This window comes from Leiobunum rupestre, chromosome 9 (genome assembly GCF_980474605.1).
Source record: "Leiobunum rupestre chromosome 9, qqLeiRupe1.1.hap1, whole genome shotgun sequence".
In the NCBI taxonomy this organism is placed as follows: Eukaryota; Metazoa; Arthropoda; class Arachnida; order Opiliones; family Sclerosomatidae; genus Leiobunum; species Leiobunum rupestre.
The window spans coordinates 59,664,344-59,808,522 of record NC_143392.1 but is presented as its reverse complement, the minus strand read 5'-3'; positions in this window follow the sequence as shown (position 1 = coordinate 59,808,522).

Genomic DNA, 144,179 nt, shown 5'->3' with positions numbered 1-144,179 from the left:
ATGTCTCACTGATCGTTATTACAAGATCCTTTGCAATTACTACACTGTAGAGTATAGGGTAGAAATTGTTGGCGACAAGAGCAACGATTTGACTCACAACCTGATTTGCACCCGCATTTTTCAAGTTCACGGCACGTGTGCCATACATCAGGAAGCTCCGACCATTTTGGTGTCAAACGTCCTTCTATATTTCTCCATCCCAAACTAGACGAAGGTGCTTTTTCTCCTACTGAATCCGCACGGCTCCAAATCTGTTCCGACTGATAAGCATCCAAAATATGCTTGTAGAGTGAGGCTGATGTAGGAGGTATCAAGTGAATAGCCTTGTTTTTGGTACAAAACATTATTTTCCTGGCTTCGTTAACTTTCTTTAATTGACTTTTTGAGTCATATAACTTGACAACAAACTCATCAAGAGTTTCTAGTGTTTCGAGAGGCAAGATATGCAGCGGGCTAGAAAGGTTCAAGAACGCAAGTGTCGCTTTGTCCATTGCAGTCCAGACTTTTCAAGCTGTCTTTTTGCCCTTTGATGAAAAAACGATACACTGGATGCGACAGTGTATCGGATTCAATAGAAGAAAAACCACCTTCGTCTAGTTGGGGATGGAGAAATATAGAAGGACGTTTGACACCAAAATGGTCTGAGCTTCCTGATGTATGGCACACGTGCCGTGAACTTGAAAAATGCGGGTGCAAATCAGGTTGTGAGTCAAATCGTTGCTCTTGTCGCCTACAATTTCAACCCTATACTCTACAGTGTAGTAATTGCAAAGGATCTTGTAATAACGATCAGTGAGACATTTTTTAGAATTGTTTTCAATATACCGAGTGTTGCGTGACCCTTGAACCAGCCTGTGCTACACTGCCACATTCGCGTGTACTGCATTTAAAATCTGTGTATACACCATACTGGGGCAAACGCAGAGAGAAAAAACGAGTGACGAATATTCGAATGGTAACGGCGGGAGTAACTACTGCAGGGCCGGGAGTAGCTATGACTCGCTTAAAGAGTCGTAGATACTCCTGCCGCTTATATGTTACTGTTGGCCCCTGCGAGTATATCGCTAAGGTTCAACCACATAATAGAGGCGAATGTTGCAGGGAAGCAGAGGCCTGGTTCTAGGGTCGCGCAGTACCCAGTATACAAAATCGAACTAATCTTGCCTTTTTCAGATATGATGTAACTAAAAATCTGCTAAATTACAATGAAAATATGTAATATATTCATTGTTCACTTGTTGTATTAAAATTAAAAAATAGAAACAAATTTCAGGCATATAAGGCTTTGTGAAATGTAGAGTGCTCTAAACTAGAAATTTCTTTATTTATCGAACAACATAGATAAACGTGTTGGGGTGAGGTTACACTTAAATTTTAATAATCAGCTAACTACTTTATAAATTTAATTAATTTAATTTGCAGATTGAACTTAAGAAAGAGGTTCATCTCAATATATTTTGTTAAATTTTATTTTCATAATACATGACTGAAAACGGCAGTTTTTGGGGTGGTAATAAGAGTTTTTATGAATGACCTTTGACCTTTTGACATTTTTGAGGATTTCGTGAATTGCATTCAATAGATACTTACCCTAGAATAAGAATGACACCTTATTTGTTAATTTCCATGGAGTACGAAAATATAACGGCCATGTTCCAAGATGGCGGCCCTCCACACGGTCCAAAAATGAGGTGCTGCGGTTCAAATAGCTTCTTTTGGTCTAATGTGACTGTATGCAAAGCGATTTGCTTTAAACCAAAATTTAAGTATACTACCGTTTATTTCAGTGTACCGCTGCTATTAAAAGTGTTGTGGTGGGGTTACACTTTAAATTTAATACTTAGCTAACTGCTTTATCAATTTAAATGTTTTAAATTTCAAATTGATCTTAAGAAAGAGGTTCATCTCAATAAAGTTTTGTTTAATTTTATTGTTCATATTAAATGACTGAAAACGGCCGTTTGTTGCAGTTTTATCAGGTGGTAATAAGAGTTTTTACCTCTCCGAGGGGACTATGTCTCCTAGGAGGGGTTATACAATCACCGTGTCTGTCTGTGGGTCTGTCTGTCTGTCTGTCTGTCAGGCCTGCGAACGCGTTCGCATTTTCGGTGCAAAGTGTAATCACTGCGTACGCAGTTTCTCGAAGGGTTGGGAAAACCACCGTGTGACGGTGGGCGTTAACGGATTCATTTGCGGTTGGGTTTGGTTGGTGTTTTTTCACTCACCGTCGTGACGGTTTCGTGTATTACGTTTTTGTAACGTTTATGCGTAGGTTGTGAATGTTGATTTTGTTGTGTTTGTGTTCTGATGGTTGTGCATGTTGAGTCTGTTGTGTTTGTATGGGCGTTTACTCTCCAACTTCTTCTTAATGACTTTGGGACGTACCGAGTGCTGAGTTTAATGCTACCTCTCAACGTCCAATGGCAGGGTTTCCACCAGTCGTAAACGGTATTCGTCTTAGTATCAATTTTTGATCGCATCGGGCGGGATTTGAACCCCGGACGTTCTACCACAGAACCACCGACACTTGTTACGCTTCATTGAAAATTAGACCTTCAGCTTTATAGGAAGCGTATTTAATAGAGTACGAAATTTTGGTGTAATTGAAATAGAATTGAAATTGAAATTATTGCATCGAAGAAATTCTAATTTAGCGTTTCTCTATTGATTCAAAACAAATGCGCCACCCAGGTTTCGAACCCAGGCCATTCGGCTTGGCATTCGAGCGCTCTACCACAAAACCACCGATAGCTGCTTAGGTTCACTGAAATTAAGACACGCATCGTAAGCATAATAGGTAATAAAGTCGTTTTTATTAATGAATTTATGAAGGCCTAATCTGGTTTTTTTACGAATGAAATTTTAAAGGTTAAATCTTGTTTTAGCGCAGTCAGCCGAGATTAGAGGGTAAAAGGGTAGACCCTGTGGGTGGTCCACTTTGTTAGTTTTTTTGTTATTTATTTACGGGTATTCTTAACCACCTATATATAGTTGTGTTAATTCAAAGGAGATAATTTAACGTTAATTGCTCTAAGAGCTGGCGGTTAGTCAAGTGGCTCTCTGTGCTTTCTTGATGGTAAGATTTTTGCTTCTTGTTAATATATTTAGTGTGGATATTTGGATATCTACGATTTCTAACGCAGTCAATGATTTCCTGGGTGTGCGAGTCATTATATGATATTGGGAAATTGGACGGCATTGGTCTTTTTCATGCGGTATGTGTCACAACATCAACTGGAAGTCTACGAGCGTTGAAATAAAATGAGCGTTAAAGATGCGGCAAGTATTTCGTAAGCGAGAAAAATACAAATACCATCTGTAGATATTTCTTTCATTAAAATTTGCTTAGTATTATATTCAACTGATACACATGTACTGTAAAAAGGGTTAAATTCAATTGTGCATTGTTTTAGTAAGTTTAACTCGCTGTTGTAATTACTTAATTTATAATATTCTGAATAAATTAAACTCGATTGTTTCGTCTCAATTATTTAAATTAAAATTAAAATTTTATACCGGGCAGGGTTTGAACCGAGAATACGTTTTTCGTAAATAACTCTGAATTGCGGAGATATCTTTGGGGGTCGTGTCGAGAAATTAATACCACTAGGGACCATTTTTCCGAGGAGAGGTATATTTTGGCTTGCCAACTTGTTATCTATGACCTTTGACATTTAGACATTTTTGAGATTTCGTGAAATGCATTCGATAGCTTGTTACCTTAGAATAAGAATGAACCCTTATTTGTTAATTTCCATGGCGTTTTTCTCGAATTATACGCGACGAAAAAATGGCGGCCATTTTCCAAGATGGCGGCCAGCCACACGGCCAAAAAATGAGGTGCTGCGGGTCAAATCGCTTCTTTGGGTTTAATGTAACACCATGCAAAGAGATTTGCTTTTAACCACAAATGAAACGTTTACCGTGTATTTTGGTGTACCGCTGCTACTATAAATCCTTTTCTCGGACAATAGCGAGGGATTAAGCTTTCTTTTCTTGACTTTTTCTCTACCTTTCACTGGCTACTTCGTATTTCGACCCTCATCACTTGGTTTCGGTGTCCTCCGCTACGTTGTCGTCTCTCCGTTTACGGGTTTTCTCGTTCCTCGGTTTACGTAAGATGCCCGACACACGCACTTCACAGAACGGGACGTCTTTGGGGATGGCTTGTTTACGCGTTTCTTTATTCACACTTTTCTTTAATTCTCTTTATTTACTCGTCTACGGTTAAATATTTTACAAGCTGACGGGGGCGTATGTACTTCGGATGTCAGTCTGAAATGTCCAGCTAGGCTAGGGAATCGGTCTCGGTCATCTGGCAGTCTTCTCTCGGAATGGCTAGATGTTGGGTGATCAACAGGTGATTCGAGGGTGTTGAAGGCATTACGCTTCTCAGACTTATTACTGCTTGGCTTATGTTCTTCCGATCGGAATGTTCTGGTTGTGGGTCATCTAGGCAATCATTGAGGGTTGTTCCGATCATGTGGTTTGCATTGAGGGTTAATTAATATTTAAGCGCGACTTCATCGCACATTATTTTATATTTATTTCGACATGGTTCTTGCCCGAGAAGCAGAGTACTGTCGAGTTCTGCCAAAAGCAGAGATCTCTCCAGTTCTGTACAGTTCTGTCAATAGCAGAGTTCTGTCTCTTGGTTTTGTTCCAAGGATTGTAGGCGGAGTTGAAGCAAAAGCAATTAGTGACCTCCCTTCTTACGTGGGCCATTGGTGCACCTAAGAGTCGTGTCCTATGATGGTACTGATGACGTCGTCTGATCTACGAAAGGTCGCTCGATGTTGCGGGGGGGGGTGACAGGGAGTCTCGTGGTGACCTTCTTTTAATCTCCAAGAGGAAATGTCCAGGCGCCCTCGTGACCCTATGGCGGCAACCTTGGAAAACGTGCGCTTTTCTTGGAATTTTGCTACCTGATAGTTAATATGAAGCTTGTGGACTTGAAATTACTTCATGGGATCGCTGTGAGCTAAGGGGATTTTACTGGTCTAGTTCGGAAAGTATTTGGGAAAACCTGGGTGGAGACGGCTCGAAATGTATTGCACTTTGGTCTTATGATCGAGAGAAAAACACTTTCTTTAGCGAGGTATTAATATTAACGTTGTCGAAGGCAGGAATTTGGTTTATAATTTATATTGAGAGAATGGTTTAATTAATTATCTTAATTTTATATTTTTTTGTGGGGTTAGATCGAGGTACAAGGCTTAAAAAATTAATTGGTATGTAGGGTTCAAAAGTTATTTAAGTTTTTAGTTTATCATTAAATTAAATTTATATTTTATACTGTGATTAGTTTGATTAAATTGAGCTAAAAATTCTAAGATATTTGATGCAGGGGGCTTAAAGAATATTTAACAAAAACTGTCAATGTATAGGGTCAAGAGTGCGGGGAAAATGTAATGACAAAAGTAAATAAACAGAAAAAATTAAAAAAATAAGTTTACGGGGGAAAATGAACCTGAAGGGTTACAGTTCTTTTTCTATTTTTATTTTTTTATTCTTCATTAATTATACATGACATATATAACACCATAAGTAACATGATAATACATATAGTATTTGGTTAACAAAGTTTAATAATCCTGAATTAACCGTTAAATTTGAAAATCTTACATAATCGAAAATTAAACTAAAACTTAAAGTTTCCTTCAAACGTTTGATATTTTTATGATGTAGTAGGGTGTACGACCACACAGGATTACACAATAAACTGATTAGTTAATACTAATATACCGTTACATATAATCCATTTAAATTCCTACTAATTTTAAGTTCCTACGTAGGCTATATAAAAATATAATTTTTAAAACCTTTGGCCGTTTTTACTATTTTTTATTGTTTCACAAATCTTAATTGGTATTTGACGGTCAAGTCATCTACTTACATTGTTAGACTGTCTTGAATAAAGCAGGATACACGACGGTACCAAATATATTTGGTCAATACTATGTGATCTACATTTTTATGTTTTCGGAAGTGTTAAAACTTTTTATTTTAGCTCTTCAACTTTGAGAGCTAAATTAAAATATTTTAACACTTACCAAAAAACTTTTTTTATTTAAAATTAAAAATTCTGGCTACTGCATTTGTAGACAGCTGTAATATTTTGCAGGGTATAGGGTGTTTTGTAAGTTCACCAGATGTTCGTTTTTTTCATTGAATACCCAGATCAAGGTAGACAACATGGGAGGCAGAGCCAAAGATACGGGTCGACAATACGCTTCTGGAAGTGCTAAAGGCAAAGCCAAAGATGAAAAAGAAAAAAGAAACAAGACGTTATATCTAAAACACTCAAGCTGTCTGAATTTTTCTATGTCGTGCGTGATGATGCTGTATCCAAAGAAATCGAAGCAGAAAATACAGAAGTCGCGTCTCACTGTGTAGTAGTTGAAGGCAGTGCTATAGAAGATCCATCATTACCAATTTTACCATTAAAATCACCAACTCTTCATGATTAATCAACGTCTTCTACAAGTCAAAAACAAAACGAAAGCAAAATGTACTCCAACGATATTGGTGAATGGCCGTGCAACTTCAATCAAGATTATTGGATCGCTAAAGGAAGAAGCGAAGTGCAACATATGAACCGTGATTTCTTGTCTTCAAAAAAAACATACGATAAAGAAAATAATCAACGATTTTGTCGAAAGTCGTTTTTCACTAATACACATAGACCAACCAGCCAAACGCACGTGAGAGCGTGGTTGTGTTATTCAGAAGTTACTGATTCAGTCTGTTCATCGAGGTTTACGAATGAAGGATTTGACGACTGGAAAAACGTAAATAATTTGTTGAAAAGACATGAAGAAAGCACCTCCCATAGACAAGCGATAATTACGCTTTTAGTTTGCAAAAACAAGAATGCGCGTGTCGATTCTCAACTTATAAGCCAAATTGAGACCGAACAAAAATATTAGCGGACACTTTTAGAGCGAATTACTTCAGTAATCCAGTTTTTAGTAGAACGAGGTCTTGCATTTCAGGGTAGTGATGAAACTATTAGCTCACCTCATAATGGAAATTATTTAAGTTTATTGGAATTAATAGCCAAGTTCGACCCTTTTCTGGCTCAGCATATAAATACTTATGCAAATAAAGGAAAGGGACATATATCATATTTATCAAAAACAACATGCGAGGAATTTATTCATGTAATTGCATCTAGTTTACTGGATCATATTATTTGCGAAATTAAGAAATGTTGGTATTATTCAGTATCACTGGACTCTACTCCAGACATTTCGCATGTGGACCAACTCACTTTAATAGTGCGGTATGACTTACCATCTGGACCAGTGGAAAGGTTTGTGAAGTTCTTAGAAATGGGCCAAAGTTTTCTTGATTTTTTGAAGAAAAATTGCATTGATATCAAAGACTGTCGTGGTCAAAGCTATGACAATGTCAGCAACATGAGTGGGAAATACCGCGGCTTACAAGCACGCATTAAGGATATAAATAAGTACGCAGAATACATTCCCTGCTTTGCACACTCACTGAATTTGGTTGCCAAGTGTGCCGCTGAATGTGTGTAGAAGCATCATATTTTTCAATTTTGTGGAAAAAAAAACTTATCGATGGGGCCTTCTTACAAAAGCACTAGTTGATACGGGTTCAAAACTCCCGATTTTGAAGAGACTGTCTGAAACCAGGTGATCTGCCAGAGCTGATGCGACAAAAGCACTTTTATGTTTTGGATGACATGTCAAATAACATGGATTTAAAGGTAGATTGTCGTAATCAGGCGTACGGACTAGTTTCGAAGATGAGTAAGTTGGAAACGGGAATAATGACCATTTTATGGAACGGAATTCTAGAACGCTTGCAAGCGTCTAGGGCTTCATTACAGTCACCTGATCAAGACCTTAACACGGGATATGCCCTTTATGAATCATTACACGGGTACGTCCAAGCAATGCGGCCTACATTTGCAGATTTTGAGGCCAAAGCCAAAATCCTGACTGACCACGAAGAACATCACCAACAAACTTCAAGACGACGCAAGCGAAATACAAAGTACGACGATTTCAGTGGCTCTACTACGCTCGATGAAATTGTAGAAAATCAAACACCCAAAGAAAAATTTGAAAGTCAGGTTTTTATTGTCATAATTGATAATGTACTATATGCCTTATCAAAACGCATGGCAGCGTACCATAGAGTGACTGGTGTATTTGTAATACTTCGGCAGTTGAAATTTCTTACAGCAGAAGAGATCTTGAAAAGAGCACCAAATATTGTAAGTGCTTACCAAGAGGATTTGGAAGAAAGCCTAGGCGATGAACTTGTGCAGTTCGCTGAACTTCTCAAAACTAATGTGGCTGCAGCTATTAACAACAAAAAGCACGAGGCTCTTGGACTGTTATTTTATAAACTTATTAATGTAATCTCTAAATTTGCTGTAATTAAACCGAGAAAAGTTAGTTTGTAAAAGTGGTGTTTTATTTTATTACCATACAAAACCTAGGGCCTCTTGTTAACATATGCTACAGGCCCCTCGCTGGCTTAATCTGGCACTGCGAAAAATGTAGTGTTACTAAAATGTACAATTTCAGAACTTTACCTGTATTCTCTAAACCTGCGGTTCCCACAAACCCTTAGTTTATAATAAAGAATGTATTTATACTCGGGGATATGTCAGGACGATTTTTCGCGTATCTCATATTCCACCCAGAGGTACCCCCGTTTTTCCCATCCCCTTAAAATAATCATAGTCTCAGTATTTCATTGGTTCAGTAAAATTGACGTCCGCTAACGCGATTGAAACACTCTGGTGACGTGCTATCTTTCCCCGTGGCGACACTTAGGAGATATAATGTAGTATTAAAATTATAATGTTTAACATGTCTAATTTTTGGTTATTAAAGTTGATTAAAGAATTTAACTTGATGATCAATATATATTAGAGCTTCATTTCCGGCCAATTTCACAGCGAATACTGAATCTGATAACAAACAAAGCAGTAAAAAAAATAAAAGGGAAATTTCGACACACTTTCAGCCCAAAAGGAAGTATTAACAGTTGATGATTACAAAGGCTATGAAATGCAGAATTAGCGTTTATAAAATGGAAACTAATATTTTAACAAAATTTTCATATTTAGAGCTTCAAATTCGCTTAAGTCTCATCTTGTTGCCTTGCCTTTTTGGAGAGTTAATCGAGTAATATTTCACCTTAAATATAAGTATCAATTTGCTTAACGCCTTTTTCTAATTAAATGACAGGCTAAAGATTTCAAAATATATTCGTCACTAAGGAACCCTAAAAAGCTACACCGATAATGGTGCCCAACGATGGAGACGTTTTGAACGGAACTGTACAAGTCCACATTGAAAATGTCATTTTTGATGTTAGTAGTATAGAAGATGCCGTAGCTACAATTTTTGCCGGGTATAACATATTTAATTTGTGCTACCCCATCTTTAAGAAAAACTATGGAATACATGCAGAAACTTGTGTTCAAAATTGAGGCTGTGAAAATTTCAAACGCGATGAGTGTTGTAGCGAATCAATTGTCGTTGTAATTTTCCATTAAAAACTCTGAAATTTAAGTTTTCTTTATAATTATACTTAAGCCTACTCAACCTTCAAAATATAACATATTGACCATTTTAGTATTCGTTATTGAACCTAATTACTCTCAATATTGAACATTTAAACGGCCTGTTGTGAATCCAATTTGTAGTATAAAACCAACAGAAGGAAGCGAATTACGATTTGGCTTACTTTTGCCAACAGGCAAACCGTTATCGAAAATAATATTAAAATAAGTGCATTATCCTTTTCTGTCTGTATGCATGACCAGTATATGAATCGTTAAATAAAACGTCAATGCGAACAAAACCAAATAAATGTTACGTCAGATCGGAAATAAAACCTTTGAAAGGTGATATAAATACAAAGTAAGAAATATTTATAGGCGACCCCTAATTGATCATTTAGTTTACCAAAAATTTGAGTAAGCTAAAATGAATAACGTTTCTTAATTGAAAATTATTTGAAATATTTATGTATATAGTAACATTTTGTTATATATGAACAACCCCTACATTTCCAGATAAATACCCGTAAGGAATGATTTTTTTTAATCGACTGATGAAGACATGATGAAAATTTTACCTAAAATAACCAACAGGCAGAAAATTAAAGAAAATAATGTTAAAATAGGTACATTTTACCTTTTCGGTTTGTATGGAAACCCCTGTGTGTATCGTGAAAACAGACCGCAACCCCAAAAAAGCCTAATAAACGCTTACGTAAGCTCGAAAAGATAATATTGCGAATAGAAGTACCAAATAAGAAATCTTTAAACACGATCCCTAATTGATCACCGAGTTAAGCGCCCAAATCTGATAGTTCAAGATACAATTGAATAAGTACAAATGAATAATGTTAATTAATTTATAATTGACTAACAATAATACATATCTACAATCCCTACATTTCTAGATAAATACTCGTACGCAAAATGTGTGTTTTTTTAAATCGATGGGCCAAACCGTGATGAAATGTTTATAATATTAACCAAAGTTAAACGAATTTCAATCAAGAAGTGATCGATTAATTTTTGACCATTAATTGGTCAGATTTTGATCAAACCCTTTCTAAAGGATAAAAGATACTACCAACAGCGACAACTAAATCTGTAAAGCTTACCCCAACTTGACTAGATAAAAAAATGGAGAGTTTCCACCTTCAAAACATTTATTTCAAAATAAAATAAGCTGATATAGATAATTTAATCAAAATATATTGGAACCTTTTGGTCTATATGAACAACCCCTGAATTATGGACAATGTCAAATGATAACATTAAAAAATCTCGCGTATTATAGAAACCAGGTCCCTGTTTGTTTATATTTAAAATAGCATTTAGCATGTTTTTCTTTGGAGACGACCCCTACTTAATTTACATATAAACCGCCCGTACAAAAATAGTTAGCTGTAATGATGCTGCATGGAGACTGTTTTAGGCTGCCTGGCTGAAATTATGCTGCAATAAAGCTGCACTTAACTGCAAACGAAAACCAGTAATTTTATTATGATATGGAAGTGCACTATGTACCTGTAATATGGCTGCAATGGATACATATGCTGTTAAATGGCCGAAAAATGGCTGAAAAAGCAGCGGCTTCATAAAAATAATTATTTCCGTAACTGCAAGGGGGCTGGAAAATCAGCTATTTAGCAGGCGCTAGCGAACTGCTGCATTTCGGCTGTAAATCGGTTGTTAAAGCAGCGGCTTTGTAAAAATAATTATTTCCGTAACTGCAAGGGGGCTGAAAAATCAGCTCTTTGGCAGACGGTAGCGAACTGCTGCATTTCGGCTGTAAATCGGTTGTTAAAGCAGCGGCTTCTCAAAAATTATTATTTCCGTAACTGCAAGGGGGCTGAAAAATCAGCTCTTTAGCAGACGGTAGCGAACTGCTGCATTTCGGCTGTAAATCGGTTGTTAAAGCATCGGCTTCTTAAAAATTATTATTTCCGTAACTGCAAGGGGGCTGAAAAATCAGCTCTTTAGCAGGCGGTAGCGAACTGCTGCATTTTGGCTGTAAATCGGTTGTCGGCTATTGGTTATAAATTTATTAATTTTTATACTCGATTCATATAGCTGCTATATAGTTTCATAATTGCAGTAAAACCCACTATAGTTTATTAAATTTTAAAATTAAATATGCACTATAATTAGGATAAATCGTACCAACTTTATTAATCGCTTTACAGCAAAGAGTTCAAATACATAAAATCCAATTAAAAATTTAAATTTAGCAATATATCTCAAGAAATGTTTCGATTTATGTCTATAATTTTTCTACACAAAGTTCATACAACAATTATTTTTATTCTCGTTCAATCATGTTAGCAGGGTTGCATATAAAAAGTGCATTTTTCATTGGAATTAAGAAGCAAGGGGAAATTAAATCTTTAACAGGAATCAATTTGTTACTATGCTGTTCTTTCCGTACTTGTTTAATGAAAAAAAGAGAAATCGTTTAATGCACCTATCTGAAAAGGTTGAAAATTTGTTGGCTCAAAATGTTTCACAAACATATAAAACTCAATATTGCAGTTGTAACAATTTTCATGAATATCACAGAGGTTGCTATGTTTAACAAAATAAGACACTTCTACGTAGTAAATATGGTTGCCTAAATAATATTTGACAGCAGAGGAATCGTGCTTAAGTCCAGAGTTTCTGGAAAAACTCAACCGTTTTGTTTTCAGTTTATGAAATATTTCGACTTTACCAATTTCATTGACCACATCCAACAAAGCTCCCCTTAAATCATTAGGTATTGGGTTAAGGTTTTTATAGGAACCCACAGAATGAACCCCATCGGAAATATTTTCAATAATTTTACCAGGCTTTACGTGCGTTATTATAGATTTGCAAAAAGCTTTAGCATTCGAACCTTCTCTAAGTTTAGCAAACATGCTAGGCTGATGAAGAATATTTGAAACAGCACTAGATATTTGTATTTCTGGGTGTTGTGTTCCATGGACCATTTTCATTAGCTTCCCATTTAGGTCTTCAAATGGGAAATTTGATGATACCCATGTAGGTCCTAAGTCAAACACATCATCTGCTAAATGAATTAGCTGATGTATGACAGCAGTCATGAACTCGGTTCCGTACAGCTCTTCAAATTTGTATACGTAGCGTATTAGCAGCTTGTCAGCGAGATCCATCTCTTTTTGGGAAATTGATTCTTGACTGAGAATAAATGTTCCGGCAACCAAGAGGATATGGTGATCTAAGTATTCCTTTTGCATTATGTCGCATAACAAAGGGAGCGAGTAGTATAAAAGGAAGTTTTTAAGCTCTGACGCTTTCCAGTAGTGAATATCCTTAAGGCTTCTTGGCACCCTTTGTACAAAATCTGGAGGTCTAAGGCTAAGCAATCTCTTACTAAGTTCATCTCTGAATTTAGATAAAGAAAACGCACAATTACTGTGCTTCCCTTCAAACCACAAGACTATTAATTTCTTCGTCACACCGAGGTACACAGTGTGCAAGACGTCAACGGCTGTTGAATTTATAATGTCCGGTACTATTAGTCCTACCACTGATGGTCCTTTAATACCATTTATAATTCTGTTTTCTGCAGTGGCCCTTTGAGCTGCTATTAAAGTTTCATTATGGTCTCTTCTCGGCCCTTTGAAATTATCTTTGTCAAATGGATACACATGTTTGTGACCCCTATTGGCTGTGCGATAAGTCTCACCTCTCTGTTTGCATTTAGCGCAACCATGAGCACCATTAAATTGGTGCATATTCAATACCAAGCATTTTGCTGGTAAATCACACGTCCCACATAAAACAATTCCTCGAACAGAAATAGGGTTATCTTTATCAGGAATATTAACATTAAAGCCGTCCTTCAGTTCCGCAAATGATTGATGGAATGGTGTAAGAAAGTAATTCATGTTAGGTTTTCCTCTACCAAACCAAATTCCAGCAATTACCATATTTTCTGACAGAGACCTTTTATCAGGTGGCAATTCATTGATTCTTAGATATAATGGCCAAATTGAAAAGTTTGATGAATTGAAAAGTGAAACTCCATCAGTATTCCACATAAAGGACAAATTTGAAGTACATGATAAAAAACCTTCATTTTTCATTTGTTTCTGATAAACTGCTCCATAATATATATATCTTCTATATTCTGTGGTGACTTTTTAACTCTATTAAATCTATACAATATGTCTTTATAAAATCCATCCCGAGATAAAAGTGTCCGAAGCTGTGATATTAGAGGAATTTCCAGAAATAGAGATGCATCAACTTGAAATGACCGTTTTTTTTAAGCATTTTGTACATATATTATCTGTTGGGAGTTCACACAAGCAATTATTACAATATCGATGAATTTTCACTGGGAATTTGCACTGCGAGAAAAACTTCTTGAACATGTAAAGGGTTTTGGTCATAATGTTAGGCTTTAAGCAGTGTAGTTGGATCAGGAGAAGCAAATCTGTTCATGCGGCACCAGTTAACGAATATCGCATTGAAAAGAGTAATATTGAAAGCATGCTTTCCATTAAAGTTAAATTTAATCCACGGTATAGTATTTGATCGTCAGGACTTTCATCAATGTTGTCATTTTCATCCATGTCGCCATCTTCAGATGAATTTCCTAAAAAAATAATTTGAAATTATTTTAGATTAACCTTTTGACTATAGTAAAACAGCCTTTAGTAACGTACCACTAGCAGTACTTGACACATCACTCCACGCGTTTGCATTCTCTAAATTTTCATTTTCTTCATGCTGAATATTAAAGTTAATTTCTTGTGGCTCATCAACAATGTCAATCGGATTTCGCTCTTCAAAATTGGCAATTGAATTTAACTCATCAACATTGGCATTTTGGTTAGGTAAATTAAAATTTCGGTCATCAACTGCACTATCATCTGAGCTATGAGATAAATCTATTGATGACACTGAATCCATTGATGAACTACTATCACTATCAGATTGGTCAATATCAGTTCTTCTTGGTACATTTTTTCGACGATTTGCATTTTTTCTTTTAATTATTTGTCGGGTCGACCGAGGGACAGGCAGCCTGCATCGTATAAAATCTTTATACTTTGATTTGGTTTTTGGGGTTTGATCCATTTCCGAAAATGTTAATAACAAAAAACTTTTAAAGTGTTCCTATTCTATTACGTTTTTAAATAAATATTTAAGGTAAACTCAAGGAGTGGGAAACGTCCAAAATCAAGCTTCGGTAGCGTTCTAGATTTTTTTGACAGACTGCGAACTTAATCCATAAGCAGAAGCGTACGTAGATCGAAATTGGCTTAACTGATATAATATCCGAGTATAGAATATCTGAAAATTCCGCCCAATGTGTATGACTTATCCCCTTCACCAAAAAAATCAAGAATTCCCCAAAGTCATAAATTAATAAATATATATATAGTTCATTTTAATTTGTAAAAATATAAATATGTGAATAATATATTTTCTAATAAAATATATTAAAATATATTAAACCGTAATTGTAAATACAAAATCGGCATGATATCGCCCCAATAGCCCAATTATACTATCGCCTGGCAGCTCGTCTCCTTGACCGAGTCGAGTCGGGAAATAAGTATTTTATTTAAAGTGGACATGTGATCAAGGCTCAAACCGCCGTTACCCAAACCTGCAAATCCAAAGACTAATAACTTAATATTTGGACCTACCAATTGCAAAATATTCAAGCAGAATCACAAAAAAAAATTAAAACAACTCGAATTAATTAAGTGGCCCAGTGGACCACTAACCTCCCTCCGATTTAATTATTAAACTGGTCCGGGCAATATTTAAACAGGTCATTTGCCCACTGCCACCGCCTTATTTCCCACGCAGTGTCAGACTACGGCCAGCTTCGAACGCGCGGTATGCGCGTTCGAAATAGCCCGTGGTCCGACTATACAGAATAGTTGCAACTTGCATGGCTAATTGTGTATTCTGTGGTCAACGTGGTTATCACATTGTGCACCTGAAACGTTTTGGTTATACCTGTATAGGAGAAGATAAGTTGATATTATTATTTTTTAAATTGACCCATAATTAAAATGGACAAAGTTTCGGTCAATGTTAGAGATCTCATAAAGCTCAGCGACACAAATAAAGGTTCAAAGATGAAACCACCAACGAGTACAAGCGGGCCAATAAATGATAACATAGGCTTAGGAAAAAAAAGTCAAAAGGAGAAAGGAAATAAAACTGATGCAGCTGAACTGTATGCAATAATTTACTGGCTGGAAGAAAGACAAACTACAATAATGCCACTTTCAGCAGTAAAGTTCAAGACCAAAAGATTTGAAGGAGCAAAAACTAAAGTTATTTACAACGATGAATGCTATGACGGCGTTGTCATGAAAATTTCAAGTAAGTGCTAAAATAGTTTTAATATATATAAACTAAGATATTAAGTTTAGTTTACCAATGTAGCCCCCAAAAAAGTTTAATTTTAAAATATTTTCCCTTAAAATCCAGTATTCGTATGCGTTAATCAACATAATTCAATTATTCTTGCAATATTTTACCATTTCCAAACTCCATCCCTCTATATTTGGGCTAGCTGAGCTATTCTTGGTCGTATAAGATAGATATTGAGTTTAGTTTACCAATGTAGCCCCCAAAAAAGTTTAATTTTAAAATATTTTCCCATAAAATCCAGTATTCGTATGCGTTAATCAACATAATTCAATTTTTCTTGCTATATTTTACCATTTCCAAACTCCACCCCTCTATATTTGGGCTAGCTGAGCTATTCTTGGTCGTATAAGATAGATATTGAGTTTAGTTTACCAATGTAGCCCCCAAAAAAGTTTAATTTTAAAATATTTTCCCTTAAAATCCAGTATTCGTATGCGTTAATCAACATAATTCAATTTTTCTTGCAATATTTTACCATTTCCAAACTCCATCCCTCTATATTTGGGCTAGCTGAGCTATTCTTGGTCGTATAAGATAGATATTGAGTTTAGTTTACCAATGTAGCCCCCAAAAAAGTTTAATTTTAAAATATTTTCCCTTAAAATCCAGTATTCGTATGCGTTAATCAACATAATTAAAATTTTCATGCAATATTTTACCATTTCCAAACTCCATCCCTCTATATTTGGGCTAGCTGAGCTATTCTTGGTCGTATAAGATAATATATATCTTTGGAAATGGTAAACTATTGCAAGAAAAATTTAATTTTGTCTACTAATGCGTACGAATACTGGATTTTATGAGGAAATATTTTAAAAGTCATTTGTTTTGCTATTGCAGTGGTAAAAATTATCAAACGTTAAAATATCAAATTATTAAAAAAAAACTTATTTCAGGTGACATTCAGTTTCTTGAAAAGGAAGAACATTTGATTGATTTACAAATATGTAAGGAAATGCAATCCTCAAAGGAAATTCCAAAAAATGAGAAAAGTAAATTTACAAAAAGAAAGGATCAGTTAGAGAACTTAGATAAAAAATCAACCAAAAGAAAAGAAACTGAGGTGCAATTGGCAAGTACTGCAAGATCTGACATAGAAAAAATGATTTTAGACATGCCTTCTCTGACCGAGCAGAATTGGAATCCACAAATCTTACAACCTTTTGGCAGCAAGGATAATTTTCAGGTTCAAATGTGTTCTTTATAATTTCATTTATTTTATGGTTTAATTTTAATGACATTTTAATTAAAGGAAGGAACTGTATGGGAAACTGTGGAAACCAATGCATTGACAACACACAATGAACAATTTGGTTATGTCTCAGCCACCACTTGAACAGACATATTCAAGTATAGGTGCATGTTAGTATAGTTTGTATTTGCTTTTTCCAATTTGGCACTTACTAATTAGAGCTTCTCCTGATATTAAATTTAAAATGAGAGAGAATTATAAGGCTGTAACCATCAACTCTAAAATATTATTCAGTTTTAGATAATAATATATGTCACCGCTTTTTGAAAAATCTAGTATTAATTTATATAATTATATTCAAATAGATAACTCCGAGCACCCTAGCTTTCAAAACGCTAATTACCTTTTGCCTGGGTATATGAGTTCAACAAAACAATATACAAACTTGGACAATAACAAATTAATTATTGACCAACTGAAATCTGAGGTCAAAGAGAAGAATAGCAAAATAGCAGAACTGAATATTGAAATTGGTATGTATTCCTTCGAGTTTTAACAGCTCATATTAACAAAGTATTAGTTGTTCATATTTACTAAAATGGTTTCAAAAACCAATTTTACATTCAGATAAGAGGGATCAGAGGATTCTCCAATTAGAAAACGAAATAGGTCAAGACTGCCCCTGTAGCACAAAGTCTCCCGAATATAGTTGGCTAATAGTCCACGAGTCGGATAAGAGTCCAAAATGTTTGGACTATAAAAGTCGTAGTAAGCCGACTTTACAAATATCTGTCAGCAGCCATTTTGTTTTGGGTCTTTTATCCGACTGTCGGCCGACCGTTGCAATGTTGGTCTCCAATAAACGCATTTTAGTCTTCTTAAGCGACAGTCGGAAATACTTACGTACAATGGTCTACAACATTCTCATTTTAGTTTTGTCATCCGAAAGTCGGCCAACTATTGCATTTGAGGTCTTGAATATTCGCGTCTTGGACTTCAAATTCTGCAGTCGGCCTTGAGTTGAATTTTGGGTCTACACAATCCTAACTTAAGTTTTGTTATACGACAGTCGGCGCACTGTTGCAATGTAGGTCTCCAACTTTCGCAATTTGAATTTCACATCCGACAGTTGGTTGTACGTTAAAATTTGGCCAAAAACATCGTCAGTTCAGTTTTTGTTATTTGACTGTCGGCCGACTGTTGCTTTTACGGTCCCCATATTCCGCGCTAAAGTCTTTACGACCGTCAAAACATGTACTTTGGCATAAATCACTTATGTTATCTGAGAGTCGGCAAAATTTTGCAAAATAGGTCTTCAATTTTCGATTTATGGTCTTTACATCCGACAGTCGGTCGTACGTTCACAATTTGAGCCTTATAATTTCCAGTGGCGGCGGAAGGTTCGTTTTTCAGGGGGGTACAAACTACAAAAAATCACCAGCGTAGTATAAGAAAGACCTTAATATTGGGGTATATCGCAATTTGGGGGGTACAATGTACCCCTGTACCCCCCTATTCCGCCGCCACTGATAATTTCACTTTAGGTTTTGTTATCTGATAGTCGGCCCACTCTTGTTTTATAGGTCCACACCAGCTCCTAGGCCCCCATTTTCGTTTCCGTACCCGATGCTAGACCGATCGTTTTATAAAACATTTTCAGTCATACTCCTCACTGTAGTATACTATTTTTAGAACTTATTTTAGCTTGGTTACACTGAGATTTAATTAAATTACTCGAATTATTGATTTCCCCGTTGAACGTTTTTGGTACTATAATTCAATGCAGCACGTACGTACGCGTCTTTATAAAATTTGATTTTTCTGGCAGCGCTGCCCAACAATAAACCGACGAGATTTATTTTCTCTTTTTTTCGATCTGGCAACACTAACTTCGGCCATGCTGCAGCAAATTCCTCTTGCGTTTTTGTGGTTAGCCATTTGCTTAATTTTATCTAGATTAATCGCTTAAACTACTGATTAGTTTTGTTCGGAACAAAAGTATAAAGCTCTTCTATGATTGATCACCTTGCAAAGAATTGCTTTTGAAGTACAAATCAAAAGGTATTGTCGACCAATTTTATGTTTTTGTCAAATTGAAAAGCCTTGGTCGTTATTGTACTAATTACTAAGTTACCAGCCAAAAGCATTTATATTGTATAAATTTATAGTATAGAAATGTTTAGTTTTAATTATCCTTTAGCTGAAGCTCCACCTAAATGAATTTTATCTTTCAGGATTTTTGTTATTAATGGTTACACAATCTTTATATAATGGTATACACAGGGGAATAATTGGATAATAAAGCTAGATAGTATAAAATGGAGCCTTTCACTAGCAGGCATAAACGTAGAAAAAGGGATTCCTATATAAGCAGTGTAATTAACAGAGTAAGAGCTGCTGATAATGAAGATGAAAGTCTTCCTAATAATGATGTCATAGATAATGTTCAAGGCCCAAGTTCTGGTCATGTGGAGAGCGTTTTATCAGAAATTTCTTCAACCGAAGATAATGCATTACCTGAGGGTAATGCTTTTGACACTATTTCAATCAATTCTAGCAATTCAGATGCATCAAGTGTTTCTATACATAATGCCCTGTTTCCATCTGACTCTGATAGCACAACTGACGAGGAAGATGAAACGCTTGATATAAATTCAGATATTAGAAACTGGGCCTTGAATCATAAAGTTAACCATGCCACAACTAATGATTTACTCGATATTCTCCGAAAACATGGTCATGATGTACCAAAAGATTCAAGGACCCTCCTTAAGACACCCAGAGAAACTAAAACCATCCAAGTAGAAAATGGAGAATATTGGCACATAGGTTTCACACCAGGTTTAACAACGTTTTTAGTAAGCAGACCAGATTATGGATATGAGCTTTCATTTGCCATAAATATTGATGGGCTTCCAATCTTTAAAAGTTCAGGAATTGAGTTTTGGCCAATATTAGCATCAGTCTATAATTTTTCTGAGGGTATGGTAGGAACACCTTTTGCAGTAGGAGTTTTTTGTGGTATTTCTAAACCGGGAAATTTAAAAGAGTTTTTGGGACCCTTTGTCAAAGACCTCAAAGACCTAAAGGAAAATGGATTTTCTTATCAGGACAAAAATTTTCAATGCAATTTAAATGGTCCATTCATACTTGATACACCTGCTCGGGCATCATTCCTGTGACAAATGTAATATAGAAGGGACTAGGATAAATCATCGCACTTTGTTTTTTGAAGATGGCGAAAATGTTTCTCTCAGAACCAATGAAAGTTTTAGAAACCAAGATGATGAAAATCATCATTTAGTGGGTGATCTTTCGCCCTTAACAGAACTTTCAATAGACATGGTGCGGCAATTCCCATTAGATTACATGCACCTTATGTGTCTGGGAGTAACCAAGAAAATATTACTAGCCTTTTTGAGCGGAGATTTAAATGTAAGGCTAGGAAGCTATTTAGTATCTGTTCTAAATGAAAAACTAGATTATTGCCGGCAATATATTCCCGAGGAATTCGCCCGCAAACCACGAACACTTAAATATTTAGATCGCTGGAAAGCAACAGAGCTACGACAATTTATGCTGTACACTGGGCCAGTTATTTTAATTGATATTCTAAGAGAAGATGTCATGAGCCATTTTCGTTTGTTTCATTGTGCCGCCTATATTTTAGCTCATCCTGTTCTTCATAAAACTCATTGCGATTATGCTAATGAATTACTAAATATTTTTGTTGATTCTTGTCCTAAGTTTTATGGAACAAACTTTATGGTAATGAATGTTCTTGCTCTAAAACATGTAGTAAATGATGTAAAAATGTTTGGAAATCTTGATGCGTATAGTGCCTTCCCCTTTGAAAACTTTTTGCAATATATGAAAAAATCAATACGGACACCACATAGACCTTTGCAACAAGTTATAAAAAGAGTGGGTGAATCTGCCCTTTTCCATCGCGATAGGATAGTAAAAAATTTTTTTGTAAAGTCACCCATTAATTGTAACGAAACTTTTTTACCGGCTAATGTGAGTACCTACAAAAAGCTGGAAACTTCTAAATTTACAATCTCAATAAACAAAGGTGACAATTGCTTCAAGTTGACTTCTGAAGAAGTAATTATAGTCAACGTTATTTTTAAAAATTTGAACAATGAAATATTTGTTGGTGGAAAAATTTGCAAGTTTGAGGAGCACCTTTTTGAATACCCGCTTAAGTCTTACAAACTTGGAATATTTATAGGTAAAATCAAACAGGAGACAAATATCTATCCATACTTGTCCTTTTCTCAAAAATGCTTAATTCTTCCTAATAAACAAGATACGTATACCATTATACCCCTGCTGCATGATCCATAATATACAATTTTATTGATCAGAATTAGAAATTATTTACTTTAAATCAAATATTTAACATGATAAATCACTAAGTATAGTACAACATTTACTAGGGATGCACTGATGTATTGTCTAATTATTTTAATATCAGTATTGGCCAATATCGGCTTAAATCAAACTTAATTATATTGGTCGATACAACTATAGGTATTAAGAAATATTTTCTGGGAAACTTAAAAGAAAATTCTTTGTAGCTAGTGATAATAAAATAATGATAGTGAGAATGATTTTTCCATGACTTTAAATGAAAAGATCCCTCACCTGGCATAAGCAACTTTACAAAGCCCGCCACACATTCGGCAGTCCAAAATTTTAAAATTGGCTATAGATAACAGTATCGTTGTATCCCTTAAATTTACCAATATAATTATTTCTATCGGCATTTGCCTTAATGACAATTAAGTGTTTTTGGTACATAATAATAGCTTTATACGCTATTAAAATAGATGTTTGCAGTTGTAAAATTTTACGAGGACAACTCAGTTGAAGTTGTACCTGAAGCTTGGTGCGTATCGTCTAAAGTTTGTAAATGGCCACCAAAAAACGCTCAAGGGGTATTAGTAAGGATGTTGAAAAATTGTGAACCAATGAAACCAGAATGGGATGATTTTGCTATAAAAATCTACAAGAAAGGATGTAAGTATACATTATTTAATTTATTATAGAAATTAGTCACATTAAAGTACTATCACCTTTCATATAACCCAAATGAAAATGAAATTTATTTTAAATTTATATTTCTATTATGGCATGACTAATCCAATTTCAAAAATTAGAGACCATGCAGATAAATTTTGTTTCATGTTTGACTTCTCACCCTAGGAATTCATATATTTTATTTGGAGTAAAACTGAGATACATTATTTTGACTAACTTTTTATTTGAGATTGCAATGTAATTGTTTTTGAGAACTTTTAGTCAAATTATATTCACTACTCTTTAACCCTGATCTGCAAAACAAATTTGTAAATTCTTGATCTAATTTACCATTGAAATTGACTTTGTATTTCATATTCATTAATTGAACCTATAGCTTGTATAAGTACTGGTAAAATTTCAAAACTTCAGTACCATTTACAAAAATTTTATTCTTATGATTTTTTTCTTGAAACTTAAATAAACCTTTGTTTAGTGACTTTTGCTCGAGCGAGAGAACTATGTAGCAAAGCTGAAGAAACATCCGATATTGGAAATGACAGTGACCTATATCTGCTGGGAAGGGGAAAGCGACCTAAAAACAAGAAACGTCTATCTAGCAGCAGTGGTGAAGATGATGATTGTGATATATCAAAAAAATACTCAAGTGTTCAAATAATAAAAATTTCAAGTCCAAAACCAGTAAATATTTTATATTTAATGGCATCACAAAGGGAGTGAAAACATTAAAAAATCTTGCATTCTGTATTTAGAGCTATCGCATAGAGCCACCAAATTAAATAGGCCCTTGATATTTTATCTTTTATTATAGTGCGAATGTTAATTTATATAAAATGATATCTGTTATTTTGCAGATACACCAGTCAAACGAAACGAAAAACATCAGAAACCCAAAATTATATTACCTAAACCGCCGCAGTTCAAACCAAATACTAAAACCATAGGTATAATAATTCTGCAAATTTTGTTTAAAAACAAATTGATCTTTTATTTATTTTTTAATTATCAATAAAGCAGCTCCTGATACTGTGAAAGACGTAAACAATTTTAATCGAAAAGAAGCCAGGGAGATAGAAGAAAAGAGAAAGTCACCTAGTCCTGCGCCCAGAAAGTCACCTAGTCCTGCGCCCAAAAAGTCACCTAGTCCTGCGCCCAAAAAGTCACCTAGTCCTGCGCCCAGAAAGTCACCTAGTCCTGCGCCCAGAAAGTCACCTAGTCCTCCACTGATGAATTCTCAAACCTTTGAGATTTTGGAAGAATCAGCTGGTATTTATTTTGTAAATATATCATCGGATTTTGATTACTGATACTAGCTTTAAATCTCCAAAGTAAACTGCAACGGTGAAAACATCTCTAGAAGCAGATATACAGAAAATACAAACGTAAAATCTATTATGCAAATCATGCAGAAATCAGTCGGTAATTAAACAAATTATTTATTTCTGATCTGTTATAAAACTAATTTCATTTGGGATTTCACAGGCTCAAATGACAATACATTTGGTAGTTCGCCAACCTCTAGTTCACCACTAACTCAAATGAACCTACCGATTCGTAACTCAAATACCATTGTTCAATATGGTAAATACTTATTTTGTTTGCTTATACTTGAATTGAATGCACAAATATTTATCTTCTTCGCAGATAAATTTCAGAAATCAGTATTACTTATGCATTCTGAACTCAAAGCTCAAATGGATATTGTTTTTAAAGCCATTTCTGACAAATTTGATAGTCCAAGTGCAACTAATGTACCAGACTTCCCTTCTTTGCCGATTGACTCTGAAGATCAATTAGACGATTTTGAAGAGTACATTACTTGCCCAAATAAACGAAGCAAGGCTGTAATAAACCTCGAATATATCACTTACATCTACATGTTTTTGCATCCGTTTAAGATGTATATTTATTTCAGGTGATAGTTTTAGGAGGCTGGGGTGGCAGAAAAATAGGTGACACAACAAGACGAATTTTAGCACACACTATATCCCACAAACTTGCAATGAAGATGAATTGGAATGGTGCTAATAGCAAAATTGCTATGAAGAATTTACATCTACGACAGCTCATTATTGGTATTGCAATATATTTTAATTTTTAATTCATAATCTTAAACTAAAGTATATTTTTAGAATCTGTTAGGCAAAATACTAAGCTCAAAATGGCCAGGGAATATGACATTGATCAAACGATTCAAGGGTGGTTGAAACATGCTGGAGACCGAAACGGAGGCAGATCACGAAGATCTACGAATGATGAACAACCAAGACACGTAGGACGAGAAAGGCAGAAAACAACCCGATTTAGATCCAATTTAGGACATGATGACATTGACTTTTCAACCTAATACAATTTTCTAAATCTATGGAATTTTGTTTTTCTTTCAATTGTTTACTAGAAAGTCAAAAAAATACTCATTTCTGTTTCCTTATATTTTAAATTGCACGAAGAAATCATTGGCTTAAATGTCTTGTAATTTACCATTTTAAAAACATTCAAAACTGATATGACTTTTATACGTTTTTTTTGATTCACTAAAATTTAATTTCTTATTTTCAAATCGTAACTTGAAACACCTCACAAAATAGTGAGACACTTAAAATTTAAAGTATCTGAAAGTGTTAGAAAATTATTGGTTTTTACGTCATGTACTTGATATTTGAAGTTTTTTATTATTTCCCAGGTTTTATTTTTTGTTTAGCTGAAAATGTAAGATTCTCGTAAGAGTATTGAACTGTTCAAAAAACTGAACCATAATTGTTTCATTTAATTTTATTTACTAAAGTATTAGACTAAGATTTCAGTTTAAATAAGTTTTTGAGTTGGTATTGTTGTTTTTAATTTCAACATTAGTTCTTCAGTAAAAAAATTTAATGCTTGAAAGTAACTTTAAACGATCTTTAATTAGTATTTTTTATTGTCAAAATTGATAAGTTAAAAGAATATTCAAAGATTGCCTGTGTATCGGTGTTTTTTATATTTAAAATATTAATGTGCCTTAAAGTTCGGAGATTAGATCACAAAATTGAACCGTAATCTAGTCTTATGAATAAATATATTTTTAAATAAAAGTGTTTGGTATTATATAGAAGGTATGTGTCTTTAATATAAGCTAGCTGCTAGGTTAGGGCAAGCAACAGTCAGTTTTTAGTCCATCAAGGGTCGGGGATCCGTCCCAAATGGGGTCGGATTTTAGTCCATCAAGGGTCCGGTATACATCCCAAATGGGATTAAATTTTAATCCATCAAGGGTCGGGTATTCGTCTCAAATGGGGTCAGGGCCTATAGCTGTTTACAGTCGGGTAGGGCGTTAATTTAGCGTTGGTTCGTCGCCCATTTTCGACCAGCTTTGTAAGATTATTTGTTGACACATTTACCATTAAAAAAAACGTCGGTTGAACTGAAATTCAACGCTATACCTATTTTGAGTTGGTTAGCACATACGTTACTTATTAGTGTCGGCTGTTAAAAGTGCAGTCGGCAGATAGCATACTGACCAGTTAAATAAAAGTCGGCCCAACCAAAATTCGGCATAGTCGGGTGCTATACCTTTTTTTGAGTTGGGTAACACGTTAAATTAGGGCTCAGATGTCGACCAATTTTGGGTCGCGCGTAGTGAGATAATTTGCCGTCGGGATGCTGGACAATTTTTAGTTGGGTTGTTGACCCTCTCGGGTCCTGATAGCTGCAACCCAGTGTCGCCGACTCTAAAGCGGACGGACATTTCCCCTGTAAAAAGTGCTGTCCCCCGACAGCATATTGACCAGTAAAAAAACAGTCGGCCCGACTTAAATTGGGCACAGTCGGCGAGGCGACAATTGCTACAGGGGTGTGGAAAGTGCAGCAACTTAAATAATGGTAATTGTTCAAAAGCTATATCTGTTTCGTATTGTTTTGATTTAACTTTAAATTCTAATCAAGCTACTAAACACTTGGATACGTTAATAAAATCTATTAAAGTTCCCTCATCACCTCTGCAAACAATGTCACAATTTGAAGTAAATGATGAATTGCCACCTGATAAAAGGTCTCTGTCAGAAAATATGGTAATTGCTGGAATTTGGTTTGGTAGAGGAAAACCTAACATGAATTACTTTCTTACACCATTCCATCAATCATTTGCGGAACTGAAGGACGGCTTTAATGTTAATATTCCTGATAAAGATAACCCTATTTCTGTTCGAGGAATTGTTTTATGTGGGACGTGTGATTTACCAGCAAAATGCTTGGTATTGAATATGCACCAATTTAATGGTGCTCATGGTTGCGCTAAATGCAAACAGAGAGGTGAGACTTATCGCACAGCCCATAGGGGTCACAAACATGTGTATCCATTTGACAAAGATAATTTCAAAGGGCCGAGAAGAGACCATAATGAAACTTTAATAGCAGCTCAAAGGGCCACTGCAGAAAACAGAATTATAAATGGTATTAAAGGACCATCAGTGCTAGGACTAATAGTACCGGACATTAATGAATTTTATAATTTGGTTTTTTAAAAATTATCTTTATAATTGACCCAGATAAATAGTCCAAGTACACCTCTAACATCAGTTGACAATGAAAAGAAGGTACCCTTGTTCGAAGGCTGCAATATTCACATTACAAAGTCTCAAAAACACAATTTGAACTATTGCACATCTCCAAAAAAATCTGTGATTTCATTATTAAATATCCTTCATTCTGATGAGGAACTCAAAAATATGAGTGTTTCGGGCAAGAATGGAAAAATTCCTTTACCAAAACAAGAATTCAGCGCAATAACTGGTTTGATAAATTATATTTATTTTACTATATCTCAATACATGAAAGTGTGTAAAAATTTTCTCCAATTTTCAGCCTATGTAAGCAGAACATTTAAAGACGATACTAAAAGTGACTAAATGTATTAACAATCGTTGCTTGTCAGTAGCACGATCGCTGAGAAAGCGTAATGAGAATGGCAATTTCAAAGACGATGAAGTGCCCAATAATGACAACTTTCCTGCTAATGAAGACACTTAAATAGAACTGTACTTCACTAAAAATTAAAAGTACATGATTTTCTTAGTCATATGTGGATTTCATTTGAATTTATAAGTACATTTATTAAGCATAATTTAAAGGCTGAAAATACACCTAAATTAGGCCAAGATTACGCTTTAAAGAACTGAGATGGGGCCGATTAAAATCTTTATGTAGTTTTAATAAATAGACTACGAATTGTTTGGTTTATATAGTTTGAACCCGGCCATTAAATTGGATGCAGTGTATCTGGGTAGCTGATTAAAAGCAATATAAGGGCTACAAAGGATTTACATATCAACCATCATAATTCTAATACAGGTACTATTTCTGCTGTTTGTAAAATAAAAGGGGTGCAAATTTAGGTTCTGAATTAGGACTGCATAAAAAAGGTAAGAAATCTGCTAGTACATAGCGCACCCAGAAATATTTCTGGGGGGGGCTCCGGTCTTCTTGGTGCGCCACTGAAATCTGCAATCGTCTGTATTAAAGCTGTAATTTAACTGCTTTCTAGCGGAATAAAACCGCTACATAGGCTGTAATTTAGCTGCTTTGTAGCTGAATAAAACCGATATATAGGCTGTAATTGAACTGTTTTGCAGTTATAATAAGGCTGTTTTTAAACTGTATCGTAGCTGTAATAAAGCCGTTTTTGGGTGTAAGAAATTTAAAATGGTGCTGCAATATGTTTCAATATTGTTTACAATGCAGTTGTATTTTTGCTGGAAAGCTACTGCAATTTTATATTTTTAAGCAGTTCTAGTGCTGCCAAAAAGCTGCATTTGCAGAAAAATGCCTAAAATCATTGCTGCAATTATTACTGTTAGTGCACTACAAAGTGGCAGGAATTGACCCCTTTCCAGGCATATAGCAACCACTTTGTAGCGCTGGTGCTGTTATGAATATTGTCTGGAAATTTGCTGCTCAAAAGCGACTTTGCAGCGTTAAAATTTCTGTAAGGGCGGCGCTACTAGTAGCCAGAAATTAAAAAAACAAATATATATGATAAACTGAAATTATTCATAATCGTTTTATGAAAGCGGATTTCTGTATTTAGCATTAAAATGTAAGCCCGACTTTCGGTGGCAAATAGCACGGTACGCGCGGCGAAGACATTTTACCACCGAAACGAAAAAACTACAGATTTAGGGTGGAAAATAGCCTCCATCATCGATGAGACTATTTGCCACCGAAAGTCGGGGCTCAGTTCGTGTCGGTAGGAAATAGCTTTGGACGCGCGGCTACGCTATTTGCCACCGAAAATCCAACACCCTCGATTTTCGGTGGCAAATAGACTCGACTGCGCGGCGGTTGCTTTATGCCACCGAAATTACCGAGCCCCGTCTATCGGTGGCCAATAGTCATGGCCGCGCGACTGAGACTATTTACCCCGACTTTCGGTGGCAAATAGCAATGGCCGCGTGGTTGCACTATTTACCCCCGATTTTCGGTGGTTAATAGCCTGTATCTATTTACCACCAAAAATCGGGGTTAAATTGCAACGGCCTTTGACTTTTGCTACGAAGCGAATAGGCAAACCATTCCACAGTCCAACTTTATAAAATTTGTTTAATTCAACAAAAGTATTCAAATTTAGCACTAAATTTTATTTTCTTCGTTTGTAGGATTGGGTTGGAAGTTCATTGCAGCCATAGATTTTAAATTCTTTGCCATTTTTTGTTCTTTTCTACCGTTTTTGGTGATGGAAATTTACAAGGATAATCTTAGCACTTCGTTTGTCCTGACGGAACATTGCAATATAGACACTCTCGATGACGCTATACGCTATGGACATGTTATACCCATTGCCGATAACAAGTCTGAAATTCACAACTTAATGATGGTAAGAATTCACTTTTCATCGAAACAAATTGGATTTTAGTTCTGGTAGATTTTTCATGAAACAAAATTATTGAAAGATGAGTTTAAATAAGAATGACAATGTTATACTGCAAGCGTTTTATTTTTATTCGATAGCATCTTTTTTAAATGAGTAAGTACTTAAACTCTAAAAACAATACTTTTTGGTTTAAAGATAATACATTTTTAGTAAATTACAATTCTTTGTTATATAACCAACTTAATATCGGCGTTAAATACTTAAATATGACGGAGAGGTGTTTTAAGCCTGCTGACTAACACGAATAACATTACAAAACATTTACTACAATTTTTGACCAATCTTATGCGAATGTTAAACTTATAAATATTATGAATAAGGTAAATTAATTTTTAAATTATTATTTCATCGCTGGTTTACTAGTCTCTAACGCAAAGTTAACGTAAAAAGTGCCTAAAATCATTTAAATCTGGAAGTAAAAAGTTTTTTTTAAACATTTTGTTACCGGTATTTAAGAAACAATCTTATACTACTTAAAATGTGTTTCCATCATTACAAAAACCTTTTGTTTACCAGTGAATGAAATTAATTTTTAAATCAATGAAAATATTGCAATTTTAATTATATCTACCATTAGTTTTTAAATATAAATTTAGATAATTGTTTGGTTATTTGATATAACCGAACTATATTTATTGCTGTATTGCGTAAACCCAATCCGTGAACCTTAATTATAAGTGTAATACGCTTTATTAAAAAAGTAACAATTTCAAAATGTGTTAATTGTTTTCTTAGCAAAGAAAATAACAAAATGGTATTTCAGACACGTCCCACCTACTACAGAAATTTCATAACACGGTACCAAGTGTACATCACAAGAAGAAGGTTGGGGTTCATTTGTGTGTTTAACAAGTTTCCATCCGTTTGGTTCCTTCATGATACTGAGTTTGGCATATATTGTTGGAAAATAATTGCAAGTTTGAAATTGCACAAGGGCCATGTCTTAAGCACAAAATTTGCCGGATTTTCGGCTAATTTTCCACCAGAAACATGAAATCTGTTTTATAAAAGGTATGATTGAGCCTTAAAATTAATTGCAGTACATGTAGCAGATTTCATTATAAGGGGCTTTAGATGAAGTGGTCTTTACTCGTTATTTTAAATAATAGATAAAATCACTTTTTAACATGTTTTTTACCTAATTTATCATCCGCTATTTCTCCTCTAACTAGCCTCCATCTGTTAAAGGACTTAAACCTTTCGTTTCGATAATTGGGAAATACGGCTTATTATTTGGTTTTTCGGCGCTCAAAGCCAAATCTTTTTAACGACTTGACAATTTAGAATGTCTCAGCTTTAGGAATAATTTAGCCTTTTATTCTAAAAATAATAGAATAAAACTGGACTTAGCAAGTTTTAAGTAAATTGAAAAGCCAGTATGAGCCTTACACCACTATGTAATATAAATTTTAAACGGAGTCGTCACGTTATTTTACCGTAACAGAAAATATGAGGCATCACGATGTTAAATATTTCCGTTTACAAGAGTTTCTCATATCGCGTGCTATGAAGTTGAAAAGAGGCTTGCGATATAATTTTTTTTACAAAAGTCCATAAAAACCTTTAGAAATTAGACAACAAAATTATCTACGCAAATAAAGTACTTTTTATTTTTAACGCCCAAGTATCAACATCCAAATCCTTCGCTTCGCTTGTCCTTCAAGGTAAGGCATACTGTGGTGATAAGGCTAAACTTGCATAGAACATGACCAAACCGTTTAAAACCTTTCCTAAGATCAGATAAAAGCAGTCCATGTGTAACATTTTCATCTTATTTAGAGCTTTCGTGGTTAGCCATCCCTACACAGAAAAAATATGATCAGAACACAATACATGAACAGCATCATGCATCACGTTTCTGCTCATGTTCAAAATCGAGAACGTGTTCAATTTAAAATATGGTCAGTTTTGAACGTGCTCAAGTGGATATATGTTCGGGTTTTGAACGTGTTTATTATTTCATGTGTTCATGGTTAAAAAGTGTTCTAAATGTAATGTTTTCAGGTTTTGTACATGAGTTACTGGAAATGTTCAGCTTGTGAACATAATGAAAATCGGCGGACCCTTATACTGTTGTAAAAACCCTTTAAATTGAATATTTATTAATATTAAAAGACTAGTTACAAAACGTAGCTCTTGGATGGTCTGAAAACCAGATAACTGTTTTTCTATTAACTTTAATTATAAGATCAGGGTTTTCTACACTTTGATAAAGTAGTCACTAACACTTGTTAGTGAAAATTTAAGCCTTGGCGGGAAATAGTTATAATTTAAACATTTATTCTGCATAAATTTGTAAATTACTAGTACAATAGTTTATAAGACTATTTGTTAGTTTAAAGACCTCAGTAATTAAACTAAAGCTTACCAAACTTTACGACCAAAGCGCGAAAGATAGTTCGTTCGTATCTGTCCTATGCGAATTTTTGCCGCGAAATCTGAAACTTTCTAGATAAGAAGCCGGAAATCATGGTCAAGCCGAATGTAGATTTTATCGCTATAGAACACGAAACCATAGATCATGTTCTTGAATTAACATGTTCACAGAAAAAGTGTTCAGGTTTTGTTTTTATATAACTAATAACACTAGGAGAATGGCATTGTGTTCACAATAGAACACATTTTAGTCTTCGTAACATTTTCAAGCGTTCAAATTCCAATCGTGTTTATGTATAGAACATTTAAATGTGTTCAAAACCCAAACACACTTTTTTCTGTGTAAGACTCATTTCAAGATCAATTTAAGTAATTACCATAAAATGATTCAGTAATAATATATTTTCTCCAACCTATAAAAATAAAAATTCAAATTAATGCTATTAACTTAAGTTTTATTTCCTGAAAAGTAGTTCCAAGTTCCCTTGAAATCCAAAGTCTTAATGACAGAACAAATGAGCTAATCTTAAATCTTTACCAAAATAATTTTACTATCAAACTAAATTGGAAAACGGAAGATTTGCATAATTAATTTATTAACAATTAGATGTTCAACATGTTTTTCGGTTGAAATATTTTTCTAGAGTTAATTCGAACGTAGAAATCAAATTTTCATTGTATGAATGATCGAGGTTGTGATCTCAGCTTAAAATGTTTATAATTTTAATAAACACTCGAAAATAAGGCACGGACAAATATCATAACACCTGATAGAAGGGGCTTTATTATGAGCTGAAACATTATTCTCGTGATATAACACAAATAACTAGGTTCAAAGAGACAATGCGTTCGTTAGTTTGAAAGCTTAGTATCTGCGTTAAGGGTAAATTAAAAACTAATATCTTTGAAAATAAACTTTTGAGGACTCAATTTTACTTCTATTTTTTATTAATTAGCATCTTAAAAAACGAATATAAGATGAGAACTTTGTTATTGGATACACCTTGTAAAATGGCAGGTTAATAACTAGCACTAACTAAGGATCTCTGAAAGTTTCAGAAGAAGAGTAATTTAACAATTCGCAACTCATAAATGAATGAACCACTAAACAGGTGCTTTAAATGTTATCGAAATTAGAAGTGTCGCATCGCTATCTAATAACCGAAAGTTAAGTGCTAATGATATAATATATTATTTTATAAACAGATCTTCAAATTTTTTGGCAACTGGAATGTTTCAATACTTGGAAAGAAAATACCGTTACAAAGCTGGATTAATATATGTTGAGAAAACCAAGAAAAAACCTGATACGCTTTTGTGGAATCCAATATCAACTGACGATTTATTCTCTTTTTTCCGAGTTGGGGTCATTGCTAATGTCGCTATTTTCATACAATGGTTGGCAATGGTTATTTTCCCGTTAATTAGAAAATATGTATTTGGTAATTTGCACCCAACTATCGATTTTCCCGAATAAACATTAAAAAACCCGATTTAATCAGGTATATGGTAGAAATGCAATCAAGACATAGAAAACCTAAAAGCATGAATCAAATTCATCACTAATCTTAAGCAGTTAAGTAAAAGTATATCTCCTTATGAACAAGAAATTAGCATGTGATAAAGTTAACTTCGTATACATTGAAAAAAATTATCTAAATGTAAACAGTCCAAATCAGCGGAAAGTCAACTTCCTCTCTTTGCCACGTGGTACCAAACGTCATACTATTTCTGCATAAACCAAACTTTAATTAACTTAGGACCTTCTTAAGAACTAAACAAGTATGGAATTTAAAGCAGACCACGAAAGCAAAATCAGCGTACAGTTATTTTTGTTGAACGCGCTCTTCCGTAAATATGAATAAAATTGAGTGAATGCGAATATTCGCATTCACTCAATTGGGTGAATATGAAATAAATTAAGTAATTACGAATAATTCACCACTTCAGTATTTATAGAAAATCAGTGTCGTCATATGGATTGGCAAAGGGAATTTCCCCTCTAAATATTTATTATTAAAAAATGTTGACGAAGAAATTTGCGTTAGAAACTATTGGCGCCAATACTATTTAGAATAAATAAAAAAAAACACATTTTATTTAAAGCGTTCTTTGCTTTTAAAGACGTATTTTCCGGGGTGCTGAGGGCTCCCGCCACCAAACCCCGGGACACTCGAGTTTTGCCTCCTCCTGAAAAATCTTGAAATGATGGCCATGTAGAAAATGTTTAATATTTCCTGAGTGGTAAGACAATACTAGGTGATTCTAATATCGAAACACTATATATCGTTATTATTCAACAATCTGTATTACAAAGTTACTGAAGCGGGACTTCAAACTAATTGTCATTAACCACTATATGAGAAGCGGGTTTCCAAATATAACTGCAGAGGGACGACTGCAACTCTAAATGGATTGCAATTTGACTGCAAAGTAGCTAAAATTAGGCTATAATGAGACTAACTGTTAGAAAACAAGTGAGATAAATGAAATGTGTGGAATTATATTGAAATTTGTTAAATCAAAGTTTATTGAGTGAAATCTGACTAAATTGGATAAATACGAATGCATTGGGGAAATACAAATAAATGGGGGAAATACAAATAAATGGGGGAAATACAAAATAAAATGGTTAAATATGAATAAATTAAGATAAATGAGATATAACTAAATTAGATAAATACGAATGCATTTGGGGAAATACAAATAAATCGATTAAATATGAATAAATTAAGATAAATGAGATATAACTAAATTAGATAAATACGAATGCATTGGGGAAATACAAATAAATCGATTAAATACAAAATAAAATGGTTAAATATGAATAAATTAAGATAAATGTGATATAACTAAATTAAGATAAATGAGATATAACTAAACTAGATAAATACGAATGCATTGGGTAAATACAAATAAATCGGTGAAATACAATTAAAATGGTTAAATATGAATAAATTAAGATAAATGAGAGTTATATACTCTAAAATCAAGTAAAGTTGGTTAAATTATACTAAATTAGACAAACTTAAATATTTTTGTTAAATAAGAGTAATTTCAGATATTTATAAGTTAAGATAAATTAAAGCAATATTTAGGAAAAACCAGTAAATTTTTCAAGTGAACCTAAAGTGGATAACCTCCATTAAATGGGAATAAATTAAAATAAATTAAGATATATGAGAGTAATATGTCCATGTCAAGTCAAGTTTGTTTAATAATAATAATAATAATAATAATACTAAATTAGACAAACTCCAATAAATTTGGTTAATACGAATAAATGAAGTTAAATGAGAGTAATATAAGCTAAATTCCCTTAAAAAATTTTAAATTATACTAAATTAGACAAACTAAAATAAATTTGGATCAAATCGATTCAATTGGGTAAAGACGAATAAATGTATTTCAATTCCCATAAAATCGACTACAACTAGTAATGGGACCAATATCCATCGTTGCCAACAACCTCTCTCATTATCTCTGGCATTGAGCTGTGATACGACTGAAATATCTCCACGTTGAGTTCAAGTCACGCCAAGCTTTCTGCACCGCTTGTAACAGCTCCACAGCGTTCCTTACGTTTGTATGGTCCACGATTCGAACCATTTCCGCCCACAGATTTTCGGTGGGGTTCATATCGCAGCCTTTGGAAGGCCAATTCATGATCTAGTTTAATAAGACTTCAATCGTTGTGTTTATATTACTTGAAATTAGCTTAAAGAAATTTACCCTAAAACCGTGGATAGCACTAAGTCTTTCTAGCGCCGCGGTCGCGAGTCTGGCGGTGTGGATCGGAGCTCTGTCATGCATGAAAGTGAAATTGCCGCCTGAAAACCGTTCCAACACGCAAAACGTTTATTACCAACTGACACCCGGTCATTCGCTCACAGGCATCGGCTAAATCCATTAAGTGGAAATTGTATTATACACAATTCTATGACCTTTCTGACGCCAGCAATTGGGGTGAAGGAAAAAAATAAATGGTCTCGCGCGATAATATTTCAAATATTACTACTTTCACGTTTGCTTTTGTTTCACTTGAAAACCAAATTAGGGTTAATTTTCGTGTTTTACATCGTCACTATTAGAAAAGTGAACCCAGATTTGGTTTTTAAATAGGATAACGCGTCGAACGAGCGTAAACACGACAAATTATACTAATGTTTCGTGACGCCATTTCGGAGGGGTTTTACTATTTCCGGTATGGGTTGTGCCCTACTAGTGGTTATGCATTATCGTAACCGGCATAATATTTTCGTGAGGGTATTCTTTCCGTGAAGCCCTCACTCGGCTCTCTACCTAAAATAGAAACAAATCGACTGCCAAACAAAAACGGCCAGAAACCTTTGATCAGGACTGTACCAAATACTATCTATCCTAGTTCGCACTTATTATTTTTAAACTTATCGTTTAAAGTAGAATTTTACATCAGTATTTAAATTTGGGATACATAATGAAAAACAGAAGCTGCTGACAAGGCAAGTCCGGGCTGCTATTAAAAAATGGTGATATAAGAGTTACAATAAAATTGGCACATTTCTTTCTAGAAAGGCCTGATATAATGTGTGAAGTAGCCTGTTTGAATTATTAAAGGGTCTTTCAAGAAAGACCTAGTCGAATTAAAATAAGTCATTTATTCGTAACTTTGGCTTCACAATGAACGGCAACTGAATTAAGTATCTTAAATTTCCTAGAGGGTCTCTTGAAAGTCTCTTTAAATAAAAGAAAATGAAGGATTTATTTTTTCTAAGCGGAAGGACAAAACACATGCCTCTCCTTGCACTTGTAGGCTCTCTCTATTGGTAGAGAATACCATCGTTTATTACGAAAATAGAGGCTATAGCTGCACCCTAAATTTCTGTTAACTTTAATAACATTCTTGATATAATTTAATGCAAGTCTTTTTATTTATGACTTTTTACTAGGTTAGTATCTATAATGAGTTTCAGCAATTTAAATGCTGTAAATTTACACTTTATCCGTAACAATTTAAAATTTTCTCAGTTTACTATTACAGTTTAATGGCTTAAATTTAAGAAAAGGGTTTTAAAATATATTAAAGGTGAGGAAATCGATGGAAATTATTTTAGAAATATATTTGGTTTTGTAAAGAAATTCCAAAAAATATCTCTTTAATTCTAAAACATTTCCAATATCTGTGCTTTCATAGATCCCAACTATTCGCCTTAAATCAAAATTTCAACTGCTTTGATAAAAGCATTTTTTTAATAGCTGTCCCTTTTCTTTGCTAGAAAATAAATAGGTTTTATTTTTAAATATATTTTGAACAGACATTTTAATGTTATTTTAAATATTTTACTTTACATTGGGAAATGATGAACTTATATCAAATTGAGTTTTAATTTTCCATTAGAATTTAGATAACAAGATTTGGGTGTATAACTAGTTTTTGTGAGCAACTGAAATATATGCTAATTTTCGTAAAACTTTCAATCAAAAACAGACTTTATGAGATGGTGTATTATGCTTCTATGTTTTTCCTTGATTCAAAGAAAGTCTTTACGGGTAGCAAATCATGATTTGTGAAGAGCTTTTAATCGTTTACTTTTATCTTAATCATGTATCAAGAGTTTTTCAACTCTGCTGAGCTTTCAAATCAAAAACCAACCACGTGTAATTTATATTTACCAAGGTAGCGTGTACTTTATAGTCATAAAGGCAACGTATAATTCATAGCCTTAAAGGCAACGTATAATTCATAGCCACAATAGCAATGTGTAATTTTTATCCTCAAAGACAACGTGTAATATATAGCCACAAAGGCAAAGCGAAATTTATATTCACCAAGGCAACGTGTAAATTATAGAAACAAGGTAATATAAATAGAACAGGGTACAGAACACAGACACTGTTAATGAAAATAGCAACTAACGCAACTAATTTGAATATATATTCTATTTCAAATCTAAATAAATTTAAAACTTACTTTATATTAGTAAACACATTTACCAATAGTACTTAAATGACGGGTCTCCAGACCTGCTCTGGCTAAACTACCTTACAAATGTATAGCTCGTAAACTACTAATCCTGATAAAACAATAATTTCAGTCTACTTATCCTTTGAGCTTTTGAATAAATAAGACATCTTTACATAGAGGATTAAGTTTGAATCACCAAAACGTTTATTGATATGAAAATTATTCAAATATTTACCATACTTTATTACTGTAATTAAATTCCCAAAAGTATTTATACCATGTTAGATGAATAAACCTTAATAAAAATTAAATAATTAATATTTTACACTCTTTAAAATCAAATGAAAAAATTATAGAAGACATAAAATAAAATTAAATTTAGACTTAATTTCACTATCCACGAAATGCTTTCTTTTAATACTTAATACGAGTTTTAACCTAGAATAAATGAACGGGTTTTACGAGCTAATTTTCCTACAAATTAATTAAATTACGATAATGATAATTTGTACTTAAAAATACTTTATTACGTATAAATAAGGAAATTTAAATAAAGTTCGCAAAAGAAATGGATCATTATTAAAACAATGTTAACTCAAAGACCGACAATATTTGATTTTGAATTTTCCCGCGAAACTGGCTACGAACTGATTAGTCGGCCTTCCATGTCAAAAATGAAACACTAACTCATTACAGAGCGAAGCTTCTTATAGTCAGTCAACTAACCTTCATTTAATGAAGGAATTCTAATACGTTTATCGCTGAAGTTGACAGTAGCAACAAAGATTGGTTAATAAGATACCTACATGTACTCTAATGAATTAATTGGGGAGTGCAATCTTCTATATTTATTTGTACATAAGGTTGACAGCGAGCACATGATTGATTATTAACACACAAAGATCCATGTGTTTTATTATACAACAAATATGTTTATGCAAATTTTTGCTAGTCCAATGTGCAAATAGCTAAACATTGAAATATTGCAGAATAAAACATTAAATAATAAACTATATTATATCTAGGGAAAGGTTAAATTAACAGTTAACTAGGCTCTAAAATTTTTATTTTAGAATTTTATGGGTTACTGTATCGAAAAACTTAGTAACTTATTCAAAACATTCTTAGCTAACGTTTCACTGACTGGTTGTAAAACGCGTTAAAACAAATGAAATAAAATCAAGATCTTAATTTCTGAATTATCTTTGGCTGTCATTTCTATGCATCTCATATAAAAGTTGACACTTCATTTTTATTATTCATCACAACTGACATCGATGGTAAAATATGCGATTAAGGAAAACGCAATAATCGGAATTTTTTGGAAAACGTGCATTCATGAAACTACTGAAGTAAGAAAAAATCCTAATTAATATTCATGGACGAGTAAGGAGAATTTGGTTCATACTTTGTTTGATTCTTTTTACTCCGCCCAAGTAATAATATATATTATAATAATCAGCTAGATTAATATCCAAGGCACCACCTTTGGTCTTAGTCATCGAGCGACTTTTAAAGCCTTTATTTCAGGTGGCCGGGTTACAATGCGTAGGAGGGTGGTGGCAAGCCCTGCATGCCACGGGAGCCAACATCTCCCTACACTAACTATTACCGTTTTATGGAAGGGGAAACTGAAGAGCTCGGGGGAAAACTACTTAAACCAGCGGGAAGAGGACTTACGAACTCAACGTAGAATGAGTAGTTCCGAGTTTTGACCCAGTACTACAAGCTGGGATCGAACCCAGCTCCTCTTGCTGTGAGGCGAAAGTGCTAACCACTCCGCCCGATAACAAGGTTCGATGATATCTGGGGCCTGCAACGATGCTCAAAGCTTTCTAGGGCCCGTAGCGAGGTTTGATGATATCAGGGGCCCATAAACATTTCTGATGATACCGGGGCTCGTTACGAGTTCCCATGATATCGGTATTAAGAGCTTTTATTAATAAGGCCCGCAGCGAAGACCGATGATGTACAGGGCCTAAAAGAAGCTCAATTATTAATAGGGCCCGCAACAAAACCTGGTGATATCTAGGACCAGTATTGAAGCTCTATTATTAACAGGGCCCGCAACACGCTCGATGAAGTCAGAACGAGTGGAAATGTAGAAAATGTCCGGTTTAAAGGGCCCTTTGTCCCGCTAGAAGGCACTGGTTTCCGAAACTTAAGTTCGTGTCTCCGGTTCTTAGCTCCTAGTGTCCGAACCAAAGGTACTTGGTCCAATAAAAGGACCAGTGGTGTCCGATTCATTATCATAATGTCCGATAATAGGTTCTCGTACTAGCCAATTAATTTTTCAATTAAGCACTAATTTACATATTTTTTAAAAACAATTTCGAAAGCATCTGGTCAATAATGTTCCATATTCCATATTTCTGAGGAATAAAAAAGACTCTGCTGTTTACCTTAGTTTAAATATAATTAAAGTTGTCCTATAATAGGGGGACTGACCCTAGAGGTATCTGAGCATTTGAACAGTTATATTTTATTTTAAAAGGTAAGAACACCAGCCACGCATTGTCAAGATCACACATTACGTCAGAATGTAAAAAAACACGCACGCACGCACCTACACCCTCATCCACACCCTCACCCACACACACACTACATACCGCACTGGGACCCCATCGGTAGATGGATCGACCAATAGTTGACTACCATACAAGTACCCGCTTTATTTATCAATAACTTCCTTAAAAAAATCTTTAACGATAAATCGAAAAAAACGTATAGAGGTAATCTTATTCCAATATGGAAAAACCAAAAAAAAAAAAAAATCCAACCTTACTATACAAATGGGGACGTAGACCAAATGACGTACTTCCGGTTTTATCTCTTCTAGCACTCGATGAGTATTTAACCAAACTAACAAACACTTTAAAAATTATACCATACTTATAAGAACCACACGAATTGTCCTCTCAACGTCGTTAACAGAAATAGGGAAAATTAGGAAATATTCCCAGTTCAAAGCTCGAAATTCCTAAAAGACTGTCTTCATAAAACTACACATATAAAGACATCAACTTTTATTTTCTAATTGTGTGTTTTATTGGTATTTAAACTACTATTTAAGAACCTTTCGTGTGTTTCCATTGAAACTATACATATTTTAGGACGTTAACTTTGATTTGCTGATAGTCTGTTTATATGTCTTTAAACTAGTTTGCGATAATATGTTTTCTATGGAAATTACACATATGAGGACCATTAATTTTATTTTCTCTGCCGATTATTTATTAGTCTTGAAACGACCTTGTGGAAAATTTACAGCTGACACACACATAAAATATGTACAGTTTTATTAAAAACACGTAAAGCTCTCACGAACCGTTTCAAAAGTAATTTAATACTGAGGGACAAAAATTAAGGTCCTCATATGTATAGCTTCAATGGAAACACACAAAAGATTATCACATAGTAGTTTAAATACAAATAGAACACACTATAAGCAAATCAAAATTAAGATACACGTCAAATTCTCACCACGTAGGCTTACGCCTAATATACCATCTGAAAAGGAAATCAAAGCTAGGGTCCTCATATGTATAGATTCAATGGAACACACGAAAGGTCCTCATATCAGTAGTATTAATGTAAATACACTTTAGGTCCAACAAAGTAGTTTAAATACAAAACACACCATCAGGAAACATTTGAAGGGTAGCCATATGAGTAGTATTAGTGTAAATACATTAATTTTACCTAAATTAACATTTTAAGTAGTTATTGAGGATATTATAAAAAAATATATACGCTAAACCATTTCGCGGTTAGATATTTATTTCCTGAAAACCATTAGCTAAAGAAGAGGCCCCAAAATGCTTCTAAACGGCCCAAATTTTAAAAACTTACTTTGCCTACCTTGCTACCACTTTCTAGCAACACCGCTGCTGCTCATTGACTATCCAACCAGTGCCAGTAGCCGCTTGCATTATTAAATTAAATTAAATTATATATATATATATATTTTAAGTGTGCGTTTCGCTTTGAAGGAAAAGCTTTAATTAAACTTCAACATTGATCTTAATTCCGACACACCCGGCTCAACGACTATTCAAAACACTTTAAACTGCTATGGCCTAATAAAATTATTGATACACCGACTAGAATTACAAATAAGACAGCAAAATGTATCGACAATATCTTCTCTAATATCGAAGGGACTGCAAAAGTAGACCCAGACGTCGATGTCTCGGACCACACCCCCATAATGCTTGAATATGAACAGCCCAAAATAACGGATAAGCGTATCGGAAATTAATTGGGAAAATCTCTACTGTTATGATAACCCTAACGATGCCTATAATCGCTTCGAAAACATTTTTTCAAAAGCGTACCTTAAAATCTTCCCGCTAAAAACAATTAAAATTACTATTAAAGAAACATGGATAACCGAAAGTATAAAAAAATCATAAAAATAAACGTCAACTATATAAAAAAAATTAAACGTAACCCGAACACCGCGAACCACCTTGCTTATGCTAAATATAGGAACTTCTGAAATAACCAGATAAGAAATGCAAGAAGCACATTTCTAAATAATAAAATTATGAACTCTATAACTAGTAAAGATAAATGGAAAATAATTAATGAAGTATGTTGGTAAAGTTTATAATAAAAACTAATACCTGATAACATTTCGTCTAACGATATGAATAACTATTTTACAACAATAATTAATTCGACCCAAACACTCGATTAGCCTACCGAAGTTCAAACTAATATATCAACATGTGCCCTATATGATGTTACAGATACCGAGATTTTAAATATAATCAAAAAAAGGCCAAACTCAACTTCGCCTGGATTGGATCCATTTCACCCGAAACCAATTAAGTTCATTGCAAACTATATTCTAACCCCTTTAGCTTTTCTAATTAATTTATCATTCGCCAAAGGAATTTACCCAGATCGGCTAAGGAAAACTTCGATCACCCCATTTTTAAAAAAAGGAGACCCTCAAGTTTTCACTAATTATAGACCTTTCTCAGTTCTCTCCGTTTTCGCCAAAATCTACGACAAATGCTTCCTATCTAGAATAAATAATTTCTGCTAAAAACATAACTTATTATCAGACAACCAATTCGGCTTTAGGGCCAAACGGGGAACTGAGTTAGCAATTTCTAGTGTATATAGGATTATAATAGACGCCTTAGACAAATCTCGCTATTGCTTGGGAATTTTCATTGACCTTGAAAAGGCGTTTGATAGCGTCCCTCATAGTCGACTACTACAAAAGTTGAACCGAATGGGTTAAGAGGACTAGCACATGACTGGTTAAATAGCTACTTAAGTATTCGGCAAAATTTCACAAAAATTTTCAAATATTATCAGAAGCAAATAGTATCACAATTGGGATCCCCAAGGCTCCATAATTTCACCACTGCTCTTTAACTTGTATATTAACGATATAACTCAGTATTTTCCACTTGACTTTATTAAACTGTATGCAGATGACGTAATTATATTATTAGAAAATATAAATCTAGAACCTCTTATTAATCAAGCAAACAAATATATCCAGGTTGTAAACGATTAGCTAATCAAAAATGGTTTAAAGTTAAACAAGTCTAAAACGGAATATATAGTTTTCTCTAATTTTGTTAAAAAAGTTATAAGCGAAAAATGCAAATTATATATAAATGGCTTTGAAATAAACAGAGTCTTTAAATTTAAGTACTTGGGTGTGAGGTTTGATAGCTATCTAACTTGGAACGAGCACATTAATCATATCTGTCAAACACTTTCAGGCTCGGCTTACCTGATTCGCAAATGTTAGGAGTTTTTTCCAAGAAAAATTTTGTTTGAACTTTATTACAGTATGTTTTACTCCCATATAATTACTTCCGTAGTTTCATGGGGCAATACGTCGGCCAATAATATGCGTTAAATTCATATTTTACAAAAACGCGTACTTAGAAACATATATAATTTATCATGGCTAGACTCTACTAAACCCCTGTACAGAAAAAGTAAACTTTTAAATATTTACCAAATTTTAAATTACTGTAGCCTTAATTTTATACACAAAAACGTTTCTAATAACAATCTAAATCTATTTATTTTTGATAATATAAAATCTTAAACTAGGTACGATTACCTTTTAAAACCATCCGCAAGTAAAACGTCAAAAAAATTAATTCAGTTTTCTACAACGGGGTAAAGCTGTATAACGAAACCTATAAAAATATCAAAAGTCTTAAAACATATCAAGCTGTTAAAAAATTCCTAAAAGAATTTGTGTACGAATCCATAAAATTATCAATAGCTATGTATAAATAATAAGGTTTGTTATGTATATATATTTGTTTTTCTAATATTACAAGTATATTTTTATTTTTTATTTATTTTATATTTCTTTGTTAAAGGGATAATTTCACATATTTGAAGTAAACGATAAGAGCGAATGATTAATTTCTTACGTAAATCTGAAAATTCTGATTCTAAAAATGTATATATATCATATATTTTAAATTAAAATCATATTAATAATTAAATTTAAAAAGGGCTTTATTTCGTTGGGGCGCCCTCTTCCGGGTGTGTGAGAAAACACTGAGGTAACATCAAATTTCCCGGGTTTCACTTCACAAATATATATACATAACAAACCTTATTATTTCACTTCAAGGTCAGAGCAAGGAAAAACCAAAATAAGAGTTTTCTTACTGCGATGGTAGTTTTACTCATTTTATATACAAATTATATACGGTTCCACATTCCGCTCTTGTTGACAAGTGTTGTGTCACGTTATTTCGAGCTAAAAACGTTTTCGAGTAAGTTTATTGATATGCAATAGTTTTTAAACGCATTGATAGTTTTTTAAATTTGCATTACGTGAGTACGTTTTATTTCGGAGTAACTTATTTCGGGCATTTAGTATTACGGTTTTATAAGTATGGCTTCTAAGCCTCGGTAAGTTAAGAAACGCTGTATTGCGCCAGGCTGCACAAATGATGACACAAATAAGGACATCTCGTTTCATCGTTTTCCAAAAGACGAAAATCAAAGCAAGCAATGGAATAATAATCTGGGTATTCCTAGCTTCGTTCATAAGTCATCAATGCACCTTTGCTCAGCTCAATTTACAAATGACTGCTTTGAAAGACAGCCCGAAGTTGCAGTATTGTTGCAACCCTCGACGTCTGGTTTCACCCAACTGAGAAACCCTTTAAAAAAAGGCGCAGTTCCTACTGAGTTTAAACATTTAGAACAACCCTAGCCTTCTACCTCAGCTGCCCCTCGAACTCAAGCTACCAATCCACCACCTTCTAAAAAACAAAAAACTAAGGTAAGATACTAATGTATATTTACACTGAGTTTAGTCTAAACCAATATTATTATTACTAGGAAATTGGCAAATGCATTTCCACCCAGACAATACATCCCAAATTTATTGGATATTATAAAGACAATACGAAACAGATTGCTGTTAGAAAGAAGACTACAGGTTGGTACATTTTTGATGACAATTAAATTTATCTAATTACTTTTGTGGAATTAAAATAGCGTGTCAGGAAACAAAATCAGTGAGTGACAAAGCTTGTCAAACAGATTTTGGCTCTCCAGAACGAAGTGAAACTTTCACAAGTCAGGAGTTTATTGAAGAGCATGACGAGGGAGAACTCCGAAACCCTTTAGACACTAGCTACACTCCTTCTGAATTAACAGAAGACGATCTTAAGAAGTTAGATTAAAATTAAAGTATTTGAAGGGATATTACTTTTATGTTACTGATTATTTGCAGGACACGAATATTTACTTCAAGTTCATGAGTTTCATTTAAAGATAAAAAATATTTGGTGTTTGAAAGTGCAATACTACAGCTCTTTCAGTTCTGTTTCCAGTGCCTCTCACCGTGCACCATTACAACTAGCACATTTGGCTCTATGATAAAAGTAGGAGCAACGTGTGAAAAGGTTCATTCTCATATTTGGGAAAGTCAACCTAAAATTAGCCAGAAGCCTATGGGAAATATCATTATAGCTGCATCAATTCTTTTCTCTGGACTAAACCCTTCACAGGCATTAAGGATGTTCCAATTTGCAGGAATTCAGATGTTTAGTAAAAGAAGTTTTTTTAGGATTCAAAGTTCTTTCTTACTACAGACTATCAGAGAAGTAAATAATTTTTGGATTATTATGAGCTCTTTTAAAATTGCTTTTCTCAGTATAAATTTTTATTTTAACAGGTTTTCCAAGATGAACAAACAAAACTATTACATTTACTAAGAGAAATGAAACTAAAACTAGGAGGAGATGCTAGGTAGGTAATTTTTATTTATTGTCAGACAGTGGCAAATCTAAGATCTTAGTTCCCCCCTTCGCAAATCGCAACCTTACCTGGAGATTTTTTGATGGGCTCTCAAGTTTTTGAGCACCCTAATTGATCTACCATATTCCCCTTTTCTTTCAGGCCCTGGGGAAACTCTTTTTGTGTGGGGGGGACTCATTTAAGGCCTACCCCTCATCACTATGCTGGGAGAGGGGGGGCTTATTTACGACATCCATACTATGCTGGGTAATAACTACTTGTAATTCATAGGTCAGATAGTCCAGATTTCAGTGCTAAATTTGGTACTTACTGTTTCCTTGAAAGCTCAGTGAAGAAAGTTATCCATTTGGTTCTTGTACAAGTAAGAATATTAACATTTTGACTCTCTTCACTGGAAGTAGGCTATGTAGACAGCCTACCTAAAAATGCAGTTTAAATTAAAAACTTTGACAGATCACGTTGATTTCTTATAATGGATTATATTTCTTTAGAGCAATGAAGTCAAAAACAGTGTGGCGATGGAATTGGAAGGGTTGATACATGGTTGAAAATTTTTGGTTGAAAATGGAATGCATATAGAGTCTATCGTTACAGACAGGCATGTTCAAGTCCGCTCTTATTTAAAAAAAAATTATCCTAATATTAAGCAATTACCACAATTGCACCTTTTCAAACAGATACCATTAATTAAATAACTTTATCAAATTCAAATATTTTACTGTAAAATCAGGGTCAGCCGAGACTAACAGCGTGTTAATACAATAGTATTGTAGCTTTAACAATTAATCTCGGTTAACGGTAATTTTCAGTTTTTAAAAGTTAATATTAGATTTATATTATCTCACCAGTTTGAATTGTTAAGGCGTTCTTGTCCAAGTACTACAGGTACTACTGCATTTTGATTATCATTATTTTCATCTTCTGGTAGCAACGGCTCAAATTGGTAGGGCTGAATGCCAAATACGGCTTCCTCATCCTCATTATCTCCTTCATTATCAGAATCTTGATTCGATTCTTAGATTCATTAACCTCAATTTCAGGTTCATATATTGCAAAGGATCTAACTGAATCCGAATCATCACTTAATTCCGAATCAGAAAATTCCGAACTCAAATTAACGTTATCGTCTAACATTGCCACAAACGATGGGTCTGCTTTAGGCGTTGAGTAAAGCCTTGACAATTTTAGCAGGCAGCCCGCTTGAAAAAAAAACTCTAATATTATTTCTGACAGCCATTGAAATATTTTATCTCTGGTACGTCACGGGAAGATGAAAAGTGTAGCCAGACTAAAAAGGACCCGTTGAAAGAGCAAACTTTAAAAACGATTTAAACTTAATTTGCATTAATTAGTTTTATTAAAAACCTAAAAATTAAGTATTTTAGTACTATTGTGTATGTGAAAATAACCTTGGTTTGGTGTTGACGGTTTTATGTGAAACTATCACTTTAATATAATATTAACCATTGCTGGTTTAAAAACTATGTATTAACTATAAAAATAAGAGGGCTATAAGTCGCAAGATGACTTGGCCCCCTAACCCCATTGTAAAAAAAAATAAAACAAAAATAAAAAAGTTGAATTTGATCTTAACTATGGCCTTTCTTAATTACAACTTATTTTCTGGCGCGGGGGGTCAACATTGTGGCCGTGGCCACGGGTGTCAGGTTACCCCCGCTAGGTGGCGCGGTGATCACGCGCTATTTTGCTGGCGCGGCGCGTGTAATGCGCGCTGATTGGCTGGTGTTTTGGTGCGAAAAGGGGTCAACGCTCCTTTAAAGGAATTCCCAGGCTCGCATAGCTATACTTGGGCTTTTACCCGTTTTCCATTGTTAATGCTCTGACAGGTTTTGATATATTAAGTGTTGAGCGGCGTAGAGGATCCCCCGTTGCTATTGTGACTTCCGCGCGACGCTTAAGAGTATCAACAAACTTAGCAAATACCGAGAGAATCGCAAATACCTATTAATTATGTCATATTTCTCGAATTATTACGTCGCTTGAAATTAGGAAAAATGGCCGGGTTAGTGAACAATTCTTTCGCAGAGACTCGGGAAATGTGTGACCTTGTAGCTATATAACGAGTAATAAGCATTTTTGGCGGGAATTTAACATGTGTTTTGTTTAGGTAATGTAAACGCATAGACTCTGAATAATAAAAGGTTTATTAACATGAATATGAAATTTTGGCGGGTAAATCGGCATATTTGATAGGGGTTAATCAACAACTGGTCTTAAAAAGGAAATAATAATCAGTTTTATAAGCTGTGTTTTATTAACCGTTAAGAAATGCGATAAAAATGACAAAGGCTTAACATGAGTTTGTCACTCTTTTTTAACGCTTATTATATGAACTCTTAAAAATTTGGAAAATTCACGTGATTTAGCCGTCATCTTTAATGTTGCATATTCAAACGGGTTCTGTAGGGTGGCCATCTTTGTTATTTTTAGGAAATTTACCATAATGACGTCAATTTTTTTACGTTTTTAAACAAGTTGTTCCTAACGGATTGTTATATCGTTACGTACCTAGATGACTTGGACTTGATTATTTTGACATATGTATCATATATTACCGTCACGTAACTTTTAATAACGACGCAAGGGAAAGTTTGTGAGGAAATTAGGGAGTGGCCATCTTGGATATTTCAAGTTTTTTAAACATAGACAATACGTTATTAACGGGGAAAATATTGTATTACCTGTCATCCATTGGGGTCATCTCGCGTAAACATGTGTTAAAAAGGGCAATTACATATCAAGACATTACAAGAACTCGCGTTTCGGCGTGTGTAACACGGTTATGGAAAGGGGTCTGCCATAAAGATTACATTATAACATTTGTCAATCATGCATTATTTAGGTCGCTATCAAGTTTCAATATTTTGTTCGCGTATAGTATTAAGAACTTTCTAATTAATATTGAATACATTGCCACTATACGAAATATTTACATAAATTAAACAAGGTCGGTTCGCGCTCATGAAATTTAAATAAACGTAATAAGTAATTACATTGGTATAATAACAAACAAAACATTTACAAATAAAAACATTATTTATAAACTGAAAATGTTTTTGAAACAGCGATTTATAGTCCTCCTGTATTCATCTATATTATAAATATAACTATTAAAATATAACTTAACATTTTTAAATACAATACAAACGTAAATTAATTAAAATTTAAAAAATGCAGCCAATAAATTTAGGCGATCATACAAAATAGTAAGAAATCAATTTCATTACACGAAACATAATTAATTTGTTTGATTTATAATACATTTTTAACTGTCTGCTACGTTTTACATTCTGTGATGTTAATATGTTAATTTTTGGGTTTTAGTTCTTTAACAATTAATCTAGTTTACATCTAAAAAACAACTTATACCGTCAATGTGTTGCTTATTTGAATAAAATTGATAATAATACTTTTTTACAAAACTTTATTTTTAATATAAAACTCAAAAATAAATAATACAATATGTTATAACATAATTTTCAACTCAGAACCTGAAATTAAATATCTTTGTCAAATTGTTATCATTTTTTAAAATTATCTTACATCCTTCTAGCTATGTTTAAAATAAAAAACTCTTATTTAAAATTTAAAACTTTTATTAATATTTTACAACATTTGTTGTTGACACAAAGGAACTATCGTTAATGTAATAAAAGTTATTTTATACAAAATATTCTGAGGCCAATCATTTTTCCCCATCCCAAAAATACCCGCTTCTTGTTTCGGCCGTTAGGGCACAAAATGGGGGTAGCAAAAAGCGACGTAAAAGAGCAATATCATGAAAAAGCGTAATATTTTTCCAAGCATAAATAAATAGTTCAATATCAGCCATTTCACATATCGATAAAGACGTGAACACACTAATATAATTACCGAAAGGACCTGCCAGTTCTATTATTCCCGCCCATTATTCTGTCTTCCATGAAACCTAACGATCGTTTTGTCGTTATAAAATACCAACGAGCTTGTCAAGTCTTTAAAGCAATTTTGTGACGTATACGCTAAAATTTAAAAGAATAATAGATGGCTGTTTGTGTTAAAATGTAATTTTCCATTATTAAATATTTGTACCCAAATATAACTTGATATAATTAAAGGAACCGAAGAATTGGCCACCTGGGGATTTTATGCGCTCGGTAACGGAACGAGTGTTAAATGTCCTTTTTGCGGCCTAATGGTCGATGAATGGCAAGACGGATACATACCGTTGATAGTTCATTGCCGTCAAATGCCACTGTGTCCATTCATTCGAGGATGCCAAGTGGGCAATGTTACAATATTACAAAAGTCGTAAACATATTTTAGAATTTAAAATTTTAAGTGTAAATATTATTATAAAATGTTAATTTTCAAATGTAAAAAAATATGTATCCGAGTTTTTTAATGTCGCCTTTACATTATTGTCGCGTATTACAGTGAACGTTTTCTCCGTTGCGTAATATTTAAATTTTATTCTATATTAATCTTATATTTAAATAAATATTTATAAATTAAATTTATCTTATATTTAAATGTTTCAATTTTTAAAAAGCGTCTTTTTTACCCGAGAGGTAATGGAAATGGTTGAAGGAGAGAGAGAAATAATTGCTTAAATTATTAAGTTAGGGTTATAAGTCATCATAATATTTTATATCCAAGAAGTATTTGTAACAACAAAAACACCATCTATGGATATTTTCATTCGGATACATGATTACCTGATATGAAAACTGTACAAGTTTCAATTGTTGGTTAAATTGCCCCGAAACATTATTCGTGTAAAGTTAATCTAACATAAATCGGTTCCGTATACATTGTTTTATAATCCATCGAACCATCAATTACTTGTAAAAGTATATTAATAACGTCTTTGTAGACCTCTTAATAGTACATAACGGGGTAAATTACTTGTCAAAGGAGGCGTTTTTTAAAATGTTTTTAAGATAAAAATAAAACTCTTGATCTAAATAAAATTGCTTTTTATTCACATAATCTCCAATTTACAATAAGGATATTTTTATATAGCCACTGGGCATATATCGTACTTTTCTCTAAAGCGCAAGAGTATTTCTTACTTTCCAAATTAGTGTTGTGTTTAATAAGACACGTAAACCTGGGTCTGTATTCATCCAATTCAGTAACCTCCGGGCAACCTACACAATTTAGGTCTACCACATCGCGGTTTATTAGTTCTAATAAAAATTTGAACTTGCCTGCTCCTTGACAAAATACGCGGTCATAGCCGGCAGTAGCCATTCGCATGCATTCTTCCAATTTGTTGTACGGGGTGAAACCATTGTCCCAAGCGAGACCGTGTATGTTCTTTTCAAACCACGTGTTCTGGCGTTGAGTTCGGGAAGGTAGATCGGTTGGAGGGTATGATGGAAGAAAATCCCACGATGCGACCCGTAATGCATTTTCGGCCGAGCAAGCTGACGCTTCTTTCACTATTTTCTCCGGCTTCTTATCTTTGGTCCGCCCGTCAAAGAATTCAAAAACAACGACTATTGATTTCTTATGCCTATTATTCAAAAGTAAATAGATTACCCTCCGAGAAAGAGGACTAAAATAAGATTATACTGACATAGTTTTTGTCGGGTTCTTGACTTGAATCTTCTTCGAGTTTGAATGGTTTTCCACTGATCGGTCGATTTTATATAGTCAGTTATTGCGTCATTGTATTTACATCAGCACACGAATAAAAACTTTGTTATATATTCTGATTATTACAATTATGTACATTTTCATCTACCAAAAATGATAAATACATAATACAAAAAGTTAATTTTCGGTAAATACTACCATAGGTCCTTCCTCAATGAGGCATTGCGTTCTAACTTTTAGAAATTCGGGAGTTTTTTGCTGTAGGTCAACAACCACGTTAGAATAGGGCATATCCGACATTACGTAATTATAAACGTTGCTCAGAAAATTAGGGTTATGCGGAAAAATCTGTCGACTTAATTGTTTTATTTGTGATGGATCACGGGGACTCCGGAACAGGACTATAAATGAGGCGTTAAGCGAAATGTCACGCGAAAATCTGCCCTGACCAAAGACGTTTTGGCATAAAAATACAATTCTCAGATTCAGATGATGCGAACACACACGAAAAAGTTCGGATACCAGTGCGTTGTCTAAGCACTCGCTCGAAAGGTCGTCTAGCACCAAGAGGTTGTTTTGTCTTTTGTCAAACAAATCTTCGGGTTTTTCGCTAAAGAGCCCTTTATGTAATTAAATTTTGGGGACGAGGGTTTTTAATTCGTCAAATTGATCGTTCCAAAGATTGTAGCAATACAAATTTTTTGGGGTGGATTGTCGAACATTAAATTTTTATTTTTCAGGAGATTAAACGTCCAGTGACTTTTCCCCGACTTACTGGGGCCAGCCAAAAGAAAGGTACAGGGGGTTTGAAATTTTAGGCGTGTGAGGGACATGAATATCCGTAGGGAATAAAAGTACCGTCTTTGAAAAATATACGTTTCGTCGACGTAAAGCCCACGACTTTTTCGGCTTGTCTGAGATACAAGTGCCCGGTTTTTTGTCTTTTCACGTTAAAGGGAATCTCGACTCGGTATTTTAATTCGCGGTTCTCGAGCGCCAACTGCTTTATCATGTCAAAGTTTAAGATGGTCTGATTTTTTAAGTAAGAGTGACGCCTTTTATCTTGGTTAAAATTTTGCCCGATTCGAACAAGATAGAGTAACCCTTGGGGGCCATCGTGGTAAAAGCTTTAATGGGGTCATTAGGATATTCATCCGTAAGTCCTCCCAAGCTGCTTGATAAAGTAAAATCTAACTTCTTATCGTGTATCAGAATACCACTGTCCGTATCACCGTAGGCCAAATTAGGCCCTATTTTAGCCATTAGATTATATAATTTAATACGCCCAAACCAGGCGACGAAAATGCCCACAGTTGGGGAACCTTTACGATAAGCCGGGACGTGGTCTTCGTGATCTTTGGTCGTCACGAGAGACATTCCGTTTTCTAGGAATTTTAAAAGGTCAGCTCTTTCGTTTTATCAGTTAAAATTTTAACCAAGTCGGCATAGGAATTTATAAAAGAACTATTATTTTGACGTAATTGAATTAGGTGACGTCCCCAAAGCTGGTTAAGGGACAGCTTGCCGAGCGCTTTGAGAGCCGGGTTAGAGCTAACCTCTTCTAGGCCAATTTTAATCCCGTCCGGTTCCCAAAAGTCGTTTAAATATTTTGGTTTTTCTTCTAAGGAGTCAACATTTTTAGGAAAACCAGCGTATTGGGTTTTCATTTTATAAAAATATCTGACGTAATCGTCAAATATGGGGCATTCGGAGTCGAAAGTTTCGCGATAATGCTGCACTTCGTGAATTTGCAAAACTTTATAATTATATTGAAGGGATAAATAAAACTCGGGGGTAGTATACGTGTCCGTAATCGCGCGTTCCGCCTCGGTATGACGACAGTCGGCTAGATTATAGAGGGCGCACGTTCTGCATAGCGTAAACATTAATTTATCGCCAATCAGGGAGCCCAAGACGGGTGGGACAAGAGTCACTTTGATAAGCCCGAAATAGAAATCGGATTCGTAATTAAAGTTGCTAATTAAGATTTCGGGGAAACCTTTGGGGTAGCGGTAATTTTTGACAATTGAAACGGAGGGGTCATACTATTAAAGTCGTAAAATTTAATAGGCCTCTCGGGGGTAGATTCTATATACAGTTAAAAAATTCAACGCGCCCGCCCTACAGAGCGCTTCGCGAATTCATCGGGTCGGAGAAAGCCAGTTCGTCGCAAAAAGAATTTATTTCGGGGTTTTCTTTTAAAAAAGCGTCCCATTCACACTCCCATATGGTAATTAAACGCGCGTTGGGGTGAATTTGACGATAAAACTCTATTTTGTCGAGAGTTTTTAACTAATTATTTATATTAGATTCTTTAAGTTCGTAATTGTACCCATTATGATCAGTGTGATTGGGACACCCGTGCCAGAAATACCCGAAAAATTCCCCAATTATTAAAGGGTCAGCGCTGTAAATGTCGGGGTGGTAGGAGGCTAAAAACTTTACGCCCTCCAAAGATCGCGCCGTTTGAAACTTTACGTGCATTTTTTGCTCCAAGTAAGCCGCCCATCTGAGAGCTTTAACGGAATGCTTACCCCTGTACCCTGCTGGCGGGATAATAGCTATGGTATTTGGTTTCAGATACCGACTCAAAAATAAATCGGTTAAAGCTCCAGGTAGAGTCACGCTTTTTCCCGCCAAAATGTCGAAATTGACCTTTTCTCTAAAAAGATTTCTGAACCGGTCAAAACCCCTCTGTAACAGCGTGACGTCATCAATGGCGTACTTTTTCAATACTTCTTTTAAATCAAAAACGATAAATTTTTGGGCGTCGTACCAAGTTTTTAAATTTGCCAATTGTTCAGGGATGAATTTATCTACTTCGAAAAATGATTTTTCCGGTACGACGCCTATATAGTCTAAGGTGTTTTTTTAATAAGGAATACGGAAAAATCCCTTGCTTTCGCTTAAATGAAAGGTTTTGGAGAAGCTTCTGACAGGGGCTGGAAAATAAGAAAAGCTATCTATAAATCTTATATTGTATTTGGGCAGAAACATCGCGAGAAGTTTGCAGCCTTTAAAGATAACTTTGGGGGTTATTGACCGGGCCAGAACACCTTTTAATACGAGTAAACTGTCAAATCCAGACCCAAAATGCGAAATGCACGTAATGTTTTTAAAAACTTGTTCGACCTTTGAATATTTGGTCTTACCCTTTTTTGCAACGACCTGACTCTCCAATAAGTAATCTAAAAATCGTCTCGACGCAATTAAAGCCGGTAAAGGTACGGTAATCGTACGTTTCAGAGTAAGGACAGTCTTTCATAGCGGTAATTAGCGGAACGGGCTTGATCTCGTCATTGTCGACTAAAGTTTCAAAATCCAAGTAAAGGATTCTGGTGGAATTTTCTGGTAATGTGATAGGTTGAACAAAACAAGCATTTTTAGGGTGTTCAATTTTGCAATAGTGACATTTCAAATAACATACGTGGTCCCCTTCAAACTCTTTCCCGCAAGTCAGGCAACGTTTGAGTTTGTCGCACGTACCTAATTCTATATGCTTTTGGAAGCACGTATCCCCCGAAAAATATCTAAAGCAGCTGGCGCAACGTTAACTAGCTTCGGTATGGAAACATTCGTGTCGAGACAACGCTTACAATTAATGGGGCCCTCGCAATTGTGCTGCTTTTTTCTTTGACATTCCCAAAAACTTTCAAACAAAATGGGCAGTACCTTATTCCCCCGAACATGGCGGCGTAAGACCTCACTACGTGGACGTGGTTTCCTAATTTAAGGATAAAGATTTTTTTGGTTGAAAGTGGTCTAAATAAATGGGATCAAAATTGGAATCCGAATCGAGTAAGATAATTTGATAATCTGGCAAGACATTTTGGAATTTAGGAATGTCTTTTATTTCAACAGGACCTGGGGGAACTTTTGACAATCTGTGTAACGCCAAGCCCGCTTTTTGTTTTGGATGGTTGACATTACGAATGAAATCTAGATCATTCATAATTAAATTTTTGGATTGGCCTCTATTTTTTAATTCTTGGTAGTCAGCGAGGCATTTTGCTACAGCTACAGCCCTGGCAAAGCACAGATTATCAGAATTGCAAATTGCAATAAAGGTATTGCCCTGTTCAATATAATTTTCTAAGCTCTCAATAGTCCTGTTACGAATACTTTTTCGAATACCACTCATATTGGTGTCTTGCAGAAGAATTATGTCGAATTTTAGGGAGGCTTCAAAGTATAAATTCTTATGGGACTGGGCTACCTGCTCGATACCGCTTAAAATTATATCGGCCGTCAACTCGTTTAGGTTCATAAATTGGAAATTAATGGGCTCTTCGAGTTCGTCCGAACGGACCGCTATTCTGATACGACTATAACCCTGATTTTCATCGCTAATTTCGTTTAATAAGGATTGGAAAATTTCGTTTAATTGGGTTTCTATTCGCGCGTGGTTGAGGTTGTCCAAGTTTTTAAACTCGCATTTGAATTCTAAAGTTTTACATTTGTATTTTTTGGAAGTCCGAGAGATAATTTAAGTAACCGAATAATAGTTCTCAGGTGGAAACCTGGTACTTGAATCGAGAGGGGCTTCTTGAGTCATTGTAATTTACGAATTTCGTCTTAGCGTTGAGTCACTTCCCTAAATAACCACAGGACGTCGTGAATGTCTTTTCTTCCATATAGGGTCAGCGAGTTTGCAAATGAGGAACCAGAATTTTTGGTCAAGGAAGTGGAACCGGTGGCCTGGCTATGGCGAATTTCTAATTTATCGCCCTCAATTAGGCGTCTTGGTCCTTGACGTTTCTAAGGCTGCTTTAAGCTGGGGTCCTGATTCTAGTTTAACGCATACACCCTGTTTAGTCGGTTGCGGACGACTGGATGCTACGTGCGTGGCGTAACGAGCTTAATGTCGTCTCGGGCTGCCTAAGACATATACCCCGGTAGCACATAAAATCCGCTTTTTGGTTGGGAAGTGGTCGGGCAGTCGGGTAGGAGTCAGATTCCTTTTTTGGGTGTAACGCCAACCCTATGCCACCTACAACTTGGTTGTTTAATTTTCAACGCAGTTGGGCCGACCGCATATTTAGAGTGAAATATATTTTCAAAATATATTTTCTAAAGCTTATATTTTGAAAAAGAATATGAATTTAAATAAAATTTATATGATAATACTCATTCAGGAAACAAATGTGAAAGTTTGGAATGAACGAAGTTATTCGTAGTTGGGCCAACCACAATCGTCGTCGGTCCGACTATAATAAAAATAATTTTACGGTCATCGGCATTGCTAGCCAGGTAATATAGGACCTCTGATAGCTTTTTCCTGTCACCTTTTAAATTATATTAGGCACCGTACGTAGAGAAAACCTTTTGTAATAGTGTCGCCGCCCATACTTGCCAAGTTTGAAAATAGCAGCTATGTGAAAATTATACAAAAAATACCAATTTCTTCTGCAAAATTCATACATATATGCTTGACACGAATGGATATAGATGGCGCTACGTCCGGGGCGCTATAATATATTTCCCGCCAAACAGACATGTCTAGCGGCTGGCCTATTTTATCGATGAGACATCGAAGGAGTAAATGTTTCTGATGCCAGATTTTGCTAAATATTTGTTGATTGGGCTAGATATTTTTATTTTTGGGCTATTTTATATTTTTTATTCCAGTTTTAAATAAATATTCGATGAAATCATGATTATTATTACTACATTTTAAATTATTTTCAATAGTATAAGAAAAAACAATTATTAAGTAAACAGAAAAATATTTTTAATTTTATATTATTTGGCGGTTTAAGTCTGAAACATTTCGTTTATGTCAAGCCCATCATCATTCGGTGGCTCGGAGCGTACAGCCGTTAGGAATTAATTCTTTGTTCAAGTAGGGTGGCCCTCAAGGGGTCGGAGTGTGCAATAACTGGTGGCTTTACCGGGGAGTCGGGGTCCGGCTCTTGTAACCCGTAAGGGCGGCGGCGCACTGGGAGATGTTAGCTCCGTCCAAAGGGTCCTATCTCCAACCTCCGACTTCGGTCAGGTGTGGGCTGGATACTGCGCTTCGGCCCAGGCTAATGGAGAGGGGCCGGGCAAACTGGCCGCCTCGGCGGATTGGGTTGCCTGCTGTGGGGCTGCGGGCCTCCGTATGAGGGCGCGGCGGACCCATCTCCCGGGATTTTGGATCACACCGGGATCTCCGGTGCCAGCTGTGCCGGGTTATGCGGGCTGCTGCGTGCCTGCCGTTCCCCTTTAGGCGCTCTCTCCAAAGGGCTTGGCTCCCTGCCTTTGTAGGTGGGGTGTCGGCCGGAGTTGCTAGAGCATCCGTTCTCTATCCCACTGCTGTGTGCGAAGTGGCGGGCTGGTCGTCCCATTGTTGCACCTTCTGCTGGGTTGAGCGGCTTGCGTCGAGGGTGCGACCATCAGTAGTGGGGTTCTGCTACCCATGCTGGTTTTGTCACCTGTCCGGGCTTGTGGACGCTGGCGTAGGGCATTCTGATGATAGGCCTCCGCTGGTGTGGTTTCTTGATTTTACCGGTACAGCGGGCTATAAATTCTGACAACATGTTCAAGTAGGGTTCAAGCTACAGCACATGTGGTATATAAATCTTTAAGGGTGTATTGTTTTAAGATATTTAACACTTTTAACACAGGTTTAATTATTTCTAAAAACTTTAAATAGTTCTCGATCAGTATTTCTGTCGTCTACTACATTTTTAACGAAGATAAAAAGCTTGTTTTCTAGGTAAAGTTATTTTTTCGTTAGGCCTGAGCCTGTTAGTACCACGAATATTAAGCCTTGATCGTAATGGATGGTAAAAGGAAGAGGTCACCTTATAAACATAAGCAGGATATTTCTAATAGACAAAGGTTGAGACAGAAACAAGAACTTCTTAAAAGTATTATGACTAAAAATGATTCATTTGAAGAGAGTGATGATTCTGACGAAGAATCTAATGTTATTCATTTAAACGAGAAAGCCAAAAATTTAGATCAATTGGAAATAAATGTGATAAGTGTAGAAGGAAGAGAGTTAATTAGTGATGCAGAAAGTTTAGATGTAGATAGAATGAACGAAGATCAAGGGCCTTCACCGCGAGATGATGAGTTAGATGATTTTGCAGATGTACCTTATAGCTATTACTCGAGTTCAAGTTCTGATACTACCATGTCGGATAATGAATATGATATTAATCATGATATTCGAGAATGGGCAATAAATCATAATACAGACAACAGCAGTCTTAATGATCTCCTCTTAGTTTTAAGAAAACATGAACATAATTTACCTAAAGATTCTCGAACGCTGTTAAAAACTCGCCGTGACACTGGTTCAGATATAATTTCTATTAGTAATGGGGATTATTGGCACATCGGGTTTGATTTGGGCTTATCGCAGTTTTTTGAGGAACATCGAAATTATGATGAACCAATATCCTTTGCCGTTAACATAGATGGCTTGCCAATACATAAAAGCACGAATATGCAATTTTGGCCTATTTTAGTATGTGTTTTCAGTTTTAATAGCGGTATGATTGGTAAACCATTCCCAGTGGGAATATTTTGTGGGAATTCAAAGCCCGGATCCTTAATTGAGTATCTCGATAAATGTATAGCTGATTTGCAAACTTTGCATGAAAACGGATTTGTTTATGATAATAAACATTACGTAATCAACCTTAAAGGTCCATTTATTTTGGATACGCCTGCTCGAGCACTAATTAAAGGTACTAAAGGGCACACTGGGTACCGCTCATGTGACAAGTGCGTAGTTCATGGAAAACGGTATGACAATCGCACAGTTTTCCTTGAACATAACTGCCCTTTGCGCACAAATGAGGATTTTAGAAATAAGACTGATCCCAGCCACCATTTGGTTGGTGAAAATTCACCAATTTTGAATCTTGATGTTGATATGATATCACAGTTTCCCCTGGATTATATGCATCTAGTTTGCCTTGGGGTAACAAAAAAGTTGTTGCAATCTTGGGTATCCAAGGGTAAACGTGAAGTTCGACTTGGTACTTATTCGAAAACTATGCTATGTGCCAAATTAAATGAAATAAGATGTTTTATTCCCAGCGACTTCGCTAGAAAACCGCGAGGTATTAATTATGTAGATAGGTGGAAAGCTACAGAGTTCCGTCAATTTTTACTGTATACTGGTCCTGTGGTTTTGAAACACATCATTTCTAAAGATATTTTGGATCATTTTCTCATGCTGCATTGTGCAATATATATATTAGCAAGTTCAGAGTTTTGCAAAATTTATACTGATTACGCTGAAAAACAACTTATTTCTTTTATTAAAACAACGCCTAAAATATATGGTACTGCATTCGTCGTGATGAACATCCATGCTTTATCACATCTTGCTAATGATGTGAGAAAATTTGGACCGTTAGATAATTTCAGTGCATTTGAATTCGAAAACCATTTACAGTTTCTTAAAAAAAAATAAGAACTCCAAGTAACCCTTTGCCTCAATTTATGAAAAGGTTAAGTGAAAACTCTGCGTTCCCATTTAGCCAAGCACAGAAAAATTATCTTCCTATTTTAAAAACTCCATATTACACAACTAACCGAAATTTGCCAGATAATGTTCAGTGTTTTAAATCGCTTATTTTCCAAAACTTCAAGATATCTACACGAAAAGGTGAAAACTGTGTCAAACTAACAACGGGAACAGTAATCTTAATTAAAAAGATTTTTAAAGAAACATCAAACGAAATATTTTTGTTTGGAAATACTTGCAAAGAAATTGGTGATGTTTATAGTTATCCCATTAGCTCACGACAATTAGGTATATTTGAAGCAAAAATAAATAGGCAACAGCAAATTTTTACTTTTAATATGATTGAGCAAAAATGTTGCTTCTTTCCAAAGTCGATTGAATACGGTTTCATCTTTCCTCTTTTACACTTATCAATCCACTAATTAAAATCTTTCAAATCTATAAGAAATTGTAGCCAATTTTAAAAATTTCATTTATTTATTAATTTCCCAATCTGCTGAATGTTGTTTGATTTAAATCAATTTGATTTCAATCCAAATTTAAATTTGTTCATTTCCTAAACTGCTTACAGCTATTTCACTTAAACCTATTTGATTTAAATCAAGATTTAAATAAAATGTTTATTTTAAACATTGAAATATAATAGGTGTTTTAAATCAATGTAAATTTTAAAATTACTATCGAAGTAGGAATTTAAAATTTTCAAAGATACCAATTATTTGTTTTTAATATTTAAAATTAATTTTCAGTAAAATTAATTGATTTTCTGAAAATAACATTTATTTCTTATATAAAAAGGACCAAAAAAGGTGTTTTAAATCAATTTAAATTTGAAAATTTATATCGAAGTAGCAATTTGAAATTTTCAAAGATACCAATTAATTGTTTTTAATATTTAAAATTAATTTTCAGTCAAATTAATTGATTTTCTGAAACTAACATTTATTTCTACAATAAAAAGGACCAAAATAGTTTTTAAAAATCAACTAAATTCATATAATCAATTCAAATAGAAATTGATTTAAATAAATAAATCAAATGTTTTTTACGATAAGTTGGTTAGAGATTTTCAATTCTAATGAACGGCATTGGGATATTTCAAATGTAATTTTTGTGTTAACTTTTATGCTGATAATATTTTATGTTACACTAATTTGGAAAAATGTATATCCTTTCCTGATTTATAAAAAGATGTATACGGTAGTGAACTTTACCAAAGAAAACACATTGGCAGTGGTTCCGGAGTCGTGGTGCAATTCATTTGGCAAATGTCGTTGGCCAAAAGGTTACTCTATGGCTCAAATATCAAAACTAGCAAAAAATAAGAAAGAACCCAACAAAGGATGGGACACTCATCCCGTTAAAGTTCTATTTAAAAGCAGTAAATGAAATTTCGATACAACTGTTTAAAGATATGGCTTTGAAATCTTTTAGAAATGTTTATTTAGTGTGTTACAACAGGGCTAGAGAAGCTTGTGCGAAAGCAGAGGACACATCTGATTTATGTACCGAGCCCGAAAGCCACTTAGGTCGTGGTAAAAGGGCCAAGAAAAGGAAAGCCACAATTTTTGATAGCGAAGAATCAAACTCGGATAATGGTTAGTTAGATTGAATATTTAAAGCTTATATTTATGCTTGAATTGTTTAAGAAATTGACGAATAGAGTTTTTAGGTAACAATACCCTAAATTACAAAAACGATAACCAAAATTCTTATAAAAATAAGAAATCTATAAAAGATGTCATTCCACCAGCACCGTTTTTGAAGCTAAATAAATCCGTGACAAATAAAGTAGAAGCAGGTAAAGTTATAAATTATTTTGGTAGAATACGTCGCTATGAAACTTCGTTAAAATAGAAAACAACTACAATGGCAATGATGATTCTGACAATTTTATGGACGAAAGGCAAGTGAGCGATGTAGAATCTCTAGAACCGTCCACTAATTATGGTAAAATATGCATAATATTCACTAAGTAATTTTAATAATCTAGTAATTTCTATTTTCCAGAAACCAGAGAAAACGATTTATTTTTAAATCGACCAATTTCTCCAACTGAAATATGTGCACAATCAAAACATTTATCACCTACTCCATCGAGCACCGGTAAATTTGAATATTCTTTTTCTAATCTTCATTTTTAGTTCAGACGTTTTTAAATTTTTTTAAAGGGCCTAGTTTTTTTCAAAGATTAAGGCTTGAAAATTCTGCAGCGAGATCATCCAACGGTATAAGTAAGGCAATATAAAAAATAAATGTTAACATAAAAGTTATAAATTCAAGACCTTTTTAAGGTCGTGCCGCTATGTCCTTACATGTTGACGAACCACAAGATAAAGAGCCTGCCGGTAGAAAACAGTACCAGTCTTTGCTTAAACAGTTGGGTCAGCGCTCTTTATCTCAATTTCTTTTTAAACTCTTTCCGTTCAAATTCTTGCTTATTTAATTGTTATAAACAAATTGTTTTTATATATCGTAGATCGAAATATTAGTCAGAAAGATCAAAGAGCCGCATTTCACTCTTCAAGAACTAGTAAGTTTATATACCAAATTGTTTGCCTTTTGGAATTACTAATTTTGTAAGGTATCTTTTAAATGTTTTATTACAGGTTCTTTTTCCCCATCTCTTAACAATTTTGGAACTACATTTCCAAAACAAGTTACCAAGTCTACCATTCCCGAACTCTTAGGTGGTGAGTTTATAGCTCTAAATGCAAGTTGTTTTTAAATTTATTAAGCTCTAAAACAAACGCTATATAACCTTTAGATATTCCGGACAAGCGTTTTAAAAGCACAGTGCTTTCAATGTTGTTTGATTTGTCTGATAATGTCAAAGTTCTAACTCAAGTTATGAACGACTCGATTATGGCTGGAAGTAGAACGGTTGCCGATATGACTGGCTTGCCTAACTTTCCATTAGAAAGTACTTCCGACTTAAAAGAATTTGATGAGATGCTTTTGGTAAAAGAAACTAGAGTAAAAGCTGTAAGTTCTAAAAACTTTTGAATCAAAAAATCGGAATTAATTTAAGTGTCCCTTATTTTTATTTTAAAATTCAGGTTAATAAGCTTGCGAGTTGGGGAGCCAAGAAAGTGACAGACTCGACTAAAGGAATTATGAAAAATCTCCTTTCTCATGAACTTTCCCTTAGTTGCAACTGGACGGGCGCACATGAGAAATTTGAATTCCAAGGTCTAAAGCTGAATGATGTGATAATAGGTACATTTTCTTAATTATTACTCTAAAAGATGCATCCAAGTGAGGTTAGTATTTTTCGTAGATGCCGTTCGAGTCAGCACATGCCTTAAAGTTGTGAAAGAGATAGAGGTTCAAAATGCCATAAAAATGTGGTTTAAACATGCTAAAGACAGGCAAGGTGGACGCCTTAGGAGAAGTTTAAAAGCGAAAGGTTCCAACAATGACGTGACTGAAAACGATGAAGAAAAGGAGCAAAGCGAATGAAAAACTGTCAAAAAAATATCATTTATCCATAAAACTAGCTTTCAATATTTTAGTTAGTATGTGAAAAAAGCTAAATATTGTGATTAACTTAAGTACAAATCAAATAAGGCGAGTAGTCTTAAACTTGTGATACATTTCTTTGACAAATAATTATTTAAGTTAACGGGATTTTAAATAAGTTTTCGATAATAGAATTTTTAATCAAAAAGTGTTTGATATTATATTCGGTTTACTTAACTTTATATCCTAATCTACTTAAAATTTACATGATAGATAATTTTAAGTTTAGTTCCTAAAAGCAAAAGTTTTTGATAAACATACAGTGCCCAAAACTTTAAGGAATGTTATTTTTCGAGAAGTGGTTGCTGTTTTATTTGGTTCATATTTCAAAGAAATTCTTAACTACTTTAAAAAATTTTGATGTATAGAACTTTAAATTAATTCTTTAAAATGCACCAGTCTACAGTTTGATAAATCTTAAGTGCCTAAAATAAGTTTATAATTTACCGTATTTGAAAACCCAAATGCTTTGGTACAAAAACTTTTTGTGATACAATTTGAAAATATTCCTAACATGTGTGTATTTAGCCTATAATCGGACTAAAATTTAATAAAAATATATTTTAATTTCAGAGAGAGAGAGAGAGAGAGAGAGAGAGAGAGAGAGAGAGAGAGAGAGAGAGAGAGAGAGAGAGAGAGAGAGAGAGAGAGAGAGAGAGAGAGAGAGAGAGAGAGAGATATATATATATATATATATATATATATATATATATATATATATATATATATATATATATATATATATATATATATATATATATATATATATATAGTTCGCGGTAATCAGATTCCTTTGTGTCCGACCTGAAAGCGTTTTATACAAACTAGTTTCGCTTTGTTTTTGTTGGGGAATAATGACTTATAAAGAAAACAAGGAACCGTGAAAGGACTAGTCTATAACTATCACAATAAGCCCATGTCTGCTACTTATTAAGCGTACAGTCAATGGTTTTTATTGTCACTTGCTTATTGTTTATTTTAATTATATCAAGTTATATTTGGGTACAAATATTTAATAATGGAAAATTACATTTTTAACACATACAGCCATCTATTATTCTTTTAAATTTTAGCGTTTACGTCACAAGATTGCTTTAAAGACTTGACAAGCTCGTTGGTATTTTATAACGACAAAACGATCGTTAGGTTTCATGGAAGACAGAATAATGGGCGGGAATAATAGAACTGGCAGGTCCTTTCGGTAATGATATTAGTGTGTTCACGTCTTTATCGATATGTGAAATGGCTGATATTGAACTATTTATTTATCCTCGGAAAAATATTACGCTTTTTCATGATATTGCTCTTTTACGTCGCTTTTTGCTACCCCCATTTTCTGCCCTAACGGCCGAAACAAGAAGCGGGTATTTTTGGGATGGGGAAAAATGATTGGCCTCAGAATATTTTGTATAAAATAACTTTTATTACATTAACGATAGTTCCTTTGTGTCAACAACAAATGTTGTAAAATATTAATAAAAGTTTTAAATTTTAAATAAGAGTTTTTTATTTTAAACATAGCTAGAAGGATGTAAGATAATTTTAAAAAATGATAACAATTTGACAAAGATATTTAATTTCAGGTTCTGAGTTGAAAATTATGTTACAACATATTGTATTATTTATTTTTGAGTTTTATATTAAAAATAAAGTTTTGTAAAAAAGTATTATTATCAATTTTATTCAAATAAGCAACACATTGACGGTATAAGTTGGTTTTTTAGATGTAAACAAGATTAATTGTTAAAGAACTAAAACCCAAAAATTAACATATTAACATCACAGAATGTAAAACGTAGCAGACAGTTAAAAATGTATTATAAATCAAACAAATTAATTATGTTTCGTGTAATGAAATTGATTTCTTACTATTTTGTATGATCGCCTAAATGTATTGGCTGCATTTTTTAAATTTTAATTAATTTACGTTTGTATTGTATTTAAAAATGTTAAGTTATATTTTAATAGTTATATTTATAATATGGATGAATACAGGAGGACTATAAATCGCTGTTTCAAAAACATTTTCAGTTTATAAATAATGTTTTTATTTGTAAATGTTTTGTTTGTTATTATACCAATGTAATTACTTATTACGTTTATTTAAATTTCATGAGCGCGAACCGACCTTGTTTAATTTATGTAAATATTTCGTATAGTGGCAATGTATTCAATATAAATTAGAAAGTTGTTAATACTATTATGTATATTCAATACGCGAAAAATTTTTCAGTTTATAAATAATTTTTTATTGTAAATGTTTTGTTTGTTATTATACCAATGTAATTACTTATTACGTTTATTTCAATTTCATGAGCGCGAACCGACCTTGTTTAATTTATGTAAATATTTCGTATAGTGGCAATGTAATCAATATAAATTAGAAAGTTCTTAATACTATACGCGAACAAAATATTGAAACTTGATAGCGACCTAAAAAATGCATGATTGACAAATGTTATAATGCAATCTTTATGGAAGACCCCTTTCCATAACCGTGTTACACACGCCGAAACGCGAGTTCTTGTAATGTCTTGATATGTAATTTCCCTTTTTAACACATGTTTCCGCGAGATGACCCCAACGGATGACAGGTAATACAATCTTTTCTCCGTTATCAACGTATTGACTATGTGTAAAAACCTTGAAATATCCAAGATGGCCACTCCCTATTTTCCTCACAAACTTTCCCCTGCGTCGTTATTAAAAGTTACGTGACGGTAATATATGATACATATGTCATAATAATCGAGTCCAAGTCATCTAGGTACGTAACGATATAACAATCCGTTAGGAACAACTTGTTTAAAAGCGTTAAAAAATTGACGTAAATATGGTAAATTTCCTAAAAATAACAAATATGGCCACCCTACAGAACCCGTTTGAATATGCAACATTAAAGATGACGGCCAAATCACGTGAATTTTCCAAATTACTAAGAGTTCATTTAATAACCGTTAAAAGAGAGTGACAAACTTATGTTAAGCCTTTGTCATTTTTATCGCATTTCTTAACGGTTAATAAAACACAGCTTATAAAACTGATTATTATTTCCTTTTTAAGACCAGTTGTTGATTAACCCCTATCAAATATGCCGATTTACCCGCCAAAATTTCATATTCATGTTAATAAACCTTTTATTATTCAGAGTCTATGCGTTTACATTACCTAAACAAAACACATGTTAAATTCCCGCCAAAAATGCTTATTACTCGTTATATAGCTACAAGGTCACACATTTCCCGAGTCTCTGCGAAAGAATTGTTCACTAACCCGGCCATTTTTCCTAATTTCAAGCGACGTAATAATTCGAGAAATATGACATAATTAATAGGTGTTTGCGATTCTCTCGGTATTGGCTAAGTTTGTTCATACTCTTAAACGTCGCGCCGAAGTCACCATAGCAACGGGGGATCATCTACGCCCCTCAACACTGAATCAATCTAAACCTGTCACAGCATTAACAATGGAAAACGGGTAAAAGCCCAAGTATAGCTATGCGAGCCTGGGAATTCCTTTAAAGGAGCGTTGACCCCTTTTCGCGCCAAAACACCAGCCAATCAGCGCGCAGTACATGCGCCGTGCCAGCCAATTAGCGCGTAGTACACGCGCCACCTTGTAACCGCGTGATCACCGCGCCACCTAGCGGGGGTAACCTGACATCCGTTGCCACGCCCACAATGTCGACCCCCCGCACCACCTGCCGGAAGTGACACACAGGGGGGAGGAAGCGGGGACTTCCGGTGCTGACCCCCTTTCTACCTGTACATGGAAAAACCCTGATGATGTTATACTATCCTACTGGTGTATCATTAAAAATGGTGTTCTATTTTAAAATGAAGACTTTATCTTAAAAAATTAATGGAAAGGTTCAAACTACAATCAAGAATCTATTGCTGAGCGATTTTAAAATATTTTTTATCCCACATATGTGCCTTTGTAATTGAAATTAAGTAGACCAAAGCGTCCGTATTGATATAATTTCCTAAACACGTTGTGTTCCAAATATAAATATTTAAACGTATTAAGATAACTTTCTTTAATTTGAAATTTATCATCCAAAATATATGAATTTATTAAACCAATTAAAATTCAACGTGAAATCTTTCTTAGAACCACATATACATGTTAGATACATTCTCATTCCCTAAGACAAGACAGAAAAAGATTTTCGTGAGCACCACGTCTCTTTTCCTTTTGGTTTAAGTTAACAGGAGGTAAAACTGATATGAAAAGGTGATTTATTAATCAGTAAAACCAATTCTTGAAAAGATCTACAAAATTAAATAAGAATAGCTAATTTTATTTCTTAACGAGACGTAACGCGCTATGGTATTCTTTGGTGATCTGAACTAAAGGACATTTCTACAAGATTTCCACAATCCATAATTAACCTTTCGACTGCAACATTATTTTCTAAGACAAAAATAGCATTATTTTATAGACTGAGTTAGAGATTGATAGCATCTCGTAAAATTGGCATGATCGAAAAGTTAAAAAAGATTTATTCTGGATTCAATTGCAATATTTAGATTTTCATTTTTAAGGTAAGTTAAAAAGTGTTGTCAAGATATCTGGAAGTTCAATTTTGAAATGAATAAGAGCTCCTTTTAGTCGTGAACGCAAATTTATTTATTTTTATTATGTTATATATATCGAATAGTGACGCACGGCGTAACACATGTATCGCTTGTTTATTGGCGTCTCTTCAATGAGAAGGCGAGAGCGCGCGCCGAGGAAAAGAAAACATCTCGCCTGAACGGTAGCGCCGCAATATGCAGCTTGGCGATATTCGAAACTAATCTCCGGCTCTACTGGCCATATAGTTCCCTTCGGTGTGTCACCGACAATGTTTTCATTATGGCGTCATGTATACACTCTCATTTAAAACCAGATTCCATATCAAATTTGAGAAACATTATTTGTCAAAAGTGGCTATGATACCGAAAACCACTCAATTTGGAGGTACAGAAGCTACAAATTGCTTTTTGTGTGTATACTTGAAAACGTTTATTTAAAAATATTATGTTTATTCTGGAAGAAAAAGTGTATTATTATACACTGGTTAGCGTTTATACTGAATACATATTCATAAGGGATTAAAAATTTCTAAACTTTTTTAAAAAAACTCAAAAATTATAGAGTAAATGCGAGCTTTAGTTTCCTTAAATGTTCAATAAAAAATGTTGAAAGTATTTAGCCGTCAAATGTTTTTCAAATAAAAATTTTGTTTCTATACTTGTAGATATAAACAAGTTAAAATAAAATAAATAGACTGTATTCTGAAAACAAAGGCTTCAAAAAATAGAAAACAAAAATTTTTAAGCTATGAGGAACATGATAAACTTTAAAGTTCTTAAAATGACCGTGAATTCCCTTTATCTTACAAATATTAAAGATACCCGTAACTAAAAGATCCTTGATCAGAAGTATTGTTTGTTTTCTAAGAGTTTTAAAAGGATAATGAAATATTTACTTTTAACTATAAAAATAATAAATAATAATTATCCGCTTGGCTAATACCCAAGTAATCTAGCGACTTTTATTGCCATTAAGAGATGGCTTGTGTACTATGCGTTCGAGGAAGGTGGCAAGGTATTGAGATTTGTACTGAGAGTAAAAATCTTCGAATTTGGAAATTAATTTTTTTGGACTTTCAAAAGGTCGTATTTCTTAATTCCTTTTAAATGGTCTATTTTGAACTTTTCTTAAAAAGTGGACACTAGAATTTAATCTTAGGAAACACTATCGTTCAACGATTTTTCCATTTATAAAGGTACTATGTAAGACGTATTGGCTTAAATCCTTTCCGGAAATAATTCATAAAGTTCTTATTTAGAAGATCGCTATTGTGAAGGTCTAGATCACCGTTTTCAAAGTCGGAAACGTTTTTGGTCAATTCCCGGTCTTGGGCATAACACACACTACGACGCGCCTTTTGAAAACCTTGGCAAACGCCAAGTAAAAACCATGTAACGATATTATATAATTATATTAGAGATTAATTATCTATTGTTGCATAGTAAAAAATTCACAATAACTTTGTTTATACGGAATATTTTTTTAAACGCGGTGGTTTGACATTTAAATTTAAATTCGAAGATAAATTTTCTTTTAATCTGTGTCACTTCAAACTGCCCACACGTTAGTATGAAAAGTTTTTTATAACAGCAAAATATAAAATATATTTATTTTTTTTAAAATGGCCCAAAATGATTTTTCTTTAATCTCTCATTTTTCAACACAGTTGTTGGAAATAAATGGAGAGAGGATAATGAAGTACCCAAGGGGCTATGAATGGATGAAGTATTTAAATAAGCCTGTGGTTATGAACGGGGAGACGCTGAATAACGTGGAAACTGAATAACGTGCATCCTGATTTACGTGGAAAATGACAGCGACTTGAATAGCGTGGAAACTGAATAGCGTGGACACTGAATAGCGTGGACACTGAATAGCGTGGACACTGAATAACGTGGAAACTGAATAACGTGGAACTGAATAACGTGGAACTGAATAACGTGGAAACTGAATAACGTGGAAATTGAATAACGTGGAAATGTTTCCCCTTTTCCTTGCTAAAAGTCACCACTGACTTAATTTTAAAGTCGTCGTTTTCTATTTAAACAAGTTGGGCCAAATCATACAAATTGTTTCACTTGCTAAATTATTTAGTGAAAAATGTATTATTGCTTCTTGTCTTTTCTCGAAATTCTTTTAATTCGATAATTATAGGGCCTATTTATGCATTGCACCGAAAAGACTTACGATTTTGTATAAATAAAAGGGTGGCAGATTTTTGGCGGCAAAAGTATAAAGACGGCCCTGACTATAGTTTTAAAACCAAAATAAATAAATTTTATAAAATAGTAAGATTTTATAAAACGAAAATTTCTACAAAAAAGGGTTAATTAACAAATAAATATAAATTAAATATTATTATTATATTAATAATCTAAGAACGGGTGACACTATCTTTAGAAAAATAAACTTTAGGCTAGAAATGAAGTTTATGAGTGAACTGGTGGAACAATATTTATCAAAGGAAATTGCGTTATAGCCAATTAGGTTTAACAATTCACTATACGAGGTAAAATTTATGTAGTCGCAGATTTTTTTAATGAAATTTAAAGAATTATAGTACAGTTGGACTTGGAAAATCCATGACTTGAGCTATGGTTTGCGCGGGAGTGGTCAGCGAATGAGCGAAGAGATCTGCATGTGTTTGGAAAATCATTTTGCATCTTACTAAAACTCAATCGCAAGATAACCTCACTGTTTCACCAAATAACTATGGTCTTTCTCTCAACAATATATATTTTTTAAAAAACAGATACAAAATCACAGTCATTAAAATAATATTTTATTTTATAATTCTGATCAGGAATTTGAGAAAAGTTCGAGGTCGGAACTCGTTGTAGAAGCGGCTTATTAGACATGGAGTCGGACTCGTTCTCCTTCCAAATAATATTTTATTTTATAAATCTGATCAGGAATTTGAGAAAAGTTCGAGGTCGGAAGTTATAGTGTCGTGGCTGGACGGGAACGAAACCGCTGGTGGTAGTTGCGTCTGGACGGGAACGGCTGACGGCGTCAGAACTCGTTGTAGAAGCGGCTTCCCATGTAGCACGGCGACGGCTTACTTACCCCGTAGTCCCGACCATTGTAAATGGCGTTGCGGACATTTGAGGGTAGAAATGTCTGCGTAAAATATCGTCGGCCCAACGGATATTTCTTAGCGGCTCTCCGACTTTAAAACTTGGTACCTGCCAACTCTAAAACAGCATGACGGCGGTTTATTTACGGTATCGGCCCATGGTTTGGCCGTGGTCCAGACCATTTTAGTTGGTGTTGCGGACATTTGAGGGTCGATATGTCTGGCCCTAAATGGGTTAGAGTGTGCAATAACTGGTGGCTTTACCGAGGAGTCGGGGTCCGGCTCTTGTAACCCATAAGGGCGGTGGCGCACTGGGAGATGTTAGCTCTGATCAAATGGTCCTATCTCCACCTCCGACTTCGGTCAGGTTTGGGCTGGATACTGAACTTCGGTTCAGGCTAACGGAGAGGGTCCAGGCAAACTGGCCGCCTCGGCGGATTGGGTAGCCTGCTGTGGGGCGGCGAGCCTCCATATGCGGGCACGGCGGTCCTGTTTCCCGGCCTTTTGGGGCCCACCGGGATCTCCGGTGCCAGCTGTGCCGGGTTACTTGGGCTGCTGTGTGCTCGTCGTTCCCCTTTAGGAGCTCTTTCCAAAGGGTTTGGCTCCTTACCGTCATAGGTAGGGTGTCGGCTGGAGTTGCTATAGCATCCATTCTTAATCCCACTGCTGTGTGCGAAGTGGGGATTGGTCCACCCATTGCTGCACCTTCTGCTGGGTTGAGTGGCTTGCGTCGAAGGTGAGACCATCAGTAGTGGGGTTCTGCTACCCATGCTGGATTTGTCACCTGTCCGGGCTTGGGGACGCTGGCGTAGGGCACTATGATGATAGGCCTCCGGTGGTATGGTCTTTGTTACTAGGTACACCGGGCTATAAATTCTGACACACTGACTAAAATAACGGGCCATCAAGGGGTCGGAGTGTGCAATAACTGGTGGCTTAAACGGGGAGTCGCGGTCCGGCTCTTGTAACCCATAAGGGCGGTGGCGCACTGGGAGATGTCAGCTCCGTCCAAAGGGTCCTATCTCCAACCTCCGACTTCGGTCAGGTGTGGGCTGGATACTGGGCTTCAGCCCAGGCTAATGGAGTGGGGCCGGTCAAACTGGCCGCCTTGGCGGATTGGGTTGCCTACTGTGGGGATGCGGGCCTCCGTATGAGGGAGCGGCGGACCCATCTCCCGGCCTTTTGGACCACACCGGGATCTCCGGTGCCAGCTGTGCCGGGTTATGCGGGCTACTGCGTGCCTGCCGTTCCCCTTTAGGCGCTCTCTCCAATTGGCTTGGCTCCCTGCCTTTGTAGGTGGGGTGTCGGCCGGCGTTGCTAGAGCATCCGTTCTCTACCCTACTGCAGTGTGCGAAGTGGCGGGCTGGTCGTCCCATTGTTGCACCTTCTGCTGGGTTGAGCGGCTTGCGTCGAGGGTGCGACCATCAGTAGTGGGGTTCTGCTACCCATGCTGGTTTTTTCACCTGTCCGGGCTTGTGGACGCTGGCGTAGGGCATTCTGATGATAGGCCTCCGGTGGTGTGGTTTTTTGTTACCGGTACACCGGGCTATAAATTCTGACAACATGCCTAAAATATCGGTGGCCCAACAGATATTCCTTGAAGGTTCTTCGACTTTAAAACTTAGTACTTGCCAACTCTAAAACTATTGAAGAATAGAAGCAAAATAAGGTCGGGCCGACGTCAACGCATGATTAAAATCTGTATTTTCGACTCTACTAGATTTAATTTTGTTTTGTCATTTAAGCCGATAGACATGTGTGTTACACTAATGAGGCATTCAAATTACCGATAGACCAACACTTAAATCTATCGTGGTAAATATCCCATAATTCAAACTTCTATATCAGAAGTTAATGAAATTTGGGATCTTTGTGAACTATACTTGTTTCAAATAAATTCATCTACACCCATGTGACCTATGCCAGAGGGGACTTATTATCAAATAATAGATTTTTCGACTGACTATTTGAACGTAGTAGTAGACGTCAGACCAGAAGTTAATTCAAAAATATTTACGTTTTTGTTTTATTATAGCGGAATATTTACTAGTTTTGTGCGACGTAAGGGCAAATATAACGTCGTACATCAGTTGGCAATTGGTCAGCTAGTATACAAAGTATAGTTCATATTTCGACCTCTTAAAGTACATTCAAACAACTGTTATTTAAAGATGCTTAGTAAATTTCCATTAAAATTCTAGGCAGATTAGATACAGGACGGAGTCGCGATTTAAAGGCCAGTCAACTTCCTGCCATAAAAATGCACTAGGACATTTCAACGGTAAAAAATTAATTTGAAATATTAACATAAAATATTTTTTTATGCCGACGCAAATTGAAATCGGCATCCATTTTGACGGCATGGCAGAGTCGGCATTCATATTAAAATTACGGTAGGCAACGTGGAAAAGTACAGACGGATTTGCCAACCTATAAATATTTCGAAATATTTGATTTCAAAATCCTAAGTGGTGGCATAGCCAACCTAAAAAAAGCATAGGCAGCGTGCCCAAAACCAAGATGGTTTGACCAAACATAAAACATCCTACTTTTCGACGAAATAGTGATAGAGTCGGTTTGGCCAACAATAAAACGTCACTAAATTATATGTTCGTTAATAAGTAAAAAACGTCAACCCCCAATATTCCAGGTTGGCTCTTAGTCGGATAAAATGGCCATACTATTTTTCCGGTGGGTTATTAGACTCGAAGTCAGACTCGTTCTCCCTCCCAAATAATATTTTATATTATAAATCGGATCAGGAATTTGAGAATAGTTTGAGGTCGGAAGTTATCGCGTCGTGGCTGGACGTTAACGGTTTACGGCGGTGGCGGCAGGACGGAAATGGCTGGCGTTGTCAGAACTCGTTGTAGAAGCGGCTTATTAGACACGGAGTCGGACTCATTCTCCTTCCAAATAATATTTTATTTTATAAATCTGATCTGGAATTTGAGAAAAGTTCGAGGTCGGAAGTTATAGCGTCGTGGCTGGACGGGAACGGTTGGCGGCGGTTTCGGTGGACGGAAATGGCTGGCGGCGGTGCCAGTAGGACGGAACCGCTGGCGGCGGTTGCGGCTGGACGGGAATGGCTGGCGGCGGTTGCAGGTGGACGAGAATGGCTGGCGGCGGCTGTATGGGAGCGGCTAGCGGCGTCAGAACTCGTTGTAGAAGCGGCTTATTAGACTCGAAGTCGGACTCATTCTCCCTCCCGAATAATATTTATCTTATAAATCTGATCAGGAATTTGAGAAAAGTTCGAGGTCGGAAGTTAGAGCGACCTGGCTGAACGGGAACGGTTTACGGCGGTGGTGGCTGGACGGGAACGGTTGTTTACGGCTGCGGCAGGAAAGGAACGGTTGGCGGCGTCAAGACAGGAACGTACTGCTCTTGATCATCTTGTTGTCGCGTATAAGGAGTAATGTTTAGCACATTAGTAATAATTAATTACATGTAATTAAAATGTTCAATACGTCAGACTTGAAAATTCAACCCCTAATAGATAAAAACTAGCCCTTGTGGTTTAAGTGTAATAAAAATTTAAATTAATCTTTAACCCCAAATAAATTTCGAGCGATACATAATAAATTTAATTTATACAGATCATAGAAACAATTAAAAACATAATCTAAATAAATATTTTTATAAAATAGAAATATTTATTCTTCTGGTAAACAGTATTTGCAGAAATTGTTCGGCACTTCATTAGGTAATTATTCACAGTTTCCTTCACTTGGTTTCAAACAAGTGAAACAAATCCAGTCTTAACAATTCTTGCACTTTAATCCTTCATCGTTCTTTTTCTTCATACTCTGAAGTTAATCACATGTAGCGCCTCTTTTCCCACGCTTAGACGAGGGGCAGGTCACTTCCATTTTGGGTGCGTCTTAATCATAGTGAAATGATTAAATCAGGGTAATCGTGATTAAATCAGGGTAATCGTGATTAAATCAGCGTAATCAAGATTAGAAAATCTAATCACGATTTAATCAATCTAATCATAATTTAAACAAGATTTCATCATTCTAATTAGGATATAATTTTTAATCCGGATTAAATCATTTAACCAGAACGAATCGAGATTTTATAATTAAAATCAACACAAAAGTACGATAATTTAATATTAATTATTGATGATTCTTTCGTAAATGTATTTGATTGTAATGTTAAAAAATAACTTATCGCATTTTATTTAAAACATCCGAAAACATCACAGCTTTGTAACAAGTTGTCCCAGCTTAGTTACACGAGTTATCACCACTTAGTAATTAAGGTAACATTGTAATAGGACTTTTTTTCATGTAACATTATTCTTATCCGCTCGTTCTAATCACGTACAATTGTAATCATTATATTCACCAATATAATCATTCTGATTCTCCTTCAAATTTCTAAACGATATTTAATCATACTAATCATTATTAAATCGTTTCAATCGGGATTTAATTATTTTAATCAGATTTTTTCATTTAATCATGATTAAATCAGATTTTTCCATTTAATCATGATTAAATCAGATTGGGTCATTTAATCATGATTAAATAAGATTTGAACATTCTAAACATGATTAAATAAGATTTAAACATTCTAAACATGCTTTTTTTAGGTTGGCTATGCCGACACTTAGGATTTTGAAATTTTTAGGTTGGCAAATCCGTCTGTACTTTTTCACGTTGCCTACCCTATTTTTAATATGAATGACGACTCTGCCATGCCGTCAAAATGGATGGCATGAAGTCGGTAACACGTCGCAAAGAATACAGATTTCAATTTGCGTCGGCATAAAAAAATATTTTATGTTACAACTTCAAATTAATTATAAAGTACGGTTGGCCCATGATCGGCCCACATTATTTTTTACCGTTGAAATGTCCTTGTGCATTTTTTTGTCAGGAAGTCGACTGGCCTTTAAATCGCGAATCTGTATTGTATCTATGGAAATTTACTAAGCATCTTTAAATAATAGTTGGTTGAATGTACTTTTAGAGGTCAATTATGAACTATCTTTTGTATACTAGCCGACAGTGGCGTAGCTGAGAACTCAGAGGCCCCCCGAAAAAATCTCTATGAGGCCCCCTATTTAATTTTTTTATGGTTAGTGGCCCCCCCCCCCCGAAGCTTGAGGCCCCCTTGAATCTCGAGGCCCACCCGAACAACGAGTACTGACGCCGTAAGCCGTTCCCGTCCAGCCGCAACTACCGCCAGCCGCTCCGACCAGCCGCAGGCAAGTGGTCAGAATTTATAGACCGGTGCTCCAAGCCGCCGCCAGCCGTTCCCATTCAGCCGCAGCCATGTGATCAGAATTTATAGACCGGTGCTCTAAACCACCACAGCTGCAGCTAGCCGTTCCATCCAGCCGCTGCCGCAATCAGCCGCTCCCGTCCAGCCACAGCCATAGCCAGCCGTTCCCGTCCTGCCACCACCGCCGTAAACCGTTCCCGTCCAGCCACGACGCTATAACTTCCGACCTCGAACTATTCTCAAATTCCTGATCAGATTTATAAAATAAAATATAATTTGGGAGGGAGAATGAGTCCGACTGCGAGTCCTATAAGCCGCTTCTACAATGAGTTCTGCCGCCGTCAGCCTTTCCCGTCCAGCCGCCGCCAGGCGTTCCGTTAAGCTGCAGCCGCAGCCAGCCATTCCGTTCATCCGCAGTCACAGCCAGCCGTTGCCGTCCAGCCGCAGCCATGTAATCAGAATTTATATACCGGTGCTCCAAGACCCCGCTAGCCGTTCCATCCAGCCGCAGCCGTAGCCGCAGCAAGCCGTTCCATCCAGAGAGAGCTCATAAAGGGGAACGATGTGCACACATCAGTCCAAGTAACCCGGCACAGCTGGCACCGGAGATACCGGTGTTGTTGCAAAAGACTGGGAAACAGGATCGCAGTGCTCGCATATGGAGGCCCGCAACCCCACAGCAGGCTACCCAATCCGATGAGGCTGCCAGTTTGCACGGACCCTCTCCGTTAGCCTGAGCCGAAGCTCAGTATCCAGCCCAAACCTGACCGAAGTCGGATAGGACCATTTGTTCAAAGCTAACATCTCCCAGTGCGCCAACGCCCTTATGGGTTACAAGAGCTAGACCCCGAATCCCCGGTAAAGCCACCAGTTTTTGCACACTCCGACCCATTGAGGGCCAGAATAGCCAACACCCTACCCACGTATGTAGAGAGCCGTATACCCTTCAGAAAGAGCGTCTAAAGGGGAATGACAGGTACACAGAGGCCCACGTTACCCGGCACCGTAGGCACCGGACACCCGTTGTTGTTCCAAAAGGCCGGAAAACAGGACCTCTGCGCCTCATACGGAGACCCCACCGCCCCAAACCAGGCTACCCAATCCTTCGAGGCAGCCAGTTTGCCTGTACCCTCTTTGTTAGCCTGAGCCGAAACTCAGTTACCAGCCTTTTCCTGACCGAAGTCGGAGGATGAGATAGGACCATTTGAACGGAGCTTACATCTCCTAGTGCGCCACCGCCCTTATGGGTTACAAAAGCCGGACCCTGACTCCCCGGTAAAGCCACCAGTTATCGCACAATCTGACCGCTTAAAGGACCGCTGCCGCCGGCATCAGACTATTGTATTTATACACCCCGTGCACTGCCTAAGCATTACAGGGGCTTATCATCATATGTACTGGCCGAACCGCCAATCTGTATACGAAGTTAGGAGTCACTTCCTAAAAGACATACACAATTAAGCTTATGTAAGAAAGTAAGCCCTCTCATTCCCTACATACCCAGTGTGTGACTTAATCCAAGTTAACGTGACCGACGTGATCATCCGTTTTAACATCTTACGCATTTTATGGCATAAGCCTTGATTATTTTAATGATTGTTTATTGCGTTAATAGCAAAAAGACAATCCGTAAATCCGTTGCAACATCACCTGGACGTTGACCTTGCGTCCTTTACCAGCAAATACTTTCATGTATTGCTAAGAACTCCAGATAAAATGCATCTACCTTTTCATTAATGGAACTGACCACGTTATAGACCTCTACACCGTTCTTTTACACACCAAAAGCCACTTTGGCACCCCTACTGGCCAATGTTTATAATTCCCTTGACCACTGGGTGGTCCTCCCGTGGGTCACCTGGTAGAGGTAGTTACCACCTTGTAACTCCATCTCACAATGCTTGCTGTCTTCTCTCAAACAGAAGGACCTGAATACAGCAGCTTCCTGACTCACTAGCAAGGACCCTTAGCGCATCGCTCGAGATAGTCCGGTAAGCACAAGTAATACGTAGGGCAGCAATTCTCTGCCGGCAGCCGTTCCCGTCCAGCCACGACTAAAGTTTTTGTCTGCTAATGAAAGGAAGTGCCTAACGACTATTTGAAAGTCAACCGCATAGGGGGGGAGGGTAGTTTCTGAGAAACAGAGTGGCAGACATGAGTTACGCTCCAAAAATTCCAAATTTGGAAACGTTAGGACAAGTGAGATACAAGTTTTCACTAAATTTCACGATGGTTGGGTGCACAAGTCAATCTCTCGTGGAATTACCCATAATACAGGGTGTTTCAGCGGTCAGTACAGTAACTTTGAGGTGTTATGGAGGTCGAGTAAAGATGTATGACTGTCTTTGTCGCGATCCTCTGCGCCGAATAGGAAAAGCGCTAGAGAGCGTTAAAGTTTGGCCTAAAAACGCCTAAATGTAAGCTTCCAACGAACACAAGAACTCAGATAGAAAGCCGTTTTTAAAGGGGTAGTAGGAAATTGTACTACCACAAAACACTCTAAATTTTCGAGTGCAAAAAACTTTTATTTTTTAAAGCAAATGCTCAAAATGTCGTCCTCCAGCTCCTAAACAAAGTCGGCAGCGATGAAGAAGGGATGAACGTACGGCCTGAAACACTCCAAGTGTGGTACGAATCTTTTCCGAAGCTGCGTGTATTCTTGCAACCAAATCCACTTCCGTCTCCACTGGTGTCTCGTAGACAAGTTCCTTCATCCACCCCCACAGGAAAAAGTCAAATGGGTTTAAATCCGGTGATCTTGCAGGCCATCTGACTGGACCTCCTCTGCCAATCCATCTCCCTGGATATTGCTCGTCGAGGAACGCTCGTACCCGCAAGGAAAAGTGAGCCGGAGCCCCATCATGCTGAAACCACATGTGTCTTACAATTGCTAACGGGACGTCTTCAAGAAGGTCAGGTAAGACGTCACGAAGGAAAACCATGTACGTCGTCCCATCTAGTCTTGGCGGCAACATGTACGGACCAATTAACACATCTCCAACAATTCCAGGACACAAATTTACGCTAAACGTTTCTTGAAATCCACGGGTAAATGTCGCATGTGGATTGACGTGGGCCCATTCATGCTGGTTGTGCGTGTTGAATATGCCCTCGCTGGAAAATGTGGCTTCGTCACTAAACATTACAGATCTTGGAAAAACAGGATCTTGGGCGGTTTGCTCGGAAAACCATCGTGTGAACTCCAGGCGCAATGGGAAATCGGTCGCTTTGAGATCTTGCACCTTTTGCCGGTGATAAGGGTGCAGTCCGTCATCGTGAATGATTGTACCCCAAGGAATGCGCGACAGCACATGTGCTGGTTGAAGGGTTGTTATGAAAGGCCTGCAGGACATCCGCTTCCATCCGGGGATTGCGCATATCCCTTGGGCGGCCAAGGTCTTGATTTATTGCCTAAAGAAATATCCTAAATATATCGTCTTCAAAATAAAGTTAACAGTAATTTCTTACCCGTGTTGCACCTGTCTCGCGCTGTCACTGATGGACATTCGTAAACGTTCTTGGATTTGGGATATTTCTGTTCGGGTACCTTTCACGGTAAAGTTGTTGAGCAACATTTGCATTACCATCCGCTCATCCGTACGTAAAATGAATGTCCCCAAGTTCTTCAGTGGTATATCGATAACGCTCCATGACGGGTAGTAATCTGAAACTGATGGAGAAAATACAGGATCAACAGCCCTTTAAATACCGTTTTTAGTCGCAGCGAAACAAATGATTAGACCTGTTGCTAGGCGGTTTCCAAACAGGACTGGACATTTCTTCTAGCAACATGTCTACTCATTTGTTTCGCTTCGAGTAAAAACGTTATTTCAAGGTCTGTTGTTCTATTTTCTCAATTGTCTCTGCAGGCCTTCCTTAACGAACCTTCGACCAGCACACGTGCTGTCGCGAATTCGTTGGGGTACAATCATTCGTCCGTTTGGCGTGTTCTTCATTGCTGCCGACTTTGTTTAGGAGCTGGAGGACCACATTTTGAGCATTTGCTTTAAAAAATAAAAGGTTTTTGCACTCGAAAATTTAGAGTTTTTGGTGGTAGTACAATTTCCTACTACCCTTTAAAACCGGCTTTCTATCTGAGTTCTTGTGTTCGTTGGAAGCTTACATTTAGGCGTTTTTAGGCCAAACTTTAACGCTCTCTAGCGCTTTTCCTATTCGGCGCAGAGGATCGCGACAAAGACAATCATACATCTTTACTCGACCTCTATAACACCTCAAAGTTACTGTACTGACTTCTGAAACACCCTGTATAGAGTTAATCAATACCTATCTAACGAAGTATCAATTGAACTTTCTTTATACACCGTTGATGAGATATTTCCGTTTCGCAGCACGTTTATGGGTACGGTTCGACCAACTTGTTTATATGGAGAACGACGCCTTCAAAATTCAGTTAGTGGCGACTTCTCGCAACGCCAAAAGGAATCTTTTCCACGCTATTCAGTTTCCACGATATTCAGTTTCCACGTTATTCATTTTCCACGTTATTCATTTTCCACGTTTTTCAGTTTCCACGCTATTCAGTTTCCACGCTATTCAGTTACCACGCTATTCAGTTTCCACGTTATTCAGTTTCCACGTTGTTCAGTTTCCACGCTATTCAGTTTCCACGTTATTCAGTTTCCACGTTATTCAGTTTCCACGCTGTTCAGGTTTTACTAACTTTTCCACGTAAATCAGGATGCACGTTATTAAGTTTCCACGTTATTCAGTCGGTCCATGAACGGGCAGGGTTTTCTAGTTAGCAGACTTTTAGAAATAGACAATGTATTTTAGTTAACGTGTGTTTATAGAAAAACATGGTAAATAAGTAAGCATGCGATTATGAATAAATAAGGTAATTAAGTAAGCGTGTGTTAAAAAAAGGATAGGGTAATAAGGTTAGTATGCGTTTATAAATGACAAGGTTATTAAGTCAGCGTGTTATGCTGTAAGTCTTAACATTTTGTTTGTCTCAACTATTAGCCAAAACACGGCGTATCGTTTCAAGTGAATAATGAGATATATAAAAGGATAGGGTAATTAGGCTAGCATATGTATATAAATCGACATAGAAATTATTTCAGCGTGCGTTTATGGAAGAGTGCCAAGGGGATATTAGAATAATTCAAATAATGGCAGGACTGGTTTCTAGTAAACAATCATGTAATTCGGAATTTTTACTTGTCTCCTTGGATATTTTAACTTATAGATAGCGTTTGAGAAAATTCATCAAGCGATTATTAATAACGCAACTTCTACAGCGATCCAACAACACATTTAATTAAAGGCTGGTTTAAAATTGTGGTAACCTTTTTTATAAACAATTTCTAACGCAAATAGCTTTTTAAAAGCTTTAGCGTATAAAAAAGGATATTCCTAAAACTACTTGCCAAGTTGTTCTTGGTATTTGTCAGTGCCGTAGAACAAATATTTAAAAAGTTGTCAAAAATGAGTTTTGACGGTACCTGCCAAAACTATTAATTTTTGGCGGACGAAACCGATAAATAACGAAAGATATTGGGAAATAAATAATAGTTGCAATTGGTTTCATCGATCTATCTCTTATAGTTTTCTAGCAGAATTAAAAAGAGGGCAAAATTTTCACCGGTCGAAGACTTTTAAAACAGAGTGTACTTTAGAAACTTGTAAAGTGTCCTGCTCGTTTTGGTATGGGCACGAAAGTTGAGGATTGAGTCCTTAGGGAGAGTTTAATCTCTCGGAATATGTAGTCTTAAAGAAACAAATGATAAAGTGGGCTGAATTAATTTTAAAGAGCTTAATTCTAGAGCGCGAGAGGGAGATTGATAGCAACGTTTAAAATCGTCATTTTTCAAAAGTTAGAAATATATTCATATTGTTTTCACTTGCAATTCGATTGTTATATTTGGATTTTTTTAAAGGTTAATTTAAAAGTGTTGTCAATGTATGTAAAAGTTTATTTTCGAAATAAATAAGAGCTCCTAATAATAGCGTTAGTAAATTTATTTTTATTATGTTATATATATATATATCTAATAGTGACGCACCGTGTAACACATTTATCGCCTGTTACATCGCGTCGCGTCGCCTCGAAGAGAGTGCGAGAGTGCGGGGAGGAAAAGCGAACAACTCGCCTGGATTACAGCGCCGCAATGCGCTGAGTGGCGTTATTCGGAACTGATCTCCGGCTTAAGTTGCCATGTAGTTCCCCGAAATCATCGAGCAAGGCTTCGGTGTGTCACCGACAATGTTTTCATAATACAAATAAATACTAGACATGACGTCTAGTATTTATTTGTATTTAGAGCTCGGCATTTTTCTATTCATTATCCACAAAATGAGATTTAATTTTAATAAATATAAAATTTATTGAATAAATCAGTTATTTAATTCCAAATATATTCATTTATCCCTTACGTTTACCTGTACTTTAATGAAACAAAAATTGTTTAAATAAATTAAGTGAGTTTTATTATTGAACAATGAATATCCGATAGCCGACCTCTATATTAGATCATTCGAGGCAATAATTTAAGCATTTAACGATGGTCATCCTTTTTTTTAAACAAGAATCCATGTCATATTTTGAGAAAGTTTATTAGTTTAAGAGGCTATGATACCGAGTTTTATTCATTTCTGAGGTCCCGAAGTTATTAAATGCTTTTTGGATGTAATATCTGAAATCGTTTGATTTAGAAATACTGTGTATATTATGCAAGCAAAAAGTGTAACCTTATTAACTAATTAACGTTTATACTGAATACAAAATTATAAGGGATAAACAAACTCTAAACTAAACAAAAAAACTAATACCCAACTCACCACCCTGGGCCCAAGTCATCTTGCTACCTATAATTCCATAAATCAAAATAGAGCTAATACCCAAGGCACCACTTTCAACCACATAAGCAATGTTGCTTGACCGTTATCAAGTAACAGGTGGTCGGGTTAAAATGCGTAAGAGGGTGGTGGCAAGCCCTTTATGTCAACCGTCAGCTCGCTACACTCACTATTCCCGTTAACCGAAAACCTCGGGGGAAAACCGCTTTAACCAGTGGGGAACAAACTCTACAAAGAAGAAGTGGTTCCGGATTTTCACCCAGTGCCACTAGCTGGGATCGAACTCGGTTCCTCTTAGTGCGAGGCGAAACTGATAGCCACTCCGCCACCCTTCCGGTTTGCAATGCATAAGAGGGTGGTGGAAAGCCCTTCACGCGACGCGAGCCAATAGCTCCATACACTAACATCAACAAGTTTTTCAAGTGCTTAGCTTAGAAATCCGACTGGAGTTTTATCTACACTGCCCTCAAACGTATAAATTCGATAATTTAAATGACTAGATCGCGAATATTCACCAAAAATATGTACGTGAATTTAATATCCGTGATTTCCAGCTGTATAGAACATTTCTTGTTGGATTTCAGATTAAATAACTTTTTTTCCCAAATTTTACGGTTGCGAGTTTTCTTTTTGGTTTCCATGATTTTATGTCGGATTTTGAAGAAATCCTTGTTGGGTTTTATATTGCTTGATAAGTGAACGAGATTTCTTTGAATGTCTGAATCCTCGAGTTTGAGGTAGCTGGTTTCCGTCGATGGTCTCATTTTTAGTTCCACATCGATATATATAAATATCGAAGTGGCACTATTGCAATGGACGGAATGTTCGTATGTTTGGCGTGGAAAAGTGACGACACGGTAGATGGAGCTGCGAAAAATATTTTTTTATATAATTTATACTTTCGTCGGCATCGAGACTCGAACACAGATAGCTGCTGGCCCCGTATTTTCCAAAAACCGACGGCTTTATCAACCGAGCCATGCCGTTCCCTTAGTACTCATCTTGGAACTTCTAGTCGTTTTCAGCGTAGGCGGGATTTGTCTAGTTTATCGAAACCATGTTTGGTCAGAAGTAATAAATAAGTTTGGCACTTTCTTATCGAAACCCTGTATGGTCAGAAGTAATAAATAAGTTTGGCACTTTCTTATCGAAACCCTGTATGGTAATAAGTAATAAATAAGTGTGGACTTTCATATCGAAACCGCGTATGAACAGAAGTAATAAATAAGTGTGGCACTTTCTTATCGAAGTCGTTTAGATGTGGCACAAAATAATATTTTCGCCTTCTTGGCGAACTTGTATAATTTGTATAGTTGGTCGAGAGATTTGGTCTCATTCGATAGAACTCATTGACGCAAAGGCAGTGCCGTTATTTTCCGCCCCCCGACCAACCCCCTCAAAGGGAGAGTGATCGAAAAAAAAACAATTTGGTCTCATAGAACAATAAAGTAAAAGATTGGAATCGTTTACGCTAGCGTCTACTTGAAAGGGTGAGACCAAAAAATCCAAAGTAGTCGAACTTAGGGCGTGTTGCAAAAGTCTGCTTTGCTAGAATCAAACATGTTAAATTAAATGGGCTAGCACTTTGGCTTGGGCTTTGGCCACAGGCCCTTAAGCTGAAAAGTATGCGACCATGGGGACCGAATCTCCGTCTTGCCATAGTCTTAGTACATAAATACATTCTTGCAATAATATGATTTATGCAGCTGTTAATAATCCATATTTAATATCTGCTCTAAGAAAATTCTAATTTAATCACCAAGATAATATAAAATCACATAGCCTGAACAGCTTTTGTATTGGTTTGCCCACTCGGGTATCCTGAGGGTGGGCGGTGACCAGTCTTAAACATAGGATGGCAAATTATTTATCCAAAGATACGAAATAACATGGCCTCAACAGCTTTTGTATTGGTTTGCCCACCCACGTATCCTGAGGGTGGGCGGTGGCCACTCTTTAACATAAGATGGTAAATTATATATCAAATGATAGGAAATCACATGGCCTCAACAGCTTTTGTATTGGTTTGGCCACCCGCGTATCCTGAGGGTGGGCGGTGGCCACTCTTTAACATAGGATGGTAAATTATTAATCAAAAGATAGGAAATCACATGGCCTCAACAGCTTTTGTATTGGTTTGCCCACCCGCGTATCTTGAGAGTGGGCGGTGGCCACACTTTAACATAGGATGGTAAATTATATATCCAACGATAGGAAATCACATGGTCTCAACAGCTTTTAATTTGGTTTGCCCACCCTGGTATCCTGAGGATGGGCGGCACCCACTCTTTAACTTAGGATGGCAATTTATATATCAAACGATAAGAAATCACGTAGCCTCAACAGTTTTTGTATTAGTTTGCCTACCTGTGTCTATTAAGGGTGTATGGGTTTGCCCACTCGAATTCATTGATGTAGAACTAATATTACGGCCTGGGCCGACTTGTTATTTATGTAAACTCTCATTTCATAAACAGCTTATTTTTTCACATATTTTATATCATATTTTATTAACCATATTATCTGGTATTGTGATAATATTAACAGTTTTCACTATATCGTATAAATTTCCGAAAATTATGTTTCATTATGTGTTTAAAAAATTACTTTAACCAAATTTAAATATATCTGTATTAAAAACAAATTGAAATTAAATTAATTTTTGTCAGAATAGAACTACTTTTATGGATTTTAAATGTAAACGGATCAAATAGAAGATGTTTTTGATTCGAATCAATTTGCGAAATTTCGGGTATAATTTTAAAACTAAATTAAAATCTTAATTTTAGCAAAGTATAATCATTTTGTTTTAAGGTCAATCAAAGTAAAACTCCTGGGCGATAGTTATCAAGGCATTACTGTGATTGACGTCAATCCCGCATCTGACGTCAACGGATGATACATTGAGCCCCGTGGGTAAAACTCTGATTATAACACTAACGAGCTGCGGCGGATTCGAAAACTCCTAAGAGTCATCATTAATTAAGCCAAATTATGTAACAGCTAATTCAAAGGTACAGTCCAAAATATGCCAAATTTAGGATCCACCGGAAAACCACCTTCTTCGCTGGGACACTATTCTTCTTGATACCGGTTTGAAACCGTCGTCTGAAAAGGGTTCAATTTAAGAAAATCAGATGTAATCGCCGTAGTACTTCAAACTTAAATAATTTGTTTAAAAGTAAGAGTGCTTCTTACGAGATGCTGACTCTTTCGCTTTAATAACACGATTGTTTTGGAAAAGATTAAAACCGGATCGCAGAAGTACTGAAGTTATTTTACTTAAAACATTGTTTTAAACAAACCTAACAATCAAATTTAAAATTCCTAAAATTCGTGTTATTTTAAGTTACCTTTTGTTTTCAAATTTTAACTTTATTTATATGTCAAAAATTTATTTTCTATAAATAGCCAATATCAAATGGAAATCAACTCTACGCAGAGCAGCCTTGAATTATTACGGTAAACACTCATGGGTATTTCTTACTAATAGACCGGGAGCTACCACAGATAGTGCAGTTAGCCACCAGAGGGTGTTCAAGGTCAAAATGACCGTTACGAACGTTGAACTCAAAATAAAATATGTTGTAAATGACCAAAAGTTTTAGTTTCCCGCTAAGGACTTATCAGTATACATATTTAACATAAATTGTTAGAAATAGCTATCTCGAATAAATAAATTATAAAAGAAACGTTTTTTAATAAACATACAGGGTGTCTCAATTTGCTCGATCAGGCCATTTTTCTCAAAATGTATTTATGCTAGGGTTCTGAAATTTTCAGGGTTTATTTGTTAGGTATGGAAGGGTTTGGTTACTAAATGTCAGAAAAATCGAACGATTTTGTGACGTTTTGGAAAATTTATTTTTTCACCGGTAGGTGTCACGCAAAATGTTTCAATAGAAAAGTTGTAGGGAATAGTCAAAAGTGTAAAAATAATTTTGGTTCGGTGAAAAAAGATCTATTTTTCACTGAGTTTGGAGCCTTTAACGAAAACAATCGTACATAATCACAACACACATGTACATTTATTTTAGGGAACTTATGCTTTCAGCTATGTAGTTAATAATCAGATCTGCAAAAAGTTATTGTTAAAGAAAAATATTAGGTTCAACACCTAATAAGACAAAGTAGACAAAGACCGCGTCTTCCATTTCGACGTGGTTACGAGTAAGATCATCAAACAAAGATTTGTAGACCAAAAATTGCGCTTATTTTACTTTTGTTGTTTTTTAACGTGAAATATAAATTTTCCGAGTAGTATTTAAAGCGTGTACATTTCAAAGTTAAAACATTATCTCAGCTTGGCCGGTTGTTGTCCAGTCAGTATGCCTCTTTACACTCGAGATCAGCGCGCTCATATGCTAGAATTATTTTACGGAGAAGGTTGTCGTAATGTTACTCTAGTAAGTCAGTTATTTAGACGAAAAGATTTCCCAATTGCAGACCAAGTCATACGACGGTTCTTAGAGTGGTCCGCGACTTCGACAACTGGGGTAATATCAATCGGAGGTTTCGTGCTCGTGGTCTCCAAGACATCGATATGGAAAACACCATACTTGCCTACTTCGTCGCCTATCCTCGAGCGAGCGTCAGGACTGCCAGCTTTGACTTAGGGTTGGATCGAAACTACGTTTGGAGAACACACAAAAGACACCATTTTCATCCTTATCGAGCGACACTTCACCAAGGACTGCATGTCGGTGATAGACAGCGCCGACTGGACTTCTTCAATTGGTTTTGCCTCATGGCTGACGCACACCAGGATTTTCACGATCAACTACTGATGTCCGACGAATGTTCATTCGGAAGAGATGGGCCTTTCAACCGTCAAAACCAACATATGTGGGACTACAAGAATCCACACTGGGGATTTCCTCACCGCCACCAAGTGCAGTTTCGCTTAAATGTGTGGGCTGGTCTGTTAGGTGACAGAATTATTGGCCCGTTCTTCCTGCCAAATCGTCTGAACGGTCAAAACTACTTGGAGTTCCTTCAAAATGAAATATCCAACGTGTTGGACGACATTCCTCTGGCCGAGGACAGACGCATCTGGTTCCAGCAAGATGGGGCGCCACCTCACCAATATCGTGACGGGGTTGCATATCTAAACGACGAGTTTCCTGGAAGATGGATCGGAAGAACTTGTCCTGTTCTTTGGCCTGCAAGATCCCCTGATCTAACACCACTCGACTTTTTTCTTTGGGGATTCGTAAAGGAATACGTATACCAAACACCTGTGACGAGCGTTGAAGACTTACGACAAAGAATCATCGAAGTATGTCGCCGTTGACTCCAGAAATGGTTCTGGGAGCATTACGCAATAGCCAACATCGTGCATATTTGTGCATTGCATCAGAAGTTGGCATTTCTGAAGACAATTTGTAGAAGTCATTAAAAAACATTTGTCACTTGGGCAAATTATTATTTATTAATTTTTCGAAATCTTATAACTGAAATGCATGTTACCTACAATTCGTTAAAGGCTATTGCCTGCTAGTACATCTTGTTTTTTCCCCGACCTCCAAACTCAGTGAAAAATAGGTCTTTTTCCACCGAACCAAAATTATTTTTACACTTTCGACTATGCCCTACAACTTTTCTTTTGAAACATTTTGCGTGACACCTACCGGTGAAAAAATAAATTTTCCAAAACGGCACAAAATCGTTCAATTTTTCTGAAATTTAGTAACCAAAACCTTCCATACCTAAAAAATAAACCCTAGCACAAATACATTTTGAGAAAAATGACCTGACCGAGCAAATTGAGACACCCTGTATAGTTTGACTAGGTACGGTATATTTTGACTAAGTACAATGTATTTTGACTAGGAACGATATATTTTGACGTTGTTACTCGTTGTCGGAATCTTCCGTATCCCATTCTTCTACAGCGGAATTACCTTCTTCCAAAAGGAAACTTTCGTCCAATTCACTTGAAATACATACAGGGAAATGTTCACCTTCAAACCATTTTATTTGATAGGTGTTACCAGACAAACAATATCCATGTTTTAGAGGGTCTCATTAATCTGGATTAATCTGGATTTCCATAAGTGTGCCACATAGTTGGTCATTTTAATATGCTCTGTGAGAGATGGTAACGATGGCGGCAGAGCTCCTGGATCAGCTTCTTTAGTGTTGTTTTTGGCGTACTTATCAATAAACATGTGGTATCTAGCTTTGGTCATCGTTGTTACATTCACTTTTCCGTACATGCTACATACAAACGATTGAATTGATGCGAAAACCTCGTCCGTCACTTGTTGCAGTTCTCCCAGAAAATCAAATGTCTTTCTACACGATTGACCAAGTTCCATTCAAATATGAGCATTGAATCGGTACACGTGAAACAAAATAATAATCAACACGTCTGTATCGTCGGTTCGTATAGTTTTAGCCTGTTTGGGAAGTTCTTTTGAGATTTGTGCTACATGAATGATAATTCGAGAGTAGGCTTCTTCGTGTGAGGAACTTAGAATTCCAACTATTTCCCTTTTCAACACACCACTACAGTTGGAAAATAGGTAACAGAGTTCTTGTAAGCCAACTTAAAGTTTGAAATATTAGAAAGTTTCGTAGTGGCATTCGTTTTCCCATTCTTTAACAAATAAATCGAGTAATGAAGCTTTGCAGATAGAAGAATGAAGGCTTTGGTGAAAATCACGTGGACACTTCTGATTCTGGCCAGATACCACTAAATTTAGTTCGACTAGTGCTCGATTTTTTCTTTCCGGGTCTTTAACGGACGGGTGTTTGTTCATGTCACAAACGAAGTGAACTTCGTTGGCCACTTTGGTCAAGCAGCCTAGTACCATTTTAGCGAGGTTACCGAAAGTGTCTGGAATATTTGTCAAAGACTGTATAATAAACAACATCTTTTCTAATCTTGTGCCGTAGTTTCAATTCTCAGTTCCAAAGACTTCGTCAGCGTTGATTTTACTGTTTTTGTCATGGTGCCGTCGACTTGCGAAAGTGACAAAGGAACTGGTGTCAAAGGGTAGTGAAACACCGTCATCAGATCAATACCTTTTTGGACAATAAATATAATAGTCGGCCAAAGTAATCTCTTGTTCCTTTTAGTTCTTGTAACTTTTTGTCCTTTGACAGGATCGAGGTCTTAATTTTGTTAACTGTGAAATTACAGTTTTTTTTTCGAGGAATAGCCGTTTCGAAATTTTTAGCATCGCTAAAACATTTCAGCCTGAAGTCATTATACCACGTTAAACCAATTTCCTGCACTTTGGTTAGTTCCCCGGTAACTTTGAAAGGTAGCGCTTTGCCAGTGGTATGGCATCGAAGATGTTCATCGTGAGAGTCTCGCAAAAATTGATTCAAATTTGACTGGATACTTTCAAAAAGTTTTATACGGTCGGAATTATCCGAGCAATTCTGTACGGCTTGAGTTTTGATTAGGTGTTTCGTGACTCTTTATTCCAGTCATATTGAGAAGGTGGCCAACTATTAGACTTCTGGCAGTTCCTGTGGTCATCCATCGTGTAGTTATAAAAATAATTATAATCAAATAGGCTAATACCCAAGTATACACTACAGCTCTCAGTCAACTGGCGACTTGTAACCAATGGTTAGGTTATACAGCGTAGGAGGGTGGGGGTCAACCTTTCATGCCGCGTGAGTTAACCGACAGCTCCCTACATTTACTATTACCATTAGCCGCAGCAAGTTTTTATGCAAAGGTAAAAATAATAATCAGCTAGGCTAATACCCAAGGCACCACCTTAGGCCTAAGTCATCAAGCGACTTTTGAAGCCTTTAATTTAGGTGGCCGGGTTACAGTGCGTAGGAGGGTGGTGGCAAGCCCTGCATGCCACGTGATCGAGCCAACAGCTCCCTACACTAACTATTACCCGATGATCTCGAGGAAAAATCGGTAAACCAGTTAATCGAGAACTTGCAAACACTACACAGAAAAAGTGGTCTCGGATTTTCATTCAGTACTAAGAACACATAATTGTTTGTCGGCTACTTTTTAGAACAATTTCACCTTCTATTGGTTCTTTAATATCAAGGGTATAATCCTTGAGATTTGCACATTCCATGGAATTTAATCCTTGCAATGGGGCGCATAATTAAACGTGGGCGATCCTTACAATGGGGCGATTATAACATTGGGGCGATCCTAACACAAGTTTGACCCTCACATTGAGGCGATTTTAACATTGTGGTGATCCTAACATAAGTTTGAAACTCACATTGGGGCGATCTTAATATAAGTTAGAAACTCTCATTGGGGCGATCTTAACATAAGTTTGATCCTCAAATTGGGGCGATCCTTACGATAAGGCGACCCTTGCCATTAGGCAATCCTTGCAATGGGACGATCCTTTCTATTAGGTGACCCTTACTATTAGGTAATCCTTCCAATGAAACGATCCTAACAATGGGGCGGTACTTCTAATGGGACGATACAATAGGGTGATCCTTACGACGGGGGTGACCTTTACGACGGAGCGATCCTTACAATATGACGGTCCTTACCAAAGAATAATCCTAAGAATGCGGCGATCCTTACAATGAGACGATCCTTACAATGGAACGATCTTTACAATGAGACGATCCTTACAATGAAACGATCCTTGCAATGAGACGATCATTACAACGGAATAATTCTTTCTACGAAACGATCCTTATAATGGGATCATCATAACTTTGGGAATATCCTGGCAATGGGATGTTCCTTATAATTTTGCTATTTATATTGGGATGATCCTAACAATGGGACGGTCGTGTAAATAGGACGATCTTTATCATGGACATGTGGTCAGAATTTTATGTAACGGTGCTCAAATAATCAACAACCTACTACACCGGTGGTTTCGTCATTATGCCCTACCCAAGTGTCCACAAGCCCAGACAGGTGACAAACCCAGCAAGGATAATAGTACCCTACTATTGATAGTCTTACTCTCAACGCAAGCCATTTTTCCCAACAAAAGACGCAGCAAAGAGGTGACAAGCTTCAACATCTCCGCTAGCCTGAGCCGAAGCCCAGTTTTCAGCCCATCACTGAACGAAGTTGGAAGTGAAGGATCATTTGATCAGAGCTTATATCTCCCATTGCACAACTGTTCTTATGAATGAGTTACAAAAGCCGGACCCCGACTGCCCGAATCAAGCACACTTAAACTCCTTAAGGGCCATCCTTACCATGGGGCGATCCGTCTTATGGAACAACCCTTGCAATGGGTCGATCCTTTTAATTGGGCGATCCTTACAATGGGGCGATCCTTATAAAGGGGTGATTCGAACAATGAGGCGATCCCTATGAGGACCGATTCTTACAAGGGTCAAATGATACGAATAACGTTTTTAGATAACAGAGTATCGAAAAAATTGCATTGATTTGAAATATTTCGGTTTATGCTAAAAGCTATTTTTTATTTTGAATATTTAATTTAAATATGTTTTAAAGTTTTGACTGGTTCATGCTAGATGTCAATTCGTTGAAGTGCTAACGATTAACTTAATTATAATGATGCGTCAAAAGGCAGAATGGCTCGTGCTAGAAGCCAATTATTTTAAAAGATTTATGTTAACTTAATTATAATGCTGCGTCAAAGTCAGACTCGCTCGTGCTAGAAGCCAATTATTTTACGTGTTAACGGTTAACTTAATTATGATGTTGCGTGAAACGTCTATCTGGTTGATGCTGTCTCTACATGAGTTTTTATTCATAACGTGGCTTATGATCAAGTGCCACATCTTTGATCCACTTGTGCGTTCGACTCTACCAGATCTTTTCAGTAAGTTTTATAATCGTTTTCTTAAGTAGAATTTGATTAGTAGAATTTTTGCAATAAAACACAGGAGAATTAGTAAAATATTTTTTTAACTTTTACTTTACCTTTCTGATATTCATAGTATTAAGAGATCACAAACCCTAAAACTGATGTATTCCAAAAAATAGCAAATTGGCAGATAAATCTAAAAAGGCTTATCAGGACCGTTAATGAAATTAATTTGGCATTTCTGCTTTGGCTAAAGTATAATAGTCCAGCATTGTGCACTTTCGTATAAAAGCATGAAATTTTCCATGATGGCTAGGAATGCCATAAAAAATATAAGAAATCGAGCCACTTCAAATTTTACCCATGAGCCCCTATAATCCAAGATGGCGGTTAAAACTAACTATTTTCTCTTTTTGTTGTCCCATTTGATTTATTTTCATGTTAGACATGTATTTTCAAGTGCTGAGTACGAATGTGAAGTTTAAAATAACATTAATGGACATTTAAACTAATTAAATGAGCCCCTGTAATCCAAGATGGTGGCCAAAATTGTTTTTATTATTGTTGTCCGTTTTGATTGATTTTCATTTTAGACATGTATTTTTGGGTGCTGAGTACGAATTTGAAGTTTAAAATAACATTAATGTACATTAAAAACTAATTCAAAATTCAAAATGGCGGCCAAAATGAACATTTTTCTATTATTGTTGTCGGATTTCATTCATTTTCACTTTAGTTAAGAATATTCGGGTGCTGAGAACGAATTTGAAGCTAAAGATTACTAATTTCATTTTTAAACTAATTAAATAGCGGTCAAAAATTAACTTGTTTATAAATAATTGGTTTCCCGTAAAAACAATTTGGGAAATAAAAGAATATACAGGGTGTCCATTTTTAATCTAAAAAGTGATTTTTCTCAATAACCGTTGTAGTTATAATTTTGCAATTTTTTGTGTGAATTGTCAGTACCGGGGGCCATTGTTGTACATAATGTTTATCGATTTAAAAATAATATTTTAAAATTTTGAAAAAATAAATTTTGATGTATTGGAGCTCGTAAAATTTTGTCAATGAGAAAAATGTAGAGCGGCGTCGAAAACATAAGAATAACGTTTGATCGTTGAAAACACATTCATTTTTCACGCGTTTGAAAATTGACATAACGGGTAAACAAAATAATTGGAAAAATCAAAAACTAGAATCTTTTGGATGCAGTGGAAGTCGTAAGACAATATTATTTTTAGGATGAACTATTTATTATTTTTATTTATTTAATGTAAGATTCTAAATTTCTAACTCTCATTTAAATGCTATATTACCATAGAACATTTTCGTTCAGTAAATACTCGGGGAACCTTCAAGATATCACGTATCTAATTTCGGGGATATTGTTTTTGAACTTTCGGTTATTATTTATTAAATTTAATTTAAATAAATAAAAATAATATTTAGTTCATCCTAAAAATAATATTGTCTTACGACTTCCACTGCATCCAAAAGATTCTAATTTTTGATTTTTCTAATTATTTTGTTTACCCATTAAGTCAATTTTCAAACGCGTGTAATTTCGTGAAAAATGATTGTGGTTTCAACGACCAAACGTTATTCTTAAGTTTTCGACGTCGTTCTACATTTTTCTCATTGGCAAAATTTTACGAGCTCCAATACATCAAAATTTATTTTTTCAAAATTTTAAAATATTATTTTAAAATCGATAAACAATATGTACAACAATGGCCCCGGTACTGACAATTCACACAAAAAATTGCAAAATTATAACTACAACGGTTATTGAGAAAAATCACTTTTTCGATTAAAAATGGACACCCTGTATATCTCCATTTCACCGTGGTAGTCTAGATAGTCCTTTCGTTTAACGGGTCCGGTAACATAATACGATATATCGTGTTTACGAGGTCAAAGGCTTCTTTTTTTATATTCCCAATTGGAATGCTTTGCCCATTATAAATGACGTCAACAGGTCAAAATACACAAAAAACAACGCGTTGAAAATTTATTGAAGAGTTGTCGTTGAAAACGGGTAGAGTTGTCCGAGTAATACTGTGCTAGAGTTATTGTACCGCGTTACGGGTAGTAATTGTTTTTATAAGTCTATATGTACTACGCACATTAGTGAATATGTCCAAAAGTTTTCAATTAGTAGACCCGAGTCGGCCCAAAAACAAATAAAGACAAACTGGAGCTTGTGTATGCTATGCCAAGAAAACACCAAGGAACAGTTAACATGTCCAGCAAAAAGGAAGAGCAAAGATGTAGAACAAACCGTTTACGCATTATTTGCTGAAAACGTTAAAGCATTTAACGAGCTTAGAGAGCTTTCAGATGAAACACTCGCGAGACTAGATGAAGGGATAGGTATAGAAGCGTCCATGGTGGCCAATAGTGCTAAATACCACTTATCTTGCAAGTTGAAGTATAATAAAACCAAGTTAAAAAGAGCACAAAAACGAACCTTTAAAAATAACCCCATTCAAGACAGAGATTCACCTTTGAAGAGAAGACGATCTAGTCAAAAATCAGATTATAAAATAAAAGAACCATTTTTTTTCTGTGGAAAAGAAGATGGCAAAGAAAGACTGCACGCAGCAAGTACTTTCCAAATTGATAGCCGAGTTCGAGAATGTGCACTTCTGCTAGGGGACACTAAACTTCTGGGTCGTCTTAGTTCGGGAGACATTGACGCAATGTATCATAATATTTGCCTAAATTCACTGTACTATCGTGCAAGGAAAGCTTCTGCCGAGAAAACACCAAGCTCTGAAGCCCAAAACTTGATATCAGGAAGAGTCTTTGCAGAGCTTGTTATGTTTATTAAAGAAACTCGAAGAGAAAAAAACGTAGCAAATGTTTTCAAACTTTCCGATCTTTCAAGCCTATACAATACAAGGATGGCACAACTCGGCGGATGTAGTGGTTCAAGAATTCATTCTACACGTTTAAAAGAACGCCTGTTGCTTCAATTTCCAGACATGCGCCCACAAAAAACCGGGAGGGATATGTACTTGGCCTTCGATGACGATATCGGAGCTGCTTTGACAAAAGCTTGTGAATAAGACTCAGAGAATGATGCTCTTCAACTAGCACATGCAGCCCAGATATTTCGCCGCCACATATTTGAAGAACACAACTGCTTCTTAAATGGTTTCTCTGAGGAATCGCAGATAAAATCCATACACCCATTGTTGCTTCAACTTGTCAGCATGATTTTGGAGGGTCCGAACATTCAAAACAAGGTAGAAGATTCTTTGTCTCAAGTAACGATCGCTCAACTTTTAAAGTTTAATAGTGTCAAGCATGAAAGATCAATTAAGACGACACATATGAAGCACAAGAGAATCCAGGAGACTCCTGTACCCATTTACATAGGTTTAATGGTACATGCTCAAACACGCAAAAAGAAAATTGTTGATCGACTTTCAAGTCTGGGAGTAAGCATTTCATATGATAGAGTTTTTCGTATTTCTACAGAAATGGGAAATGCAGTGTGTCAACAATATAATATAGAACAAGTCGTTTGCCCCCCTAAAATGCGGGGTGGTGTGCTTACAACTGCAGAAGTGGATAATATAGACCATAACCCAAGCTCAACAACATCAAAAGAGTCATTTCATGGCACTTCTATCTCTCTCTTTCAGCACCCCAATTTCAATGGCGAGGGCCTTGACCGAAACATTCCCACAATTACGGGTACTAATGTATCTAAGACTATGGACTCTCTTCCAAAATACTTCACAGAAGTGCATCCAGTTGCTTGTAGTGTTAAAGGATCAGCAGTTCCACCAACGAGTATTGCATCGTTAAACAATGAAAATTTTCCGGAACAGGAAATAGCAGAATACAAGTGGCTAGATTATGCAAAGGAATCTATCGCTAATAATACTTTGGATAACATATCCTGGTCTGCATACCACGCTAGCCTACTTCCAACAACGAAAGAATTTGTTACAGGTCCCAGTGTGTTGCTTCCTCTTTTCCTTGAAAGTGCTCATACTATAGCAACGATCAAACATTCAATGGACGTTTTGAAGAACACCGTTCAGCATCTGAATGCGGGCCAAACACTGGTTATCGCTTTTGATCAGCCGTTATTTATATTGTCGAAACAAATTCAATGGAAGTGGCCTGATACGTACGGAGAGGACAAGATTGTGGTAATGATGGGTGGTTTACATTTTGAAATGGCTTTCTTGAAAACGATCGGCGATTGGCTTAAAGGCAGTGGCTGGGTTGAGGCTCTGGTACAAGCTGGTGTTCGAACAGCTGGAGTATGTGATTCGTTTTTGAGAGCGGCACATATTAAACGTACAAGGAGGGCGCATGAAGTAACCGTATCGGCACTGTACATACTTCAGAATCGTGCATACCAACATTACCAAAGTCAACAGCTGAGTGAAGAAAATGACCTTCTGGAGTTTTCAGAATGGCTGAATCAAAAAAAATAATCCATTCCTCAATTTCAATACTGGGACACTGTGATCAGATTAGGAATCCTTTTGTTTGTCTACGTCCGTTCTTTGCAAAAAGCGGACTTCAAACAGTATGTAGCTGCGTTGACCGAGCTGACACCCTGGTTCTTTGCATTGGACCACACCAACTACGCTCGTTGGACACCTGTACATCTCAGAGACATGGCAGAGCTGGAAATCAAACATCCTACCATCCACAGAGAGTTCAGCGCTGGAAACTTCACAGTGAAAAAGACTAATCGGATCTTCTCCGCCATACCCCTTGACCAAGCTCACGAACAAAATAATGCGGTTATTAAAGGCGATGGAGGAGCTGTTGGACTTACAGACAACCCAAATGCCCTCAGGCGTTGGATGGTGGCGGGACCTGAAGTGGCCAGAGTCACTGTTTTGCACCCCACCACGAACAAGCAACAAGTGTTCAGGTGTCGTTTTTAAAAAATGTAAATTCCCTTGTTGAAACCATAGAAGAATTTGGCAACCCATTTTTGGAGGAAACTAACGATCTACTTGTTTTAAATATCAAAGACATTGCGGATGCTGACGTCATAAAGTCTATAGCCATTCTCGCTCGAGCTGAGCGGTCGCAGATCTTAATCGCTCCTTCTGTCTTTATCTTATCAGCAATTATATAGTTTTTTTTTTTCATTATCTAATTATTTATTATATCTTTTTACTTGAGTTAAAACTCCTATGTGTAGTAGATGCCTACATTGTGTAAAAAGTGCTCGACTGCTTTAAATAATGCCAAAGACGTAATACAATGTTCGGCGTGTAAAGAATATTTCCACTTCGCCTGTACAACAATCAAGAACGATGAATTATTCCGAAGTACTCGCAAAGTAACCTGGAAATGTGAAATTTGTAACCCACGCAAAAGTGCAAGTAATAAAAATCCTATAGATCCAGAAATTGAAATAATGCAGGAAGCATCAAATCTACAAGCATCACAGGAAGCATTAAATCTACAAACATTATTACGGCAAGTAAGCCAAATAAATATAAAATTAAATAAACTAGACGAAATTGAAGCCAACGTCAGTAAAATTCCCGCTATCGAAAATAAATTACAAAAAATAGATGACCTTGAGAAGTCCGTTCAGTTTTGTTCTGATAAAATTGACGATTTTAATGGACATTTAACAGTAATAGATAACAACATCCAAGACATTAAACGAGAAAACTTGGACCTTAAAACTAAAAACGATATTTTGGAAGCTAAAGTTCAAATACATGAGTCAACTATTAATGAAATTAAACAAGATAATTTAGATTGTAATCTAGAAATAACCGGCATTGAAAAAACTCCAAATGAAGACTTTAGTGTATTATTAAAATCTATTACGACAACTATAGGCTTAACGTTTAATGCTGCTGATTTTATTAATATTTTATCGCTTGCCCGGTGGTGTAAAACAAATTCCTACAATTAGAATTATTTTCGCAAATAAAAAAATAAGAGATAATTGGCTTAAGTGTTTCAAGTCTACTGGCAATGTAACCGGAAATATTATTAATAAGGCTCTAAAAAATAACAAAATTTATGCTAATGAACAACTTACTCCGTTGAATAAAAAAATACTATTTGAAACCAAACAAGCAGCCAAAGCAAAAAATTATAAATATGTTTGGATACGTGACGGAAAGATATTTACAAGAAAAGATGATAATTTAAAAGCCATAAAAATTAGAACGCTCAATGATGTTCAGGCTATCTAACCCCGTTATTTGTTTAGTTGTTTATATATTTTTTTTTCCTCTATAGTCATGATTAACGACATTTTTGATCCCTTAAATAACCATATTACTGAAATAAACGACTCAAATTTTTTGTACTCAAAAAACTATACTACTTGTTCTGGTAATATATTTCATTTAAATATAAGGAGTCTGTGCAAAAATTTTGACGCATTGCTATTATTCCTCCAATCACTAGAAGTCTCTATGGATATAATAGTTTTAACAGAGACATTTAATATTACCGATATTGACTCTTTTAGTGTAGATGGTTATAATGTTGTCTATTCTGAGAATTACAAAAATAGAAACGATGTAGTTGTAATCTATATAAAAAGTGACTTATGGTATAACGAAATTGATATAAACTTAGCCACTGCAACAACAAAAATAATCGATGTTAAATTTCCAAATAATACACCGTATCGTATAATTGGCTGCTATAGATCCCCTAATAGTAATGTTTTAGATTTTTTAAATGAGATCGAAGTCAATCTGTCCACTTTCTCAAATTATTCTAAAGTAATTTGGGTCGGAGATATTAATATCGATCTTTTGAATGTTAACGAGCCCTCTGTATCCGAATACTTAACAATTCTTAATCAATACGGGTTTATTTCTTGTATAAATAACCCTACAAGAGTTACAAATGTTAGTAATACTTGTATCGACCATATATTCTTGAAGACCCGTAATGCTAATTTAGAAAACATTTTTTCATATATCGGTGAAACTGTAATCACTGACCATTATCCAGTAATATTGAATATTCCCGATCTACGTATTACCGAATTTCCTAGGGATAATACAACAAAAATTCAAAGTAAATATCTTGACTACAAGCTTCTGGTGAATAATATTGAAAAAGAAAACTGGTCGCTGGTGACAAGTGAAAGTGATTGTAATGAAGCGTCAAATATTTTTATAGACATTCTACGTAAAAATATGAACTCATCAACTACTCAAAGTCAGATAACAATTCCCCACAAAAAACAAAAACTTAAACCATGGTTAACAAATGGCTTATTAACATCCCTTCGTAAACGAGACAATTTAGCAAAAAGAATCCATAGGGAGCCCTTTAATAATTCCCTCATATTATTCTATAATAAATACCGTAATAAATTACACAGCTTGATTAGAACGATTAAATATAATTATTTTAAAGAAAAAATTAAAAATAATAGTGGCGACCCAAGGTTAATATGGAAGACTATAAATAGTGCTACTAATAGAATCAAAAAACGTGATAATTTAGATAAAATAACTAAAAATGGTAAAGAAGTATTAGTCAAAGATGAACCTAAAAAGATCGCCAATATTTTTAACGAGTATTTTTCTTCGGTAGGTCCTACACTTGCTCAGGTTATAATCGATAAAACTAATAACTTAAATATCGACAATTATATTGTTAGCATACAGTCTTCCGAGCGTAGTATTTTTTTCGGTCCTGTCACGCCTAAAGACATTGAAGATAATATCTCTAGTTTAAAAAATCTAACTTCCAAAGGCCACGATGACATTGATGTTAAAACAATTAAATATTTAAAGAATTATATCTCTACACCTCTTGCTCATATTATTAATCGTTCCTTATCATCTGGTATCTTCCCAGGTATATTTAAAAAAACAATTATAGTCCCCATTTTTAAATCTGGCAGCAAGAGTGATATTGAAAATTATAGGCCAATTGCGTTACTAAGTAATATTTCTAAATTGTTCGAGAAAATAATGAAAAAGCAGTTGTTAACCTTTCTGGAGAATATTAATTTTTTTTCTAAAAATCAATATGGATTTAGAAAGAACTTAAGTACCGGTGACGCAATTTTTAATGTTACCAAGGAGTTGTATCACTCTGTAGATAAGAAAAAGAAAATAATAGGGATATTTCTTCATCTAAAGAAAGCTTTTGATACAGTCTCACACTCTATACTGTTAAAAAAACTAGAAAGAATCGGCGTTAGGGGTATTGCTCTTAATTGGTTTAAGAGTTATTTAAATAACCGCGAAATAGTAGTAAGGATTTCTCAGTCCTATAGTGATCCTAAATTACTTACGTATGGTATTCCCCAAGGAACGGTTATTGGCCCCTTATTATTTTTAATTTATATGAATGATCTGTGTGATATAAAAATTAATGGTAAAATAATATCTTTCGCCGACGATACAATCATTTTATGCGAAGGCTATTCATGGTCGGAAGCTTTCGAAAAAGCTCAAAGCGATATACTTATATTTTATAAAATATTAAATACTAATCTACTTACCCTAAACATTAAAAAGACGAAATATATCTGCTTTTCTATAAAAGATCTTAAAAACTTTAACTTTAACCTTGAAATTCAAATCCATGAAAATTATAATTGTTTACTATGCTCTGATAAGTGTCTAAAATTAGAAAGGGTAAATGAGATAAAATATTTGGGAATAATTATCGACAGTACCCTGAAATGGAAAAATCATATAAATTACTTGACCAAAAAATGTCGTATTATACTGCATAAATTTTATATACTTCGGAATTTCCTTTCAGTGTTTTGGCTTAGGATTGTGTATTTCGCGCTAGTTCAATCTATGTTATGCTATGGTATTCTGGGATGGGGTGGTACGTATAATTCTATTCTCGAACCACTTGAAATAATGCAGAGAAAACTTTTACGAGTCTCTTTACGAGCATATTTCCTTGAAAGCCGTAACATATTACATAATACCTTCAAGGTCTTCACTGTAAGGCAAATATATATAAAGGAAATTTTATTATATACTTATAAAATTAAAAGTAATATTTTATATAACAGTATACATTGTACGCGTAACACTGAATCTGGAAATGTTGTTGTTGATAGGTGCTTTAAAAGTATTGGTCAAAAACACGCTGCCTACTTAGGACCAAAGTTATTTAATTTACTGGATGTAAAGATTAAATTAAGTCCAAATGTTAAAATTTTTAAAAAGGAAATAATAAGTTGGCTAATTAACATGGAGATTGATCAGTTATACAATATGTTAAATTTTTAATTTCGGCGACTTGTATAACTTTAGAAATATTGTTCTTTGATTTTTTACTGTCATTATTATCTGCTCATCTCGAGATCTACAACTATCCTTAATAATGGGCTAATAGGAATTATTATATATTAGTAACTGTATAATTATGTTCCCAGCCACGCACAAGCAATTTTGCTTATGTGGCAACGGGAAGATGTAATACTACGTGTAAAACTTTCACTGTATAATTGAGCATCAATAAATTAAATTAATAATAATAATGTAGAAACAATTGGTAAACAACAATTCGAAACATTCGTTACTGAACGTCTCGTTGATAGAAGTAAACCACTTGATGATCCTATTAAACGTATATTCGTCTGTTCCGCACGCCAAAAGCAAAACCTTCTACGAAAGGAAAGCAACAGATACTGTCAATGAAAAACAAAGTGGAATTGTTTTCTCGCCTCTACATTGGTTGCCAAACAAGAGGGGGTGATTTGGATTCGTTCTTTAAGCATGAGAACCAGGCTTTTCCTCCATCACTCTCTGATGGTGGAAAGCTTCGTTTTGGTGTACAGAGCGATCTCCTTAAATGTCTTGAAGAGGAGGCAGAACCTCAATCAGATGTCCCCGAAGTTACTTGTTTAATTGTTTTAGCCATTACGCCAAAGAAATATTCATTCCATATATAGTGTCCAAGCTTCGAAACGTAACGCGGTTAGATGTGATTTGGGACAATTACTTTGAAAGCTCTCTAAAAGCTGGAGCAAGAACTAAACGGGGGAAAGGGACAAGACGACGTGTGGTTGCGGAAGCAAAGGTTCCAACCAATTGGAAAAACTTCCTTCAAGAAAATGAAAATAAAAAAGAACTATTTTCATTCTTGTCTCAACAACTAATGCGCCATCCATTAGGCGAGGGAGACAAACAGCTAGTGGTAACCGATGGAAAGATTGTTATCAGCAACCCACTTCTAACCATTCTCACCATGCAGTTCACGCAGCCAACAATGGCCACCACCAGATTCTTATACGTACTGTGGATACAGACGTTATTGTTGTAGCGGTAAATGCTACCAATAAACTCTCTCAATCAGTCGAGCTCTGGGTGGAATTTGGTACGGGCAAGAACGTGAGATATTTTTCTGCCCACAATATAGCCAAGAGTTTTGGGCCCTCAAAGTCGTGTGCTCTACCGATGTTCCACGCCCTAACTGGGTGCGATACGGTATCTTGTTTCGCCGGCCACGGTAAAAAGAAGGCATGGGCCACGTGGAAGGTATTTCCAGAATTATCAGGAGCCCTTCTAGCTATGTCATGTGCGCCAAAAGAGATCTCAGATAACGTATATGAAACCATCGAGAGATTCGTCATTTTACTTTACGATCGAACAAATACACACAGTGACATCGACAGTGTGAGGAAAAAATTATTTGCAAAGAACTCTAATGTGCAGAACATACCGCCGTCAAAAGCCGCTCTTAGACAATACATAAAAAGAGCAGTGTATCACGGAGGTCATGTGTGGGGTCAGAGTGTAATTGCACATCCTGACCTACCGTCACCAATCAACTGGGGATGGAATAAAACGGATGGTGGAATGCATGAACCCCATTGGACTGATCTACCCGATGCTCTGGCATCATGCTTTGAGCTGATATCCTGCAAATGTAAAAAAAAACTGTGAGGGGCATAGATGTTAATGTAAAAAGCTGAACTTTGGTGTACCGGACTGTGCGGATGTGACGGAGATTGTTAGACATTTCTTTTTAAATTTACGTGTCAATTTTTTTGATCTATAGAAAAGGTAATTTATCATATATGACAATTATGTGAAACAAGTGGTTTGACATAACCTTGTTGGAGTATAATTCGAAATATTTCTTTAGTTGTTTGGTGAAAATCAATCAAATCGGATTATAATAAACGAAAAATGTTAGTTTTGGCTCTCGGTTTTGGCCACCATTTTGAATTTTTAATAAATTTAAATGTGCAATAAAGTTATTTTAAACTTCAAAATCGTACTCAGCACCCAAAAATACACGTCCAAAATGAAAATCAATCAAATCGGACAACAATAATAAAAATGGTTCATTTTGGCCGCCATCTTGGATTATAAGGCTCATTTAATTAGTTTAAATGTTCATTATTGTTATTTTCAACTTCAAAATCGTACTCAGCGTCCAAAAATACATGTCTAACATGAAAATCAATCAAATCGGACGACAGTAACAAAAATTGGTTAGTTTTGGCCGCCATCTTGGATTACAGAGGCTCATGGGTAAAGTTTGAAGTGGCTCGATTTCTTATTTTTTTTTCATGGCATATCTAGCCATCATGGGAAATTTCATGCTTTTATACGAAAGTGCACAATCATTCTGCTATGCCGCTGGACTATAATACTTAAAATGGTTCATAGAAACGTGGATTTAACACTTTTTCTATTTATCAACACATCATCTGTTTATTAAAACCAAAATCAACAATTATTTTTTAATGATTTCCTCAGGCTTTAAGTGGACACATTGAACCGGCCAGGAACCTTCGGGTACCGATGGTTATTCGCACTTATCTTTAATTAAATAACCTAGTATTTACGTTTTGCATTATTCTCCGGGGCTTTGCGCGCATCTGAACTCTCATAACATATCCAAGTTAAGCCTGACCCTATTCGCGATTTTCAAAATTTCAAAAATTGCAATTTTAAAACAAATAACCACCAATGTCAAAATATATATTGGTCATAGACTTGGCTTTTTTCTCGCTCGTTCGTATTTCTTATTCTCTTCGTTAATGTTAACCTAACTTTCCAACCTCGCTAGATATTATTGAGCCACTGAAAGCAAATCGTATCAAAATAGTGCCATGGAAGCTTACCCATATTTTGGGCAACAGTACCACCCGCCTTGACTCGCGACATATCCAACCTATTGCTAGACTCCATAAAGTTCATATTTATCTCCTGTCAAACATGGGACCTCCTTAGAATTTGCGTTTTTGGAATGGAAGGTTTGGCGTTGGTTTTTATTACACGCCACCCAGGATTTTTCATTTCAACAACTTGCATAAATGGCAGTATGGTGGAAAGTTTAATTAAATTCTACAATAAGTAAACTTTCAAGCATGAACTATTGACATGCCCGCAAAGCTGTAGCGGTCATAGCAACCATTAGCTGAAAACATTCCTCAAACAAAGATTACATTCCAGTATAGATAAGGATTGGGGAATTCAAAAGGAGACACAAAACCGATTAAAATTCAGAATATAATTTATGTGAATTTAATCAGTTTTTCTCTCTCTTTTCAAATATAGTTTTTCATTATGTGCGTTTCGATTTGTTTATTCAAATAATGACTTTCCCAATAAAAACTTGGCTAGGTTAACGGTAATAGTTAGTGTAGGGAGCTGTTGGCTCGATCTCGTGGCATGCAGGGCTTGCCACCACCCTCCTATGCATTGTAACCCGGCCACCTGAACTAAGGGCTTTAAAAGTCGCTCGATGACTTAGGCCTAAGGTGGTGCCTTGGGTATTAGCCTAGCTGATTATTATTATTATTATTATTATTAAAGTTTAGAAAATGTGTTAAACGTAACTTGAATTTCTGTAAACCATAATATCTTTCAAGGTGAAATAAGTAACAATGGAAAACCCATTTGCGAATGTTATTTTAAGGGGATTTGAGCTTAAAAAGTGACACTATATTAAATTAACCATTTTTTATAACTTGAAGTTTTAATTTTATTTTTATGGATCATGACAAGGGGCCGTTTTTTCCAAGTATAACCTCCTATTGGATTATATAACATTTTTAGTGCTTAAAATAAGAACCATGATTCAAAACAGTTTATGTCCACATTTGAACTTGGTTTAACATATTAATATTTTACAAGCAATTAAATAGGAACCCCATATCACAGTTTTTACTACTCAAATTAGTTTCAGATACTGTTTTCCTTAAGATTAAAATAGGAACGATATTTCCGAGTTTTCATTGTTAATCAAAATCATTTAAGATAATCTTACCAGCTACCATTTTGATTTATCGAAGCTTGCCAATTCTTCCAGACTACTCTGGGCTTTGCTGACTAATGTTAACTACTTCAGGGCTGTCTTCGTGATAAGAGTTTGATTAACCAGCTTGATTAGTAGCAGCAGTGTTTCTTCTGCTAATTATAAAATTTCTTGCCTTTAAATTTTAGTGTTATTCACCTGTTCCTATCCCTTAATCCAATGTCGGTTTTACATCTTTTCGTATTTTACAGTTGCAAGTGACGGATTCATGAATACGGCAATTTATTATTTTCCTCAACCTGATTTACAAAAAATTAGGAAATCTCTTTTACTTGAACGTTTTCCTTAAGTATACCCTTCTCTTAACAATCTCGAAGCCCTTCACTTGGATTGAAGACGTGCTCGGTTGTTACTTTGATAATATTCACTACATATTTATTATAGCACTTGCAATTTGTGTAGATTCTGGTTTCGTCATTTACTCTTTTAATAAATGGAAGAAATCCTTATCTCCAATGGCAGGTTACGAACCTTTTCTGTGATTTTAAAAAGGATGCTCCATATCAAGAATTGATCGCTATTCAAATCGGCTTCTGTAGTTTTTTAAATCGAAAATATATCGCGCCCCCATTCTACGCAGTCTTAAAATGTAATGTTTATACAGGGTGTTTTGAATTGCTCTGACTTTGCTTTATTTGAGAAACTGCAAGAGGTAGAGATGCTAAAGAATGATTGGCAATTTTTTTAAAGTATAAAGTTACATTTGATATTAATCAACAGCCTCAGTTAATGCCTTCATGTAATTGTTTATTCAAAATTCGTTTGACCAAACCATAATGAAAATTTTGTAAAATTATCAAACATTTATCGAATTTTCATAGAGATTTTTTCCTTTCCAATATTCATAACCATTTGATCACACATTGATTCAAAATTTCCGTTGGGGCAACCGACTTTACGAACTGAGATAATGGAAATGATATGGAATTTAAAAAAAAATGATTTTTATTATTGAAATTTTAGTATACCCCAACTTAACTGCATTAATAAGTGAAGAATTTTCATAGTTAAAAAATGTATTTAAAACTTGGATCGCGATCGATACTTTTTCCCCCACACTTTCGGTGGTAAATAGTTTCGGCCGAGCAGTTACACTATTTTCCACCGAATTTCGGGGATTAAAAGACATTGCATATTAATTATTAAGTTAGTGTTATAATAATTGTTTAGTTATTTTGTAGATTTCGATAGTTAAGATAACCATGGAAAAAAGAAACCGTACCATTTTATTGTAATAGGGAGAGTTTTCAAGGAGCTATTACAAAATTAAAGAATTTACGGTGTTCGATCGTTTGAGAGGAACTGGTCCTCTCAACTATCCAGAACAGGACCAGTTTTAACATGCATGTTAAAACTTTTTATATTTAAAAAAAAATTACTTTTTTCGTTCAATTGGTAGGAATTCTTCATATTGAGTTTTCTAATATAGCTTAATTCTATGACTTCAAATGGAATGTTTTTGCTCAGTTAAAGATAAGATAACTGTTAGATTAAGAGATTAAACAGATAATTTTTATATAAATATGTTTTATGAAAAAAAGTAATTTAAGCGAAATTTGTCAAAATGCATAGAAAATATTAGTTTTGGTTACCAGACATATAAATGTTGATGATGTATTGAGGCAATAAAAATAGAAGTCGGTAAATTTGATTATCCATAATTTATAAAACATGTGCACATTTGACCTTTTGGCTCAAATTGGCATTAATGCAGCTCCAACCAAAAATAATAAATCATTAGCTTAGCCGATTATTATTATTATTATCGTGTGGTTTTTCAAACGGTTAATTTTCTAGATTGCATCGAATAATTATTTAACCTTTGAAATTCTTGATTATCTTATAAAAGAAGCACAGTTTTTGTAGTGATTTTGATTTCTAAATGCCATTGATGCTATCAAGATTTGAGCTTAATCATAATCTATTCAAGGTTTTTGAACCCCTTTATTTAGACAACGGGATAAGAAAATGTTATCGAAAAGTAAATGTAATGAAAATAGTTTGATGAGGGTGTACAAAAATTAGTGACGCTCTCACCAGAACATTTTAAATTAAAACAAGACGAATGGAGATCCGAAAGGAATAAAGAAGATTAAAGGAGAGACAGTGAAAGAGTTGAAAATAAATAAAATTAACTGCTACACGTTTCTACACCTTTTCCATCAACAATTTTTTTGCAGATTTGTCAAAAGTATAAAGAGTGTTTTCGATAAGAACGTAAATCTCAACGATTAAACAATGTTAAGCCATTTAAAAAGTACGAAACAATTTTTTTTTTTAATTTAATAACGTGAAAAACAAGAGGAAATGCCTACCATCTTTAGGGAAACTAAGCTGTAATAGGGAAACAAACGCGGTAATTCAGCATATAGGCTTTCGAGAAAAATACAAATCTGATGATCGACAACCACTTTAGCATTAGCCAAGATAAATTTCTTTAGAGCATTTTATTTGGTCATAAATGAGCTTTTACTGAAACCAATTTTGCTAATTTATTAAGCGCATCGAATATCTTTGATTTTCATATTACGTCAATTCCATCATATTTATTTCATCATCTTGAGAAATATGTCAACCGCACAATCTACTTGAAATTTCGCTGTTATTCACTTACCCTAAATACCTTTATTGCATTCTGGGCTCGGTATTAAATCTGATATTATTGTAACGGAAAATAAATTAATAAGTCATTATAATTTATAGGATCATAACCTACTTACATGTAGCTCACTTTGCCACTATTTATCCATTAAAGAGAGGATTCAACAGATTTTTTATAAAAATATTAATTTTATTTTTTTGTCTAAAATCATTTATATTTTCAGATATTCTCCGGCTTCTTAAAACTGAATTTGACAATATTTTTAACAATTACTTTGGTAATTGTGATGATAACTATTGAAGCAAAGAAGTTATTCGAAGGTAAGTATACAGCTAAACCCTCAAATAATGAGGGTTAGCCTATAAATAATATAATTATTAATCTTTTAAGTTTTATTTTATTATTATTTTACAATTATTCTTAAAATTAGTATAATTGTTATAAACGGTTAATTAGCGAGATTATATCGATTCTTTATCTATCGATTAAAAAATTATTATTTAAGAAAATAACACAGTTTTCGTAGTGACTTCGATTTATTAATGCAGTTATTTATATTTGTTAAAGTGCTAATTTGTGATAAATTAAATTTAGATTACTTGAACACATTCAAGAGCTAAGGTTTATTTGTAATAAAGAGAAAATTCCAATTAACCAAACACAGAACTATAATTGTAAAAATTTATTTATGTAATAAAATTTTACATCCGTGGTTAATAAGTAACTGACGGTTTTTCAGGATAATTATAAACAAGGCCTAATAACTAACGATTTCTTAAAGTTTGATTTTCACAATTAGTTTATGAAAATACATTTAGTAACACAAAACAACAAAAGATATTTTGGAGGTGTAATCAATGCTTCTGGTAAAATGATTATAAGCATCACCCCAAAAGCCCTTTATATTATTTATTTCTAAATATTGATTAACAATGGTAAATATATTACTTTATAAAATAATATGATGAACATTAATTAATTATAAGTATAAACGTCGATTTTAGATTATCAGAATATATTGAGGATCTGTGTCGGCGAAAACAATTCCAAGCTTATTTTTATATTTTCTGGTTATTTATTTAGAATGCAACAGCTTGGATGAATGTGGTGGTACCGTTTGCAGAAATAATTTCACATTTACGTGTGGAAAGGTTCCGGGATGTGCAAGGCAACCAGGTTCAAATCCATGCAGTGATAAATGCAATTGCTTACCGTCAGATAAATTTAAGAACTATTGTCATGAGACAAAAATCAATCGCTTTAAATATTCCGAAGAATGTCAAGTATTACTTCAAAGAAAAACTTGGAATGATCCAAAAAGGAGATAAAAAAGTTATGTACTTCATTATTAAGAAATAAATGACTAAAAACTGATAAATAACTTAAGTAATGAATGTATATAAAATATAAGCCATTTTGTTTAATAAGTTTTTAATCTCGGTAAAGCACGCTAAAAAATTCCTCTAACTTGGAGACCAAGGGCCCGTCCAAGAGACGAAATGCGAGACAAGTGGAATTTTCCATCAAACGTTTTGTATTGGATTTTTAACTATTTGATGGCAAGAAGATAAATTAATAAACTGATATTTAAAATAATGCAACTTAAATTTTAGTGTAGTGTAACCAACATAATTTTTTTTTATATCTTTAAGAAATAATTTGTTTGACGTATAAGTTAATTATTTCATTTTTTCATTTGGAATAATAGTGATAATGAACGAAAACTTGAATCAACATTGGGAAATAAGAATGAATAGTGAATACTGGTAGATATGGAAACTGGTAATAATGAATGGTAGATATAAAAGAATCCTGGAAAACTTCAGAAAAGCAATGAAATATCACTGGGATATGGTGATCAAAATATGAAAATTCTATACTGAAAATGAAAGTCCTTCACATATTTAAAAATTTTCTCGATTGAGCTTTGTAAACTAGTTCCTTTACTTCCTCAAATCATGCTGAAACTGGCCCAGTTTTGTTTTCAACTACGGGTGGTATAATAATAATAATAATAATAATCAGCTAGGCTAATACCCAAGGCACCACCTTAGGCCTAAGTCATCATGCGACTTTTGAAGCCCTTAATTCAGGTGGCCGGGTTACAATGCGTAGGAGGGTGGTGGCAAGCCCTGCATGCCACGAGATCGAGCCAACAGCTCCCTACCCTAACTATTACCGTTAACCTAGACAAGTTTTTATGGAAGGGGAAACCGAAGAACTCGGGGGAAAACCCCTTAAACCATTAATTTGTCAGATATTAAGGCATGAGTGACAATGAAATTGCACTGCAAAGTTGTACACCTGGTAAGTTTCAGCAACACGTGAGCTTCAATATTTTCGATAACTCTTGGTGATTCTCGTAAACAAGGATCCGCTGCCTCATAAAAGCTCAACACTACAGAAGAAACCATTACAAAATCCTTATTTCGGTAACTTAGGCCTCCTCTGTCGGATGTTTTAATTAAGTCTAAAAATGGTTCATTTGGGCATGGTCCGGAAATGCACTCGAGAAACAAGCTGCAAAATTCAGCTTTCTCCATTTTCTGTACCACAAAACCAGCTACGTCAGTCAAACTTTCCAATTTTAAAGTGGTTCGTTGCGTGTCTGGCTCTTTACTCAATGCATTTGGTATCATATTAGTCAGATACTGGGGAAATACCACAGGTATTACCTTTTTCCAGATTTCGTTATTTAAGACCTTTACAGTAATCAGTTCCACAAAAGTGTACACTACACACAACGATCGATTCTGATCTGTCATGTATTTGAAAATTATCCCGAGAGATATTTTCTAGCCAAATTCCTCCTGGTGTTTCGACTTTTACAGATGGGCAATAGGAAACACAACTCGAAGGCATTTTTGGTACTTTCTACAAAAATTATGGATAGATAACCACTTTAAATAATATTCAAAAAATTAAATAAATATATTTTAACATTAATCAAATACCATAGATCATTAAGTAATTAAAAATGTTCTAACTTCCCGGCGTGAAAACAGTTTTAAAAGACGACAAATCTATAATCCGACGAAGCTTAACTATTCATCCAAACTATTTACAAATTACCTAAGTAATGGCGTAATTAAAGCGTAATATAAGGAAATTGAACTTAAAAGTTATAACCTTAGAATAAAATAACTTATTTTGGGATATATTAAACTTATTATTTACCATGGTGAATATTAGTAGAAATTATGTTTAATTCAGAGAAAACGGCATGGTATTAGAAGATAAAACTTATTTTATACAAGACGTTTCGAGCCGAGGCTCTTCTTCAGTCGTTCGTTAGTTTTAATTTGATTTAAAATTTTACCACGCGCCATATTCAAGTTCTAATATCACGCGAGCAGAAGGTCAGCGTGTTAAAAAATAAACAAAAGTTTTACTGATTTTAACAATTTACGTGTGTAATAGAATCAATGTAACCGATAAATCCAAAGTCAATGTGAATTATTAAAATATAAATATAAAATAAAATAAAATTTTAAATCACAATATTACCCCAATTAGTTACTTCTTGACATCCTTTATCTAAATTTAAATTACCTAGTTTACGAATATACAATCCTTCATAGAATTTTCTTTTGTACCAATTGGTTTCCCGTTTTAAAATTTTGTAATCATCCCATTTAATAGAGTGGTTTAACGTAGACCAAATATGTTTTGAAATTCCGTTATTCATATCGCCCTTGGGATATTTAGATAAATTTCCATACCATGTACTCATTATGGTCAAGTTTCGCGCCATAGAAAACCATGTTTCTTATATCGTTAATTTTGGTGGCGCTTCCGACGGCCTACGAAGTAAATAAAAACCAAACTTTTTATTCGCGCCCATACATGGATTTGCAATTCTTTGGGCAGGCCGCCTGATGCGAGCGTAGTGAGGTGAAAATAATCATTTTTTTATAGAAAATGGCGGTGAAGTGTCTTGGAGCTAACGTGAAAAATCAAGGTGTAAACAACACGGAAACCGACATCCTGCTGAAAGTATTGTATCGTAAGTGTCCCAATACTATGAATTGATTTAAAAAATTGATTTTTGGCACTACCAATCAACCATTTACCTTAACGCCCGTATATTGAGTTTCAAATAGGAATGGCCGATGCTCGAATCGAAGGGGGCCCATTAGATTTTGATTATAAGAATTCCTTTACCAATATTTGTATTTAATAATAAAACAAAAAGGCGATGTTTTCGTTTTATAAATTTAAAATGTCACTTTTGGAGCATTTTTTTTTAAATAATCTTATTGCCGATCCTCATAATCATGTGCTGTATTTCTTTTGGAAAGACGGTGAAATATTATCAAGTTGAGTTTTTGTTGAATCATCACAGTGAAAACTTCAACCGCCAAATAATGTTTTTGTATTACACTTTGATTTTTTATATATTCTTCCCAATAATAAAATATTTTAATTCCTCAAAGAGAAGTACTTATTTTTTGTTGTTGCTATCATTGCAAGAAAAGGGGGACACATATCCCTTTTGACCTGCTACCCAATGATAAAACTCCCAAATATACTAATTACAATGTTTATTGAACCCCAAACTGTTCTCATGGATAACAAATTACACGAAGGTGATAACCACCTTTCCAAAATATTCAAATCAACTGCTAAACTGATATTAATAGAAAAATTAGCATGATGATGGAGACAGCTCCGTTGGAAAATCACGAAAACTTTGGTCAGCTGTCATTTATAAAGAAATATGTTTCATTGTTGTGGGAAGTTTTAGATCTGAAAGCTAAAGAAAAAGGTTATCGTTAAGTTTATTTTAAAGGAGTAGACACTGCTGGTAAATGTGATTACGTTTCAGGATGATTAATTATTCGTTTATAAAGGCGAGATCACTCAACTAAAATGGTAAATTTCCTTTTCAGTCCGAATAACCGTTGTGTATGGCCACCATAATTTTATTGGTATTGTCCCAATGACTCAAAAAGGCGAGAGAATATTGAACATTTTGAGCTACCATTTTTCATAAAGCCCATTCAATCATTATTGATCATTTTCTACAGACAGAACAACGTGGTCTAATGTTTCAGCACTGCTAGTAGCAATTGGTTCGGAGGACACAGATTATGTTTGATGTTTCTTATGGCTTCTATTTGCACAAAATTGTTTTCCTTTCGTTCAACTTTAGTTAAACTTCTTTGCCTTTTGCATTATTTCTCCGCTTTTCCCATTTTTAGAAGAATTTCGCGTTTATGAATAATTAAAAAATAAATAAAAATCATATTTAATATTTATATTAAATAGCTGTTAACTATCCGAAATTTCGAAGTCGAAAGTGGAAAATTGCCGCTGTTTACAAGAAAGAAAAAACAAATCAAAGCTAAGGCTTAACTGAGTGATCGAAGTTAATCGCTTCCCATCGATATTTTCCAGCATTTCTATTGGCTATGGCGGGGGATGGAGCTTATTACAAAAATGGGCCGAAAATACGAAAGCTGAAGTTTAGGCACGCGTTTAAGATCAGAGAGTTCGGGTCTAGTAGATTTATTCTCGTATCTTATTAACTAACGAGACTTTTGAAAATGTCTGTTTAACTTAAGCCTTCGTCTATATAAAATTATATTTAATCGAAAACGAAACATAACAAAGTCGTATTTTTTAAAAATCAAATAGACATAAAATTCAACTATTAGTTAAGAGCTTGCTTTTCTCGTTTCTGATAGTCAAAATAGTTTTCTTAAGTTAAAGCTGAAAATTAATTGGCGTTATTTAGAACTCTTTAGTTACTCTTCGAAAGTGGGTGTCGAAAAGGTCAAATGACGTGATTTCGGGAGAAGCCCCTTTGGTGAAATCGTCATGTAGAATGCCCATCGACTTCGCCGCCTTTCTCGTGTTTAGGCAACACAGCCGTTTCAAAGATTAGTTCGAAAAAGCCCCCGCTTAATGAAGAATGGCGCTACAGTCCAGACGTTTACTTCGCGCTCTCCGGTTCCTTGATCAGGCGCAGCTCATATTCGCCGTACACGGATAAAGAAACTCCAATCGCCAAATGAAATAAGAAAACCGCCTTTATACGAGTTATGATAATGAGGGAAATTATTTTCATTGATGAGAAAATTTCTTCATTAAGCGTTTATATTTTTCTACGCGAGAAAATCACATATGGAAAGCTGAGCCAAAAAATATATCAAATAAATCTATTAGGGTCCGTTCCACAGCAATTTTCAAAAGTGCCGTTAAATAACGAAATTCTAAATTAAATGGTACCGATTTAATAAAAGTCGGCAAAATGCGTTCCAGAGACATATTAATGAGACTGTGTATATTCCCCGCTCTCGATATTTCAACTTTTTTCTTCGAAGCTCCGCCCACGGCTGTAGCCAATGACAGTTGAATTCTCAGAGTGCAAAAGGCTTATTATTTTCGATGTAAAATGAGTTTTTAATTACATATATTATTATATTTGATATTTAATTGTTATTTTATTAGATATTTTATAATTATAATATTTTTATATATTATTTTAAAATTTGACTTAATTAGAATAGCGAAAATAAAAGTAAACCTGGGGTAGAAAGTGAGCAAAGGCGTAAGAAATTCAGTGGTAAAAAAATAAAGCTTTTGTAGCAGGACTGACTAGAGGCAAGATAAGGATTAATTTACAGGGAAATGGGGATAGGAAAAACCTTATGAGGGCAACGAAGACGTAATGAAAGCTTGGGACGAAGTTTCAGCAGTCAGAATGGGTGTGATAAGAACCGGCACTCAAATGGTCCGACTTCCAAAGTGTAGTTAAGAAGACGGCTTAAGTCGTTATGAGGTTTAAAAGAGCCACTGGATGGGTCCAGCCTCTTACGATGAGCTGACACCTCTTGAGCTCAGGGTCGTTAAATTAATTGTCGAAACGGCAATTAGTGAAACCCGCATAGACAATAAATGTTTTCTAGTGCACGTGCAAACAATATATTTTTAAATCCGTTTTTTTAAATTTTTCATATTATTTTAGAGAAACAACTACTCTAGTCTGAATCATTCTTGTCGAACAATACTTAAATAAATATAATTTGAATTCTGAAGAAATATTACATGATTAATTTCGTAAAGGCTTCCACAATTGTAAAAAATTTAAAAATAATTGAATTTTTTAAAGTTTAAAGAATAAAAGTGAAACTTTTAAGATAATCCAAACCTAAAAAAAGATATTAAGGTGTTATATTAATTCAAACTAAAGACCGAATCAAAGTAAATAGTTTTATAAATTATCTCATATTGACGCAACAAGCCCCGCGTTGATTAGGAAACTCCATTTAATAATAAATACTAATATTTTGTTAACGGAACAGAAATAAAATTTGGGGACATGGTGGATTTGAGCTTCAACTTTGAAAAATCAGATACAATTTCCCGCCCTTAATAAAAGATAAATATGTTCAGAGGATAAAGATATTTTAAAGTACGTTCGAATGATAATATCGGCCGGAAAAACTTTTACTTCAATAGCTAATCATTTATTTTCGATAATATTATTTGTAAATAATAATTTTATTTAATTTATTTTAAAAGCAATGTATAATTTATAGTTAACACATCATCCACTTAACGTATTGAAGCGTAACATAACGTTATGCAGTAAAAGTAATTTAACATCTACAAAGTAATAATTATTATGAAATTACAGTGTCACTAAAAAAACGTACAAACCACTTTTAAGATTAATCCTTGTTTATATAAAATAGAATGCCAATCGCATAGACCTAACAATTTTAGTAACACTTATCGCTTTTTATCTAGGGGGTGCTTCCCTTCACTCTCAACATCGGATTTTATATCTCCAACAAAATTAATGTTACGGTACTCAAGGACCTATGTTTGTTCAATAATGACATCTAAAGCTATGTAATTAGAATTGTTTCCTCAAACGAAATTATTGTTATTGTTTATAGGCCTCACAATGCACATTTCGTTACTTTTATGACTCATTGTGATACTATTGTTAATCAGTTAGGTAACTGGAATATTAAAATAATTAACTTTGGAGATTTTAGGGCCTGGTGCACAGACGTTTTGCGATTCCTGTTAATGTTAACAGGATCGCAATTTAGCGATTCATATTTAGCGAGCTGTTTATTTTGCGATCCTCGCAATCGAAATCGCGGTGCAGAGACGTTTTAGCGATTCCTGTTAATCGGCGACGCTCTTATTTTTACGAATTTTTAAACCAAAGTCACGGACCAATAGGAGAGCTCTATTTTAGACGCAAAAAGCTATCACGTGGTTATGTTTGTCTTGCATTTTAATGATGAAATCCTGGCTCTTCTAATTAATAATTTTCTTACTCTAATTATATTATTAGGTTTTATAATTTCTATAGTTAAATCCTTTATAATATTAAAATATATTTATATAATATAGCTATGAAAGGAAAGCAAATCAGTTTCTGAAGAATGATAGGTTATCCAAAATCTTTTTTAAAGCCTTAAAATAGCGCATGAAAATTAGTTTCTTCTGATTATATAATTTTCTTACTCTTATTATTTATTAAATTGGTTGTATTTATTAAACATTTTAATGGTTTTGTTATTTTAAAACTATATTTTTAAAATATGGTTGGTTTACCAATAAAATAACGAATCAAAATAAGATTCATTACTATTATAAGCCAACATTGTCCGAAAAGAATTCTCTGTTAGAAAAAGAGCCGTATCATTTGGTTTTTGGGAAAATATTTATTTCAAATTTTAGCTGATCGCAATTAAAATAAATCTAATAATAACATACATCACTAATAAAAAACAGCAATTTCAAGAGTGTACAAAAATTGGTAATTGCCTAAAGCAATTTCTAGCCAAATATCCTATATTGATCACACGTAAAACATTCGTCCTGCTTTTTGATATAAGTTGTTGTTCTACCTAATTATTTGGCATTTACATAGCCTAGTCCAGTAATAAATTATAACAAATGATATAAGCGTGTAGAATTAACTGACAAACACTTTTATGGTAATACCGAGGGTTTGGACATTTACCAAACTCCCGTACTTTGTCTAAAATCACAAAATCTTTTAACTCGCTCTATGGTAAATTAACATTGAAATCCCAAAATCACTTTCAAATGTAATGATAAAATCGTATTGGAGTTTTAAATCCAATGTTAATCAGCAGAGCTAACTAACTAATAATGAAACTAGAAAGAAATCATTACGTAGTAATTTAAAATGACAAACGTTTATTACGAATGAATACTTTACAAGATGAACGACATATTAGGAGTGACGATAATAATAAATGCTGTAAGCGAATAAATATACACATAAGGTTGAAAAATAGTAAGATAAGATTAGTGATTAAAAATATATCTTATTTACAATAAACATTTTTAACCTATTAAAAAAAACTAAACGAGAAAAGCCGATAACGCTTTTTATCTTCAACACTCGCCCTCGTTGACGACTTTCTCGTACTGTCGTAAACTGAGATTCTGACGGTGGCGGGTGAAGACTTCTTTAGGTAGTGGCTTAGTAAAAATGTCGGCCAGCTGTTCTTCACTCGGGACATACATAACGTCGATGACGCCCTCTTCGACCAGTTCACGAACGTAGTACTGACGAATACTGATATGTTTCGTTCGGCGATGAAACTCAGGATTTCTGATGAGTTTAATGGCCCCTGCATTGTCGACTCGGAGTACGGGTAAATCATTGTCTACGTTGAGACCCAGGAAAGACTTGATTCGTTTAATCCAGACGACATCTTTCGCCGCTTCAGTGGCAGCTACCAGTTCAGCCTCCGTGGTTGACAAAGTAACAGATTATTGCTTTCTGCTCGCCCAAGTAACTGGAGTTGAGCCAATTAGGCATACGATCCCAGACGTTGAACGTCTTGTTTTCTCACAACCACCGTAATCAGCGTCGCTGTAGGGGATGGTTGTCATGGAATTCTCGGACTTGAATAAGAGACCCAGTGACTTGGTCCCTCTGAGATAACGAAAAATTCGTTTAACTCCATTCCATTCAGCGACCTTTGGATTCGCCATTGCTTGGGACGCTCGATTGACTGCGTATTCGATGTCAGGTCGTGATCCTGTCGCTGCGTATCTGAGACTTCCAATGGCCGAGGCATATATGGTCGTTGACTCGAAACTCTCCTGACTTTGGTTGGTCGTGTCTGGACTGCCGATAGGAGTGCTCACTGGTTTAGAGTCTTGCATGTTGAACCTTTCAAGAACCTTCTCGATGTAGGCGCTTTGGTGTAAGAATACGGAGCCGTCACTTAACTGATCGATTTTCAGTCCAAGATACGTTGACGCTTTTCCGGTTATGATTTCGAATTCATCGCTGAAGTCGTGAAGAAAGTCATCAACTGCTTTGGTGGTACTGCCGGCAACCAATCCATCATCGACGTAGAGGATCAAGACCAAGAAAACGTCATTGGTTGAGTAAATATATAGACAGTGATCTCCATCAGCACTCTTGAAGCCATGGTTCTGAAACGATTTGTCAATTCGTTCATTCCAACATCGTGGAGACTGTTTAAGACCGTAGATACTTTTCTTTAACTTCCAAACTTGTCCACTTCTATTGTCGAAACCTTCAGGTTGACGCAGATAAATTTCTTCGGATAGCTTCCCATGACGGAATGCGGTCTTTACGTCGAATTGCCTGAGGTTGAGATTTTTCTGGGCAACTAGGTTGAGAAAGATTCGTAGTGTCTCGAATCGGGCAACTGGAGCGAAATTCTCATTGAAGTCGATTCCCTCTCGTTGCGTAAAGCCTTTTGCGACAAGCTTGACGATCGTCCCATCTTCATCATTCTTTGTACGAAAGACCTAACGATTTCCGATTATCTTGCGACCAGGTGGAGGATCAACCATTTCGTAGACGTCGTGTCTTTTCATTGCCGAAAGTTCATCTAAAATCGCTTTCTCCCAATCGGCGGATTCGTTGCTTGAACGTGCTTCTCGTGCCGTTTGTGGTAACATGTCGCAGATGAGGAATGCTTTATATGCTAGCTGGCAGCTCTGACATGGTTGGACTTTCCTTAGTGTTGAACGATCTCTAAGGACTGGACCGCTCTTCTCAGGTTGATTGTCCCGGACATTTTCAGGAAGAGACACTGTTGCCTCATTAGGTGTGGTGACCTTATCTTCTGAGAAACCGGCAGCTATGATGGGCATGTTGGTTGGTACATCTGTAGCTGTGATGGGCTCGTCTTCTGAGAAACTGGTTGCTCTGGTTGGCATGTCTCTCGGTACGTCGATGACTGTGATGGGTCCGTCTATGCAGACCGTATCTTCGGTTGACTGCTCGCCCTGGTTACGAACTCAGGAGAGTACTCCATGACATATTGCTCTGGATCAAACTTGACATCTCTTGATCTGAGTACGTTATCGAGCTCCGGAACATAAATTTGGTAACCGTCAGCGTCATCTTCATAGCCGACGAGGAGACCCTTATATGCTTTCTTTCCAAGTTTCTTCCGTTTCACCTTTGGAACGTGAACGAAGCCATCAGTGCCGAAGACCCTTAGATGATTAATTGACGGATTTGGCTTTCCCGTCCAAAGTTCGTATGGTGTCTTCCCAGTAATGCATGTTGGAGCCGATCGATTCAGAATATAGACGACCGTATTCACCGCTTCTGCCCAGAGCTTGGGTGGTAGATCTGTCCTGGAATGCAACATGGCACGGACTGACTCCATGATTGTGCGGTTCTCTCGTTCAGCGACTCCGTTCTGTTCGGGCGTGTACGGCATGGACGTGCGTTGTCTTAGATCTTCTTGAGAGGACCATTGATGGAACTCTGCGTTGACATATTCTGTTCCGTTGTCGGTGATCAGCTCTTGAACTGGGTAATTCCGGGTTCGGCAAAGAGCAAGAAAATCCTTGAAATAGTCATGACCTCGGATTTCTTCGTTAGGAAGTAGACGTCTTTGAACAGGAGGTAATACCTTTTCCCCTTCATGGACGGTGTCGGTGACGGTCCCCAGAGATCGGAGTGAATCCTTTCACCCGGCTTTGTAGCCTTCTCCAAACGAGTACCGAAGCTGTGCCTCGACATTTTTCCATAGATGCACCCTTCGCAAAGCTTGTTTGAGGTTTGGTTTTGGACTTCATATCCAAGTCTTCGCAACGTAGCTGCAACGTGCCGTTTATCCTGATGACCCAGCCTCTCATGCCAGACTTGAAGATCTGCGACTCTGTCATTTCCAGGATCGGCTGCTATGTGAGCGGAACGTTGTGGTTTCTCGACCTTGGCGTCCAAACGGTAAAGATCCCCAACTTTGCCAGGCGTGCAAAGGATTTTCTTACCTCTAATGTTTTCATAGACCCCGCAAGAGGTTGCTGTGACTTGGAACTCAAGGTTTTGTTCCTCTTCATGACGCTTTTCAATGAAAAAACGCTACAGGCGAAATCGCTAATGTGCCAGACGTTGTGCACAATTTCGTAATAGCGTTTCTTTCCAATACGGAAAAGAAATTTGATATCTCCTTCCCCATCGGCGGTCATCAGTGTCTTGTTTCCAATCTGGAGAGTTGCTGGAGTGGTGAACTTGCAGAATGTGAGGAAATTCGTGACGTCGTAATGTGCTGTGATGCACCCGAATCGAAGTACCAGGCTCCTTCAGAAGAAGAGCTGGCAACTAAGCCATAAGCTGCAATCATGCCTCCGGCTCTGTCACATGGATTCTCTTGGTTGCTGCTACTTCTGGATTTCCTTTTCAGAGCTCGACAGTCTTCGATGACATGACCATACTTGTGGCAATGGAAACATTGCCTTTTGTTTTCCTGTTCATCTCGGTTGAAGTATGGGTGTGATCACCCTTGCTATTGCGTTTCACCATCAGACCAGAGGAATCTCTGAAGACGTCTTCCTCTCTGGTAGCTCGGCCAATCAACAGACGTTCCAATTCGGCGACGGTCTGTTTTTCTGTGGGCATTGTGTCCCAGAGCAAGCCGAATTCTCTGAATTCTTCCTGAGGTAAAGACTCGAAAATACAGGCGATGAGAATGCAGTCATCGAAGGATATGTGCCGTTGAGAGAATATCTGCCCAAAGAGAGCACATCTGGGCAATGTGGGTAGCCATGTCGACATCAGGCAACTTCGTCGTGCGCATTAGCTGCGCCAGGAGCTTTCGCAGACGATTGGACGATTTCTGCTCGAAGATTTCAAGTAGCTTACCCCACATCTCCGTCGGGGTGTCGCAGTTGGCGATCATGTTTTGGACCTTTTTAGACAAGGCTGACCGGATGATGCCACGGACTGTACTGAAAGCCACTCGGTACTTCATCTTGTTTGAAGTGTATTCGGATCTCTCTGCTACTGTTAATGGTTCCGTTGGTTCAAGCCATTCGCCAGTAAGGATCTCGTATACGTCTCGTACGGTTAGAATGTCGACGATTTGTCTTTTCCAACTCCTCCAATTCTCCGGGCCTGATAGTTTCTCGACCTCTTGACGAAAAAGACTATCCATGGTTACTAACGGGAACTGTTGACAGGAAACGGATTACGGCGACGGTAACTGAAACCGGGATACAGCAGACTAGATCATCAGCATAGTAGTTACGCAGTGGGAGCGTGCTGGGCCCATAACCTATTAGAGTTTTAAATCCCATGTTAATCAGCAGAGCTACCCTACACTAACTAACTAACTAACTAACTAATGAAACTAGTCAGAAATCATAACGTAGTCATTTAAAATGACAAACTTTTATTAAGAATGAATACTTTACAAGATGAACGACATATTAGGAGTGACGATAATAATAAACGCTGTAAGCGAATATATATACCCTTAAGGTTAAAAAAAAATAAGATAAGATTAGTGATTAAAAATATATCTTATTTACAATAAACATTTTTAACCTATTAAAAAAAACTAAACGAGAAAAGCCGATAACGCTTTTTATCTTCAACAAATCGCCAATATCTCTACAAAATCCCGTACAAAATAATAACAAGTGTCCGACACCTCAGGTAATACATCAATTTGGCTTGAATATTCCAATACATCTTTTATCGCAACTCCTAGTCTACCTGAGGAAAGGTTTCTTGAATTGGTATAAACGCTGGTTGATTGCTAAAGATCTTTGATTCACTGAACAAATTCACCATGTCATTACTGACTCATTAGTTAAAACCCACTGCACACACTACTAGCAAATAAGAATCTATAAATAAACTAAGGCTTAGAATACACCAAAAATAGTAATGCATAAGATTCCCTATCATAATTTATTCTTACCTGTAAAATTTGCTAAGAGTGGCTAGCTTATTTTTCGGTTTCGTAAATCATGATTGTGGTTAGGCCTTGGCTCTGACAATAATTTGGCAAACACATTTTTCGGAAAGCGATAATGAGCTAGAAACTCAAATTTTAATAATTTAAAAGATTCTGACCTACCGTGTTGTACTATTTATCTTATTAAAGTGGGTAAAAATTGTTTCCCAAGCTCTTTGCGTACCACAATCCGCCAATGTTTTTGCGAGCTTTTCTGAGGCTAGCGACTGTCGTAGACCTCTCGCAAAATAAACAGGATGTATTCCTGTTTATTTTGCGATCGGGATGTCTCTGCACACCGATTTGGCGTGAAGCTCGCGATTTTCCGAAACCACGCCCCCTTTCTGTTAATTTGGCGAGGAATCGCAATTTTGCGATTTTTAAAAACGTCTCTGCACCGGGCCCTAAATTACGATAATAATAAATACACCCCTTGCTCTGTTGCTATCTCGGATCTTTTCTCAAGTTTTGGTCTTAAAAGGTCTATCTATGCTCCCACGCGCGTTACACACCCGTATTCTGCGCTTAAGGTAAGTTGAACGTCATCTTGACTAAGAGCTTTCATTGGGCGGAACGCTGACGGCCCCCGCGTTTCAACCCTCTTGACTAAGAGACCTGATTAGCGGGATCAGATAGAGTTCGAATGACGTAAATTGCAACTTCCGTCATGTTTTCCATAGACTCTCAACAGTACTCAAAAGATTTAAATTTATTTAGTCTTTGCTATTTTCCCCATTATTTCCCAAAAAGCCTCGTGCTGGAGCTGTTGCTGTTCTAGATGCAGCTGTAGCGGAATTAGGCTTAGCGGATAACGAAATTTATACGAGGCAGCAACGAGATCCGTTTGAACTTCCAAATAGAGTTTTTAACACAATATCGAGTGCCGAAAGACGATGTTAGTAACTTGTGCGAAATATTAAAGAATTGGACAAGCAGTATGTTGAACAGGATGTTCTAGCTGCTCTGATGTTTTATGGCTCTGGTTTGTTTCAACGAGTATTAAAAAGTAGCTACGAAAAAGTGATGAGCCAACCATCTGTCAGTGTGGCAACAGGAAGAGTAAGTGAAGCCATTATAGCTAGAATGTGTGCATTTCCCACACAACCAGAGTACGTTGAAGAAACCAAGGTACGTGCAAATGACTTTATTCAACATATAATACACTAATTCCGAGTTTTACTTTTCAGAGGTAATTCTTGAGTAGGTGCGTTGAACTGTACACATGTCAATTATTCCATCAGTGTACAAATAGTCTGCGATAATCATCTGAAAATTATTAACCTTTTTGCTGGCTGGCCAGGCTGCATCCATGACTCATTTATTTGGTGTCACTCGGGTATGTTCTGAGATTTCGTGCATAATAGAATGCCTGTGGGATATCTGCTGGGTGAAATGACCCTGTGTTATGACTCCATTTCTAAACCCTAACATTCCAAACGAGGTTGAATTTAACATACGCGACAAGCGAGGTATTCCATAACTTCATTTATACATTTATTAAAGGGAGGTGTATGCCATCGTAGCAAGCAAATCCTGGATATCTCCAACATCTCGACAAATATGCTTCTCAACTTCCACGAAGTCGTCCATCACACTGCCCAGCATTTGTTTCAGAGGAAGTTTCTTTGATGGTGGCTGTAGAAGTAGGAAATGGTTAAGCTTCAAGTGGAAGTTTCCCTACCTCCAACTGATGAAGGCCAAGCGGCCAGTTCTCAAATCAGTCTTGTAGTGGTTATCAATATCGTTCATCTTAGCAGGTAGTTCTCATGAACAAATGGCAAAAGATATTTGTTACTAATGGATTTCAACTTACCAGTAGACGCTGCTTCTTTGTTGATTGGAAGAGGACTTGGAATCGTCTCTCCATCGTGATCAAAGAAAATATATGCAATGGAGCTCTAATGACTTTCTTCACCTTGTTCGTTCAAAGCCGTATCAGCGGAAGGAACAACCTCACTGGACCCGGATTGGCAACTTATGTCATGGGCCACAGCATTAAACAAATCCAGGAAGTTGGTGACTGAATAACCATTGCTGCCCCCGGATAAAGATGTTTTGTCAATTAAGTGCCTTACATTCGAAGTGCAGGGAAAAATTTCAACTCACCAAACTGCGCAGGGACAGTGGTACTCCTTTGAAAGACATTCTAATATTACAAGGTGTTCAGATCTTTTGGAGAAAGATATTTCTAGTCATTGCTGTGCGTTATTCATTGAAATAATGGGTTTTAGGGGGTATGTGTTAAAAAAAATTATATTAATTTCTCGCATGTTTGTTATTTTCTTTAATTTATTCAATTTAATTTTTACTTGGAATTTTATCATATTTTGATTTTGGAATATTGTGCATGTACACTGTTTTTTTTTACATCTGATATGTTTTTGGTTGGCCTTTTCAATGACTTAACCTATTGGTTTTTACATATGTTTTAATTTCGGTACTCATTTTTGTTACATTTTGGGCTACCTAAGTAGCTAGCTATTTCTTTGGAACTATGAATTGCTAAGCATGAATTGCATGTTGGTAACCTATTGTTAATTAGTATATTAGATTTTTAATGGTCGTACTCGTTACTTCCAGAAGGAACTGGTGTCTCTTGGGGAAGAGTGGAAACGATACTCCCTGGTATCCCTTAATTTATATGTGACGTTAGTTACGAAAGGGCTAATGCTCTCCTCCGTTGGAGTTAATTCAGGCACATCCGATGAAGATCGTCCATCTGTTTCTCGCAACTTCACAGTAACATTAGCAGCTTTGTCCTAATTTTTTCAGGCTGTCTGTTGTTTCGTCCAACTTAATGTCCCATAATTCAGATTAAGCGGATGTTATAGCCCCTCCATTATGGCTTCTCAATGCAGCAAACCCATCATCCTCCATCTTCGATACAAGCAGGGTCGTGCAGAGGTTTGCTGGGCCCCCGGGGCTAAAGATACTGGTGGGCCCTTTGATTTAAATCCCCTTCGACCCTGGATTTTTTCCCTAGATCTCTAAATTTATTTTCGCAGGTCTTCCCCCTTGATGTTTTTCAGTGGGCCCCCTTTCTGTACCTCATGGGCCCTTTTCAGTTGGGCCCTAAGGATTTACCCCCTCTGTACGGCCCTAGATACAAGTACTTCGATTTCTTCATGATTGTTTTCTTTCTTGACTTAGGCCCCATAGAAAATAGTAATAAAACAAGATTTTTTTTATTATCACAGCAAAATTTATTAAAGAAGAAATTTGTATGTCATACTGGCTTTAAATACCAAGTGTTATACCATAAATAGAAAGAAGAATCATTGTTTCATTTTAATATTGTATTTTATGCCTATGATTTCATTAAATTAAATTAATGGTAATTGGATGAATATTAGCACCATTATTATATGTAAATTCTAAATCCTATGAAAATTGCAATTAAACATTAGTCATGCCGGCTGCAGCATGTGAAATTTCATGTGTTTAGAGACTTACGTAACAGGTGGCGGAAAATATTAAAGTTCGAGATGATTTGCATAGATGGCAGTAAAATTACGTTTGTAGGTCACGCTATAGATGGCAGTCAAATTACGTTTGTAGGTCAAGCTGTAGATGGCAGTCAAATCAAGGTCAAATTACGTTTGGCGGTCACGCTGTAGATGGCAGTATTTGTTTTTGGGTTTTTTTCTCCAAATAGATGGCACTTTATTATGAGCTTTGAGTTATGCTCAAATAGATGGCAATGAAATATTTCTTCCGGCAAACGCGTAACATGTGACTTTGAATCACTCAGATCCCGCTTATCAGGTCTCTTAGTCAAGAGGGGTGAAACGCGGGGGTCGTCAGCGTTCCTCCCAATGAAAGTTCTTAGTCAAGATGACGTTCAACTTACCTTAAGCGCAGAATACGGGTGACAGAGTACTCCTTTTAATGCGTCGATAAAGTTTTTACTAACTTAAAGGCTAAAGTCGAAGTGGCTAATGATACAGAGGTCTCGGAGCATTACCCTATTGTAAACATTATCTCTTTACCTTTACCAGAAATAACGTTTGAAATTAGAGACTTCAGCGTTTGAAATCTAGATAAATTTAAAAAAGGCATCTCCAAAATTGATTGTATGAGATTAGCGATGTAAACATAGCTTTTGAATTTTTGGAGGAACAATTCGTCGGCCTATGTATCAAAATGTTTAAAATTTAATATATTAAAAAATGCGAAGAGCCCTGGATAAATGATAATTTTAAAATTATTATTAAACTCCACAAAAAAAGCTAAAAAAATATCTAACTACTGAACACATAGCGGCATATAACGCGTTCCGAAATTTCCAGGGTTTAAAAAAAACCCGGGTTTTTTTTAAATACCCAGCCCAGTGGGTTTTTAAGGGTTTTTTCGGGTTTTATTGGGTATTTATGGGTTTTATTGGGTTTTTAATTTAAAAAATATTAAATATATTATGTTTATTAAATTATTATTGTTTATTAAATATATTATCTTTATTAAATATATGTTTATTATATATATTATGTTTATTAAATATATGTTTATTATATATATTATGTTTATTAAATATATGTTTATTATATATATTATGTTTATTAAATATATGTTTATTATATATATTATGTTTATTAAATATATGTTTATTATATATATTATGTTTATTAAATATATGTTTATTATATATATTATGTTTATTAAATATATGTTTATTATATATATTATGTTTATTAAATATATGTTTATTATATATATTATGTTTATTAAATATATGTTTATTATATATATTATGTTTATTAAATATATGTTTATTATATATATTATGTTTATTAAATATATTATGTTTATTAAATATATGTTTATTATATATATTATGTTTATTAAATATATTATGTTTATTAAATATATGTTTATTATATATATTATGTTTATTAAATATATGTTTATTATATATATTATGTTTATAAAATATATTATGTTTATTAAATATATGTTTATTAAATATATGTTTATTAAATATATTATGTTTATTAAATATATGTTTATTAAATATATGTTTATTATATATATTATGTTTATAAAATATATTATGTTTATTAAATATATGTTTATTAAATATATTATGTTTATTAAATATATGTTTATTAAATATATTATGTTTATTAAATATTGTATTGTTTCTAGAAAATATATTATATTTTCAAGAAACAATATAATTTTACAATTTTACATGTGAAAAGGCAATGAAACTTGTGAAAGTCTATAGATATTTCCGTGCTGAACCAAAACCCGGGTTTTTTTTTAAATACCCAGCCCAGTGGTTTTTTTAGGATTTTTCGGGTTTTATTGGGTATTTATGGGTTTTATTGGGTTTTTTTATTTTAAAAATATTAAATATATTATGTTTATTAAATTATTATTGTTTATTAAATATATAATGTTTATTAAATATATTATGTTTATTATATATATTATGTTTATTAAATATATTATGTTTATTAAATATATTATGTTTATTAAATATTGTATTGTTTCTAGAAAATATATTATGTTTTCAAGAAACAATTTAATTTTACAATTTTACATGTGAAAAGGCAATGAAACTTGTGAAAGTCTATAGATATTTCCGCGCTGAACCAAAACACAGGCTAATAGTCTAATAGAGTAGTAGCACTATCTGTAGCTTTGGCCATGGTCGCCATTTTGGTCGCAATCTTTTATCTATAGGAAAGAGCATGGGTGACGTACTAGGACGTCACAGTGCCATTACTCTATAAAGATTTAGATATGAGGTTGTTTAGATAATAAAAGTAATAAAAATCTTACTATCCGATTTGGTTCAAACTCGGGTGGTAAGTAGACCTTCATGTAACTTGAAAATGCCTAAAAGGGTGGATGAGAATGGGCTTTCATATTGCCATGGCAACCAAAAATGTTTTTCACAACTTAAAAAATTATTTTCTCAATGAAATTTAACATGGGAAAATCGAAGATTTTGAGGGTTCTCCGTAACAATATTTTTCAAACAATTAAAAAAGGTTCATCAATTAGATACATAATTCAGATCATGGCTAAATCTGATACCTTTGGACTAATATACGTCAATTTTGGTAAATATGATAAAATATACATATATCGGGTTAATACGAGTAATCAGTTTTTAAGTTGTTAAAAACATTTTTGGTTGCCATGGTAAAACGAAAGCCCATTCTTGTCCACCCTTTTAGGGATTTTGAACAAAATTGGAGATTAACACCTCGGGTAGTCTCCTTGTTAGTAAGTTAGTATTTTTAAGTTCTTAACAAGTTATAAGAATATTTTTAAATTTCTAAAATAATAAACATCTAAAAATTTTCCACTCGTGTTTTTTAAAACTCAAAACTTTGAGTGTGGGTATTTTAAGTGGGTTTTTAAGTAGGTTTTTTAAGTGGGTAATACCCAAAAAAAACATGGGTTTTTTTAATTCAAACCCTGGAAATTTCTGTAATAGTAAATTACGTAACGCCAGAAGCATTGATTTCTACAAAAATTAACGATGGCAAAAAATCAAAAAGAAAATGGAGGGCTATAACTCAAGCCCCCGCGCTGAAGCAAGCCCCAGAAACTATTTCCTGTAATGTCACGACTGCCAACTTTAACAAACACTTCACCTCGGTAATTTAACCTAACAGCGTATAGCACTCCCCTATACTGAATAAATAATTCAACGTTTTGCGTTACTCGATGTCACGGCCAATGAAGTTGCTGAAACAATTAGTTATCTCCCACTAAACTCAGCCCCGGGTATGGATGGTATTCATCCCAAGCCTCTTAAGTTTGCAGCAGAGTATATTTTACTTCCCCTAGTGTCTTATAAATCTGTCCTTCTCAAATGGAATTTACCCCGACAAATTAAAGACGCCTGTATTACCCCAATTTATAAAAAGGGAAGTATAAATATTAAATAATCCAGGGAAATACTGCCCAATTTCAGTTTTATCAGTTTTTTAAATAAAATATGATAAATGTTTTTATAAAAGACTATGCTTTCTTTTTGTGACAAATACTCCCTTCTCTCGAAACTCCAATTTTGATTAAGATCTCTTTTAGGTACTGATCTCGCTAAAGCTAAAGTTTATAATGAGGTTCTAAATGCTTTAGATAAATGTTAATATTGCATCGAGCTTGTTCTTGATTTAGAATAAGCTTTCGACAGTGTGCTACAAATACGTCTTACCCTTAAACTCGAACAGCTTGGAATTAGATGACTCGGCCTTCAGTGGATTAAAAGTTATTTATCCCATCGCCACTGCTGCACCAAAATTAATACTTTTATCTCGGACCCTAGCCCTATTGTAATCGGGGTGCCACTGGGTTCAATTTTGTGCCCTCTCCTCTTTAATTTGTTTATCAACGACTTAACTGAAAAGATAATTGAGGATTAAAATTTTTAATAGTTTCGAAATTAATTAAAGAAAGAAAATGTCACAATTCTTAGTAAATTATTTAGAATAAAAAGCAACGTCATAGCAATTTCGAACACCATTTTATACCTTTATTCCTTAAGTTTAAAAAAATAAACAGGCTGAAGATTATTTTCTATTAAATGGTCGAAAGTTTATTTTAAATACATATATGTACAGCGTTAAAGCATGTTGCATTTTATCTTTAAATAATTATACGTAAACATACGGCTTATGTAAATATCAATGAAAAAACTTTTATTATTAAAAGTTTCGTGAAATACTTAATTCAATGGGAATTATTTGGGATTTCTATCTAATAATAAAAAATGTTATCTAAGAATATATGCAATAATTCATTGTAATAATTTATTGAGACCATTTGCTTTAAACCAATCGGCGATGAAATATTTAAAATTGAATCTGAAACGAAATTTTCGGGTCTTATATAAATTAAAAAACCAAAAGGAAGATCTATTTGATCCGAATTGCTCGAACACCTATCGGTACGTGTTATTAGTAAGTTTTTAAATTTCTTCAAATTTGTTTAGGATTTAGCTGTATTATCCCTTTTAATTATGGACTAATCTACTTTTTCGCGTATTTTATCATCAAAATTTTTTACTTGGTTTTCTTATTTTTATTATTTTTATATTATTATTATTATTAAGTTCACATAATTTCGTTCCCTGAGCCAGGGTAAAAAACAAGAAAAAAGGCAAAGAGACAATGAAATAGCCATCGGTATTCTTATGCACTTCTTCGCTTTTCCTATTGGTTTTATAACAAAAGGTTAAAGGGTAATGAAATGGTGAAATATTATTTAATTAAATAAATTCCATTTAAGAGGTACAACATTTAATTTATTAACGACACGTTACGCGCTAAGGTTCTCTTTTGTGAACGAAAGTACTACTATTAGTGCTCAACCTTTCGACTGCCTCATTTTTAAAGCTTAAATCAATCTTTGGTTCAAACCTGATTGCGGAATTGCGTGCTGTTGATAAAAAAATAATAATTTACATGCACGAATGCGCTATTGATATACAGTTCTTAATATATTTTAAACCAAAGACTTTCGAAGATATTTAAATTCGAGGGGAATCAGGTTCTGAGCATTTTAAACTCGACCATATTTTTCGTCACCCTAACACTTACATTCACTTCTCGTAAAGCAATACTGCTAATCGAAATGGGTTTCGATGTTTAGCTAAAAACCCGGTGAAGTAAGTAAAACAATCGTTTAGGTTCAAAACTAAAATTTAATTGTGAAAAATCTGAGGTTATTCAGATCAAAAGTGTTTGTAATCATTTTCTATTCAGCTGTCTTAAGCTCGATTTGAAATTGCAAACAACAAACTCGGTAATGTACACTCTGTTTAAAAAGTCTTTGCCCGTGGGGGATTTCGAACATTTTCGCCCGTCATTTCTCGTATAGTTGCATCAAGTCGAAGCGGACATCGGTAATAGATTAATAAAATGTTTAGCTACAAATTGGCCAAAATCATTTTCTGAATAGACTTATAATTTGGCCTATTTCGGCCTAAAAGAGGGGGTGTCAACTTTTTTATTTTTGATTCCAGGTCATTTTAAACCAAGCCATTTAAAATAATAAATGTTTTCATGTGCTCATTTGAGAAACGAACAGGGGCGACGCCAGAAAATATTTATGTTAACCTTCAATTTGTTACATATTTAGAATTAAACAAACAAGATTACTTCTAGGAACTATTGATGGCGAAAAAACCCGTCAACATTTATTATTTTAAATGGCTTGGTGAGAAGTTTAGATATTTCTCAATTTCTGTGAAAACTTCTTTGGTGAATATCTTTTGAACCAATGCGTCGATTTGAATAATTCCAACACTTTCTAAATATAAATCCACCCCGGCGAACACGAAAATCGGGTTTAAAATGACCTGAGATCAAAAATAAAAAAGTTGACACCCCCTCTTTTAGGCCAAAATAGGCAAAATTATAAGTGTATCCAGAAAATGATTTTTGCCAATTTGTAGCTAAACATTTTATTAATCTATTACCGATGTCCGCTTCGATTTGATGCAACTATACAAGAAATGACGGGCAAAAATTTTCGAAATCTCCCACGGGCAAACACTTTTTGAACAGAGTGTACTTAAGAAACTTCTAAAGTGTCCTTCTAGATATGCTCCGGGCACGAGAGTTGAGGATTAAGTCCCTAGTGGGCGGTTTAATCGTGTCAGAATAAGAAGGCTTAAGGAAGATATTCAAAAAGGGGGCTGAACTGATTTTCTAAGAGGAACAGAGCATAATTCTATAGCCTGAGGGCGAGATCGACAGCAACGCGTAAAATCGTCATTTTCCGAAGGTTGAAATAGATTCATTCAGGTTTCAATTGCAATTCGATTTTAATATTTAGATTTTTTTTAGTTTAATTTAAAAGTGTTATCAAGGAATCTGGAAGTTCAATTTCCAAATTAATAAAGCTTCCCTTGATCGTGCCAGTAAATTTATTTAAATAAACTATGTTAATTATTTATCATTCTGGCGTAATATACGTATCGCCTGTTTAATGCCATCGCTTCGAAGAGAGGACGAGAGACTGACGGCGTGCCAAGCAAAAGTGACCACCACGCCTGGACTACAGCGCCGCAATTCGCGGGGTGACGTTTTCCGAAACTTATCTCCGGTTAAACTTGCCATGACGTTCCCAGACATCATCGAGAAAGTCTTCGGTGACTCACCGTCAACGTTTTCATAATAACGTCATGTTTAGTATTTATCTGTAGTTTAAAATTTATCTACTTATACTCATTTCTGAGGTCCGGAAGCTATAAAATGTTTTTGTGGTGTAATATTTAATTAGTTTGACATAAAAATACTACATTTCTTCTGGAAGCAAAACTTAAATTTTAGAGCTTCAGAAAACTTAAAAGATATAAATATTAATTTAACTTAAATGCTCAGAAAAATAAAAGTATCTTGAAGGCATTAAGCAATCGAATGTTTCCTCATAATAATAAACTTAATATCCTTGAAGATAATAGTAATTTTGAAATGTTAATGGATAGTTAACTGAAAAGAAAAGTTTCAAATAATAAGAAACTGGAGATGGGAGTAGCAACCTTTCTCAGAACTGTTTAGAAAAACAATTTACCTCTTAATTTGTCGTTGTATAGAAACTATTGGTTATTAGAGATAAATATTTAAATTATCAATTAAAATAGAAGAGCCACGGTTGATTAACTGCTCGTTAGGATTTAACTTTTCTTAAAGTGTTAACGTAGGCCTCGGTTTAATTTTGTGTAACCAGACCTAATCTAAAGTAATTTACTTAATTTAAGGTTTTTTCTTAAATGACAGCGCAGTTATAAGGATTTAAGTCAAGCTTACTATTTCCAACAAAGTTATAATGGGGCTCTAGTGAAACATGATTCTCTTCATTATTTCTTCTTTCCCCTTTATCCCTTTCTTCTGAGCTTTTTTACACAGAAGACTATCCCCTAACATCGAAGTAGGGATAATCTGACCCCCACAAAGAATCCAACCTTTTAGCCCACTACAAATCCCTTTACTTAATACAACAATTCTACTAACCTCCGGCATCTCAATTACATGGGCGCATCATAGATTACTACATAATAACTTTTCACAAGCTAAATCAGCCCTTGGGGTTACCCTCGCACTAGGGGTATATTTCACAGTCCTACAAGCCTGAGAGTATATCGAGGCCCCTTTCACCATCGCGGATTCAATTTATGGCCCCTCATTTTTCGTCTCAACAGGGTTTCATGGTTTACATGTGATAGTAGGGTCAACCCTTCTATTAATTTCTTTACTACGGCATAACAACCTACAATTCTCGAGTCTTCATCACTTTGGATTTGAGCGTCAGCTTGATACTGACATTTCGTAGATGTAGTCTGGTTCTTACTATACTCAATAATCTACTGATGAGGCAGTTATCTAATTAGTATAACCAGAGTACAGTTAGCTTCCTACTAAAAGGTTTAAATAAATTAGATAATCATTATCGTACTAATTTCAATCGTTCTTATAATTAGAATCCTATTTATATTTCTTACCTCCAATTTAGCCTTCACACAAAAAAAGGTAATTTGCGTGTTTTAAATAAACACATTTTTTAAACTTTTAAGGAATTCAGTTCTAAGAACGGGCTCCTTTTATTATTCTAATCCACTAACGGAAATTAAATAATTTTGGGTTGTGCTGGACATAAAACGAGGGATGAAAACGCAATACAGGTCTTCAGATTTCTACAGTATTTACCAGGTACCAAATCAACGCGGCAAAGTGTTCCGTTAACTCAGTACTGTTTGGGAGTCTCTTGTTAATCTTTCTTTAATAAATTGCTGAAAAAATAAACACTTCGTTCTACGACATAAATCAATTAAATTATTCCTCTTAAATACCAAACAATCATTTCTTGTTCATAAAAAATACTAACTTGCTGTCCAGCATTCGGATATTTTTAATTACCATTTTAACTTGTTATATCGCTCTTTGTCGTTTAAATTTATTTTGACGTTAGGAGTTTCGCTATCCGTGTACGGCGACAGATGTTTCAGCCGCGGCTGTTAGACGAGAGCGCGAAGGCAACAACTGTACTGTGGCGCCACTTGTCCGTGAAGCGTTCGTTTTTACCTCTCCGAGGGGACTTTGTACCCTAGGAGGGGTTATACAACCACCGTGTCTGTCTGTATGTGGGTCTGTCTGTCAGACCTGCGAACGCGTTCGCATTTTCGGGGCAAAGGGTAATCGCTGCGTACGCAGTTTCTTAGAATTAGGGAAAACGTTTTTCCAAAAGGGCCCGTTTTTTGTTGTCATTTGGTGTAGAATAAATATTTTTCAATTTGCGTTATTACCGGGCGGGATTCGAACCCGAGCCGTCCTGCACGTCAGGTGAGCATTCTACCTTAGAACCACGGATACATTGTACATTTCACTGAAAATTAGAAACTCTTCCGAGGAGAGGTATATTTTGGCTTGCCAACTTGTATAAATTAATCTGCGCATTGGCGGAGTTCCGGAGACCGTTGAACTGCGCCGCCGAAAGGTTCTGAACAGCGTAATGCAATAACACCTCTAAAAATATATATATTTTTTCCATATAGGTCCCTAACGTGTTCGATACTGCCAGTCTTAAAAATAGGAAGTCCTTACTTTGAAAATTTTTAACCCTTAAACAAATGATAAGGGGATTTGAATAATATTACAACAATTTGTATTTTACTCCAAATCTTGGTGAGGGATCTTTCCTTTATTAAAATCGCAAACAAGATTAATATTTTAAAATTAAATTAAATAATTTTTATTTACTTGTAAGTACAAACACATTTATAGCAAAGAGAGTTACAGTTGACATTTCTGTGTATAATACAGATCAATTTGTGGTTATAAGAAGATAAACTCAGGCCCGGATTTAAGGGGAGGCATCCTAGGCACGTGCCTAGGCCCCCCCCCCCAAAAAGGGGGCCACCACAAAAATTAAAAAAAAAAATTCCAAAGGATTGAAAAAATAAAAAAAATTATTTCACAAAATTTGTTGAGACAAAGCTACGGCCCTGAGGAGTTCCAGGGGGCCCCTTTTTAGTTTGTTTTATAACCTTGATTTTGTTTTGTTCTATCACGGCACGAGCTTTTCAGTCTTTAGGAAAAGAATTTTTGATAAATCGGTGATAATTATAAATAATGTATTAGTTTTATCCAAGATTTCAAATACGAATTTTGCTTTCCTGAGTCCGGCCGCTACTAACGTAGTTCAGTTTTAAGATTAACGGAAACGGATTATACGGATAGTTGGATTATCTCTCTACTGTGTAGTGTAGTTTACGCATTTGACATTGACACCGACTTTTAAGTTTGTAAGTTCATTAAATTTTTACCCAAATTTATTAATCTTGAATTAACCCTTTGTTTAAAATCGAAATACATTATCTAAAGTGAAACTAAAACTTTATCGTTTCCCTCAATATTTTTTATGATGTAGTAGTGTGCACGACCACACAAGACAACAACATTGTTTAGGTAATACTAATATACCGTATATATAATTCGTTTTTATTCTTACTAAATACTAATTCTACGTTTCACGTACGCTATGATGAGAAACTTTAATTTTAAAAACTTTATAGCAAGAAAATCCAAGCACGTGCAAACAATTTTGTTCGGTTTAAATACGTTTATCACATTTTTTCGAATTACGAGTTCTACTCTACTTCACTTTAACTTATATTGTTAGACTGCCTTGAAATTAATTCATAAAACAGGATACACCGTCACGACGGTACCGTATAATACAATTTGCAAGATAATTTTTCCCGCCCCACCACCGCGTAGCTTCCTATTCCCACTATACCAAACTTCACCAGTAAATACTAAATAAAATATTCGCGACCAAATTTTATTTTTGGTTTCGATAGTGATGGATCGTAATCGTCACAAAGGAAAATGCTAATGTGGAAAGAAAGTCATTAGCACCTTGGCAAACTTAAACTATTGGTAAAATGAAACCATAGCCACGCCACCCCCTTTGCCCCCCTTTCTCGACCCCCTTGAAGTACTTTTTAAGGAGATTCCAATGGTATTCCCCGCAAAGCATTATTTAAAAAGTTAATTAAAAAATGCCAAAAGACTATACCTTGGCGGCTGACGGCGCCGCGCCCTCGTGTTGGATGAGGTAGGACTGATGACGTGGACGATTTATTTAATTCCTAGATTTTAATACTTTTTGGATAACGTAGGACTGATGACGAAAAATAAGAAGGCTGAAATGCAAAACCGTACTAACTTTTAAGGGTTGGGATTTTTCCCCGTATTTCAACGCATTTAAGTCTTTGTTAATCATACTATGTCATATTATATATCTTCTGTGTGATGTTGACTTATACAACGTACAATGTATTCTAAGTAATGGCGCCTGACGGCGCCGCGCACTCACTTCGCTCGAGCGCTGGGGGCGCGCGGCGCCTCCCCAACCCCATACTAAAAAAAGCTATGGGCCATCTATAACGCAACCTAGAGGACAGCACCAAGCCTGACGCATCAAGTATCGTCAACCCGATATTAACTATATCTCTTTAAGTTATAATTCCCGAAAATTAAATTTTCGCATTAAAAAACAAAAGAAAAAACTCGAAAAATTTATAAAAATAAACGGAAGTTTGATTGAAGTTTACAAAAGAAATAAAAAACGAAATTTTTGAAAACGGAATGTTGAGTGAAGATTAAGGATTTCCTGATTCTTCGTCGTCGGAAATCTGTGGGTTGTTAGGGTCGTACAGCCGTGCAGCTGCTTCCAAAAAACCGAAAAATAATTTTTTTTTTCACTTCGCAACTTGTTTCTAAACATGTGCATTGCCAAGTAGCCGGCATACCAGAGGCTGTTTCGACCCCTCTCGGTAAAGAGGCTTTTGCGTGGGTCCAGGACCCTTCTATGCGGTTAGTATGGACTCCGCTTTCAGGGTCTTTGATGTGTAGCGAGTGGTTTACTTTATAATGCTGAAAATCGGCATCACTATCCAACGCATCGTACGCTTTCCAGAAATCTGACAATATTGTTGTTCCAGGGCGGATCCAGTCCTTGATAATGCCGATTAATGTTTCGGCGTCTCGTTTTTCGACAGGAACCATGAAGAATTTTTTGCTTTCCCGTTCAACACCACCAAAAACCCACTGACCTTCAACTCGTTTACCGCGGTGGAACTTGCGTTTTCCGAACTTTGATTCATCTATTTCGACTGTGGTTCCTGGCCCTCCAATTTGCTGGCTAGTAAGTAAAACCTCCTGCACAGCTACTTCTCGGCAATAATAATTAAACTGAGATACAGATTTTTCTGACACACCGTGTGTTGCGGCAATTTGGCGCTGCAGGCCGAAGTTGCATACGTAAAAGTAAACCATTAACAGAATTTCCCGCAAACCGAGGTGGTGGTTTGAAAAAAAAAAAGAATTTTTTCGAATTGAAACTTCTGTTTGACACCTTACGGACTCCTTTTGTTTCGGCACTATTCGTCTTTTATTGCAACGTCAAACGTACTTGTCGGTGGTTCTCGTCTGTTTGGTAAGAACCATTGAGTCGTCGCACTTGGGACACGTTACATCTTTCGCAATGAGGTTGAGGCTTTGCAGCCACTCGACTAATTTTAATGGATCCTTGGCCAGATCGTGGATTTCATACTGAGTAAATACTTCATTATTATACGTATATTGCGTTAAATAACGCTTTAAATCACTCTCCTCGTCGCCAGAATTAACAGAATTAGAATATTACGAACTTGCGGAACTACGCGTAGACCCGGTATCGGACATGGTTAGTGAAAAATGAATACGGTTTGGGAAATGTTTCTTTCCTACCTATACAGGGTCTTTTTTTTTGCTCGGAAAAGTGTTTTTTTTTCAAAAACTATTTATAGTACCGATTTCAAATTTGGAAGGTCAATTCTCTATACCGGGGGACATCAGTTTGAGAAATTTGAGCGTTTTCGGTAATGTTTTTCACCAATTTTGAAAAATTATTTTTCGACCACTAGGTGCGAGATAAAAAATTTCTATTATAAAGTTGTAGGCCGTCATCGAAAACCCTTAAAAATTGTTCACTCGACGAAAAAAAATTTATTTATCAGTGAAAGTTCGAGCTTGAAAAATTTACAAGTTGGTGAAGCCAAATTACGATTGTTTGAAACGAAAATTGAACAGGGAACAAGTCTAATACAAACGTAGTAGAGTTTTCACACTTGAAAAAATGTACACGTTTGGTTTTTAAATGCAGATATTTTATTCACATAAATTTTTACAAAACATTTTCAATAATATCACCATTGGCTGCAACACGGGTTTGTGCGCGGACAATTAAGTTCTCAAACGCTTTCTCTACCATTTCTGGTGTGACGTCTCGGCAAGCACTGATTATTCGTCTAATGAGTTCCTCCCTAGTTTCAATGGGCGTGGCATATACCTTTGCTTTAACGAATCCCCAGAGAAAATAATCCAGCGGTGTTAGGTCAGGTGACCTTGCTGGCCAATGCACTGGACCATTTCTCCCTATCCACCTTTCAGGAAACTCGTTGTTGAGGTGCTCAGTTACTTGCCGGGAAAAATGCGGAGGGGCGCCATCTTGCTGAAACCACAACTGACGTCTTTCAGCCAATGGAAGGTCGTCGATTGCGTCACTCAGTTCGTTCTGTAGAAAATGTAAATACCTTTGGCCGTTGAGGTTCGTCGGCAGGAAAAAGGGACCAATCAAACGGTTTCCAACAAGTCCAACCCAAACATTGACCCGTTCAAATTGAACCTGGTGATGATATTCAAAACCCCAATGTGGGTTGATGTCAGACCAAAGATGGCTGTTTTGATGATTAAAGGGCCCATCTCTAGAAAATGACGCTTCGTCGGAGAACAAAACATGGCGCAAAAATTGTCTATCTTCTTGGACAGCATTTAGTAACCAGTTGCTAAATTCATAACGTCTTTGATGGTCTCCGTCAATTAGTCCTTGGTGGAGCGTAGCTCTGTATGGGTGATAGCGATTCTTACGAAGAATTTTCCACACACGATTTGCAGAACAACCCAAATCAGCAGCGGCGTTAGCGCAACTGTGACGAGGATATGCCCAATCCGCGAAACCTAGGTTGCAAGTTACCAATTGATTGAAATCGTGAATTGCTCGTCTTACTGTATTTACAGATGGTGCTCCATTTGGATGTCTTTCTGCGAAGATTTCAGTCACTCTTCTAAGGTTTTGCGCTGCTTCTCCATAGTAAATGGCAACTATCTCGGTACGCTCAGCTACTGAATAACGAGGCATTGTTCGAAATATTATCAAACACTGATAATAATCTCCCAAAGTTTTCCTTTAAATACCCAATGCATGTTTAGGATTGACCTATAGCCTCGTGTTTTTTAAATCCGGTCGTTTTTTTAACCAAAGTTTCAACTGGATTAGGTAATTCGGTTTCAATTATCGTTTCAAACAATCGTAATTTGGCTTCACCAACTTGTAAATTTTTCAAGCTCGAATTTTCACTGATAAATAAATTGTTTTTCGTCGAGTGAACAATTTTTAAGGGTTTTCGATGACGGCCTACAACTTTATAATAGAAATTTTTTATCTCGCACCTAGTGGTCGAAAAATAATTTTTCAAAATTGGTTAAAAACATTACCGAAAACGCTCAAATTTCTCAAACTGATGTCCCCCGGTATAGAGAATTGACCTTCCAAATTTGAAATCGGTACTATAAATAGTTTTTGAAAAAAAACACTTTTCCGAGCAAAAAAAAGACCCTGTATAGTAGCCCGCCGTCATTTTAATCCATTAACAAAAGCTTTGTTTCGGGCACCGTCATTTTAATCCTTAGACCCCACGTCTACTACAGCAGCATATTTGGGAAATATTGTGGTCCTACTGGCGCCATCAGCATATTTCGAGAATATTGCAGTCCTATTGGCTCCATTACCACTCCCAATAAATAAAGAAAGGCGGATTTTCGGCAAGGAAAAAACGGCGCGAGGACGAGCTCTCTTCGCCGCGGAGTGAATTCTACGCCCCAAACCGTTCGGTTCGTACATCTTTAAATTAGAATATCTTTAAAATTAATTATTTGCGGCTTATAATTTTTGCACCATTATATTCCTCTTAATAAGTACGTTGGTATGGTGTAACTAAAAAGTGGAAACTAGGTGGCGGGACTATTGCTCAAAATAGCCAAACTATTTTAACTACAAAGAGATGGGGGCCCCCGCCGCAAGTTGTGCCTAGGGGCCCCCAAAAACTAAATCCGGGCCTGGATAAACTTATCGCTACCGAATGCGTAGTTTGAAACATGTAGTGCTACGTCACTTCTCGCCCTTTCTTTTCTTAAAAATTGTCAAGTTTTCTGGAGTCTATCGATTATTTTATACAATCAAAGTGTCTGTTTGTCTGTCCTGTGAACGCGTTCGCATTTTCCGTGCAAAGGTTAATCATTGCGTACGCAGTTTCTCTAAATTTCTGCGTTCTCAGTTTCTCTAAGGGTTGGCAAAACCACCGCGTGACGGGGAGCATTAACGGATTGATTTGCGGTTGGGTTTGTATGGTTATTTTTTTCGTCAACGCTCACCGTCGCGATAGTTTTAACTCAGTTTGATTTGATATTTCGTTATGGTAATGTTTATGTGTAGGTCGTGAATTTTGAGTTCGTGTTATGACGGTTATGGGGATACTCCCTAAAATGCATAGGTGGCATAGTTGGCATAGTTCCGGCATATGTCGATTTCCTACCGTAAACATTGCTACTATAGCAAGTAAACCAAGGAGCGGAATCACTTTTTATAAGGCATTGTTGTTTTGTATCAGGCATAGCTCTTTTTGCAGCTCTCTGGCATAGCTCCCAAAATCGACCGACGCGACATCCGGCAACGAGAAACGTGGCGGTTTGGATTCGCCGGACTTAGCGCGCGATTCCGAGGGGGTGATCCCTAACCCCATAATAAAAAAGCTATCGGTCATCTATAACGCAACCTAGAGGACAGCACCAAGCCTTACGCACCAGGTAAAGTAGAGCGTGGAATGTATTATATCCCTACGAAACTCGACAAAAAGAGCTATGGCTGATTCAACACAACAATGACTTATAAATAGTGATTCCGCTCCTTGGTTAACGTGGTATAGTAGCAAAGTTTACGGTAGGAAATCACCCTATGCCGAAACTATACCAACTATGCCACCTATGCATTCTAGGGAGTAGCGTTTATGGGTGTTGAGTTCGTGTTATGACGGTTGAGTTTGTTGTGTTTGTGTTTTAATGGTTGTGGATGTTGAGTCTGTTGTGTTTGTACGGGTGTCTTCTCTCCAATTAATCTCTTAATGACTTTGGGACGGACCAAGTTCTGAGTGTTATGCAACCTCTCAACGTCCAATGGCAGGGTTTCCACCTATTGTCATAGCTGCACGCCCCATGTCGGACTCGGGCTCATCTCAAAGTTTTTACAGAAATGTTTAAGTGCTCGTCTCGGGCTCAATTTAAGGGAAAATATTGTACAGGCTCAGCTCAGACTCAGTTAAAATGACAATATTTGAAACGGCTCGTCTGGGACTCGTGTTAAGCTCTGTTTTTTTCTGTGGACTCACCTCAGTCTCATTTGTTTTAAAAATTTTCGCTCGTCTGGTCTCGAGCTCAATTTTCTAAGTAAACGAATTTGGACTCGTCTCGGGCTCTTCTCACCAAAACAATTCGTTTTGGACTCGTCTCGTACTAGGCTCTGAATAAATATTAGAGGGGTCACTCGTTTTGAGTCCGCGGCTCAACACAAATTTAGCCAAAATTTACTTATAGAAAACCAGACTTTTTTCTAGACATAAAAATTATATTTTTTATCAATAATGAAAACAGGGCGATTTACCGCACTGCCCCGGGGATTTTGCCCCTCCTGCACGGCCCTGAGGAGTTCACAAGATTTTTAGATATAGCAGGTTACGTGAAAAATAAATTTTAAGCTTTAAGCCATTGTCTTGTGCCCTACGGAATTTTAACAATTGCTTTAGTATAGTATCCTCCAATCCAGGGACGGCGATCCCGGGGGGGCTCCGGGGCCAGTGTCCCCAAAGAGAGAGAAAAGCGCAGAGCCCCCACTGAAAAATATTTGTGCCGAAAGCCCCAAGACCAATTTTAAATTATTGTTTTTAATTTACTAAAATGTATTAAATTGTTATTACTAAAGAAGGGTTCATAAAAATAAGCATAAGTTTTAGTCCTTTAAAATATTTAACCCAAAATGTATCCGTCCCGTACAAAGCTTAATAAAAATATTTTAATTATCCGAAGACAACGACTTTGAATTAAGTATAAATGAATTAATTGACGTTTCAGATATCAGAAACACACCTTTTTAAAAATTGAACATGAATATTATTTTAGTTTGATGTAAATAAATTTGATATGAAAAAATCAGCCGAGCCCCCACCATAATTTTTGCGATCGCCGCCGCTGCTCCAATCGCTTTTTGTTCCCTTTTGTGTACCCTGGTTTATGTAATAAATACCAATACTTAATCTGATGATATGAGAACTGCCATGTATAACACTTCTCCTCCAAATTAAGATACTAACTAAATCTAATTTATGCGTTATAACATAAAATAACATCTGCCACTAACATTATAAGGTTAAAATATAAAAAGTACCGTTGTAGAGTTGGTTTAGAAAAATAAATGTACCTCCAAAAACACAGGTCTCTGCTGCTACTTAGGTTACAAAATAAACACGGCAGAAACGTTTATAAGTTTGACCGGTTGAAAGCTCGGAACAATCGCGAAATGCGCGGTTAAAAACGAACTTTTAAAAAATATACGTGGGTCACGTGGGTGCAAAGGTCCCATGACTCACATCATCGACTTAACAGCCAATCGAATTCGGTTCAGTCAATTATTTTTAGGGGTGGACTACTATTGATGGGGGCGTCCTCTGGAAAAATAATTTAGAATCCGCGACCGGTCTCAGCTCGTAAACACTCGGTCTCGTCTCGTGCTCAAAATAATATACGGTTTTTCGAATTGTCTCACCCGAGGCTCGAGATTTAATGAAATTTAGAAGGGACTCGTCCCGGGCTCAAAAATTAATTCGAATATTTAAAGAACCCGGTCTCAAACGCACAAATTGGCTCAAAATTGAGACGAGGCCGTAGAGCTATGCCTATTGTACACGGTTTAAGTCTTAGTGTGAATTTGCGATTTATTGGCGCCGGCCGGAAATCGAACCTGGGTCTGCCTCGTACAAGAGATTTACTCTAACCACTCAGCCACCAACACTTATTAAGCAAAGTTATAACGTTAGGTACTATAATTAATTCAACATCATTTTAAATATTTATAGATTATATTAATCTTACATTTAATGAAATATTTATAAATTATATTAATCTTACATTT